Source organism: Typopeltis vanoorti, chromosome 9 (genome assembly GCF_054136105.1).
Source record: "Typopeltis vanoorti isolate ZY-2024b chromosome 9, IOZ_Tvanoo_1.0, whole genome shotgun sequence".
Classification (NCBI taxonomy): domain Eukaryota; kingdom Metazoa; phylum Arthropoda; class Arachnida; order Uropygi; family Thelyphonidae; genus Typopeltis; species Typopeltis vanoorti.
In genome coordinates, this window is record NC_143557.1 from 95,450,935 (window position 1) to 95,555,761 (window position 104,827).

The 104,827-nt window shown below is 35.5% G+C and overlaps 1 protein-coding gene across 1 annotated transcript; it reads right to left on the reverse strand.

The window, feature by feature from the left end:
• Window positions 1-783: 783 nt before the first annotated feature.
• Window positions 784-62,827, reverse strand: LOC150103271 (uncharacterized). The gene is made up of 2 exons (XM_090398432.1): window positions 62,797-62,827; window positions 784-3,415 (listed from the first exon to the last, which is right to left on the reverse strand). Exons 1-2 carry the CDS (start codon window positions 62,799-62,801, stop codon window positions 784-786), a joined length of 2,637 nt encoding a protein of 878 aa, XP_090254558.1. The 5' UTR covers window positions 62,802-62,827.
• Between the last annotated feature and the right edge of the window lie 42,000 nt (window positions 62,828-104,827).

Here is a 104,827-nt window from a genome sequence, read left to right on the forward strand (position 1 = left end):
GTCAGGCCAGTTTTTTAATGGTTACTCTAGCATACCATGTAAATTGTAGTGTAGCTTGTTTTTTTGTATATATGTGTATACTCCAGATGATTTTGACCTTAATGTGAAGGTCAAAAACGTCAAGTGATTATTTTGGTTTATATTAAACTGAAGTTTTACTTTAGCATGGTAGTTGTTTTCATAATTTGTATAATGAATTATTATAATTAATATTTTAGTATATGTTGAAAAATAATAGTTATGAGTAACCAATACATAAGCCAATCTACCAGAACTGCACAGGAATGGTTATAGGAACATAATTATGGCTTTCCCCTTAATGGACCATCCCCCCCCCCCCCCCCCCAGTCACTGGATCTTAATCAAATTGAACATCTTTGGGATTTGGAGGAACAGGAACTCATTGCCAGAAAAATCTGATAAACTGTAGAAATTCATCATATCCACTTGTTGAAGAATACCTGTGGAGTGTTTCTAAAATTTCAAGAAGCTGATGCCTCTCAACACATCAAAGCTATTCTGAAGATTGATTGGGTCAACATGACATTAGGTGGATATCTTACATAGTCTGGCCATTCGGTGTGTGTGTGTGTGTGTGTGTGTGTGTGTGTGTGTGTGTGTGTGTACATATAAAATTGTGTGTGTGTGTGTGTGTACATATAAAATTGTGTGTGTGTGTGTGTGTATATATATATATATATATATATATATATATATATATATATATATATATATATATATATTTCCCCCCCCCCCTTCCTTTTTATGAACCAACATTAACATTCAACTAACAGGAACATATATAAATATTGTGTTTGCTGATCCATCAACGGTAGATGGATGGCCAGAGTGATGCATGTGTGCATCTGATATAGAACCCTCTAGCTGTAAATCTGTCCCTGTACATTCTAGAGCACTGGCTACAAGCACATGGGTATTGCTTGTATCTGTTCCAGGAGTATACACACTTGATTCAGCAGCAAACTGCTCTATTGCTACAGATGAATATGTAGTGTCCTGAATATATGTTGCTATGCAATTTGCTCCAACTGTGTCCACTGATGTAGTCATAACTGGTACTGTAGTTTCTGATTGTAAGGCACTATTAGAAACATCTACACTGCCAATGGCAGGAATTTCAATGTACACAAGTGGATCATTTGGTGTTTTATCTTGAACAACTGCTTTTTTTAATTTTTTTCTTTTCAGTTTATGATTGAGAGATTTTTTTAATTCTGAGTTCTGTGGTCGTGGTGAATAAGGAATGGGTGTGTCCACTTGTCGTGGAAAGTCTTTTACATATAAACCCGCTATTACAGAAGAATCTATATCTTTTTCACCTTTTGGAAAATGCTCAGGATGACTACTTAAAAGGTGTTCTCGATATTCCTGGAATTCATTACATGCAAACACACAAAAACGACAAGGATACATCTTCTTACCAAGGTGTTTTTTTGTTTTCAAAATATGTTTTCTAATATTCTCCTGTGTATTACAAGAATATTCACAATATGGACATTTATAAGGTTTTGAGCCAGTGTGAAGCCTCATGTGTCGAAGCAGATGACTACTTAGTGATGCAGAATAGCTACAATGTTTGCATTTGAATGGCCTTTCACCTGTGTGAGATCTCTGGTGTTTTTTAAGTTGATGAGATGTCTTTCCAGCATAACCACAAACATCACAAAGGAATGGGCGCTCATTATTATGAACACGCATGTGATATGCTAATTTGCTTCGGTTACTAAAAGCCAAGCGACAACTACCATATCCACATTTATATTCACATTCTCCATGTCCTTTCATATGCTGGCTGAGTGCCCACCGATCAAGCTGTGCAGAACCACATATATCACAAAGAAAAGGACGAGGACGATCAGAGAGATGAGTATCCTGATGACGTAACAGAACACTTTTTCTTAAGGTTCTAAAATCACATTTTTCACATTTTAAATGCTTCAGTCCCAAATGTCGTTTAACATGCATTAGCAAAGTGCTTTTCTGAGCAAATGCCTTTGAACATATACTGCATTTAAATGGCCTTTCCCCAGTATGAGTATACATATGAAATTTTAAATGCTGCTTAGGATAAAGTTTGCTACAGTAGGGACAGCGATATTTTTTTTTCATAACTAGCTGTTTCCATATTTGCTTTGGTTGCTCTGATCCCATGGACTGTTTATGTTTACTTACTTTCTTTTTGTTTTTGCATGTACTGTGTAGCTTAACTTCCTCCAAAATGCTTTCTGGTTCTTGATGTCCTACTTTGTGGTGCAACAGTTTAGTACTAGAATCTGTTTTAAAATCACACACGTCACATTCAAATTGTCCATGGGCATTCTCATCCTCTTTCTGTTTGACAGCATTCTTTTTTTTATGATTTTTACTTAAGTGACTTCGATATTCATGATGCGTAACAAAATAAAGGCTGCACAATTGACATTCTTTGCATTCTTTAGTGTGTTCTATTAATATGTGATCTCTCCACTGTGCTGAACTTTCATATATTTGTGAACAATATGGACATACACTGGGAAGGTGAGCTTCATTGTGATGTGTATGGTCTTTTGATTTTTCAAGAATGCTATCAGTTTCTTTATTCACAGCACATAACTCAGTTGTGGGAAGTGAATTTTTTTCTTTACATTTTGCTTCCCTTCTTTTGTGATAAGATGTAGTCAGATGCCTGGCAAAAGTGTACCTGTCTCGAAGTCTCCTCTTACAAATTTCACAATCAAAAACCTCATTAGAACATTCTGAAGGTTTGACATTTATTTCATCTGTCACAGATAACTTATTTACATTTGACTGGTTTTCAGCAGAATCTTCAGCAGATTTTTCTTTTTCATCAGAAGGAGAGGATGGCAACGAGAATACCTCCCACTGCTGCCTGTGTGAAAAATCTGGCTTTGAGCCTGGTTTCCATTTCCCACCTGTATGTGAAGTAGGAGGATAAAAGTCATTATCACTATCATCAAAACTATTTGAGTTGTCATTTTCGTAGTCATCATATGATTCTGATGCTGGAACCAAGATATTTTCTGCAGAACCAGAATCTTTTCCTTGATTTAAATGGCTCTGATTTTCAGAAGAACTGTTATCAATAAGAGTCGTATTTTTAGATGTACTAGTTTTGCTTTGTAATTCTAAGGAAGAAAAGAAGTCATCGGCAGTAAGATGAACGATGTATGGAGTATTCTGATTGTGAGTAGAAGAAGTAGAAATCGAAGGCTCACAGGGAGAGCTGCATCTTTCATTTTCTTCATTTGTTTGTGTTGGCTGAAGTTCAGAAGATTCGGGTGGACGAATATGGATACAGTTCTGTTGTCTATGCGCTATGTAATTATCTAACCCGACTATAGTTTTGCTACACCGAAGACAAAGATGTGTGTCATCATCAAAGTCCATTATGTACCTACAGGAAAAAAAAACAAAAACATATCAATTAAAAATGAACAAATTTAATCATATAGAAAAAAAAAAAAAACTTCTAAATTTAGGCCTCAATTAACTGGAAAACTCATTTATCTAGTACTCACTAGACAGGTTAGCTTGAAGACACAATAACAGAATAATAATAATAAAATTAAAAAAAAACAGATATTTCCATTTACTGAACATGATTTTATTTTTATTTTATTTATTTATATTTTTGGTGAACAAAAGACCATCATTTATTTTTTATTCCCTTTAGGATAAAATCCTAAAGGGAATAAAAAAAACTTCATGTATTAAAACAATATTTCATTAAGCTTGTTAAAACATAAAGACTGAAAAATATTTGTAATTTGTAGCTTATTCACCTCAAATTCATTGAAATACATGAAACATGGTTGAATGAAGATGTTATCCTAAAGGGAATAGAAATGGAGGGGTACGGTGTTTTTCATGAGGATAGAAAGGACAAGAACGGAGGGGGGGGGGTGATGATGATTAGCAAGAGAACTATATCCACATAAAAGAAGGAAATTGTGGCAATGGCTTTGAGGCACTGTGGTGTGAGGTGAGGTTGACAGGAAGAGTTATTTAGTTGGATGTTGAATGACCAGGGAATGTGGAGGGTAGTGATGAAGAAATGTATAAGCAACTTTGGTTAGTGAACAAGGAAAGAGTGATTTTAATTATGGCAGTATAGAGATTGTAATGAAGAGATAGCAGTTGAGAATAGTCCGCGCAGTTAGCCTAGTGGCTTTGCACTTCGCAACCATATGCCTGGGGAAGGAGTGTCCTAGGTTCGATTCCCGTCAACGACGTGAGAGCTTAAGGATCTTCCTCAGCCATAGCCAAGTTAGCCGGTCTTGGGCATGGACAGCAGGGTTTTTCCACCAGTTTATCTGGTGTTTTTCATCCCGCAAGCAGGCAAACCAGTCTGAGGACACACGGATTACAGTCAGGAATACTGACCCACCTATAGGTCTGATTCGTCAGCCTATGCCGGTTCTGGAGCCTGGATAAAATTTGGGGGGACTAGATGGTACTGTGAACTCCCGTTAAAAAGGGGGAAACGCAGTATCATCACATGAAATTTATTTATTTATTTGAGAATAAGGAAAATGAATTTCTTGAGTTATTGAGAGACAACTATCTCAAGAAATATGTAAAGGAGGGCACACAAGGATCGAGAGTTTTGGATCTGATCATTTCATCAGAAGATGTAATTGTGAGTGAGGTTTCACACTTCCCTCCAGTTGGTGAGAGCGATCATGATGTGATCACATGGGTTGTGGCTAGCCATATGAAGACTTCTGCGAGAAAAGGATATATGTGGAACTACAAGGCTGGTGATTATAACAAGCTTAGGAAACAGCTTGGGAACTGACAAATACATAACAGCATCAATGTATTCCAAAGGTTGAAAAGCTGAATAAGGTAGATGTAAAATGGAAGAATGAGAGGATTAAGCATGGAATCTAACTTTGGAGGCAGCACAAGATGAATAATGGTATAAATCAGTTGCATAAAGAGTATAAAGAGCAAGCCAGGAGACTGACTCAGTTGGTAAGGATAACAAAATTGCAGTACGAGCAGAAATTAGCAAATCAGGCTAAGAAAAACCTCATGAGGTTTTTGTGATATGTGGCAAGTAGAAGGTAAGATGCTGGTCATGAATGGAAGTGGGAGATTGGTGACTGCTGCAGAGGACATAATTGAGGTGTTCAGTGAGCAGTACATCAGGATGTTTCATCCTCAGTGTGAAATCGGAAGCTCAAGTGTAGATTACGAAATAACAGAAGACTCACTAGTGAGCAAGCAAGAGGCATATGAGGAGTTAAGTAAGTTAGATGTCCTACCTGTTTAATGAGTCTTGCAACAGCACAGTTCCTAAAGGAGTGGAAGGAAGGCAAAAATGTTCCACTTCACAAAATTGGTGATAAGTTTAAGGCAACAAATCATATTCAGATATACAGGTTAATCTGTATATCTGAAGTTGTAGTTAAGGTATTAGAGAAGTTGGTGAGATAAAGGACACAAAAGGGGTAGATAACAGTGGTATTCTTTGTGCTCATCAGCATGGGTTTGTTAAAGGGAGGTTGTGTTTTACAAACTTGCTTACGTACTATAACAATGTGATGAATGGATTGGACAAGGGACGTGACATATACAGTGGTAAACTTAGATTTTGCAAAGGCTTTTGATAGATTGCAAGACCACAAGTTGGTTACTAAACTGAAGAAGATGGGATTGGATGTTAGACTAATGAGTTGGATAGGTAAATGGCTATCTGATAAGTATAAGCCAGTTGTACGTAGGGCACTGTCTCGGAAGAGGACCGTCACTAGTAGTGTGCTGCACGGCTCAACTTTCAGACTACTGTTATTTAATCTGTATATTAATGAAATTAGGATAGGTTTAATTGGTGATATATAACTATTTGTAGATTATGCAAATCTGGGGTAGAGTGATGAGGAATCAAGCAGATATTGTGGCCTTACAGGAAGACTTGAATAGATTGTATGAGTTGGCAACAGCATAGAATTGTCAATTCAATGTTGCCAAGTGTAAGGTTCTGAAATTTGGTAGGCAACAATGGGAAGCAAAGTATACACTTGGCAGAGAAATTTTGGAGAAAGCTGAGATAAGAGACCTTGGAGTGGTGGCGGACAAGGATCTGAAATTCAGAGGTCATGTTGCACAAATTGCGAAGACATCATATCAGATTATGGCAATGATGCAGAAGACGTTAACTTGTAGAGATAAAGAGGGTTCTGGTTCTATTGTATAAGGTCTTGTATGGATTATAATGCACAGATTTGGTTCCCCTGGATTTCATGGTGATAAGGATATGTTGGAAAGGATCCAGAAGAGGTTGACTAAGGTCATCACTGGTTTTTAGGATATAAAGACAGATTGAGGGAATGCAGTTTGCAAAGGCTCTACCAATCGACCAACCTTTGCCAGCAAAGGTTGGTCGATTGGTAGAGCCTCTGATACTAATGGCTCAGTTAAGTAAGTTTGAGCGCGGTTAGTAGTTGGAAGGAGATCAATCGTTCGATGCTGTTGGCACACTCTCCCTCGATGAGTCTTTGGACTCCCTGGAGGTGTCAAATAAAAATAATAAAAAATCAAAGTCTTTTGATTCGGAGGAAAAAAGAGAAGATATGATTGAGACATTTATGTGGTAAAGGGGTGATACAGGTTAACATAGAAAAAATTTTTTGTAGAATGGGGGAAGGGGGTAAAACAAGGAAACATACTTGGAACTTGTATAAGTAGGGCGTGAGCAGGGACATAAGGAATAGGTTCTTTGCATGGTCAGTGGAATGCTTTGCCTGCATTGTGATGAGTACAGATACACTGAATGAGTTTAAAGCATAGTTTGATGGACTTTGTGCATAACACTGTTTGCCTCTTGATGAGACCTCAATAAAGGTCGAAACTGGTCTGGGTAGTGGCCCTTCCCATCAGGCATAGCATTATACATGTCCATAAGGATATGTGCTTTGCATTATGGGATACTAAGGCAATTGATGTGAAGTCATTAGCTTCTATATACAAGTAGCTCAGTTGTGAAATTACTTCGCGTGTAAACTTTGTTTGCTTACACTTGGATAAAGGATGAAACCAAGAATATAATTTCTTGGCAACTTTAATTTATAGTGTTTGCCTCCCACGATGAATCTTTATACTCCTTTATTAACTGGTGTTAATAATAATAATAATTTCAGTAATTTATTTAGGCTTTTCATATTAATTGTCACACTGAAAATTAAATTTCCAATTTACAGCAGCTCAGGTTTAAATTTTTAATACTTTAGAATCACAGTAGCTATCACTTGTAATCATGTTATGTTACTGTTATAAGCTGATATAAGAGGGATAATGACCTTATCTCCACTTGTCAATGTTCTTCAACATTCAAGTAAAATCCTTAGAGGTAGTTGTTGAAAATTTTTTCACTTAGGTATAAATTAAATTAATTTGCCAAGAAATTATGTCCTTGTTTAATCCTTTGTCCAAGTGTAAGCAAACAAAGTTTGCACATGACGTTTCTTCACAACTAGGATACTTGTACATAGCAGCCAATGATTTCACATTAATTGCCTTAGTATGGGATACTAAGAGATACTTATTATGGGATACTAAAGCAATTAAATGTGAAATCACTGGCTGCTATGTACAAGTAACCTAGTCATGAAGAAACTTCATGCACAGCTTTGTTTGCTTGCACTTGGATAAAGGATTAAACAATAATATAATCTTTTTGACAACTTTAATTCTTTTGAAGTATGTGCTAACTTTTTTGCAATATTCCTCTGGCCTTCAACTCTCTGTCCACAATCATCCCCCAAATCCCTAGCCTCATAATCGAGTACACCACCAATGTAATACACAGCATATAATCTTTTCATCCCAAAGTGCATAACATTACACTTTACCACATTAAACTGACAACTACAATCGTTCGCCTATACCACCAATTTATTTATTATTATTATTATTACCCAAGACCTCATCTGGGAGGTCCTTTTATCACACACACAGATCATCATACTGTGTTTTGAACACATTCAAACTCCCTGCAGACACCACACTCTCAGGCAAGGCATTCCAATCATTTACAACTCTGCACAAAAAAAACCTATCTCTCATTCCCCTACTCACACCTTCTTTATACAATTTCCAGGGATGACCTCTGGTTCTCCCCCGATCTCCCATTATTTTCTGTGGGAGATCGGGGAAGAACCAGAGTTGTTCTAGAAGTTGTGCTGGAGAAGTTCTAGAAGTTCTTCTAGAACTTCTCCAGCATTGATCTTATAACAACTCCTTACCAACTTGTAGGTCTCTATCATATCTCCCCTCTTCCTCCTGTCCACCAGACTCTGCAAATTGCATCTCCTCAATCTTTCCTCATACTCGACATTCCAGAGGTCAGAAACTACCTTAGTCAGTTGCCTTTGGACCCTTTCCAACATTTCTTCATCCTTCTGAAAAACCAGGTGACCAAATATGGGCATAATAGTCCATGTGTGGCCTAATCAAAGCCTTATACAACGGAACAAGAATCTCCCCACTTTTACACGTCAGCGTCCTCCGCATCATTCCCAGAAGCCTTTGTGTTGTCTTCACAATTCTGGCTATGTGTCCCCTAAATTTCAGATCCTTATCAACTATCACCCCCAGATCTCTTATTTCTTCCACCTCCAACAATGTATCCTCACCAAGCATAAATTCTGCATCCCATCTTTGTTTTCCAAATTTTAAAGCCTTACATTTTGCAACATTGAACTCGCATCCCCATTTAAGTGCCCAATCATTTAATTTATTCAAGTCTTCCTGCAAAATCACAACATCCTCACTACTCTTCATGGTTCGTCCCAACTTTGCATCATCTGCAAACAACTGAATATCTCCATCCAAATCTTCACCTATATCATTAACATACAAGTTAAACAGTAATAAGGCCCTAAAACAGATCCCTGAGGCACTCCGCTAGTGACTTCCCTTTTCCTCGACATCACTCCCCCATACACAACTTGTTGATACCTATCAGACAGCCAATCAACAATGCACCAATCTAATATCCAACCCCATCTGCTCCAGTCTGACTATCAATTTATCATGATGTACTTTATCAAAATCCTTTGTGCAATCCAAGTATCTCACCGTGTATCCTTATCCTCTGTCCAAGGAAGCAGTAATGAAAGCAGAAACATGACCTCTCTTTAGCAAATCCATGCTGTCCATCAAAGATGATACCATTGTTGTCAACCCAACTCTGAATCCTAGTTCTCACAAGCTTCTCCAGCAACTTAACCACAACACCTGATACACAGATAGGCCTATAGTTTAATGCTTGAGTTCGATCATTTAAATCATCTTTATCAACTAATGTCCTCTCCAGTTTTGCATCATCAGTAAACAACTGAATATCTCTCCCACTACACACACACAAATCATTCCTTATCTCATTAATATAGAAATTAAACTGTGGTGGTCCTAGTGCAGAGCTCTGAGGCACTTCACTAGTCAACCTCATTCACCTGCATTCTATTCCACCTTATACTACTTTTTGTCACAGCATCATATTGATTTACATTTGTTCTAACTTATGTAACTGTTTTCTATGCAGCATTCAGTCTTTGCAAAGTCCAGCAATATCAATGTGTAGCCATTTCTCTTAGCCAACTCAACTGTCACTCAGTTACAAAATGTGAGTAAATTACAAAGGTAAGATATATCTTTAGCAATAGTATTCCTATCCCATTCCTTCCACCTTGAACCAAGTTTTCCAATACACTAATCATTATTCCTGGGACACTAATTATCATCAAATTCCTGCCAGGTACCCTCAAGGGGTGTACAGGATATGATAGTACTACATGAAAAATTTACATCATTACTAACTTCCTATCTACAATTTTCCTCCAAATCAGTCTGTTACTTGTCAAGACTCCAACATTATCAGATCTTATATTTCTATCGTCTAAGGCACTTTGTACCATATCAATCCACCTATATCTTGGTGGATTGATATGGTACATCTGGGTCGTTTAACTACCAACCCATTCTGTTTAAGTAACCATACCAACTGAGATTAGCTCTGCTAACGCATTCCTGGTTGCAGACAATGTCAAGTTCTTTCCTAATATCCTCGTTTTTAATCTGATATTGCCATTGATGCCATCTATTCACGCTTCTAATCTTTCTCAGGACTCTCATATCTGTGGTCTCTAGTCTTTGGTCAAGTGTTTTACTTCTGACCCATCTCTCAGATCCATAAGTTAAAACTGGTTTGAGCATTGTCTTGTATACAGCTAATTTAGTGCTTCGACTAATTTCTTTCTTATTCCATATGAATTTATTCAAATGACTTCCTACCATACCAGCTTTGTTGATTCTGTTGTCTATTTCCATATTTAATTTATTATCTTCACCAAAAATTGTGCCTAAGTAGCTGAAATGTTTTACCTGTTCCACAGGCTCTCTGTTCACAACACAGTTGATATTTTCAGTGCTTTTATATTTTTATACCACTTTCCTTCATAATGTGATCCATATAAATAATGCATAACAGAGGGGATAATGTACATCCTTGTCTCACACCAGATTTAACATTAAACCATCTTCTGGTACTTCCTTCAATTCTAACTGCTGACTTACAACTCAATATTGCTTGATATAATGACCCATTAACACCATATAACTGTAGCATATTGAATAGCTTCTCTCTTGGCACCTTGTCATATGCCTTTACCAGATCGACAAAACTTAAATACAGATCTTTTATATTTCCATGATTTCTTAACTATTTGTCTTAAGGTGAAGATCTGATCATGAACAGCCTCTATTTGGCCTGAATCCAGCTTGTTCTTCCCTAAGCTTTTCTTCCACAATTTTTCTCAACTGTTTCTCAAGTATACTTGCATAAATCTTACCAGGAACACTCAGTAACGAAAAACCTCTGTAATTCTAACATTCAGTTTTATTTTGATTTTTATATATGGGTACTATGAGAGCTCTACTCCAATCATCTGGAATTCGTCCCTCTGTCCAAGCCTTCTGAACTAGGCAGTGCAGCCACTGGAAGACTTTTATACCACCATACTTCAGCATTTCTGGTCAAATATCATCTACTCCTGCTGTCTTTCCACATTTCAAGCCTTTGATGGCTTTTTCTACTTTAAGTATGGATATGTATTCCTGACTGTATGCCTGTTGAGTGTTTTTTTACCACTGTGCTGTCATCACTGCTTGTTTCATTTAGCAGTTTTTCAAAGTAATTACTCCATACTTCAAGGTATCTTTTTCTCCTGTTTTCATTTCACCTTTATCATCTCTAACTCTTTTTACAGCACTCTTTTCTCCATTCCTAAGCTTCTTCAACAACCACCAGAATATTTTGCCACCTTCTTGATATTTATTTTCTATATTCTTGCCAGTCCTCCCATGACTTTTGTTTAGCTAGTTTTTTACACAGTGTTTCGCTTTCTTACATTTGTCTCTGTATTCTCTAAGAGCACAAGCTGACTTATTTGCCAGGAACTTTTGATATGCTTTCTTCTTTTCCTTCACTGCCTCTTTAACTTCCTGTGTCCACCAGGGAGTTCTGATTTTTCTATCTTTGCAGACAAACTCACCACATGCCTCTCTGGCTGAATCAATCAGGGTTTTTCTTCAAGGCTTGCCACTGAATCTCCAAGGTTTGGTTCCTGTTCTCAAACTCTTTCATTTTTTCTTCAATAATCTTTGTGTATTTTAGTCTACAGTTCACATCTGAGAGCTGCTCAACTTTTATTCACTTTAAAACTTTCTTACATGTTATTCTTTTCAATATGAAATTCAAGTTTATCCTGCTCAAGACTAAATAGTGATCACTTCCAATTTCAAATCCTCTGTACACTCTGGTGTCCTGCACCAGGGAGAAAACATCACTATCAACAATAACATAGTCAATGAGACTTTTCTTATTCCTTGCCTCTTCTCTCCATGTGAATTTGTGCACATTTTTATGTTGGAACATGGTGTTAGTAATAACCAGTCCATGTCATGAACAGAAATCCAACTGGTATTTGCCATTATTATTAGCTTTGCTCTTTTCTCCAAATTTTCCCAAAATATTTTTGTATGTGTGACAATCATTTCCTACTCTGCAATTTAGATCCCCAACAAGGACCAACTTTTCCTTTTTCATCGTGTCAGTTGCTTTCTCTAAAGCCTCAAATAATTCTTCCACTTCTACCTTAGCAGAACCTTCGGCGGGACCATAGGCACAAATAAGTCTCATTGTCCAGTTCCCCATTCTGATATTTGCCCACATCACTCTACTCGAGACTGCCTGCCATTCAAGAAGATTAGCCTCGTATTTAGTGTTGAATACTATGGCTACTCCTTCTTTTCCTTGATTGTCATTGCCTGAATATAACATTTTGTATTTATTGCTCAGAAAGATCTCACCAGTTTTTGTCTTTTTTGTTTCAGTCTCCCCTATTATGTAGATCTGGTACTTATCTAATTACTCAGCTAGCTCCATTTCTTTGCCATTCAGGCTTCTTATGTTGATAGTATCGATCTTTAACTCTGGTAATGTTGAGTTGGGGTGTGTTTTCAAATTTGTTCCAGTAGCTGACTTTTTGCTGTTCACCCTGGTTCCCTGGCTGGCAAAAACAACAGGAGGGGGGGACAAAGCCCCCCCTGTTGTTTTTGCCAGCCAGGCATGAAATTTTGTCATGTTGTACCATCATTTTGTATTTTGGTTAAGCCAATAAGATTACAATTTGGTCAGCTAAATCCCAAATTGCCAGCCCATCCTCCTTTGTTCAGTATCCAGGTAGATACCCAACAGGGGTGCACCACAAGAAGGTGAGAATTGGACATTAGGTCAGAAGCCCTGGTCGGTTCTCCACATTCCTTTAAAGGCTACGTGGAGGTCTCCTCTCAGTTATACAGCTTTGACCCTTAAGCACCCTTTCTATCTACCTATATATATATGTGTGTGTATGTGTGTAGAAAGTAAAACCAAGTTTAAAATAGCTTGGCATCTTTAACATATATATATATATATATATATATATATATATATGTATGTATATATATATATAGGCAGATAGAATGAAACAGGAGGATGAGAAGATGGTTTAGTAAGTTTGAAGCTGAACACATAAAAATGCTGATCAACGTGCTTGGAAGAAAATGGAGAAATGATGGTATCCAGTGCACTGGAGAAAACCTACAAAATACTTATAGGAAAATGCATAAGTAAGAAACAAAACACATGAGCAAGTAAGTGGAGTGAATTTGGGAGATGAATCATCTTTTAACTGGAATGCCTTCATCTACATAGCGCCAAGAATTTTTTGGTAGATTTTTGATGCACAACTGTTATTGTATGGTTGGATGAATTTCAGATTCATCCAACCATATGATAATTCAGATTCATTCTTGTGTATTCCACCACAAGGGTTCCACTTGGGAAGTATGGACAGCAGGTGCTCTTCATCTGGAAAAAATGTTTAATATCTCATCTGATAAGTCATGATTAATTCTTGCATTTAATTTACATTCAGTGGATGCAAAATGTACACTCCCCCCCCTGTATAGATGCCTGTGATTTCTTTAAAGTGAGGCCTTTGTCATAATTTTCTTGACAAGCAGGTTCTCAATGAGCATGATCGTTTTAGGATATGTTTCAGGAGTGAAATCAAAACAGCTTGGTCAATTAATGCACTCCAAAGAGAAGCAGTCTTGATCATAAAGTTCAGGTATGCTGAAATGTTTGGACTGTGGGATAGATTTATGGATTTATGTCATTTGTGATATTTTTTTAACTGCCACCTTCTAAGAAAAGAGGAATTCAGGTGATGATAGCTTCCTTTTGCATCCTGATAGGAAATATGTTATTCAGTTTTTATCTTTTGTGTGTATTTTATCCTTCCACTTTCCGAATATGGAACACGTTCAAAGAATGAAAACAGAAAGATTACCAATACAAGCCTTAAAGTACAAGCCATTAGGAAAAAGAAAACCAGGACGTCCTCTTAATCGATTAAACGATGACTTCTAAGGCCAGAACAGGCCATACTAGGCCTTAATCCTTGATACATATGATGATGATGATGATGATGACTTTCCGAATACATAAGAGTAGACTGGATGGTTTTGCCAACAGTTGACACATTTAAATTCTTTTGCAGAGCAAGATTTATTATCATGTTCTTTACTGCCACATTAGACACAGATGTAGAGCCACAATAGCCAGTTTGCAGATGACTGTATTTCTGACATTTAAAAGCATCTTAATTGACATTTTAGTGATACGTGTGACATAGAAATGAAAACACCAATCTGACAGTGTCAACAAGAAATCTGAGAAATTAGGTCTAGTACAACAGATATTGATGCAAGCCACAAAATCTTCTGGTCTAATACGTGCTTACTCTACTACTGCTGGTTCAAGTTTAAACATTTATTTAAAGAGAATGACAAAGCCCTACTCCATCACCCTAACCTGAATCGTAATAACTGCCTATCCTGATCAAAAATATGGAAAAGTCTGATTTTCATCAGTCATGTTTTTTTTTTTTTTACTACATTTCTTCCACATCATGTTGTTCCTTATGCCATCACATGGGTCATACGTTTTAAATAATTCATCATTAAAACTCCTGCCTTCTATTTGTTAGCCTAACAGTCACTGATGATGATAACCTGTAATATTAAGGTTGAAATATATGGACATAATTTTACTTTACTCCTTGTGTATAAGTGCCATAAAGTATCTTAACATTATAGATTAGATTATAGATGTAGAGATATCCTAATTTTAACAATGTTGAAGGCTTGAATGTGCACGTGGGTGTGTCGAAAGTAAAGATTCCTTACTCAGAACTACACGATCATCCCTGCATATCAGGATGAGCCTCATATTTGCTCCTTGATTTTTAAGCTTTCAGCATATCTCCTCGTCTGGAGATATGCTGGACATCAAGAAGATCTCATTTTAATATAATACATCTCTAGAATAGGGGAGTGTTTTATAAGATGTTACTGTAACTGGTATTTCACACCAGTCCCAAATGTTACTTGTAGTAGTTTTTCTGTGTTGCATGATGCTGTAAATGTTTTAGTAGATTTGCCAATCCATCTAAGCCCTTCTGAAGAAAGAAAGAAAGGTGACATATTTATGCACAACAAGATTGTTTGGTTCAGTGCCAGAGATTCCTATCCACTATGGAGCAACAACACATGGACATCCACTATCTGGGAAGTACACTGTCCTGGGATACTAATTGGTCTATAATTGGCTACTTCTGCCTTGTAGCCTCCTTTATGTAATGGAGCTATTTTACCCTGTTTTCCACAGAATCTTGCCAAAGCTGAGACTTAAATTAAATAGCTTGGACTGAAGGCAGTGCCAGTTCTCTTGCACATTCTTGTAACATACAAGCTAACATGCCATCCAATCCCACTGCTGCATTGACAGGACATTTCTCAATATGCTGAGTATTTCCAGTTTGTCTATCTCATTCTCACATCAGCCTCTGTTGCACTGGCAACTGCAATATCTCTCTACCAAAATGATACATCATTGCAAAGTGATCAGTTAGTAACTAGAGCATTTCTTTGGCTTCTGTCACTTCCCCAACACTGGCACTGATCCTTCTATAATCATTCTTCCTCTTCAGCAAATTAGCAGAATTTTGCAAAACATAGCAAAATTCTTCAGGATTTCCTTTGGCTTGTTTAGCTAATTTCCTTGCATAATATGATTAAGTTATCATGCTAGTCACCCTACTTGCCTGTACTTCATGTTGCTCATGGGCATGCTGATCACCTTTTTCTTTATATTTATCTACTATCTATCTATGTATGTATGTATTCCGATATACAGTGGAGGCTATGGCATAACATCTTGCCAACTCTTACTAAACTCTACAAATTTCAACTTAGAGAATCGGCTTTGGGTGTCTCTTCTGGGAAGTTTTGGGTACTTTGGAACACACATATCTAACCTGTCCTCAAACAAAACGATGATCACCTATGTCCTGAATACTGCCTCCAGCACCTGTAACTACACACACAGCCAAGAAGACTACTGGAATTTAGTCCATACAGAAGAGAGTAGACACAGAATATGCAATTTCCTCTTCATCTGCAATAAGGCCATCATCTACAGCTTCTTCCTTAAGCACACAAGAAATAACCAGCACCCATCAATCACTGAATCAGAATAAATCCTCACATGGAACCTACGTAGGAAACTATAAAGCTGTCTTTCACTAGAATATGATTATCACAAGAAATAAAAACTGTAGCCAAATTTTCTATTTAATAATTTCTGTAACTTGGTCAGAGTATGTGTTTGGATCAGAAGAATGACATTAATATAGACAAATTAGTGATAGAAGAAGAGAACAGAAGTCCCAGAGATTCTCCCACTTCCACCCTTATAGTACCAAAGGTTGGAAGCAGCTGAGGGGGAGGACATAGAGTAAATGAATGTTACTGAATGGGGCAAGGAGAATCCTAAAGTTAGCATTCCCTGGCAAGTAATATCAAATCTCAAAAATGCACAGTTGTCAACCTTGTGCCGGAAACAATCACATGAATGTAATTTGGACAATCCAGGAAGAGGAAACAGTTATTAGATTCTTCTTTATAGTGAAGTATATTTTTGGATAATGACTATTTAGCATAGTCTGCTAATCTTAATTGACATAACAGTTCTTCCTAAGTTGTGAACCATGTGCCTGAAACAGCATATTTTGGAGAGAGAGGAAAACCTGTTATTATCTGTCTGGAAGGATTTGGTGCTAAATTTGGGAAATGATCATTTCAGCTACAGAATACCTTATATCCATCTCTGGAAGATATCATGAAGATACTTTCATTTCTGAGAGCCTGTGTAGCCCAGTGGATGTTTGCACACCCAGGTGACGTTTGCACACCACCGCGCTTGGCCGCACGAAGGAAGACTTCATTTCGAGTCTAGTCGGCGACTAGAGGAAATTTTTCTAAGCCTTTTTTCGACCGGTTCCCGAGTTAGTCGATCTCTGGCACGGGCAAGCAGGTTTTTCCTCCCGGAAACTCGGGTTTTTCGTTCTGTAAACGCAAGAAAATCGACCGTAGAACCCACATTATTTCAGACATTAAATATATTGTGTTAGAGACCACGAGATGGCGGCACATTTGAGCCGTCTCTCTTCACTGCGTACCGCTTAATTATTGATAGCTTTGGGCCATCTGTCTCTGATTGGGTACCAGTGGAGATTGAACTGCCCACTCAGTCTCCAAAAGTTAGATAGGGCCTAATGGCCTCGCCTACTCCCGTATACGGGAATAAAAAGGCATTAGCTGATTTTTTTTTTTTACTTTCATTTCTCTTACTATTTGAACTGTTTCAACACTCATTTGATTGTAGGGCTTTGGTTGACAACTCTCTCTCTCTCTCTCAAGATGCTGGTTTGAAATTCAGCAAATATCAGGAGATTAATAAATTATCATATTTATTTTATACTGATGCAGTGTTGTACATCATTATAGTAACAAGGTAACAAATAATAGGAAACAACTGAGGCTTTCTACATATCACAACTTATCAGACATGGGCTATGTGCAGTATTAATGCCTGAAATTGCTCGGTGATTACAGAATTTATTAATACTACAGTATTAATAAATTCTGATTTACTAATATACTTCAAATATCTATCCCTATTTATCACTTTAAGACAAAGTGATAAACAGTATCATTTCATTCACTGTTAAGCTCCAAAATGAATACTTTCTATACAAATTCCACTCCAAAAAAGGGTTCAGATATGTAGTGCATTGAGGGTGAGAGGTAAGAGTTAGGTAATCAAAAAAGGTTTTGTCGAAAAAAATTTAATTGACAAATTTCTTTGTGCTTCATGGAAAAGGTTGCAAAAATCTGTTAAATTTCAGATCTCCAGTAAGTAGTGTGGTAATCTCATATCTACAGTGAAATTCACATACCACCCTAGTTTTTTATGACAAAATAGTTAACATATTTCTTTGTACTTTATGAGGGGATGCAAAAGAGGAGGTATATTCTTGGTATTCCCATCAATTTTTTATTTAATGCATTGGAATAAAGTACTTCATGTGCTTAAATTTTTTAATTAAGCTCACTTTTGTGAGAAGCTTGAAAGTACATAAACAACTATAATATAGATAATTTACTATACAAATCAAAAAATCAGAATGCTGGTTAGCTATAAATAGATTTTTTCAAATAGATTCTTTCAAGACCTTTCTCAAAAGCTAATAGTGAACACATATATTCTACAGAAACAATTTTATAAAGTGTCTCAACCCATCTGGTTAGTAAGTCCTTCTCTCTACTAATTTCAATAAAGCCAATGGGAAAGCAAAATGTTGAATGAAGAACTAAAGTATATAATTATATGAGGGTGGTCTAAAAAGTTCTCAGCTTCGACCATTGATGGCGACACTATCAGCACAATTTTTTTTTTTCTAAGTTGGTACATCTGTCACAAGCATCCACGTGAAATTGCAAGTCATTCTATCATGTAGTTTGTTTTATACAATTGTCTGAAGCAAAAGTGTCTGTATCCCTTGAAATGGATAAAATTGAGTATCATGCAGTTATAAAATTCTTTGTAAAAGAAGGTTTAATGCAAAAAGAAATTCATTTGAAGTTCATAAAAGTTTATGGGCACCATTCTCCTTCATTTTCGACAATTAAGAAATGGGCTTCCAAGTTTAAACATGGTCATACCAGCCTAGCCTTGAAGATCATCCACGTAAAGGACGTCCAAAAAGCATAACAACACTAGAAATCATTGATCAAGTGCACGATATGGTATTGGATGACCAGCGAGTCAAAGTGCATGAAATTGCTGAGACTATAGGCATTTCAGAATGTGTAGGATATATTTTGCATGAAGAATTGCAAATGAAAAAGCTTTGCGCAAGATGGTTGCCGTGCTTGCTCACAGCAGATCAAAAACGCACTCACATGAAAATCTCTGAACAGTGCTTGGAGCATTTTAACAAGAATAAAACTGATTTTGTGCATTGATTTATTACTATGGATGAGACTTGGATTCACCATTACACAAACAGCAGTCAAAACAGTGGACAAATGCCAGTTGTTCAGTGCCAAAGAAGACAAAATTGGTTCCATCAACAGGAAAGGTCATGGCATCGGTGTTTTGGGATGCTAAAGGCATTTTGTTTATTAATTATCTTGAAAAGAGTAAAACAATAACCAGGGAATATTATTCCGATCTTTTAACCAGACTAGATGAAAAAATTCATGAGAAAAGACCCAGTTTGCAGAAGAAAAAAATCATCTTTCATCAGGACAATGCACCTGCCCACAAAGGTGTTTTGGCAATTGGAAAATTAAGGGATCTGCACTATGAATTGTTGGAGCATCCACCCACCCTACTCCCCAGATTTGGCTCCCTCTGATTTCTATCTCATCCCAAAACTAAAACTCTTTCTCACTGGTCAGCATTTTTCTTCGAATCAAGAGGTGATGGCAGCTGTAAAGGGGTATTTTGCAGATCATACAGAGAACCACTACAGGGATGGGATAATAGCGCTGGAACATCGCTAGAATAAATGTATCAGTCTTAAGGGAGATTATGTTCAAAATAAAAATAATTTTGAAATTATAAATTTGTTTTTTCATTGTTAGGCTAAGAACTTTTCAGACCACCCTCGTAATCACATTCAAATATGACATGGGTACACAGACTGATCATATACTGTGGGCCACAGATTGTCCACAGTATATGAGTAGTTGCATAAATTCCATTTATGCAACTACTCAGAGAAAATTACCCAAAATGGCATATGATGAAGGGGGACCAGAGGGTTTGAGTGTGCTACATCTGGTGATGGCATCAGAGTAGTTGTTAGTTACATATATACATATATACCCACTTCTTAATTGAAAATTAAGAAGTGGGGATATATGTAGAATGCAGAACTAGTGATTATGACCAACTTAGAAGGTAGCCTGGAACAATGCCATGGCATAAAAAAACTGAAAATATTGATGATAGCAGTGCATAAGACACACAAATGGGGTTGTGAGGGAAATAGTGTTCATCTGCATACATACAATTTGGAAGATAAATCACATGCAAATTAAATGAATGAGAACCATCATTAAACAGGAGCTACAAATGAAAGTATTATGGATCAGCATGGAAAAGAAGACAAAATCAGATTATGAGAAGAAACTCATAAGATTTAATGGAAGAATACAGCATAGAAGAACAATAAAATATAAGTTTATTAGGTCCTATATTTTGTCTCTGTCACAGAGACATCATCAGAGATACAATCTCAAAATTGTATAAGCACATACAAAAGAACACAAAACAATAAGTTCAATAAGTTGAAGAAATTAGACTAAAAGCCTAAAGTACTAAAAAGTATTAAAGTTTCCAAAATCATGAGAAGTTTTACACATCCATATTTATTATGATTAGGCTGATTTAACCAAATCCACTGCTTATTCTAAGAAAAGTCTTTTATGTTTATATTTGATGAGGTGAAGTCATAGTAGTTTTTTATTTTTCACTTGATTCTGTGCAAGGTATCCAATGTATGGTAACTAGACCAGACTGACCATAGTTATAGCAGCAGATGTATTTTTGTGTTCTTCTAGACAGATCTCCCATTCTGACCATAATAAGATAATTTGCAAGAACAAGGAACCTTATGAACACCTGGGGGGGGGGAGAGTAGGGTGAATCCTTAGGAGAGCAGATAAGGGCAGCAAGTTTCAGATGAGGTTTGAAAGCAGTGCAGAGATTATATTTCTTATAGTTCTGGCTATTTTTTCTGAGGTGCCCCAGATATAAGAAATAGTAAGAGCATTACTGACAAGAAGGATGTGAAGAGAAGAGAGTATTATTCATGTACTGTGTTCATCATTTCATTAAACTTTTAATGATTAAGCCAGCACATAAGCCTAAATACTAAAGATGCCAAGTAGGCTAAAGGAAATCCAAAAAAATTCTTTCATTACACGATGAATAAAATGAAGAATGATTTGGGCAGGATAACCTTAATGGATGCTGATGGTCGGGAGGTGACTAAAGCAGAAGGAACAGATGAATTGCTGAGCAATCACTTTTGCCAAGTGATCGCTCAGCGATACAGGAATGGGTAGACAGGATTATGATACTTTATGGGGATTCAGAAACAGAAAACATCATAATACTATCCACCTATTCATGAATTATGCCTTTAACCAACTTTTCTGATGCCTCAATACAGAGTTTTCTGGTGCTCCATTGGTCAACTACCTTTTCTTGGATTCTATTCTGGTATATTACTACTCTTGATGTCTGGCCATCCTTTTATCCATCTCTATTTGCTCCAATTCATGTAACAGTTCCACATGGCACCCCATAAAACCCTTGGTGCAGTCCATCGATATCATGTTAGCCATTTCCATTATCAAACTTGACTGTCACTTATTGTAAAAAAAGTGAGTAGTTCATTAAGGAAAGATCTGCTCTTCTCAAGTAATCTACTCACTTTTTTCTTTTTTTTTTGTAATGACAGTCAAGTTTGATAATGGAAATGGCTACCACAATACTGATGGACAAAGCAAAACATTCTACAGGGTGCCATGTGGAACTGTTACATTAAATGGAGCAGTTTACTATAAAAGTAGCTAGTTGCAAATATGACCTCCATACCACTTTCAAACCTTTCATTCAACTAGCTACTTTTATATGTTCTCCTAAAGATCAACTACTTCCTCTTGAACATCCAGGAGTGTATAAAGCTCCTTGTGCTTGCAAGTTACCCTACTTTGGACAGACTGGTAGATCAGTTAACATCTGCCTGGAAGAACATAAAAATTACATCTGAGATCATCTGTATGGCAAATCAGAATTGGCAGCTGTATGCTCTGGATGCTCCTTAACACAGGATCAGATAGAGAAAAACATCTATATTACATAGAAGTTGTTGCAGGTCTGAGAGGCTATTCTTAGAATCAGAATCAGCTATGAAGCACTCGTCCAACCTCAACAAGTATGGTTGTATTAATTTACCAAAGATCTGGGAGACTATCATTTTCAGACCTAATAGCTGAACTGCTGTAAATTAATTTGTAGTTATCTGACCCATAGAGGGCACCATGTAAGGATATTAGATGTCAGTTACTATTTAAACTATTTCTACAATTACTTGGTTTAGTGTTGTGTACCTGTCACAGTTATCATTGTGCTCTGATGATGCTGAGTAGAAAACCAACAAAATATTAGTAACTTTAACAAACATAAACTTATTTTTTTTCCTCTTGGTGCTGGTTATACTGTCAAGCATTATTATGAGGTGAGCAGAAGTTGCATCTGATGGCTTTTGCGAGGGGACTTTCTCATTTATTATAATTTACTTTGTAATCAAGTGAAAAAACTTTCTACAACTGCCTTACATGGCAACACTATCAGCACAATTTTTTTTTTTCTAAGTCGGTACATCTGTCATAAGTATCCATGTGAAATTGTAAGTCATTCTATCAAGTAGTTTGTTTTATACAGCTGTCTGAAGCAAAAGTGTTGTCTGCATTCCTTGAAATGGATCAAATTGAGAATCGTGTGGTTATAAAATTCTTTGTAAAAGAAGGTTTAACACCAAAAGAAATTCATTCAAAGTTCATAAAAGTTTATGGGCACTCTTCTCCTTCGTTTTCGATAATTAAGAAATGGGCTGCCAAGTTTAAACGTGGCTGTACCAATCTTGAAGATAATCCATGTAAAGGACATCCAAAAAGTGTAACAACATCAGAAATCATTGAACAAGCGAATGATATGGTATTGGATGACCGGCGAGTCAAAGTGCATGAAACTGCTGAGACTATAGGCATTTCAAAAGAACATGTAGGATATATTTTGCATGATGAATTGCAAATGAAAAGGCTTTGTGCATGATGGGTGCCGCACTTGCTCACAGTAGATCAAAAACGCACTTGCATGAAAATCTCTGAATAGTGCTTGGAGCATTTTAACAAGAATAAAACTAATTTTGTGCATCAACTTATTACTATGGATGAGACTTGGATTCACTATTACACACCAGAATCCAAAAAGCAGTCAAAACAGTGGACAGAAGCCGGCTGTTCAGCACCAAAGAAAAAGTCGGTTCCATCAGAAGAAAAGGTCATGGCATCCAGGGGCGAATGCTGGTCTTGAAATTCACGCTTGCTCTTGTTATCATTCAGGGAGTGAGAGGTGTGATTGAAGTCTGATTAGCAGAATAATGAATTACTGACCATTTAAAACTATATATTTAGAAATGTATGTACATTTAATCATACAAATACAACATTTATTTTACAAATAATATTCTATCTTTTCAATTTAGCTGACCTACTTGAATACAAATTCTACCCTACGGTTCTTCTTTATGAACTGGTCAATAACATCGTCATAAAAAGTTGGTTTTCCCAAGCAACACGCACATTTGCAAAGTAGCTCACTGGCTAGAGCTACTTTGCATATGGCCAGTGTTTAAGTAACAGAGTGAGACGACGTGACGGGAGTGGAAATGGCTATGCATGCCCATGAAATCACAGTGCTGCAGCGAGGACCTGGAAGCTCACACAACCAAGCAAGCCAAGGTAGCTTTGACTAGACGAGCAAGCATCGGCCTTCGATACACAACACATCTGTCTTCTGTCTACAAAAATAAAAGCCTAAATGGAATGCTTATAAATGCATGCATTTATTAACAAATAAACATTACTTCTTTCTCAAGTAATGAGCTTGCGCAGCAAGCATAGAAAGATGGAGAATTTGCCCCTGATGGCATCAGTGTTTTGGGATGCTAAAGGCATTTTGTTTATTAATTATCTTGAAAAGGGTAAAATAATAACTGGGGAATATTATTCTGATCTTTTAACCAGACTAGATGAAAAAAATTGTGAGAAAAGACCCAGTTTGCAGAAGAAGAAAAAAAAATCATCTTTCATCAGGACAATGCCCTGCACCTGCCCAGAAAGGTGTTTTGGCAATGGGATAATTAAGGGATCTGCACTATGAAATGTTGGACCATCCACCCTATTTCCCAGATTTGGCTCCCTGTGACTTCTATCTCTTCCTCGCTGGTCAGCATTTTTCTTCGAATCAACAAGTGATTGCAGCTCTAGAGGGATATTTTGTAGATCTTACTGAGAACCACTACATGGATGGGATAATGGTGCTGGAGCATCGCTGGAATAAATGTATTAAAGGGAGATTATGTTGAAAAATAAAAATAATTTTGAAATTATAAATTCATTCTTTCATTGTTAGGCCAAGAACTTTTCAGACTACCTTCGTATCTCTGAGACAGAGTATTTTAATAATATGGTAATACACCATTTCCCTACTTGTACATGGAAAACTGTAGACTGGTTCCTCCTCTTCTTTCTCCTTTTCTTTTCTTTTTTGCTCTCCCCCCCCCCCAAATACTATTAGTGCATTTGAGAACTAGTAGTGTATCTTTCCTGTCTTACTGAATTCTATTCTTCAGAGCAGAGAGAGTCCACCTTCTCTCCCAGGTATTTGTCTTACTTTATTAGGCTGTCTTTCTATGAAGCCTGGTCAGTAAGGAAGGATTAGACCAACCCCCCTCAAATGATGGATAATAAATATAAAGAAGGTCATAGAGTCCAAGGCCACAATGGGCATATAAAAAGCACAAATGCAACTCTCTCTTTCAACCATAAGTCTGGTTTGTCATATGGTTGACACTACTAGCCCTCAAACACTGGGGGAAGTTGCAAGAAGAAAAGGAGAGAGAGAGAGAAAGAAAGAAGAGGAGGGACCAGTCTACAGTTTTTCATATACAAGTAGTGAAATAATGTATCACCATATTATTAAAATTCTTTTGGAGAGGACTGAGGTGATGGCAATTGGTCAGTAGGCTTTTGTCTCCCTTTTTTGGAATGGGTTGGAATATATGTTATTTTCCATGAGAAAGAACAGATCATAAGAAGAACCGAATCCATCTATGCCAAACTGTATGATGATTCCAAAGACTTAAACCAATATGAAAACAAAAATGTAATATCCCAATATTGAAGAGAAAGAAATACACCATGATGTTTTAATAGAAGTTCAGTATGCAATGGTAGCATACATAATGGAAAGATATCAGGTGAAGATGAGTAACCAATAGATGAGAAACACTATAAGCACACTAAGAAGATAAAATCTAATAACAGAAAATTATACGTGTGTACCTACAACTGTAGGTCATTATTAGGACAAACAAAAACTAGAAGAATTACTTTTGGAAGCAGAAAAGATCAAATTGGACATCACTGGATTGAGTGAAACTCAGAGACTTGATGAAAATAGTATTGACTTAAAGTCGATACTATTTTCATCAAGACATCTACTCTATAGTTATATAATTATATATTATTATTATTACCCCAAGAGCTCATGGAGTCAAAGATTCATCTGGGAGGTCCTTTTATTACACACACACATCTCATCATACCGTGTCTTAAACACACTCAAACTCCTTGCAGACACCACACTCTCAGGCAAGGTGTTCCAATTATTCACAACTCGGCACGAAAAAACCTGCATCTCATTCCCCTACTCACACCCTCTTTATACAGTTTCCAGGGATGACATCTGTTTCTCCCCTGATCTGCCACTTTTCTCTGTAGAACTTCTCCACCATTGATCTTATAACAACCCCTTACAATTATAGTATATAATTATAGTGATAACCCAAGATCCCAGGGAGGGATTGGCTTCCTAATTAAATGCTCAATAAAAGATCAAATACATGAAATAAAATACATCACAAACAAGAATGCAGAACTCTACCTTAAAATAAATAAATGTTATAGATTAAGAATTACACATTTTTATGAACAAACCTCAGAGCACACAGAGGAAAATATAGATGCATTTTATGAAACATTTAAACCAACTAGTAAACAGCAATGATGCATTCTTTACAATTTAGATGGAAGCCTTCATGGTAAAGTAGGTATAGGAGATGAACATCTAGCAGCAATTGGAAAACATGGACTGGGCCAGAAGAATGAAAATGGAGAATGATTGACAGAATTTGCTCAAAGCAGAAGTCTCTACATAACAAATGCCTTCTTCAAAAAAAAAAAAAAGGAAGAATCAGAAATGGACACGGCAAAGTCCAAATGAAGAGGTGTTTAATGAAATAGATTAAAATTTGCCAGCCTAGTTGGCCGAGTGGTTAGCGTATCTGCAGAGCAGATACGCTAACCAATGTGGGTTCGAATCCCACGTTGGGCATGGATGTTTGTGATTGTCTGTGAAAATACTAGTGGTGGTGGTGGTCGATGGTAGATGGCGGTGGTGTAGATGATGAAAGTAGTGTAGTTGGTGGATTGAGTGGTGGAGACAGAGAGTTGTAGAGTAGGTGCCCTCCCTCAATGAGTCTTTGGTCTCCCTGGAGGTGTCATGTAATAATAATAATAAAAAATTTAAGTGACAGAAAACATATTGTCCATGACATATATGTAATAATTGTTTCAATACAGGTAGTGACCACAGATTAGCGAGATCAAAAATTATCATCAACAAAAGATGTGAAAGAAACTGATCATAAGTGAAATATCCTCTATCAATTTACTAAATCTGAAAAAAAAATAATAAAATGACGAGTTCTTCCAAAAAGAGAGTGAAGAAAAGTTTTATGGCATTAATATGAACGAAGACTTGGATAAAAATTACCAAATAATAACCAAGACCCTACTAAATAATGTCAAAGAGAGAGAGAGAGAGAGAGAGAGAGACTGGTAGAATTAACCAAAAGAAGGACAAAAGAAAATTGTCTGAAGAAACCCTAAACCTTCTCAGAAAGAAGAAATGAAATGAGACTGAGACAAGAGAAGTAGAACAGAATTCTCGGAGCTATGTAAAACAATAAAGCAAAAAGATGACACAAGAAATTAGAAACTTCAGAACAAGGAACATCAAAAATACAATAGAAAAATCATATGAGTTTAAAATGAGCAAGAAGAGAGTTGTCCATGGGACAAAGGAGTACTAATTAAAGACAAAGAACAGATCATAAGAACAGAATCCTTCTATGCCAAGTTGTATGATGATGATTCCAAAGACTTAAACCAATATGAAAACAAAAATGTAATATCCCAAATGGAAGAAGAAGAAGAAATATGCTCTCATTTTTTAATAGAGGTTCAGTATGCAATGGATAGCACACATAATGGAAAGACACCAAGTGAAGATGAGTTACCAGTAGAAAGCAGGTGGTGAGCCAGTCATGACTATGCTAAGTAAATTTATACATCATGCCTAAGACAGAAGAAAATACCTAAGCGTTCGAATAATGCTATCCTTGAAAGTTTTTTCCCCTCTGCTTCAACTATAAATTAAAGATGCCAAGAAATTATATTTTGGGTTTAAGCCTTTGTCCAAACAAAGTTTGCTTACACTTTCATGAAGATACTTCATGCACAAACTTTGTTTGCTTACATGTGGATAAAGGATTAAACCAAAAATATAATTTCTTGGCATCTTTCATTTAATGCTATCCTTATTATAGTTTTCAAAAAGGAAGACAGAAAAGATATTAAAAATTACTGCCCTATCAGTCTCCTTTCAACCAAATTAAAATTTGATTGGAAGGAAGTGAATCAGAAAAAATTACAGCACTATTGATGTAATTTTTTTATCAAAAAATTTATGTAATTCCAAAAACCTTTAGGTCTGGCATTTAGAGTTTGAAAAGGCATTTAATTCAATCTCAATATTAGCTATTTTAGAAACTCTTAAAAATCAAGGAATTGAAAAACTTACACTGATATACTTAGCTATAAATATAAAAATTCAACTGCAGCTATAAAATTAGGAACAAATATGAAATCTCCTATAAAAAAAGGGGGGGGGAGTTAGACAGGGAGATACCATTTCACCTAAATTATTTACAGCAGTCCAAGAAGAAATGTTTAAAAACCTGGATTGGAAAAATAGAGGAATTATGATAAATGAGAAAGAACTAAATCACCTACAATCCAAGGATGGCATTGTTCTTTTAAGAAAATCTACAGAAGAATTTCAACAAATGATCAGTGAATTGAATGCAGAAAGTAAAAAGAAAGGATTAAAGAAAACAAAGATGAAACAAAAATAATGTATAATAAATGAAGCACTGAAAAGTCAATATAAATGAAACACCAGGAAATTGATATATTAACCTCCTATATTTACCTAGGACAAAAGATCACAGTAGAGGGGAGACTGTGAAGAAGGAATTATACATAGAATTCAGTTTTGTTGGATAGCATTTGGAAAACAGCATGAAGTACTCAAAGAAAATATCCCAATCTGCCTTAAAAGAAAAATATTCGACAGTTGTATACTTCCATATGTCATGACATATGGAAGTGAAATGTGGACTTGGACAAAAAAAAATGACCAACAACTTGAGAATTACCAAGAGGAAAATAGAAAGATCATTACTCAGTATTACCATGCTAGATAGAACAATTAGATCAGAGCTCAAACTAGGGTGAGAGACATTATAACGGCCATTAAAAGATCCAAATGGCAATGAGGAGGTCATATTTAAAGATGTAACACTCAAAAATGGACAAAAGTCAATATCTGAATGGTATCACAGAGATGGAAAGTGAGCGACAGGAAGATGAAAGAGATGGCAGGAGAATGAGTTTAAGAGATGGCTGAAATTCAATAGCATAGAAAAACTCAGGATAGAAATGGAGAACTTTGAAGGAAGCCTTTGTCCAACAGTGGAAGAACATGGCTGATGATGATGATGAGATGAAAAATATGGCTTACATATTGATTTAGCTCTCAGTATCTGTACAGATATAGTGATGAGACCTCACTAAAAGTCAAAACTGGTTGGGAATAGTGACTCTGTCTGTAATGCCTAACAATATATATATGTATGAATGGAAGTGTGCAGTGCATTATGAGATACTAGGGCAATTTGATGTGAATTGATCTGCCTCCATATACAAGTAGCCTGGTTATGAAGCTCCTTCATGTGTAAATGTTTGCGCTTGCACTCTACAGCGCTTGACTGCACGACGAAAGGCATTCGAATCTAGGCGCCGACTAGAGGAGCTTTTCTTGACCGGTTCCAGAGTTAGTCGATCTCTGGCACGGGCTAGCGGGTTTTTCATCCCATAAACTCAAGAAAATCGGCCATCGAACCCACACTATTTTCAGACATTAAAAATATTGTGTTAGGGTTAGGGACCACCAGATGGTGGCACTTACTAGCCACCTTCTTCACTGCATGCCGATTGATTAGTGATAGCCTTGGGCCAGCTATCTCTGATTGGCTACCAGTGGAGATTGAAGAGATTGAACTGCCCACTCAGTCTCCAAAAGTTAGATGGAGCTTAAAACCGGCCTCGCCTACTCCCTATATGGGAACAAAAAAAAAAGGTGTTAGCTGATTTTTTTTTTTTTTATATAATTTAATATAATATATCAAATTATAATACACGAATCTAGACAAGAAAATATAATTTCTTGTCTATTATAATTTAATATAATATATTAAATTATAATGTCAAGTTTTCCTATCTAATATCTTCATTTTAATATGATTTTGTCATTGATGTTTGATTATGATTCCTGCTCTGTTCACAAACAGATTTTTTTCTGAGTTGATTTTTCTCTAACTCAACTCTTATCTCCATATATTGAAAGTGATTTGAACAATATATTGGTTCAATGCTAGTTTGGTGTTTGATCTAATTTCTCTTTAGTACATACAAATTAATTCAATATAGCAAAAAGTGATGTGTCTACTGCCACAATGTCAACCTATTGCTTTCACTCTAGTGTTGCAAAAAGTAATGGAGAAGGCCATCAACAGTCAACTTCTTTGACACCCAGAGATCTGTCAACTAATCAGTACCCACCAATATAGATTTCGCTGATCAAGATGCATACAACAGCAGTTCTCCTCACCTAAATCAGCCATCTGGACACTTGCTATGGAAATGCTTGAAGAAACCTGTGCTGTTGCATTTGACATTTCTAAGCCATTTGATAGGGTTTGGCATTGAGGGCTTCTCAACAAATTACCGTTTTATGGTCTGCCTTCCTCTTTTGAAACTGGAAATCCAGTTTCAAAGGGAGGTCATCTGTATGGTTATCATCTATAGTAAGCATCCTAAATGCTGATCTCCATGCCATCCTTCAATGGGGCAATAACAACTAGCCACCATTAATGCTCCAAAACATAGCTTTGTTTTTTTTTCTCACAAAAAAAATCTTAGTTCTTATTCCCTTATCTTTGATAATGCTCAACTTAATATTCAGGACCAGATCTCTCCTCTCAGAAAAAGTCTTACTCCTAGCCATTCCCATCAAAATCACATCACTTGGATGCCATAATAAAGGAGGGGGGAGTGCTGCTGATGATAGCAGGGGAATTAAGTCCACATAAGGCAGACATGAAAGAGGGAAATAGTGGCAATGGTTATGAGGCAGTGTGCTGCAACGTGGAGGTTGAGAGAAAGACATATTTAGTTGGATGTTGCTATAGACCTGGGAATGTGGAAATGTATAAACAACTTGGATTAGTGAACAAACGAAGGGTAATTATTATGGGTGATTTTAATTATGGCTGTATAGATTGGAATGAAGAGATAGCATTTGGGAATAAGGAAAGTGAATTTCTCGAGTTCTAGAGAGATTACTATCTCAGGCAGCATGTAAAGAAAGGCATGCAAAGATCAAGAGTTCTAGATCTCATCATTTCATCAGAGGATGTAATTGTTAGAGGGGTTTCACATTTTCTCCAGTTGGTGAAAGTGATCATGAAGTAATCACCTGTGTTGTGGCTAGTCATATGCAGGCTTTCGCGAGGAAAGGATATATGTGGAATTATAAGGCTGGTGATTATGACAAGCTTAGGAGACAACTTCGAGCTATAACATGGAACGAGAAGTTGAGCAGTAAGGAAATAAATGCTGCATGGGAACTTACAAAGAAATACATAACAGCATCAATTTAAGAATGTATCCCAAAGGCCAAAAGGCTGAATAAGGTTGGTGTAAAATGGATGAATGTGGAGCTTAAGCATGAAATCTGGAAAAAGAAAGTACTCTGGAGGAAGTACAAGATGAATAATGGTAATCAGTCACATTAAGAATATAAAGAACAAGCCAGGAGAGTGACTCAGTTAGTAAGGAAAACAAAAGTAGAGTATGAGCAGAAATTGACAAATCAGGCTAAGAAAAACCCTAGAGAGTTTTTTAGATATGTGGCAAGTAGAAGGAAGAATGATCATGGAAAGATGAAGTTAAGGGATGAAAGTGGTAGAATGGTAACTGCTGCAGAAGACATTGTTGAGGTATTCAGTGATCAATTTATAAGTGTGTTTCATCCTGATCAGGGTTGAATCATGATGAACTTGAGTGTAGAGGACATAGGAAAGGATAGCTTAATTGTGAGTGAGCAGGAGGTATTTGAGGAAATAAATAACCTTGATTTTAATAAGGCGATAGGATTTGATGAAATATCACCATGCATATTAAGAGAATGCTCCAGGTAACTCGCAGTAGCATTGGCATGCCTGTTTAACAAGAGTTTTGCAACAGCACAGGTTCCAATATAGTGGAAGGAGGGTAAAATTGTTCCACTGCATAAAGGTGGAGATAAGGCTGTAGCTTCAAATTATAGACCGGTCTGTATATCTGGAGTTGTGGTGAAAGTCCTGGAGAGATTGGTGAGAAGTAAGACACAGAAACGGGTTGATAACAGCAGTATTCTCTGTGGTTATCAGTATGGGTTTGTTAAGGGGAGATCATGTTTCACTAACTTACTTATGTACTATAACAAGGTGACAAATACCTTGAACAGAGATGATATACAGTGGTGTACTTGGATTTTGCAAAGGCTTTTGATAGACTACCATATGACATGCTCTTAATTAACTTGAAAGAGATGGGATTGGATAACAGACTTCTGTGTTGGATCAGAGACTGGCTGTCAGATAGGTATCAGAAAGTTGTATATGGGGGTGCAGTATCTTGAAAGAGAAAGGTCACCAGTGGTGTGCCACAGGGGTCATTGTTGTTCAATTTGTATGTTAATGATATTGGGTTGGATTTAACTAGTGATATCCAGCTGTTTGCAGATGATGCAAAACTGGGGAGAGCAATGCACAGTCAGGCTGATCTTAATGCCTTGCAAGAGGACTTGAATAGATTGCATGAATGGGCAGGTAAGTGGAACTGTCAGTTCAATGTTGCCAAGTGTAAGGTTTCGAGATTTGGTAAGCAACGATGAGATGCCAAGTATACATTTGGTGGGAAAACTTTAACAGAAGTAGAGGAGATGAGAGATTTAGGTGTGACAGTGGACAAGGACCTGAAATTCAGGGGCCACATTGCATAAGTTGTGAAGACATTATATCGAATAATGGCAATGATGTGTAGAACCCTGACATGCAGAAATAGAGAGGTTATGATTCCATTGTATAAGGACTTGATCAGGCCTCATATGGATTATTGCACACAGATTTGGTTGCCGGGTTTTCATGGTGACGAGGATGAGGATATGTTGGAATGGGTACAGAGAAGATTCACAAAGGTAGTCAGTGGTCTTTGGAGTACGAGGACAAATTGAGGGAATGTAAGTTGCAGAGCCTCGTGAATAGGAGGAAGAGGGGGGGGGGAGATATGATTGAGACATAAACTGGTCAGAGGTTGTTATCAGGTAGACATGGAAGAGATTTTTCATAGAATTGGAGAGGGAAGTAGAACAAGAGGCCACTGCTGGGAACTGTATAAGGAAGGTGTGAGCAAAGGAGTGAGAAGCAGGTTCTTTGCATGGAGAGTGGTTGGTGAGCAGAATGCATTGCCTGAGTGTGTTGTGGATGTGGACACATTGAATCAGTTTAAGACACATGGTTGGATGAGCATTGTGTGCAATAGTGAGTACCTCTCACGATGAGTCTCTGGCTCCATGGAGGTTGGGTGTTGATAATAATAATAATGTATCACATCACATATCACAACTTTGGCTTCTAGAAAAAACTTAGCATCTTTCTTTGTTCAAGACATTACTTGTCATCTATCCCAAATCCCCCCCCCCACACACACAAAAAAAAAATAACTTGGAATATTGCTCTCACATTTGGGACAGTGCACCTAAAACATGTCTAAATATTCTTGATATTGTTTAGAAGAGTCAAGTTCAGGTGAGTGACAACCTCTCATATGGGATTCTCTTCACCCACTGTTTAATAGACATTTTCTGCATTGTCTCTTCTTGGACATTAATAGAACTGGCATCCATCACAATTCCTACCCAACATCTTTTTACAGTGATGAAATGCTGACTCACCAAATCTGTTACTCTCATTCATCTTTCATTCCATCTACTTTGGTTGTGTGGAACAGCCTTCCCCAAAGATTACAACTCCAGTTTTTTAAGCAAACAATATCAATAGATTACTTTGCTGTTACTTCAGCTCACACACACACACACAGTATGTCATGTGTAGGAGTGATATATATATATATATAAAATATATGATAAAAATGACTAACCACCATATCAACCTTCCTTATATTATTTCCATAGTTAATTTTCTCTTTTCATTAAAACTGGTGCATAAAATATCTAAAATGCTTTAACATTATGTATGCTGACTATTGAGAAAGAAACTAATGTTTGAGATAACTATGAAATTAATAAAATAAATTTTACTAATTTTGTGGTTTTGTTTTTAGTTGATGATTTTCATATACTCATATGAAAATCCTTCATATTTATTTTCATATATTTATTTCATGCTTGATTAAGAAAGTCAACTTGCAGTAAATTTATTTGAAAGGATAATATCATCTGCACAAAGTAAATTGAACTGAACTTAATATTTCATCTTTGATATTAGGTTCAATATTACTTTTCTTCAAAAGACAGTCATATAGACGATGAATAACACTGAAGATATACTTTACATCTAACTAAACAAACATCTAAACCATCTCCTTGTACATCATTCTAATTGTTTGACTTACAACTTTAAGTAAATATGGAAGACCTAAGATTAGTAAAGAAAGTCTTTCTCTCTAACCCAGGGGATAATAGATCTACAGGAAGACCAAGAACTAGATGAGAGGATAATATGACAGAAGATGCTTAGCCTTCCTCAGCAGCTTCTGTCACTCTTCTCTATTTTTTGCCGTAGTCATCCAGTTATGTTCCCCCAATAGTTCTGGCATCTTCTGTCACATTATCCTCCAATCTAGTTCTTAAAGGGTTGTTAAGCCAATGATGATGATGATCACATGTCTACCTAATCCTTAATAAGGGAACTAGGTATTCTCCTTGATTAGGCTTGCCAGATGTCCTGTATATATAGGACTGTCTCCCATATTTTGCGCCGAATTTTGCTGTGCTGTAATGTACTTGTAGGGACAGCCTATTGTCCCATATTAAAAAATTATAAATATTATGTTAAGCAATTATAATTTTCAATATTCTTTTCGAATAATCCAACTTAAATTGATATGTAAGCCATAAAAACTGATAATTCAAAGAAATTGTGTTTACAGTTTATGGCAGCGATGGTCCATTTCATTGGTAGCTTTTTATTTATAATTCTGTACAGATATATTGCATTTGCTTATTTTCAAACACTTCTTATTTGGACATTATGCAGTGCAGTATCGGTACAGTATGCGGTTGTTATTTCAATAATTATTGAAAAATAATATCTCGCCTTTTTCAAATGTGCGATTTTTGGTTAATACATAAAATATATAATTAAAGATAAATTAATTTTCTTTATTAATTATACAAGGTAAATTAAATTTTGTTTCTTTCCTTAAGCTCTTAATAATTCCAAAACAAAAGTGCGTTTTTAACGATGATTTTTCGAAAGAATGGAATCTTATTGCAAAAGGACCAAATTGAATGCAAAATCTGTAGACAAATGTTTAGTATTGCATATGGGGGAAGATCGGATATTGTTGTTGTTATGTTCCATCGAGTCGTTTTCAACTCCTGGTGATTCCATGAACATACATTCTCCATTCAGATCTGTCTCTGGCAATATCTTTCAGAATTTCCAAGCGCATTCCAGTTGCTTCTTTAACTCCATCCACCCATCTAATTCTTGGTCTTCCTCTTCTCCTACTTCCATCATCTTTAGCAAGCATCATCATCATCTTCTCCAGACTGTCATTTGCTCACATATGTCCGAAGTATGACAATTTTTGCTTGATGATCATAACTTCGAGGGAGCAATTTGGCTTTATACTGTCTGTCACTGATTTATTGGTTTACATTTGCCGTCCACGGTATTCTTAGTAAGTGTCTCCAAACCCATAATTCAAATGCATCTATCTTCCTTCTTTCACTCTTTCTCAGGGTCCAACTTTCACATCCATACAGTACCACAGGGAATATCATTGCTTTCATGATTCTGATTTTTGTTGTGAGGCTAATATCTTTATCGTTAAAGATCTTGCTTAAATTTGTCATTGCTTTCTGTCTGAGTAATAATCTTCTTCTAACTTCTTCAGTACAATAACCATCTTTATCAATTCGGGATCCTAGGAGCACAAAATTGTTAACTGCTTCCATTTTCTCCCTGTCTACTTCAAAATCATCAAGTTCACATGTTGCCATAACTTTTGTCTTTTTGAGGTTAAGTTTAAGACCATATTTAGCACTTTCTTCTTTAACTTTCATAATTAGTTCCTCCAAACCTTTATTGCATTATGCTAGCAAGGTGGTATCATCTGCATACATCAAATTATTAATATTTCTTCCACCAATTTTAATTTCAACTGAAGACTCCTCCAGCCCTGCCATTCTTAAAATGTATTCGCTGCACAAGTTAAACAGGTATGGAGATAAAATACATCCTTGTCGAGTATTTCTGAGTATTTCACCTATAGTGAAATACTCAGTTTCTCCAAGATCTGTTCGGACAGTAGCTTCTTGTCCATAATAAAGATTCCTCAGAAGGATAATGAAATGTTCTGGTACTCCCATTGTTCTTAACACATTCCACAGTTTCACATGATCTACAGAGTCAAAAACCTTGCTATAGTCAAGGAAACAAAGGTAGACATTCTTTTGATATTCCTGTGCTCTTTCTATTATCCATCTCACATTGGCAATTTCATCTCTTGTTCCTCTGTCTTTTCAGAATCCTGCCTGTTCATCTAGCATTTCTCTCTTCATGAATGGTTCCAGTCTTTTCTGAATGATCTTAAGTAAGACTTTAGTTGGATGAGAAATCAGTGCTACAGTTCTGTAATTTTTGTACTCTCTTGCATTGCCTTTCTTCAATAAAGGTATATAAACTGATTTTTTCCATTTCCTAGGCCATGTAGTTGTGATCCAAATTCGCTGACATAGAGCTGTTAAAATTTTAACTGCCTCTTCTCCCAGGGCTTTGAGCAGTGCAATAGTTATTCCATCTCCTCCTGGTGCCTCCTTACTGGATAGCTGCTGCAGTTCCCACTTCACTCTCCAATGTGTATAATACTGCTCTTCAAATTTCTCAGTAATTTTAGAGTCCTTTCTGTAAAGGGCTTCTGTATACTCTTTCCATTTTTCTTTCTTTGATGTCTGCAGCTTCTGTAAGATATCCTTTGTGTTTACTTTTCAATAATGTCACCTTGGCACTAAACTTCCCTGTTAGTTCTCAGATCTTTTTGAAAAGATCTCGTTTTTCCTTTCTTGTTTTGGTCTTCTATTTGTTAGCATTCCTGGTTAAAGTATTTTCCCTTGTCTCTTCTGGCTTGTCGTTGAAACTCTGCATTCAAATGTCGTACGTCCTGCAAATTTCTTGTGGCATTCATTTTCCTCCTTTCCTGAGCAGTTTTGATGGCATCTTCTGAAAGCCATTTAAATTTCTTTTTCTTCTTACAAACTGTTGGAATATTCTTCTTTGCTTCTGTTTTAATTATATCTTTAACCTCTTCCCACAGTTCATCTGGTTCTCTTTCACACAAATTGAGTGTGTTGAATCTATTCTGTATACTAATATTGTATTCAGCTGGTATGTTTCCAAGATCACATCTGATCGACATTTGTGTTGTTTTCAGTTTCCGTAATTTCACATGTATCGTAGCCACTAATAACTCATGGTCTGTTCCACAGTCTGCACCTGGAAAAGTCTTGACAGACTGAATGCCTCTGTAGTAGGTGCATAAATCTGAATGATGGCCATATTCATTGGATGTCCACTCACTCTGAGAGAAATGATTCTGTCACTCACTGGATTATAACCTAATACATACCTAGCCATTTTTTTTTCTTGAGTAAGAAAGATACTCCATTTTTATGACTTGTATTACTCACGTCCTGAGTAATACACCATATAATCCCCTGACTGAAAATGACCCAATCCTGTCCATCTTCTTCTTCTACTACGCGTTATTCCCGCTTCCTCTGCAGGGTCCGCGTGTTACTTAGATGTGACTACTTGTTAGTACCACTCCCAACCGACCTGTCGCCTAGTCTGCCGCTGGGGGGGGGGGGATATATTTTTGGCTGTATAGGCGTATGTTCATGGGGCCAGTTTGCCTGCTTGCAGGATGAAAAACGGCAGATAAACTGGCGGAAAAAACCCTACTGTCCGCGCCCAAGACCGGCTAGCTTGGCTATGGCTGAGGAAGATCCTCAAATTCCTCACGTCTTCGACGGGAATCGAACCTGGGACACTGCTTCCCCAGTCATATGGTTGCGAAGTGCAAAGCCACTAGGCTAACCGTGCGGACCCAATCCTGTCCATCTAAGTTCACCTATTCCCAATATATCAAGCTTCTTACACTCCATTTCCATTTTATTATTTCCAGCTTACCTTGGGTCATACTTTTAACATTTCAAGTTCCAATCCTGTGGTTTCTTGTGAAACAGTGAGGCTCTCTTTTCCAACCAGCAACATCTGTGACCAAGCTTCCTTCTGGGTTTGACCTGGACTCATCATAAAAACTAGTTCTACTTGTGGAAGTCCTCTGTTCTTCCCCAGTTGCATGTTGGATGCCTTCAGGCCTCTGTACCTTGCCAAGAACATTCCATGTTCATAGAATGTTCTTGGCAAGGTACTGAGGAAGGCAATGGCAAACGGAAAGTCGAAAAAAATATTTTTCAACTTTCCAGTCTAGATCTGCACTGTTCTAAATTATCTTTAGTACAATTTATGTACAATTATTAGTACAATTATTATGTACAATCTTTAGTACAATTATTACGTGACACCTCTATACTCTCAATATATGATCGGATATTACACAACCCTTAACACTCAGAAACACAAATTGAGCATTTCGAGTTCCAGTTCCAAAAGTATTGATACTTATTTTGTAAAACCAAATACCAGATTTATTTTCTATTTTGTAAAACCAACTCACCAAAATTGTCCTGTATTCGGAAAACCAATATGGGACATGGGTGACTCATGTCCCGTATTTGGTTTTCCGAAATCTAGCAACCCTATCCTTGATAAACCGAGAGAGAGAGAGAGAGAGAGAATGAACCAAATTTGCATCACCTAACTAATCCAAACCTTGGAAATCTAAAATGCTGATAGACCTTATGCTCAGGTCACCATGATCTAAATGTATGCTGAACTCTGCTGAAACTCAGCTGGTCTGCAGCAGCTAAATCACCCACTACATACATACCTCTGTGTGGGTGAGTCTTCCAGTAATGGCAGTCATCCCCAAATGACTGCCATTACTGGAAGTGAACTTATGTAAGTGGGGATTAAGATGAGTCATCCACACCCCTCTCAAGAGCGAGACCAAGCCTTTTTGGTATCGGCACCACTAGCTGGTATATGAATTTCACTGCTGTGCAATTATACTACAACAATGATCAGTGGAACTGTCTAGGGATCAAAACCCATACTGGACTCTAGAACAAAGTTTGTTTACTTGTTTTTCTCATTTCCTGTAACATGCAGTATGAGTGATACTACAAATGAATAATAATTATAGATTACTTATATAAAAATAACTTTTATTTATAAAGGAATTCTACACCCTTGACCTGGTTATTTAATGAAAGTCTTGTACTGGGAAAAGTTCCTAAGGAGTGGAAGAAAGCAAAATTGTACCACCCTATAAGCATGGGTCTAGGCCAGAAGTTTCCAATTACAGGCCAGTCTGTATATCTGGTTATAATCAAGATGTTGGAGAAACTGGTTAGGAATAGAATACAGGATTGGATTGATGGACATAGAGTTCTCTATGATGATCATCACATGTTTGTGAAGAACAGGTCATGTTTTAGCAATCTGCTTGCATTTTGTGTGTTGGATAAAGGAGATTCATATATGGTGATATTCTTAGACTTGACAAAGACAGTTGATAGATTACCATATAAGTTAGTGTATAAGCTGCAGAAGATGGGAATGGAAAACAGATTGGTTAGATGGATTAAAGATTAGCTTTCTGAACTATGTCAGCAAGTTGTATGATGGAGCAGTCTCTCAGAAAAGGAAGATGATCATTGCATGCCTCAAGGATCTGTTCTTGGACCCCTGCTGTTTAGCTTATTTGTTAGTGAAGTCACGTGAATTGACTGGGAATCCTCAAATTTGCGCTGACAATATAAAGTTACGTAGATTTATCAGGAATATTGCTAATGTTAATTCTCTACAGGAAAATCTGAACAGACTTTTAGCTTGAAGACAAATTAATCGGGGTTGTAATTTTAAATAAATACAAACTGCTGCACTTTGAGGTGCAAAGATATGAAGAATTGGTGGAGCTGTGCTTCAAGAAGTGGATGAAATTTGGGTTCTTGGGGTCATGACTGACAATGGACTAAAGTGTCTAGGGCACACTGCAAGTGTTGTGAAGACTGCACATCATACTACTGCTATGACAAGAAGTACATTGACATGTAGAGATAAGGAGATATGTGCCTCTCCATAAGGCATTGGTCAGACCATATATAGACTATTGTGTTCAAATTTGGTCACCTAGTTTTCATTGTGATGCAGAAACACTAGAGAGGATTCAAAGACAAACGACCAAAGTGATATCAGAACTCTGGAATATCAGTTATGCAGAGCTTTTCAGGGAAGAGACTGCAGAGTTTGGTGGATATGATAGAGACCTTCAAGTTAGTGAAGAAATTAACCGTCCTGAAAGTTGTAAAAGGAGGTGATGAGTGGGGGGGGGGGGGGGGCAAGAAGTGGCTTGATTTTTTTGTTGTTGTTGAGTGAAGGGTGTTTGAACCATAGAATTCATTGCCTGATTTTAGGATAGTGAATGAGTTTAAGGAGTGGTATGAAAGACTGTGTGTTGCTTAAGATTGGCCTTATTATTATTATTATTATTATTAAACAAGACCTCATGGAGTCAAAGACTCATCTAGGAGGTCCTTTTATCTCACACACATCTCATCATACCGGGTCTTAAACACATTCAAACTCCTTGCAGACACCACACTCTCAGGCAAGGCATTCCAATCATTCACAACTCTGCACGAAAAAAACCTGCCTCTCACTCCCCTACTCACACCCTCTTTATACAGTTTCCAGGCATGACCTCTGGTTCTCCCCTGATCTCCCACTATTCTCTGTAGAACTTCTCCACCATTGATCCTATAACAACCCCTTACCAACTTGTAGGTCTCTATCATATCTCCCCTCTTCCTTCTCTCCACTAGACTCTGCAAATTACATCTTTTCAATCTTTCCTCATACTCGACATTCCAGAGGTCAGAAACTACCTTAGTCAGTCGCCTTTGGACCCTTTCCAACATCTCTTCATCCTTCTGAAAACCAGGTGACCAAATCTGGGCACAATAGTCCATGTGTGGCCTAATCAAAGCCTTATACAATGGAACAAGACCCTACTTCTACACGTCAGTGTCCTCCTCATCATTCCCAGAAGTCTTTGTGTTGTCTTCACAATTTTGGCGATGTGTCCCCTAAATTTTAGATCCTTATCCACTATCACTCCCAGATCTCTTATTTCCTCTACTTCCAACAATATATTCTTACCAAGCATAAATTCTGCATCCCATCTTTGTTTTCCAAATTTTAAAACCTTACATTTTGCAACATTGAACTCACATCCCCATTTGCTTGCCCAATCACTCAATTTATTCAAGTCTTCTTGCAAGACCACAACATCTTCACTACTCTTTATGGTTCGTCCCAACTTTGCATCATCTGCAAACAACTGAATATCTCCATCCAAATCTTTGCCAATATCATTAATATACAAGTTAAATAGTAATGGCCCTAAAACAGATCCCTGAGGCACTCCACTAGTGACTTTCCTTTTCCTGGATATTGCACCCCCATACACAACTTGTTGATACCTATCAGCTAGCCAGTCTCCAATCCAATGCACTAATCTAATATCCAACCCCATCTGCTCTAGTTTGACTGTCAACTTATCATGAGGTACTCTATCAAAAGCTTTTGCAAAATCCAAATATATTACTGTGTATCCTTCTCCTCTGTCCAAGGAAGCAGTCACTTTATTGTAATAAGTAAGTAGATTACTAAAACACGACCTCCCTTTAGCAAATCCATGCTGTCCATCAAAGATTATACCATTGTTGTCAACCCAACTCTGGATCCTAGTTCTCACAAGCTTCTCCAACAACTTAACCACAACACCTGACACACAGATAGGCCTATAGTTTGATGCTTGAGTTCGATCACCTCCTTTATGAAGTGGCACAATCTTGCCCTCCTTCCACTCTTTAGGGATTTGACCAAGTGCAAGACTCGTATTAAAAAAATATGTCAAGGCAGGTGTCAACTCTCTGGCACATTCCTTCAGAATACGCGGTGATATATTATCAAGTCCCACAGCCTTATTTACATCTAGTTTACTCAACTCCCCAAACACCTCTTCCTCACTTACAGTCAGTCTCTCCTCCCCATCATCAACTGCTCTTAATCTCTCCATGAAGTCACATTCACAAAATTGAAAGATCTTTATCATTATGCAATGAGTCTTGTGACTGCATGCAGATCCATATATGCAGAATAATATAGAAAGGATTATTAAAAGAGTGGAGGGTGAGAAGAACAAGAAGCCATTCTCAGATGTTGCATAAAGAGGTAATGAAGAAAAGTGCCAGAAGAAGATATTTTACATGGAGAGTAGTGGGTGAGTGGAATGCATTGTGAATGCGTGGGATGTGAATGATTTCAATATGAGTAACATGTTGCTAGTTAAGTGGGCCTCCAATGATGAGTCTGGTGACTCTGGAGATTACTGTAATAATAAATAATAATCCAAATTAATAATAATAATAAAATTTTTGCATTGTAGGCATCTTCAGTATGAAAGACAGAACAAAAAAGGCACAAGCATTGTGACAGAAGGATTAACAATCGAGATATGAAATAACAGCAATCTAATTATAACCAAAGTCCCATCTAAGTGCACTAAAAGTTATATAAAAGTAAAATAAAATAACATCCATGATCAGTATTAAACACTGCTACTTCTCACAGCAAGAATAAATGCAGTCCATATGATCTATTTAGATTATGATTATGTAGTGTCGCTTCATGTAAATAGTCTTTCTATAAAGAGCTTGTATGGAACCTTAGTCTTCTTGTAGAGATTCCACTATACAGAGGTGATCATGTGTTCTGCAAATCTAGACTTTCCTGCTGATTTTATGTCATTTTTATTGTCATCATGAGCAATGAAAATAAACTACAGGCACAAGGGATCTGATCCCTAGTGAGCAACACAAGGGAATGCCAATGGTGAAACGCTTCCTTTTGAAAAATTTAAAAGGCATTCCAATAGGACAGTATGCAACTTGAATATTAAGAGTTCTAGTATCTTGGCAATGAGCTCAGAGAGACCGTGAATATAAGGAGTTTGTCACATGGTTACCTTGATTAGCTGCAAGTAGAAGAGTCCTACATTTGTTTATGGTTCCTTGCATCTATAATTTATCTTACTTTGGCCAATCTGAAAAATATGCAGCTGTATTGCAAGGAACATCAAAATTATATCAAGTATTTCAAACATGGTTTTTGAAGAACATGCTATAACCACTACACACACAAGCACAAAAAGGTTCTCTGGAAGAAGACTATAATACTTCATAAGTACAAGTTGCTTATGGAAAGTAGTGAAGCATCACTACATTGCCCAATCTAAACAGATTCAATGGATTACATTTATCCCTAATGGGAAGAATTATTGGTTAATTAATGTAACACATCAATGCTAATTTATTTTTCTGCCAAATACCTTTTTTGCCAAAGATCTGGAAAGTAATCATTTGAAGATCACATTTTCCTAACTTTCCTTAATTAACTTTGTTTTTATTTGGTCCCTAGAGGGCACTTGTTAGGACATTTCCTTACACTACAACTCAAACTGTTTCTTCAAATATCTAATTAAGTGCTATGTATCTATCACATGTGTAATTTTGTACTCTGAGGATGTTGGATGGAAATCCTCCAAAATATCAGTTAAGTTCAATAAATTATTTATTTTCCTATGGTGTTGTTTATACTGTACTATGAAGCAGTTATAAATAACAACAAACATCTAAGCCTATCGATGAGCATGAAGCAGTGGCGTACTCAGGATTTAATCTTGGAGGGGACTGAGCACTCAAGATTTAATCTTGGGGGTTGGGGGGAGGTTTGAGTAGACGATTTGAGAATACACACTATGCATTACATACGAGCTATGACTGAACATCTGCAGTGATCGCCAATACATGATACCTGTGATCTCCTCGGGCCCGGCTCGGGCAAACGAAGTAGCGCCCAAGCACTACTTCATTAGCTTTGCATTCACAGTGGCCGATTCCAGAGTGCTATAAGGTATTCCACCTTATGTGATCACTAATTCATAAGTAGCATAGAAATACAAGACACGACATAAATTTAAAAAAAAATAATAATTTTAATTAGGAAAATATTTTTGGAAATTTTTCTAGTGTTTTTTCCCTTTTTCTTTTGGGGAGCCAGGGCCCCTTGGCTCCCTCCCTGGATACGCCAATGGCATGAAGAATTTCATTACCAAAATTTTCTTTGCAAACAGCCATTATATGAGATACCCTTTCTAGAAAGAATCAACTCCATTAGACTTTTAGTTAGAGAACCAGCTTTCTACTACTATTCATTCAAGCATGCCTGGAGGGAGCCTAAATAGTGATATAGGGAATAGTGGAATTCCACAGTTTATAGAGGAGCTAGGTGAAAGAATTTATTATGACACATTCCCTGTCATTCTCATTTTGGTTTACCTTCATAACCAACAACCATGTAAATGAAGCAAAGAGAAAAAAGATTACACATGGGGGGAAAAAAATGCAGATCTCCATCCCAAAATCTTTGAGATCTACTTTACAATATAAGTGACCTTATTTTCAACCTCAATAATGTCCCTATTTCCATCTGCAAACCACACTTACTTTACCCAAGTTTTTCTGTTGTTTTTTAATCCCACATGTGAGGTTGCAAACTCTATATCACATTAATGCTATGTGTGTACAGTAATTTCAATCATTACTCAACTCACATTTCCTAAGAACACATTCCATGACTCTTTTTGTCTCAAAGGTAGAATTTGTGCATATTTGCTCTGATAGACTGATACCATGTCATTCATAAGTTGCAAGGAAATGAATATACAAAGAAATGTGGTGAGCAGTGCTCATGAACAGTGCAAAGCAGATGCTATGAGATTAACAGACAAAATCAGATAAGAACTTAGTCAAGTAGGCCAAAAAGAAATCCTAACTAGACAAATTATTGAGTGATTATTTCATGATCTCCACTGTGGCAATTACTTCTCCAGGGTGGTGATAATATAATGACTGTGTAAGAAAACAGTAACTGACAAAGAGGTGTTCAAGATACTGCAAGGTGAACATGGGAGTGGAATATTAATGAATATGTTATAGGAATGTACATTCCTATAACATATTAATGATTATGTTATAGGAATGTACAATACAAGAGAAATAAAAACTTGTATGACTAGGTTGTTCAATTTGTCTTAGAATAAGTAAGGTCCCAAAGGAGAGCAAAATGGTTTAGTCTGGTTTAGTCCCGAAGGGGTGGAAAAAGGGGAAAATAGTTCCACTGCATAAAGGGGATCCAAGACAAAAATAGAAATTTAAGTTATATTTTTTAAGAAAGGCCAAGCCAAGTGAATAGCATTTCCACTCTCCAACCAATAGACTGTAGGTTTGAATCCCAGGCACAGATGTTTATGAAAGCCTTTAAGTGGTAGTTAGCCAAGGTGGACTAAGTTGTTACCATACCTGTTTGCCAACCAATGGAGTGGGAGTTTGAATCATGCCATGGGCATAGATGTTTGTGATTGTCTGGGAGATGAACTTCATCATCCAGTGTGGGACAACCACTTTACTTACTAAAGGTCAGAAATGGCTTAAAAAAGGTCCCATGGTGGTAGGAGAATTTCAGACCACATTATGCAAAAAATAAATAAAATTCTAAAAATTGATAAAAAAATCCATCCTACTTATTAAAGACCTGAAGTGGTTTGAAAAAAAATACTAAGTTAGTCTGGAGTAGAGTTTTTTATATATATATATATATTGGGAGGGAAGATACTATTATATATAAATATAAATAATATATAAATATTATATTCACACTTGGAATATAATATTCTTTGGCTTGAGCATAGCTTTTTTGAAGAGATCTTATTTTAATGATTTGCACATTTGAGTAAAATTATGATGCCAGTAAGTAATAATAACTACAAAATGAAATGATTTCACTAGCATATGAAATAAAACCAAATAAACCCAACATATTTCACTAACTGTTACTGATCACAACTTATCTATTCTGCTGTTCGGAGTTACCAGAGTTTTTCTGTACATTTTTCTATTTCTAGTATAATCAAGTATTTAATTTACCTACTTTTTCTTTTTAAGTAAGCAAATTAAATATTACTATCTGTATGAACTAAAAGCATTAGTGGATAGTAACATGCATATGAGAGTGGCTGATGAACAGAATCAGGAAAGGGTACAGTGGAACAGAATCTAGAAGGGAGATGACTTGTTGTGTGCCAGAAGTCTCTTTATTTAGATCACTGCTATTTAATTTGTATGTTAATGATACTAGAATAATCTGAAGGGGGATATTCAACTGTATGAACTAAAGGCATTAGTAAATGAAACTGATAGACAAATCCCAGAAGGATCTGAATAGACGGATAACACAAGTAAATGATAATTTTTTTAATGATGGTCCCCATTTAAGAAAAGTTGTAAATCTTATCATCATACTCATCTGCTTAAGGTGGATTAACACAATCAGAAACAACAGCTTTCCAGTCCTATTTCCAACCAAGTTATTTAAGTTCTGTTGAAGTACAGCTCAGTTCTCTGTTCTTGATATTTTCTATCCATTTCCTTCTTGGTCTTCCTAATGGTATCTTTCCTTCTGCTTTTTTTTTTTTTTCCTTTAAGAATTTTCACAGCACTTCAGCATATATGCAGGTGCAAAAAGTAAGGATGTAAGTGAGAGTATTAGTGCGGAGAAGCTGAGGGTGAAAGAAATGATAGTCATAGCAGGAACGAATGATTTGAAAGGAGATAAATTTGATATGAGAGAGAACATGAAGGAACTATTAGAGGTAGCGAAAGAAAAGAGTGACAGAGTTAGGATAGTGACTCTGCCGCGGTATGACAGAGAAGAGTTTAGAAGGAGGGCCATAATCGCAAAGACTGGAAAAAGTGTTGCTGAGTGAAATGAGAGTGGATGTGCAAAATCAGGGAAACTAGAACTATTAAGGAGGGGAGGAAGTGGATATGCAGACATCAGTGAGGCAGTTGAGTGTAAGAATATTTATAATGTGCCCGAGCCAGTACGAAGGACAAGAAATCAGAATGGGATAGTTAGTATAACGCATCAAGTTAGGGGTGGGACCTCTGCATTTCATGTATACTAATGCCAGGAGTATTAGGAACAAGAAGGAAGAATTTTTGGCCTTGGTTGGCTCTTCCTGGCTACAGGTTATTGGCATTAGTAAAACATGGCTGACAGAAGATGATATAGTTAGTGGGATAGAATGTGTAGGGTATAGTGTGTTCAGGAGGGACAGAGAGAGAATAAAATGGGAGGAGGAGTGTTATTGATGATAGCTGATGAACTGCAACCAAGGAGAATAGAAGTTGTATTGCAGGATAGTGAAAGGAGCTCATTTGAGACTATTTGGTGTGAGATCGAGACTAACGGAACAAAATGTACAGTTGGGTGCTGCTATAGACCAGGTGATGGAATAGATGGTGGAGATAGTATGCATAGGCAAATTGATGAAATGAGTGGAAGAAGGGAAATTATTATGGGGGATTTCAACTATAGTAACATTGATTGGAAGGAGGAGAAGACACGTGTGAGGAAGGAACTGGATTTTATTCAGTTACTGAGGGATAACTATCAGAGACAGCATGTAATGGAAAATACTTGAGGTTTCACAGTGCTTGACCTAGTAATAGCATCTGAGAATTTCACTGTAATGAATATAACCATGGTGCCACCTATTGATGAGAGTGATCATAGGGTCTTAACCTGGGAGGTGGCTAAATGTGTGAAATTTTCGGTTAAGACATGGTACATATGGAATTACCGTGCTGGCAAGTATGACAAGCTTAGGAGATTGCTTGGTTCAGTGCCATGGCATGTAAAACTGCAAGGGCTGGATGTTGATAGGGCATGGGAAGTGGTCAAGAAGCATTTGTAGGAGGTTATGGTGGACTGTATACCTAGAGTCCGAATAGTAAATCAAGTAGGAGTTAAATGGATGAATAACACCATTAAACTTGAGTTGCAAAAAAAAAAAACAACTTTGGAAGGAATTTAAGGAGAAAGGTGACGTGCAGGCACATGAATGGTATAAAGTGCAGGCCAGAAGGGTAACGAGTGTAGTGAGAAAGGCAAAAACGGATTATGAAAGGAAATTAGCCATGCAAGCTAAAGAGAATTCCAAACAGTTCTTTCAATATGCTGCTAGTAAAAGAAAAACTGTACATGGCAGAATGATTTTAAGAAACGCCGATGGTAGGGAGGTCACTGAATCAGTCGATATAGTGGAATTACCCAGTGAGCACTTTGCAAGAATATATCATCCAGGTGGTAATGTTGAAGGAATCATAAGTTTAATGGGAATTGTGGTGAATGAAGTGGAGGTGAATAGTCTATTACAGAACCTTGATGTGAATACATCTGTGGGATTGGATGGTATATCAGCACAGGTCTTACGTGAAGCGGCTAAAGAATTGTCAGTGCCCTTAACCTTATTGTTTAATCTGAGTCTCGGGTCTGGTTTAGTCCCAAAGGAGTGGAAAGAGGGGAAAATAGTTCCACTGCATAAAGGAGGATCCAAGACCACTGTTGCAAATTACCAACCAATAAACATATCAGGAGTCGTTGTCAAGATCTTGGAGAAAGTAGTCAAGGGTAAAATACAGGAATGGATTGATGAAAATGAGATACTGTATGGGGGACAGCATGGTTTTGTGAAGGGTTGATCATGCCTCAGTAGCTTTCTCAGGTTTTATAACACAGTGACGGCTGAACTGGATAAGGGTAATGGGTTTACAGTGATACTGCTGGACCTTGCCAAGGCTTTTGATAGGATACCACATGGAAGTCTAATCCGTAAACTGCAACATATGGGAATGGATATAGGGTTGGCGAGATGGATAGGAGGGTGGTTGATGGAGAGATACCAGAGAGTAGTTTACTCAGGAGTAGAGTCTAAAAGGCAGCCTATGACTAATGGTGTGCCGCAGGGTTCTGTTCTTGGACCACTGCTGTTTAATTTGTTCATTAACAATATAGGGAAGGATCTGAGAGGAACGGTTCATTTGTTCACTGATGATGCTAAGTTGGGTAGGGCAATAGTGAATGCAGAAGATGTCAAAATTTTGCAGGATGATTTGGATAGATTGCAGGTATGGGCTAAGGAGAATGGATGTCAATTTAATGTTGCAAAATGTAAAGTTATGCATTTTAGGGTGAAAAGATTAGCAGCAGTATATCACATTGGTGGAACTGTACTCCAGGAGGTTGATGAGGCCAGGGACTTGAGAATGTTGGTGGATAGGGAGTTAAAGTTTAGGGAGCACATAACAAAAGTGGCTAAATCAGCTCATCAAATTACTTGGATGCTGAATGAGTGGAATAATCTGCCAGAGTCTGTTGTGGGTGCTATGACAGTGAATGAGTTCAAGGCAAGGTTATGATAGATACTGTGGGAATGTCAAATAGTTGTGATGGACATGATGTTTAGGGCCTCCCTCGATGAGTCTAAGGACTCCTTGGAGTCGAACGTAATAATAATAATAATAATAATAATAATATAATTATTATTATCAACAGACCTCTATGGAGTCAAGAGACTCACTGTAGGAGGTCCCACTCTCGCATACACGGCTCATCATACCTCAACTTAAATGCATTCACTGTCCCTGCACTCACCACACTCTCAGGTAATGCATTCCAGCCAACCACTCTCCATGTAAAAAATCAACTCTTCATTCCCTTGCTCACACCCACCTTATACAGCTTCCAGGGATGGCCTCTTGATTTCCCTCTGTCTCCAGATATTCTATGAAAAATCTCATCCATGTTAATCTTGTAATTAGCCCTTACCAACTTATATGTCATGTCTCCCCCCCCCTCTTCCTTCTATCCACTAGGTGCTGTAATTTGCATTCTTTCAATCTGTCCTCATATTTCACATTCCAGAGACCAGAAACCAACTTAGCCAAACATCTCTGAACCTTCTCCAACATCTCATCATCCTTTTGAAAACCTAGCAACCAAATCTGTGCACAACAAGACTGATCAGGCTACATTTGGATTACTGTGCACAGATTTGGAATCAAAACATCCTTATTTCTACATGTCAGTGTTCTCCACATCATTCCCATAATCTACTGTGTCATCCTCACAATTTTAGCAAAATGTCCATGAAATTTCAAGTCTCTATCCATCACAATCCCCAAATCCTTCATCTCCTCCGCCTCCTCTAAAATACTCTCCCAATCCTATACTCTGCATCCCATCTTTGCTTCCCAAATTTTAAAATCTTACATTTTGTAACATTAAATTAATATCCCCCATACACTTGCCCATTCAGACAGTCTAGTCAGGTCCTCTTGCAAAGTTGCAACATCTGCCCTACCTCTCATAATTTTCTCCAACTTTGCATCATCTGCAAACAACTATATATCACCATTTAAGCCCTTTTCAATGTCATTTACAGGGTGTTCGGGATAAATTTGACAGTTTCGTAAGGAAAAAGAAAATCTTCTTTGTATCTATTAAATTTAATGAATTGACAAAAAAACATTACAGGCAGAGTTAATTACAATACTATCAACAAGATTTACTCAAAATAACCACCATTAGCATCGATCACAGCTTCAATTCTGCTTCGGAACCTCGAACAAGCTGATGCTACAGTCTCCCTGGGAAGGGCCGCAAAAACTGTTTTAATTTTATCCATTAACTGGGCTTTTGTATTACTGGAAGTGCGATTGGTGTCTTTTTCAACTGCGCCCCATACAAAATAATCCATGGGGTTAAGGTCTGGGGAGTTTGGAGGCCAAACATTTGGACTGGTGAAGTCGTAGAAATTTTCAGACAACCATTTTTGACTTTTCCCAGAGGTGTGGCAAGGGGCCGAATCCTGCTGCCATACATACGGCCTACCATTGGCTACCCTTGTTATCCAGGGCTTGACTACAGTTAGCAACTCCACGAACAAAGCCCGAATTCCAATGCCAGGGTTCTTCAACACCTGTTCCTGCAGATTTGCGAGGAATTCTGCTGTACGAACGCAATCAGATCGTCTGCTAGGGATCTTTCTTCTTGCTACATCCTCGTAGTCACCATTGCAAGTCTCTAGTTCATGCCTGATTGTTTTTACTGTATTCAGGGAGCATTGGGCAGCAGTCGTAATATCCTTATTTTGATGGCGGGCACGAATCATCATGATACAAGTTATTCTCTTCCATGATTCAGGTGGGTTCCAGCTATCCATCCTTTCTGACATCTTGTATATGAATGAAGAAGGGTCCAAACTTTTAAATGAAGAGAAGTGTGTGTTAATACATGTAACTTACGGAAAAATATAATTAATTATAAATATGTCAAATTTATCCCGAACACCCTGTATATACTAATTAAACAACAAATGGCCCAAACATACCCCTGGGGCACACCACTAGTGACTTTCCTCTGCTGGAATATCACTCCTCCATACACGTTAATACCTATCAGACAGACAATCTCCAATCCAACGCACTAATCTACTATCCAACCCCATCTGTTCCAATTTAATTGCCACATGACAGTTTGTCATGTGGCAATCTATTGAAAGCCTTTGTAAAATCTAAATATACTACTGTATATCACCTTGTTTAATGTATTTGTCACCTTATAATAAGTAAGCAGATTGATAAAAACAATGAAGTCCATTAAAGAGAATTCTACTGCTGTCCATCCAGTTCTGAATCCTTGTCCTCACTGGCTTCTCCAACACCTTCACAACTCCAGATAAGCAGACTGGCCTATAATTTGAAGCTTTATCACTACCTTTATGATGCAAAACAATTTTGCCATCTTTCCATTCCTTTGGGACCTAGTCTAATCTAAGACTTATGTTGAATGTGTACGTTAAAGGTCTTGTTAACTCCCTGGAATATTCCCTCAAGACATGCAATGATATACCATTAAGTCCCATGCACCATCAAGTACTATCAAGTTGACATCGAGTTTACTCAATTCCTCATATACCTCCTGCTCACTCACCATCAGTGGTTCCTCCAAAAATTTCCACTGCTCTTAAGTTCTGCATTATGTAACAATCACAAGGATGGAACACTTTAATGAACTACTCATTTATATCCTTCTCGGTGTTTTATCTTTCTCCCATTATCACTGACCAATATCATCCTTCCATAATCATTCTTCCTTCTTCCGGCCACATATCAAAAAAAACTCCCTAGGATTTCTTTCAGCATCATTTGCTAACTGCTACTCATACCACACTTTACTAAATGAGTCACCTTCCTTGCTTGCTCTTTGTACTTCTCATGTAACTGATTATCTCCACTCATCTTGTGCCACCTCCACAATACCTTTTTCTTCCAGATTGCATGCTTCACCTCTTCAGTCATCCTTTATACCTGCCTTATTCAATCTCCTGACCTTTGGAATACACTCAGTTATTACCTTTGCCAGATATTCAACCCCATGTGGGTTGGATATCTGGTAGAGACCAAGCAGCATTGATTTCCTTCCCATACAATTCCTCATTCCATGATATTGCTGCAAGCTGCGTCCTGAGTTTGCTATAATCAGCTGCCTTATAGTTCTACTTATAACTCTTTCTCACAAAAGTCCCAATATGCTGACCACCAGTACACACATCAATCCAATATACTGTGAATACACACACACACACACACACATATCCAATACCACCACCTATTCTGTGGTTTGTGCTGACTCCATGTTGTGCAAGACCAGACTTATAACAGATATAGTATTGGTGTTCTCAAAGTCCTTCTTAATCAAACATATGGTTTGTCTGGCATTTAATTTAATTTGTTTAGCATTTATGAGCAATATCATGGAATGAGGAATTTGGCAATTCCTCATTCCATGATATTGCTGCAAGCTGTCTCCTGAGTTTGCCATAATCACATGTCTTACAGCTCCATTTATAACTGTTTCTCACAAAAGTCCCAATATGCTGACCACTAGTACACACAGATATCCAATATACTGTGTATATACACACATACACACACACACACACACACACATATCCAATACCATCACCTATTCTGTGGTTTGTGCTGACTCCATGTTGTGCAAGACCAGACTTATTATTATTATTATTATTATTCCTGATACCTCCAAGGAGTCCGAAGACTCATCGCGGAAGGACATCTTCAACTGTCTCTACACCTTACCTCTACTACGAATCAATGCCATCTACCGCCCACCTCCAACACCACCACAACTAGTATTTTTTGTCTGTAAATTGCATGTGTTCTGAAGGGCCGATCTGTCTGTATGCAGGTGTCTGTTAGGGTGATTGAGATGGTAGTTCCGTTCCTCCCTATTTTCATCACTTTTGTCTTTTGTATATTTATCGTCATGTCATATGTTTTACAGGTTTCGTTTAGCTTGTTTATCAACTTCTGTAGTTCATTTGGGGTTTTACAATATGGACGAGATCATCCGCATATTTGATATCATTTATGTTTAAACCATTGACACTGATTCCAGGCTCATTGTCTATTGCCTTCTTTACAACTTCTTCTAGATATATGTTGAATAGGCATGGGGATAATGGGCATTCTTGCATTACTCTTTTTTGGATCTCTATGGGTTCTGTTGTGGGTGTGTCCTTTTTAATTATTGCATTTGTCTTAGAGTAATATTTTATCAGAAACTGTATTATATATTCGTCTATTGCTTTTTCTAGTAGAACTTTAAGAAGGATTTCTCTGTTGATGCTATCGAAAGCTTGTTTAAAGTCCACAAAACAACAATATAGTTCTTTATGGTCTTCCCAGCTGAACTCTGCTAGTTGGTGCAATGTGAAAATTTGGTCTATTGTTGAATAGTTTCCTCAGAAACCAGCTTGTTCTATGCCTATCATTTCTTCATAGGTGTTTTTTAATCTATTTTGTATAATTCTTACGAATATTTTATAGGTGTGGGAGAGTAAATTGATTGGTCTGTAATTTCTGCAGTCTCTTTTGTCTCCTTTCTTGTATATTGGGATGATCTTTCCAGTTCTCCAGTCATCTGGGATCTCTCCTGTTTGTAGTATTTTATTGAATAGGGTTGTTAAATATTCTATTGATATCCTGCCTCCATATGACCACAGTTCAGTAGGGATAGTATCAATGCATGGTGCTTTATTGTTTTTCATCTGTTTTATCGCATATCTAACTTCTTCTTGTAAAATTTTTGGGTGGTCATTATTTTCTTTTATTGTTGGCGTTGTAGTTTTGTTTCCTTGGTGGAAGATAGTCTTAAAATAGTTTGACCAGATTTTTCTTATATCTTCAATATTCCCAGTTTCAGTCATCTTGTTGTTTATCACTGTTACTGCTTTTGCTGAGAATTCCTTTGTAATTTCTCTTACAGTATCATGGAAGACTTTTAGGTTACCTTTTTCTTCTAAACCATTTTCCTTTGGCTTTTTTTGCATAGGTTATCAACTTTATTTTTTAGTGCTCTGTATTTTTCTCTATTCTCTTCATTGTTTTGTTGGTTTACAAGTATCTTGGCCTCTCTTTTCTCTTCTATTGTAGCTACAATTTCTTGGGTTATCCACTGTTTGTTTATTTTGGGTTTGGTACCTAGAGTGTCTTTTGCAATTGATAACACTGTTTCTATTCCTTCTTCCCAGTATTATCCGCTGTTCTGGAAGATGGAGGGTTTTATATATTAGTTTATATATATATAGGGGGTTTTAAATATTGATTTTCAACCAAAATATCTGCTTTCTGATACAATTTATGTCCCCAAAACTTTGTATATAAATGTGTTAAAATCATTTATCTATATTACAGGGCTTTTTAAAACCAATTAACTTGTCACTGATTAAGGTACCTAAGTAATTAAATTCTTTAACCTGTTTAACCTCTAACACTTATTTATGTCCACTTCCAAATTAAGCTCTTCACTATGTCTACCTATCGTCACTATTTCATATTTATCTGAACTGTATAGTACTGATTTTATACAGGTCTGTTATACAGTAAGTTTTCCTTATTTGTAAATAATACTATATAATTTGTGTATTTTATATGATGTGCTTCATCCATTTACAGATATTCCCACTTTTTTCTGGAATGGATGCGTTTATCAGTTGACCAAATATAGTAGGTGGTAAGAGGACCTTCCATAAATCAGCTGTCATCAGCAATGAGTGTTGGTTGAGAAAAAACCTGGGTTCAAATCCCAACTAAGATATGAATAACTTTATAATGGCTTTTTAACTAACTGTTTTAGCCAGATTCATACAGAGGTGGTAGAGTGATTCCAGAAACTCTGGTTTTTCATCCTGCAAACACACATATGCTCATATGCAATTAAGACATAATACACTGGCCTTATAGCCTTTGGCTCTTTTGAATTATGGCATTTGATTTGTCCATAATTCAAAATAATTCAACCCAACTGAAAGAGGGCACCCTTACATAAGTCTTCTCTCTCAACTGGCATTTCATACATTTCAACTGCTTCACATTTTATTGTTGTAGTGGTATTTTCATAGTATTGGAAAGGGAAAATACTCAATATCAATTGAGTATTTCTCCCTCTTTTATTCTTTTGTTTTAGTATTTTAATCAGTTTAGCTCAGTGGAAGCGGCACTTGAATCCTCTGCACTTGGTTGCTTGAAGTTTGACTTAAGTTCAGATCTAGTTGCCAACTGGAGGAACTTTTTCTAAGCCTTTCTTCAACTAGTTCCTGAGTTAGTCGATCTCAATAATGGGCATGTGGATTTTTCCTCCCGGAAACTCAAGAAAATTGACCATAGTACCCACATTATTTCAGACAGTTACATATCTTGTTAGGGTTAGGTACCAAGAGTTGGCAGCATTTGTTTGCCAGCCTCTTCATCGGTGGCTGTTATAATTAGTGATAGACATGGACCAGCTATCCCTGATTGGCTACCGGTGGAAATTGAACTGCCCACTCAGTCTTCAAAAAGCTAGATAGGGTATAAAGACCTTGGCTACTCCCTATAAGGAAATAAAAGGTGTTTGCTTATTTATTTATTTATAGGTTAAGGCCACTACTTTATAATCATTTTTTCTTGAAATGCATTTTGTGTATTCCAGTCTTTTAATGAGGCAAGTCATCAAAATTAAGATAAAATTATATTAAAAGGTGGCTGTTTTGGATTTCATCTTTATTTTTGCTGATAAAATTTTGTGATAAGAATCCATACATCTTTTCTTCAGTTTTTACATTTTGGAATCATGTTCTCATTTTCTTGTTAGATAGGATATAATCAATGCAATTTTTGATTTTGCCATCATTAATATAAATCTTTCATCTGTTCGGATGTATTTGTGACTCTATGAAAAAAAATATGGCGTTTGTAATTACCATTTTTGTTGCCTTACAAAATTCAATATTGCCACTTCTGTTTCTTTCATAATCCAAATTTTTCCCACCACCTCCTCTATGTTTTCAGAACATCTGCCTATTTTTACATTATAGTTTCCCCATTATTATCAACATATCTTTTCTATTAGTATTATCAATTTTTGTTGATTTGAGAAAAATCCCTTATATTCATCATCTCTAAGTAATCTCGTATATAAAGTTTAATTATCTGTTACTAAATTTAAAAAATTTCTATTATTAAATTTAAAAAAAAAAGACATTTTATTATGACTTCTGTTCCTTCTCTATGCATCCCATCTTTTCTTCCTAAATAATCTATTCTTGCAATTTCGATGTTAACACATCTTTCATCTGTCCAATGAGCTTTTATCACACCTACCATAATCCAGTTAATTTTTTTTTTATTCTTCTAACAGTTGATGTTTTCAATTTTAAATAATGTTCAGACATTAACTGTTGATCTGGTAGTGTTCTGTCACTTTTCATATTTCTCATTTCCCTTAAATGGTCTCTGGGAAGACGTGAGCTTCCTCAAATACAGTAGCATGAAACTCATCCTGGGAATGTTTGTTTTTATCATACTAGTTATAAGCAAAATACTACCTATATCACAGTAATACTGCAAGAAGGCTAAGGGTTAGATAATCTAGTACATACTGGGGTGATAATTTCACATCAGGTGATGAAAATTGTCTGCCACTTAGCGATATTTACAAACATGCCTGCCATAATGGAATTCAAATGCACAGCTCTGCTCAGAAAGCAAAGATATTAAAGATATGATATTAATGAAGCATTAGGTAAAACAGTACAAATGTTTACTGGGATTTTGAAAAAGATGTTGAGGGATAAGTGTAAATTACTGTCCGAATTAATTAATAACAAGCAATGTAATATCAGATGAAGGAGAAACAGAGCAGGCTGATCCATGCTACCAATTAAATTCTAACAGAGAGCCAAACTAAAAATAATAATAATAATAATAATAAAAATTTCAGGATGATATCTCTATTGAATGGTGACAACAGCATCAGGAGTTCAGTCAGTTTCCCAGAGTTGCAAAAAACAACAAAGCTCATCACAGTCATCATGACACTGAGTAAGATGATTTAAGTAATAAATGAATTTAATTGCATGGTGTCGGATCTTGAGGTTTTAAGCATAACTTGAAAAGAAAAAGTTCCATGTTTCATGTCTAGAGCAGAGTTTCCTGATTACCTAATTTTAGCCCATCTGTGGTACCATAGGCTTATCCATGAAGTTGAATTTTGTATTTGCATAGTAGTTGGCATTATCAGTAAATAAATTTAAAGAAAGGTGTGATAAACATCATGTGTTTTAGTGTAATGCCACCTGCATGTCCTAGGCAGCTATGGAAGTCTCCAAATAATAACTGGAGGTGCTGTATATGTTTCAGCTGTTTGACTGTTCCTTCTGCTGCTTTCCTATTCCATATTTCCTTTGTATTACAACATTACATGTCCATGTAATATTGTGAGCACTGCATTTATGGAAGCATAGCTTTATCTGTGGACTTTAAAGAAGCATTATGTTACACCCAACTCAATCTAATGTCTGAAAATCAGACCTAAATTTATATATATATATATATATATATATAGAGAGAGAGAGAGAGAGAGAGAGAGATTCTTGTTGATAAGCTTATACATTGGTAACACATGACTATTAAATTATTTCAGGAAATTACAATGTATACTAAATAGTAATTAAAGAAACTTGAATCAATACTTCCTATATTTCAGCAATGTTACATTGCCATCTTCATGAGAACATAAAACTATGATAAGTGCATGCAGGCACTAACAATGAGCAAATGAGGCCAAAGAGAATAACTATCATTGTTCCTAGAGTCCTAAAGGTTCCCCCTATGGGCTGAAATGGGTTGTCTTGGCTGTTGGGCTGATGTTCTCATGATGCAAGCTTCCCAAATTGGGGGCAGTCTCATGCATCCAAATTTGTTGAGGTTTGGGAAGTTTTTTAGAGCTGAGGCTGATTCCACGAACAATTTTTCATATTTATATTTGCTGCGGTGTAGTAAAGTTGTATACGATGGCTTTCTTCCATCGTATTCTGTGGTGGGTATCCAGAGCATGGTCCGCAAAACCAGAATGGCTATATTGGTGAAACTGGATGTAGTCTTTGTGTTTGGATATCCTGATTTTAGCTGTCCTGCCTTTGTTGCTGGTCTTTGGTGGAGCGGATAAGGGATGCCAATTTCTTATATGGTTTGTAAAAAGTTGTCAGGTCATATTTCTTTAGGATTTTGGTTAACTTTTCAGAGGTGCCCCAGATGTAATGAATGGTGATAAATTTAATGTAATCTTTGTTATGAAGGAGGATTCAGAGGTAGAGTTCCTTTTCAGATTTTCAAATTTTTTGAAGTGCCGACATCGTATTTTCTTAAATTCTTTATCTGCTGAAGTGAACGAGACGTCGTAAAGAATCGTCCAAAGGTCGTGGACAAAGTAGCGGCAAGCTCTTCTTCTAATGCATGAATAGCTTCATTCATTGATGTCGGCCAAGAGACTGCAGGTCGTGGCAATTTGTTCTCATAGTAGGGTGAAGCTAGTGTGCTTATAAATGTGGAGAGCCCTCTGTGAAGAGAAGCAGTGTTTTAATTTCACACAATTTGGGATTACCTTATTATCCTGGCAGCATTTTAAGAAGGTCAAACAATTTAGTTGTCTTGTTATCTTTAGCTTTAATTTGCTGTCCTGGAAGGTCTTGCATGATAGAATCTCTGTGGATGATAGTAATTCTTGTTGATAAGTTTATAAGTTGGTAACACATGACTATTAAATCATTTCAGGAAATTGATCCTTGGCTTTCTGTTTACAGAAAACCAACCCATACAGGCAGATACATTCACCAGCAATACCTCCCCCCTCCCTCACAACAATATGGGGTTATAAAAAAACTATATAACAGGGCAAAATTAATCTGTTCAAATGACAATATCCTAACCTCTGAACTAAACCACATCCTTAACACGTTCTTAGCCAATGGCTACAATCCCCAGAAAATATTAAAACCAGTTACCCCCCCCCCCCTCCATGACAAAAATTACACTAAATCTATCACTGTTACATCTGGGGCATCTCTGAAAAGTTAACCAAAATTTACCAATGTTATTACAAATTTACCAATGTTATTAGTCCTAGCATTTTTTTAATTCAAATTTTCTCAAAACTTTTCTGTTTCTCCTGTCCCTTTGTACACATATGGAGATAGCAGGGTTTTTTTTCTCCTGGAAACTCAGGTTTTTCATCCCACAAACAGACAAATTGGCCTTCAGGACACACGCAATTTACAGACAAAAAATACTAGTGGTGGTGGGCAGTAGATGGTGTTAGTGTAGATGATGGAGATGGAGATGGAAGTGGTGGAAATGGATAGTTGTAGAGTAGGTGCCCTCCCTTGATGAGTCTTTGGACTCCTTGGAGGTGTCACGAAATAATAATAATGTAGTCCAGATAATGATCATAATATGAAGCTCAAGATGTTAAGTAATAATTAGTTTATCTTATACTTATTACCCCATTACAATGGTAGTCTCAATAATAAATACTGAATATGATGATGTAACAATGAAAGAAAGGATTGTAGTTACTGTGATTTTTAATATCCTATGCAAGTTCTGTTAAGATAAATAATTGTCATGTATTTGAATGGCTCAGTTTCAAACAAATCTCAATTATAACAAATTAATACTGTATTACTTTAATCATGTCAAGCACCACAGTGTCAGATGAGGCTCTGATACTTCTGCTCTGTTGTTGCTGCTGCTGCATGGTCTACTTAAAAGTGATGATTTTATTTATAATGATTACCCTCATGTCAAAATACATGAGTAGGTGGGAGATGATTTTTTGTTGCCCAGTGTGAAACAACCATCCTGCATATTGGAGACCTAAAGGGGCTCAAGAAAAGTACAAAAATATCATGTTTGGTCTCTGGGACAGGGGAATCTGATTATCTAACTATTATCTACCTGCAGTACAAAATGCACAATAGGTTTAGAATCTCTTCCATCTGATGGATTCAAATAAATAATAAAACTTCGCTGAAAGCAAAGTCACTCTAAGCACTTATTTTTGTTGTTGTTTTTGTTATGGCACTCTCACTCATAAGATGGAGATATATAGCACATTGGAATCATGAGTGAGTTAAGTCAGACAGTCCAGTAATCCTGTTCTATGAACCATACATGATATTTTCTCAAGCCACTTCAAGTCTCTGATAAGTAGTACAACAGTTTCATGTTGGGCAATGAAAAATATAGCATCTAGAATTTATGGATATCCAAACCAGAGTGAGATGCTACACACACATGACACTGTGTAAAATACTAGAAATGGTGCACAAGTTACAGTTAACCTATCCCAAGTGACATGTTATCAGAGATTCGGCAACCTCTGATGCTGAATCTGGGATAGGTTAACTCTAACTCGTGCACCATTTCTAGTATTTTACACAGTGTCATGTATGTTTATGAAAATGAAGATTTTCATGAATTTCACAAATGAAAATCTTGATTTAGCTGACATCAGTTTGTGTGATTTCAGCTCAATTAAAGCATTTTAGCTATGATTCATAACATTAAAACAGAAACATGATGGTAAAAAAAAATAAATAATAATAACACAAAGGTCATAAACTGATGATAGAGACAAGAAAGTGCAGTATAGTAATCTCTCAACTATCAGTTCCATGAGCCTGCAAGTGAGTTTTGCCATAACACTATGTAAAACCTATGAAAATCCCATTCAATCTTAAAAAGTATAAACTCAGCTTCCAAGGTGTGTTGATGTTGACACCAGCCTTATATCACAAGCCCAAATAATGCATGCTTTTGACTTACACAATGCAGAAATCAATGTGGCTGGACATCTTTCAGATCAGATGGACATGCTTTGGTATAGAATTGTCAAGAAAACAGTCAGTGGGGGGGGGGTATATATATCAGCTGTTAAATGGTGGCAGTAGTGTGTATACTTTTTATTTTATTTTGTTTTTCTGGTCTGGATTTGGATCTCTTATTGTAGTGTACAGAAACATGAAAAACAACTGCTACAAGAATATTCTAGACAATTCAATACTGCCTATTCTACAGTCTTATGGAAATGACCCAAATGAATGTTCACATTATAATGAATCATGTCACTCTGTATGGCTGTAGAGAGAGAGAGAGAATCCATATAAAGATTCATTTATCATGATGAGAATTGAACTCATATCTTTTCCAATTGAAGGGCACAATGTCTCATCTCCCAACCTCTAAACAATATGGAAACAGTGACACTACAAATGACAGATGGATGAACAGCAATAAAGCACACAAACATAACCCAAAACTAACAAAATTCAGTTATCAATTTTCTCACTACTTGAGTAAAAATTTCAGTCATTAAACACTATCAAATGTAGCAATAGTACATGTGTATATAAGAGTGAGCGAGCGAGAGCGAAATAATAATACATAATAATTGATAATTGCTAAAAAAATTGATAATTGATAAATAATAGATAATTGCAATGCTGAAGCGAACCCTCACATGTAACGATAAGGATGTTATTTTGCCTTTATACAAGGCCTTGATAAGACTTCACTTGGACTATTGTGTGCAGGTCTGGTCTCCTGGTTTCCATTGTGATTCTGATATATTGGAGAGAGTACAAAGGAGAGTGTTAAAAATAATATCAGGATTGTGGAATACTGATTATGAAGACAGATTGAGAATTTGTAGACTGCAGACTCTAGCAAACAAGAGAAACAGGGGTGATATGATTGAGACTTACAAACTTCAGAGAGGGTCATACAGGTTTTCAATTGATGGAATTTTTCAATTTATGGAGGGTGGGGAAAGGATGAGAGGACATCCTTGGAAGCTGAGAATGAAGGCCACCAAGAAGGGTGTGAGAGCTAGATTTTTCTCTCAGAGGATGGATTGCCTTTGGATGTTGTGAGTGCAAGCAGTGTGAACGAATTCAAGAATAAGTATGACAGCTGGTGTGTGTAGCATGTGGCCTCCCTCAATGAGTCTCTGACTCCCTGGAGGTCTCCCTTAATAATAATAATAATAATATACCAAGGTATATTATTATTATTATTAATAAGCCAGGTAATAATAATAATACCAATTACACACGTAGCGATCACTTGATATACACCGTCAAAAATATAACAGGTTAAAGTAGAAAAATTTGGTCAATTTGTAAATGACCCAAAATCAAAACGCGGGGAGCGTCTGGAATTTACAAACATATAATTGTAATGCAAAACTCTTCTTTCGTGGGAAAATTATTGTTGAATAATTATGAAGATTATAAATCAAATACAGTGTGGAGTAGAGAAATAACATGAGGAATACTTATTATTAATTTTTATACGCACATTTCTAGACATGTTTTGATATTCGATAATCAGACGGGAGAATGTGTATGTGAAGACCAGTTTTCACCCGTTATATCATACATATATAAATATGTTTAATACTGATTCTTCAAACAGAGAACGTGTGCTATATATACACATGAAGATTATGAGCTTTCATCTGTCATATACGTCTGAACAACTATTCTCAAAGAAGAAATTAAAAGAAAACAATGCCGCTGTTGTTACAACTTCCAGTACAAAAAAAAATAAAATAAAAAATAAAAATTACTAATAATTTCTCTTACGTCATAACAGAAAATATATGCGGCACATCAATATACAAACACTAAACATTATTTATTTAGAAACTACAATGATTGTTTTCAACGAACGCAGCGCCATCATGCTCAAAAGGATAACTATTTTAGAAAAAAAACAAAAAAAAAACATTCTTATCAAAGTAATGGCCAGGAATGGATGGTCACGTAACTTGACTTCTTTAAAAATCAAATCAATTAATGTCTTTTTATTCCCGTATAGGGAGTTAGGCGAGGCCGTTTTAAGCCCTATCTAACTTTTGGAGACTGAGTGGGCAGTTCAATCTCCACTGGTACCAAATCAGAGATAATTAGCCCAAGGCTATCACTAATTAAGCGGCACGCAGTGAAGAGAATGGCTCAACAAGTGCAGTCATCTCGTGGTCTCTAACCCTAACACAATATATTTAATGTCTGAAATAATGTGGATTCTAGGTCGATTTTCTTGAGTTTACGGGACGAAAAACCCGAGTTTCCGGGAGAAAAAACTCGCTTGCCAGTGCCAGAGATCGACTAACTCGGAAACCGGTCGAAAAAAGCTTAGAAAAATTTCCTCTAGTCGCCGACTAGACTCGAAACCAAGTCTTCCTTCGTGCGATCAAGCGCCGTGGTGTGCAAACGCCACACAGGCTTCTTTCTTTAAAAACTAATTAATTAATGCTCATATGACTGTTAATCCTATCTGCATTGTATATTATGGCAATCAGTTGTGTGGGTTCTATCCAGTTTGTCTGTTTTGCGTAATGAGAAGCCCTCAGCACACATGAGACCTGCTAACTCATCCGCATCCTAGATTATTATTGTGACACCTCCAGGGGAGTCCAAAGACTCATCGAGGGAGTGTGCCAACAGCATTGGAACGATCAAGGCCGTATTCATGGGTGTGCGAACTGTGCGGTGGCCTGCAAAGCGCAAAAAATTGAAAAAAGAAAATCAATTAATTTTTTTAAATTATTATATAAATTAATATTGTAATTATTATATAAAAATATTATTATATAGAAAATATATGTATATAATTTTACAACCAACTATTAAGAGAAATAAGATCGTAGCGCTAGAGCGGTAGTATTTGAAACTACTCTAAGATATATAACAATATCGTACATCATAGTGTTAAATAGGGAAAAGTGCATTTTAAAACAGGTGTTTTAATCATTTTGAGAAGTTTTTTTATTTTAGTTTATGATTTTATGAACAAGTAAGTATATGCACGTACTCTCATGGCAATTGTTTTATGTGACATTACTTGCAAAACATCTTAAAAAATATATTTTGTAAACTGGTTTTAGGCTATCCGACATCATAATTTTTCTTCAATAGGAGTTTTCAATCTATATTAGATTTATTTATTTTCTAATATAATCTATTTTAGATATATTTTATTTATCAGGTAAGTAATTTTGTTTTAATTTATTAACTTATTTTATAATTAAATCTATCGTATTTAATTCTAGAGTATGACTAGTCGTGAGAGAGATTATTATGGAAGAAAATACCCAAGTGGGCATGAAAAACGAAAGCGAAAACAAGAAAAATGAGGTATATCAAAGAAATTCAGTTTAAATTTATGAAGTTGAACTCATATATTTGTTCAGATATATCAGTTGATAACGGGAGTTCTGAAATAACTACAAACAGTTCTTCGGCTTCAACATTAATTAATAATGAGAGTTCTGAAATACTCCAAGGAAGTGGAGGATGGCTTGTATATTCAAACGCTTCCAACTCTATTTTTTGTTTTTGTTGCAAATTATTTTCTTCTGATGATAATTTTTTATCTAATAATGGCTTTTCTGACCGGCGACATTAAGTGAAAGATTAAAGTCGCACGAACGAAATCCAGTGCACATGAAATGCATATATTCATGGACACAAATTGGATGTAATTTAAAAATTTACAATATAATTGATCAGGCAAATCAAAATGTCATAAAATTTGAAGCGGAACGGTTAAGAAATGTTTTTAAGACGAATAGTAGCAGCAATTATTTATTTATCCGAACATAATTTAGCTTTTAGAGGTAATTTTGATACTTTATACACAGCCCATAATGGTAATTTTTTTGGAATCATAGTATTAATTGCAGAATTTTAAAAGATCATTTAATGCGATGTTAGGGGGGGGGAATTATAAGTGAGAAACAATATTCGTGCCTATTATGCATTGTGCAAAATGAATTAATTGTTGATATGGGAACCAAAATTTAACAAAATATTGTAAATATGATACGACAGGCAAAGTACTATTCAATAATTCTCGATTGCACTCCTGATGTTAGTCATCAGGAGCAAATTTCAGTAATTTTTAGATTTTTACATATATTTGAATCAGATATTGAAATTCGTGAACGCTTTTTTAAGTTTTTAACAATTAATGACGCTACTAGTAAAAGGTATATATGAAAATATAAAATCACTTTTGAATAAATTAAATCTTAAATTGTCAGATTGTAGAGGGCAAGGGTATGATAACGGAACGAATATGAAAGGAGTATATAAGGGAATCCGTGAAAACGAGCTTCCTCCTGTATTGAAATGGTTATGAAATGTAGCCGAAAATTCTGAAAAATGAGTGAAAATGGCGGCTTGCGTACGCGTATCAGTCTCACGTTTTGATTAGTGTGATTTTTTTGGATTTCCGAATGATATAAGGTAAGCGTTCTTCATTTTGTGAAATATTTGCTATCTATACTGGTAGATCGATTTGATATACGGGATATTTACATTGTTCTCTAGGACCCATTTCTCAAACTTTATTCTAATAGAGTTGTTGCCTCTTATCAGACGTGTCAAAACCTCTCAATGAAAGCATATTCGAAGAAGTTTACAGAGAATTCCTAAGATTAGGAAAACTATTGAGCGACAACTGGAAAGGGAAAGTAAAGCTGTTAGATACATTCCCCCCTACAGCAGTCACAGAGGATAGGATGGATGATTTAAATGATGGAAGTATATTGACTGAACCAGAATTTAAAACATTCCACGAATATAGAGGATGCTGCATCCCTAGATAATACTCAGCAGTTTTTGGAAACCAACACAGAATTCCAAACGGTCAAAAAGAAAAGGAAAATCTCCTCTACTGCAGATACACCCAAAACAGCGGAGATAGAACCAGATAATGAAATTAAAGAAAGGGTACCCCAGTCGTCCTAAGGGCCAAGGAGCACTGGACGTCCGTTGCATCCGCACTGAAATCTTCAGATATCACCTTCATTAAAGCCACAAACACAGAAGAAGGGATTCGCATACAACCTAAAACGTCATCACACTACAGAAAAATAACCAAACTTCTAGACAATAACAACCGGCCATAGAACACTTTTGCACTTAACAGTGAGAAAAATTTAAAAGTAGTATTAAGGGGAGTAACTGAAATATTACAAATAGAAGGCCTCACTGCAGACCTCCAATTTCAGGGATTTAGCCCAATTAAAGTCAGCCGAATGCGGAGAGCTGATAAAACAACACCCTATCCCCTAATTCTGGTGGAAATAAGTAAAGACCAAAAACATATATACAATCTCCAAACCATCTGTGATCTAGTCATAAAAGTTGAGGCATTGAAACATAAATCAATTACAGCCCAGTGCCATAGATGCCAGAAGATTGGGCACGCACAACGATGCTGCAAGGCTGAATTTCGTTGCGTGAAATGTGGCAAACACGCATCAAATGAATGCCATAAACCTCGCACACTTCCAGCAAAGTGTGCAAACTGCGGAGGACCACACCCTGCAAACTATAAAGGCCGTATAGCATTTCCCCAAAACCAAAAGATACAACTGAAAACCAGTAAACCTCTTCAAGAACACACGTCCTGCCATCAAACCATAGTCTCCACAACGGATGGAAGATCGTATGCTGAAGTTACAAGATCAACCTTCCAAAAAAGACCCCAAAACCAAATCAGTCACTGTAATTGATGTTATTGTGATGTGCTAACATCTGGCAGCATGAACAGCACATCACAAGCTTGTAGATCACATGAAATCATAATGCGAGACAGTCGAATGTTGAAACACGTGCTGCGAAAAAGATCCTCGGTTTAAAAACTTGTTACCGAGTTCCAAAATGCCTGTAAGCAACGCCAACACAACCACTGCTCTTTAGGAACTGAAGACATTGGGTTTTTCGTGATTGACACACAAGCATAACATTAACAAGGGAAACGCATAGAGTCAGGTAGAGGGCTGTCAAGCTCGTCGCCATTGAACTATGCAGCAGTAAAAATTTGTTCTCTGGAGTGATGAATCATGCTTCATAATATGGCAGTCTGAAAGACGAATTCGTGTTTAGTGGATGCCACGAGAACGTTACCTGCCCTAATGTATTGTGACAAATGTAAGGTTTGGTGGAGAAGACATGAGAGTCTTGGGACAGTTTCTCATGGTTCGGGCTGAGCCTTTGTTCCAGTTGGATAACCGTATGGCATTCTAGACAATTCTGTGCTTTCAACTTTATGTCAACAGTTCGAAGAAGTTCCCTTTTCTGTATCAGCAAGAAAATTCCCCGTTTACAAAGTGAGATCTGTCCAGGAATGGTTTGAAGGGATGGGTGTTAAAGAAATCCACTGATTCGCACAGAGCCCTGATATGAAACCCCATCCGACACCTGTTGATGAATTTTAACGGCGACTGCGAGCCAGGACAAATCGCCCCACATTAGTGGCCGATCTCACTAATGCTATTCTGGAAGAATGAAAGGAAATTTCTGCAGCAAAACAGACTGAAGGCTGTTATAGCAGCAAAGGGTAGACCAACTCTGTATTAATGCCTTTCATATTAGAATGGGAATTGAGATATACAGGAGTACAAATATTTTTGATGTCAGAGTGTTAGACTTTACAATACATATAGTCCTCGAATTACAGATGGGTTGCGTTCCTAAGGACACTGAAAATAAATTTTTCACAGTAAATGTCATAAATAAATTAAAAAATATAATAAATTTAAAACCTAATTGTGGCATCACTTAAGGCATGTGTAATAGCAAATGATGTTGATTTCGGTCACGTGAACCTGTGGAAGTGGCGTTTGTATTAATAGCCTTAATCTGCCTAAGCATGATATTATAAATTCGATTCTGATTACGGATTAGAAAAATTTTTATTTAATCCTTCATCTGATCAATTTGCGAGTTAGTCTATGTCCGGTGGGCGTTTTTTTTTATTTTTTTTTATTTATTTTTTTCCGACAGTAAACACACATCGAAGGTCTCGTTAAAGTTGTTATAGTCTTGGTCCAGATATCTCTGATTGACTCACGACAGAATTGCTATCCCTCAGACTCTAAAAGTTAGGCAGAGCCAATAAGGCCTAGTCTACTCCCTATGAAAGACGCTATGAATTTTTTTCCCCGTCATATATATATATATATATATTTTATAACTAAAAGTGAGTCGATGTGGCAAATTTAAACTCCTATATAAGTTTATATTCTTTGATCAGCTTTATAATTCTTAATGATATTCCATCTTATCAAATTTATGAGTAATGACGCGTCATATCACTTGATCTTTTATTTATCATTATTTAATCATGGAGATCAGGCGTGGCCAACTTCATTCTATACGAGGGCCAATATATGATGAATGGTAGCGTCACGGGCCGCACACTTTTAGACAGAACTTAAATAAAAATAAACATTTTTTCAAGGCAATAGTTATATATATTGAATTACTATATTTGTTAAATCATTTTACTACTGGGAGAACAATATAAAACACTTGATTGATTTAAATATAAGTAGTTAAATTAAATTTAATTACATATTTTTGTTTTTTTGTTTTTTATATGTAACACAACTTAATGAGAACACTGTGGGCGTTCATGTGCGGTAATAAGTTCATCAAAGTCGATTTTCAACGATGATGACGATATTCGTAACAAATCCTGAAGGTGGCCATCAATCAGTCGGCTTCTTTGTGACGATTTACGCGCCCTCATATTTGAGAAAGCGCATTCACATGTGTATGTGCTTCCAAACATAGATGCAATTCTCAAGCTGAAATCACTCAATGCAGGATATTTTTCCCTTGGTACCAGTTTCCAAAAGTCAATGCCTATCTCCACTCTTGACTGGAAAATAGGGGTCACTTTGAAAGTCACATAACCCCAATTGAATAGTATCATGCTGCTCTGCAATGTCGCCTTTTCATTGGGTTGTTAAATAATGTCAGTTGTGGCCGCATGTCACTGAAGTCACAAAATCGCTTATTGAATTTCTCCAAAAGTTGGTCTAAAATTGGCACAGAAAAATTGAAATCGATGTCATGGCTCTCCTCCATCAACTCCCTGCAGGAAGGGAAATGTACCAAGTTTCTTCTGACTAGGGTGAATTTAAAAACCATCAGTCGACTTATGAACCCATCTAGGTGTCAAACTAAAGCTGAGATTGTTTGGTTACGTCCCTGTAACTTCACGTTGAGTTCATTCATGTTGTGCGGTGTCTATTAGAAAGGCGAGTAAGCAGTTAAAATGAGGATCACATAGTTTTGTGATTAGTTCTTTGTTTGTCATCTCGTGTTCCTCTAAAAACTGTTTTATTTTCTTTCTCAAAGCAAAAGACCATTTCAAACAGTTTCCTCTGCTTAGCCAACGTACTTCTGTGTATAGCACTAAATCGTCATATTCTGCCTCCATTTCTGTTAGAAAAAAAAAGAAACTTGCGGTGTATCAAGGCCCGATTTCCGCCCTTAATTAGATTCACACACTTCATTACAGTTTTCATAACATCCCCTATCTCCAGAATTTTACCACACAGAGCTTCCTGATGTATAATGCAGTGCAATACAGGGCAATTGATTCCAGCCCTCCTTAGTAAGCCAACTAAGCCTGTTTGAGTACCACGCATTGATTTGGCGCCATCTGTCACAATAGCTGTGAGAGTGTTGATGTCACCAGTACCATTTACAACCTTCATAACTGCATCATATATGTCTTGACCTTTGGCTGTGTTATGCAATAACTCTAATGCTAGTAGTTTTTCATTAATAACAAAGTCTTTGGAAACAATTCGAATGAAAATTAGAAGTTGAGTTGTATCTATTATGTTAGTTGATTCATCCAGAGCCAATGAGAAGTAAGCTGAATCTGTAATAACACTTTTTAATTTATTTAATATGTGAGAACCTATTTCCTCGACTCTTTCTGTTACAGTTTGTTTTGATAGCTTTCAAACTCACTGGCAATTTTATCTTCCCCAAATGCATGTGCTATTTTCATAAAACAGTGTTTTACAAATTCACCATCAGATAATGATTTTTTTTTTTTTTGCTATCTCTGCGCTTACAACAAACGATGGCAAGAGTGAGCTTTTTTTTTGTATTGATGTTAGTTTAGTAAAAATAGATTTCTGAGCACTAACCTTTCTCTTCAAATTACGTACAATTTTAGTACGTACTTGTCCAACGTATTCTTGGTATTTAGCAGGATGGTGCTGTAGGTAGTGGCATTTGAGGCTATATTCCTTGTGCACAGATAATACTTGTAAACACACAAGGCACTGTGGTTCGTTGTCGTTATTGTTTATAAACAAATTCATTTTCCCATTTCTCCTGAAATGACCTGTTTTCTTCATAGATCTTACGTTTCTTACTCATAGTACATAAAGGCTGAAGTAACTGACCAGGAGATACAAACAGTAGCAATAACACTGTTAACTGTGAAACCGAGTCTCTGAAACGGATCACTGTAACCAGAGCAGAGCAAGTGACTTCCAATCAGTGGTGGCCGGTGAAAATTTTAAGTGGGGGTGCTGCATATACAAAATAAATAAAAAAATTTTAAAAATTGTTTTATTAAAAATATTTCACCCTCACCACGAACAAACATCAATAATAAAAGTTTCGTATCTCACATAAAATAACGCGCGCAAGCATACGATACGCTGCCCAAACGAGCAGTGTCTGATTCACTTGTTACGTGCAGTGACAAATGCAAACGAATATCGGCGAGTCTAGCCGGAACTCACCGAATGTGATAATTTCGACGCTGCATTAAATCGCAGTGCATTTGTTTTGTAATATAAAGCGTTAATCGAACAATTCCAATTATTAACTATTCAAACAATTTCAAAACATAAGCTTACGACCTTTAACATGTTGTATTGCGTTTATATAATGTTGTAAGCATTGTTATTATTTATAAACACAAACAAATTTTAATTTTTTCCTTGGGGCTGCTGCAGTGTCGCAGTGCTTATGTACAGGCCGCCACTGCTTTCAATGATGCATTACTCTGGAGAGCATAGAAATCTACCACTCCCACTACTACAACTCGCACAGAGAAGCAGTAGATTTTATAAATTGCGTAATCTTTTTAAAGCAATTTTGATTCCGTGTTGAGAATATAAATTGTTTCCGTCATCAGAAATAATCTATATAACTAGTCCCGCGCGGTTAGCCTAATGGTTGTGCGCTTCGCAACCATATGACTAGGGAAGGAGTATCCCAGGTTCGATTCCCGTCGAAGACGTGAGGAATTTGAGGATCTTCCTCAGCCATAGCCAAGTTAGCCTGTCTTGGGAGCGGGCAGTAGGGTTTTTCCCACCAGTTTATCTGGCGTTTTTCATCCCGCAAGCAGGCAAACCGGCCCCGTGAACACACGGATCTACAGCCTTAAATACTTAACCCCCCCATTAGGGGGCTCAACTCGCCCCAATAGGGACGGGGGAGAAAAAGGGAGGAAACTCCATACGAATAATTAAATAAATATAACTAGTATATCAATCAGAAAATCTGTGGTCGAAACTAATAGCTAAATTGCTAATGCATATAATTTAATAATTTAATATAGTTTTTATCCTGCCGCATGCGGCCCGTGGGCCTGCTGTTGGCCACCTATGGTGTAGATCGTAGTCTAGTAATAAATAAAATAAAATAGAAGAAAATAAGACACTAAACAATCATGCTTAGTAACAATTGTATCATTTCCAGACTCTTTTAGAGTCAATACGCAAATTATTATTATTATTATTCGTGACACCTCCAAGTAGTCCGAAGACTCATCGCGGAGAATACCCATTGTACAACTCTCCGTCTCCACCACTACACCGAGCCTCCACTACCAAGCATCAGCGCCATCTACCGCCCACCACCAACACTAAACAATGGTTAGAGCGTACTGCAATTGCGAATAATGCACTGCATTCTTCACTGTTTTCTATAAATAGGCATATCACTCGTGTCCTTTGAGGATTTGATAGGCTGTTATCGTTATTGGAATCTATCAGGTATCACCACTGTCTGACTAATGTAGAACTTGTTCTTGTGGGTGTAGAGCAGTGGTCGCCAAAGGGGTCGATATGACATTGTTAGGGTTCGATTGGAGGTCGACAGAAAAATATAAGACATCATTGTATGAGTAATATTTAATTCGGTTAACTTGGATTACCTCCATGACAAAAGACATGGAGGTAATGACAACGCAATTAAGAGTGAATCGTGGGATCAGTACCTCCATCTTACAGGTCCATGAATAGGACCTGTAAGATGGAGTAAGGTCATGAAAATAGTTACTGAGGTCAATCAAGTAGGCCAAAATGATATTTACCAATAAACGGATGTTGGTGGTTCCTGCCGGCCGGCGCAGTGGGAGCGAGATTGCAACACGTGCGTGGTTCTTATTTGCTGATACAAGTATTCGATCCCAGTCTCATTTTTGCGCATCGACATACAAGTGAGCGTTAATGTTCTAAAATTCATCAACATACATATTATAATTCAATCGTGATTCATTCACGAAATAAACTTCTCTATGTTGAAGAGTTGAGCAGCGCTGGTAGTAATACCAGTGATATTAATACCAGTAGTTTATTAATATCACTAGTAATACCAGTGATATTACTAGTGATAGTAATAGTAATATAATAATATATACTATATTATACATACAATAAACACTGTAACTATAAAATAAACAATCTAAAAACCTCACATAAGCGTCTTTTTTCGCTTGTCCTATTATAATTACGTAATAGTAAAATATAGGGTGTCGATAAAATGTCAAGAAACGCTTGAAGAGGTCGACGAGCAAATGACTTTGGCGACCCCTGGTGTAGAGGGTACCAATATGCAGTTAACAGAATGGCCTCTGGAGTGGTGGAGGGCGTTAACAAGTGGCGTGATGGTTTTAGACCACTTGTTAATGTTATGTTATGCTAGATCAAGGCATAGAAACTTATATAGGAGTTTAAATTTGCCACATCGACTGTGAATATAATCGCTAACGACTCACTGTTAATTATAAAATATTATGTATGATTGGGAAAAAAATCCGCTAGCGTGTATTACCGATGTTTGTTATTAAGTTAACGTTTCGAAGCTCTTTTTTGCCCAACAACAAAGATTATGTAAAGGCCAGTAATTATAGTTCACACATTTCCTTTTAGGATCGAGATACTCTTGAACTGCAAAATCTTTGCATCTGCAGCTGAAATGAGCTAGTGTCTTAATCTTTTGTGATGAGAGGAGTGGGTGATAGCATGTGTTGAAGGATTGGGGCAACATAACATGAGTGGTAGGAGAAAGGGGTGGTTGGTGGGATATTTATGAATTGAAGAACATGCTAACACTCCGAAGAAGTTTCTCACTTTGCGGTATCTGTAATGGGCAGAATTTACATATTAATAGCTACAAATTTTTCTACTTTTAAGCTGACAGAAAAAGGTAATCGGAATGAATCTATGGAAAACGACCTTGGAATGGAAAAGGTAAAACGAAAATGGAAACAACAAAACATAATACATATAGCAAACTTGAATGTAAGAGGAATGGCATATAAAGAAATAGAATTAGACCAAATGTTAAATGAAAGAAATTTTAAAATAGCAGTAATCACCGAAACAAAAAAAAAAATAAAATAAAATAAAAAAAAATAAAAAAATGAAACCATGAAAACCAGAAATTTTAATGTAATATACAATGGAGTTGACAGAAACCAAAGAGCACAAGCAGGAGTCATGATTTGGATTCATAACTCCCTTTTAAAACATTATAAAATTATGGAATGAAAGAATAATAGAAGCTAGAATAAAAATAGATAGGTTATTTAACAATAGTTGGTTTATATGCCCCAGAAGAAAGAAGAGAACAGGATAATACTGAATTTTATAATCAGCTACAAAATATATATAATAAAATAAATAAAAATGATTACGTAATTTTAGCAGGAGACTTAAATGCAAGAATTGGAAACACGAAAATTAATAATAATATAGGAATATGTGGAGAACATACCCTAAACAGGAATGGTAAAAGATTGATTGACTTTGTAATTTATAATAACCTAAAAATAACGAATTCTTTCTACAAACATAAAGAGATACATAAATATACCTGGGCAGCAAGAGGATGGAAATAAATATTAGATTATTTTATCTTAAATGAAAAGACATCGAAGTTTTGGATAGATATTAGAGTTCACGGAGGATATGAAATAAGCAGTGGTCACTTCCTCGTTAAAATAAAATTAAGATTTCCACCTAAATGGCTACAAGTAACAAGAACAGAAAGAAAATTTAAAATATTTCTTTATAAAACTGGACTATTAAATGACACAAATATACAATGACTATATGAACAAAGAATTAACCAATATCTAGATAAAATAAAGCAAAATGAAGAAATATAAATAAAATGGCTTAATATAAAAACGATACTAAATGCAGCAGCAAATGCAAGCTTAGGAAAGACCAAAAAATTTAATAAAAGGAAAAAACTGAAGATATGGGATGATACAATCAAAGAAATAATCAAAATGAAAAAAGAAGCCTATCATAAATGGTTAAGCAGTAAAAAATTAGAAGATCAAATAGAATATAAAATAATAAGAGCCATAGCTAAAAGAGAAGTCAGAAAAAGACATAGAGAATCATGGAACAAATTCGTCTCTAATTTAGAACATGATTTATATAAAATAAGACCCAATGTATATAAGATTTTGAAACGCTTAAATGCAAATACTAATGAAAACATAAAAATAAACACCGAATTAAAATTAGAAGAATTTCTAAATTTCTACACAGAATTGTGGATTGACAAATATTTTTAAAAAGACAACTGGCAAACATTTAATGAAAATGAAAAGGAAATAACTAAAGAAGAATTAGAAATCAGCCTGAAAGAAACAAGAAACGGAAAATCACCTGGAGAAGATAAGCTAGGTTCAGAACTATATAAATACTCAGGAACAAGATTCAAAGAAAGACTCTTATTATTTTTAAATAAAATTTATTCAACTGGTATCTCCCCAATAGAATGGAAAAAAGCAATTGTGATTCCTATCTTTAAAAAAGGTAATAGAGATGACTCTAAAAACTATAGAGGTATCAGTATAGTAAATTCATGTTACAAAATATACAGCAGAATCTTAAATAGCAAACTAATGAAATATTCCGAAAACTTTATTTTAGAAGCACAGAATAGATTTAGAAAAGGATGATGATGTATAGACCTGGCATTTTGCCTAAAATTAATAATAGAAAAGAAGAGAATACAATTTAGAAACACATGTTGCATTTATTGACTTTGAAAAAGCATTTGACAAAGTTGAAAGAAACATATTATTAAACATATTAAAAGAAAGACAAATACCAAATAATATCCTAAAAGCTGTCACAAGTATATATGATAATAATCAAATACAAATAAGATTAAATCACGAGCATCATATACGAGAGAGATAAACCAAGGGGTCCCACAGGGTTGTTCCCTCTCAGCAATTCTTTTTAATATTTACCTAAATGAAATAATAATAAAATGGAATAAAAATTTACATCAAGGAATTAAACTCTCACCTACAGTTAACTTAAACACTCTCTTCTTTGCCGACGCAAATAATAATTACAAATTCTGAAGATAAATTACAGAAAGCTATTTTAGATCTAAATGAGATAGCCAAAGATTATTCTATGATAATTTCAAGAGAAAAATTAAACTATGGATAACAAGATCTTAGATAACAGATAACAAGGTAATAGATAACAAGATCTTTGAACAGGTGAATTCATTTAATCTGCCAGGATGTATGATCACATATGAAAATGAAAAAGATATAAACGTAAAAATTGCAAAATATTTAAAAATTACAGGCGTAATTAACCCTATATTTAAAACAAACCTAGTTCAAAAACAAACCAGACTAAACGTATACAATACATTAGCCCTACCAGTCGTATTGTATGGAAGTGAAATCTGGACAATAAAACAAAAAGACAAACAAAGATTAACAACATCAGAAATGAAGTTTATGAGAAAAACTGCAAAGTGTGCCCTATTTGACCACAAAAGAAACGAAGAAATTATGAAAGAATTAAACCAAGAATCAGTAATAGAAAAAATTAAAAAATAGAAACATAAATGGATGGAACACCTGCAAACTATTTTGCAGGTTATGGAAAGAATTTTCGAGAAATACAAATCAAACTAAAGTCTCTGCAAGAATGAAACCCGCCAGCACTGCTATGATCTCACTGAGCAATGGAACTTCAAATTGCATTTAGGGGAATATAATAATAGAGGATGGTAGAAGAAACAGACATACTCGTATAAATTCAATGAAGCTTATTTTCGCATTATCCGAAAAATATAAATAATCATAACCAGGTAAATCCTGTATTACAAATATTACTAATAGTTTTTTATTATGGGTTTTTATTGAAAACGCTATCGATTATCAATTGGAGTTTTTAAATATCAGCGATAATTTAAAAAGAGATGTTAAAAGTATCATGGAATAGGGAGAAGAGAAATTATTTGGTCAAATGCATGCGTATTTTTATTTAAATAATTTCGATACGAAATTAAATATTCGTTCTAAATTGCAAAAACCAAATTGCGTGGAGATCACGATTTCTCACAAATGAAAACACTTGTTGTGGAATATTTCATACTCATCCTGTAGCTAGAAGGACTTCATGTGCTAAGAGTCCATGAAAGACTTAAGAACATGCTATTTTCATTTCGTTGCTTTTTTCAACAAAAGGTTGATCAACTTATGATTTCCTTGTTAAAAAGTTACCACGCAATAAAATATTGATTTTACAAGAGACCTCCAGGGAATTAGAAACTCATCGAAAGAGGCCACACATCACTTACACCACATGCCATACATTCTGTTGAATTCATTCACACCATTTGCACTAACTTCCAAAGGCAAGCCATTCCAGTCACGCACCACTGTATGAGATAAAGATCTAGCTCTCACCCCCTGCATTCATTGTCAACTTCGATGGATGCCTTCTCGTTCTCTATCCATCTTCCATAAAATGAAAATTTTTTCTATTAGTATCTTATATGATCTTTTCAGCAGTTTGTCTCTATCACATATCATCTCTTTCTTCTGTATGGCATCTAAATTCTCAATCTCCTTATAATCTGCATTTCGTAGTCCAGATGAGGTCGTATCAAAGTCAATGAGGCAAAATGATTTCCTTATTCTTATATGTCGCTATTCGTTTCATCATTGCAATTATTCCCCCTGAATAGTATTTGCAATCTTTGATATATGGCCCCTGAACTTTAACTTCCTATCTATTAAAACTTCAAGATGTCTAGCCTGGTCAGTATCTTCGAGCATATTCCCCCCCCCCCCCCATTACACTACGCTATTCAATAACTCATAAGCCAAACGGCATAACTTGGCATTGCCTAGTGAGCTGAAACTATTGTCACACGCCCACACTTTCAGCTTATTCAAATCATTCTGCAAATACGAGATGTCAGTTGTGTTCCTGATTACCCTGCTTATCTTTGTATGATCAGGAAATAGCTGGGGTACACTAGTCCTGTTAAATCCTCCAATATCAATTCTTTTATTCAAAGATTGAATAACAATGGACTGATCCCTGGGGTTTACAGCTTTCAGCACATACAAACCACATGTAAAACGTGCATATAGCAGCACTCAATGCTCGAAATGTCCCTCTTTTGTCTTCACGCACGCAAGAAGTCTGTAAGGCCACACATCGATGGTGGCACGCACAACATCCAACGGAAACGATGCCAATGCTCGCTCTCCAAATCCACCCTTCAGGCTGGCGATGCTGGGGTGTTGTTTCTTGCAGGCTACTCTCTCAAGCTCCGACTATAATTTGAAGTCCAACGGATTTAGATCGCTAACATCCGGAATATCATTTTGGCGGTTGAACGACTCTTGAATGGTGAAAATATTATCCTCTGTGAAGAGGATATTTCTGTGTCTGTTTGCGTGTTTTTAGCGTATTGAAAATAAGAGGTAGCTGCATTCCAACCCTGTGAAGTGCTATTACAGCTACACGATTCTCATAATCTCTCCAACTGCATATTAACCCGTACAGCCATACATACATCTCTCTCTCTCTCTCTCTCTCTCTCTCTCTCTCTCTCTCTCTCTCTCTCTCTCTCTCTCTCCTGATAAACACTCGATATTAGCTGCGCACAGCGCCATTAGCGAACCGAGCTAGCGCAATTCTGTGGGAAGTGTTGGGATGTGCGATGCTGCAACAATATTTATGGCAAAGCTGTGTATAATCTAAGACCTTCCCTTACTAAACCCATGACATTCATTGCAAAGTAGATATTCTCTGTCAACCCATTTCCAGAGGTATCCAGCCTAACCAAGTTTTCCGAAATCTTTACCACCACTCTAGAGATACTGATAGATAGATGGTGGGCTACATCAGTCCGAGCACCACCTTTGTACAATGGGATTACCATACATTCTTTCCCCTCGTGTGGAATCTTCCTTGTGCTGAATCCCAAATTGTACAGCCGGGTCAAAGAAACAGCCATTTCAGCTGAACACTCTTTTAGCATCCGTGTTATATCCCATCAGTCTCTATTGCCAAATTGATATTCAGTTTATGCAACAGTACTATCACCTCCTGCTCATACATCTTTGTTCTTTCAGTGTAGAGGTAGGATCAAATATTTTCTAATATCGTTTTATCAGTAATTGATATTCATGCCAACATTTACATCTGTCTTTTCATGGCATCAGCACATCGCATCTGTAGTCTTTGCGACCTCCATAAACTTTATACATACTCGTATGACGTCATTTTTACCTGGACTACTTACTCTTTTCAAATCCAATTATCTGTGGATTTCAGAGCTTTCAAAAGACTAGAAACTAGTCTGCCCAATGTAGTTTCTATATGTGGCTGGGGGAGGGTGGAGGGGCTCCGTGAGCAACGCCAAAAACCTCTTTAAACTTTATTTTAAAAATTAAAAAAATTAAAACTTTATTTATTTAAAAGTTAGCCCCTCTTGTTGTATATGGAGGTGGTAGTTCTTCCTCCCCGAAATTCGTTTTTTTTTTCCTCCCTTAAAAAAAAGACAAATTAGTCGGAGAACATACACACAATTTAGTTGTTTAAGCCATAATTCTAACTGATATGTACCCTCCCCGACTGTAGACCAAGTGTTTTCTGCTCGGGTTTGAGATTTTCCCCGGGAAGTAAAACACGACCTTCAGGAATTAATAAAAACTCTTCTATGAAGTTAATTCACTCACCTTCATTTGAAAAGGTTTTTTCTCCATATCCAAGAGGCGATTCGAATCAAGTCTTTCCAACGAAAGATCACATTTGCAACATCTTCATAACTATCCTAGGAGGAGCCCACAAGTAGTAGTTGCTCTACAGAAGCTAGACACAAAGGATGAACAACTGCTAACAAAAGCAATGCTTTTACTGACGATTAAGTTTCTGTTTGCACCAGTGGCGGCGGGTGAAAATTTTAAGTGGGGGTGCTACATATACAAAAACAAAAACAAAAAACTTTTTTTTCCTAATCAGTAACGAATTTATTAATAAATAAATTTACATATTAAAAATTGTTTTATTAAAAATATTTTATCCTTACCACGAACAAACACCAATAATAAAGGTTTCGTATCAATAGCAATGACAAGCGCAAACGAATATCGGCGTTAGATCGCAGTGCATTTGTTTCGTGTAACGATAATTGAAAAAATATAATTCTTTTACGTTTTTCATCTTTCATATTTTCAACAGAGACACTCGTCATAATTCAGCCTTGTATCTATAATAAATAAATAATTATATGTTATTTTAACAAAATAACATAAAATTTACAAAAAATAGTTCACCACGAACACAGCACCAATAATAAACGTTTCATATCTCACAGAAATAACGCGCGCAATAATAAGATACACTGCCAAAGCGGCAGTGTATCTAATGACGTAACGTGCAACGACAAGGCAAACGAATATCGGCGTTAGATCGCAGTGCATTTGTTTCGTAATCTAAAGCGTTAATCGAACAATTCCAATTATTAACTATTCAATCACTGTCAAAACATAAGCTGTAACCTTTAACGTTGTATTGCATTTATATAATGTTGTAAGCATTGTTATTATTTACAGGGTGTCCCAAAATTCACGCAAGATTTAAATTTAGCACCATTTGTGCGGTAAAGTGTTGCCAACGAGAAAAAAAAAAAAGACAGCGTGACAGCTGACAGTTCAGGGTTATTAAAAATGACTACACACAGCGAAGAGAGTTCGTTGAATGAATTATGGAACAACAACATGTGGATGCTTATTTTTCGAACAAAATCATCTTCAGCGAAGAGGCTCATTTTCATCTTGAGGGCTTCGTTAATCGACAAAATTGTCGCATTTGGGGTCAGAAAATCCACGAGTGATTGTTGAGAAACAATTGCATCCACAACGTGTCACTGTTTGGTGCGGATTTTGGGCTGGAGGCATCATCGGTCCATTCTTCTTCGAAAATGCGGCTGGTAAGGCAATAACAGTTAATAGTGCTCGCTATCGCGACATGATAATCCAGTTTTTTGTGCCTAAATTGCAAGATATGGATGTGGACGACATGTGGTTTCAACAAGACGGTGCCACATGCCATACAGCCCGAGAAACAATTCAATTACTGCATGAGTCATTTCCTGGTGGTGTAATTTCCCGTTTTAGTGATCAGAATTGGCCGCCCAGATCATGTGACTTAACGACGTCGGACTTTTTTCTTTGGAGTTTTTTGAAGTCTAAGGTTTATGCCCACGACCACCCACGCCTTGCAGGAGGAAATTGAGCGCTGTATCAACGAAATTCAGCCACATTTATGCAAAACAGTCATGGAAAATTTCGACAAAAGAGTGCGTATGTGCCAGCAAAGCCGTGGAGGCCATTTACCCGATATGCTATTCCATGCATAACCCTATACTGTATACTTTATGAATCAATAAGAAATTACAATTTTTAATTAAAAACCTGTGTTTTCTATCAAAATTACTTCTTGCGTGAATTTTGGGACACCCCCTGTATAAACACAAACAAAATTGAATTTTTTCATTTTTTCCTTGGGGATGCTGCAGTGTTGCATTGCTTATGTACGGGCCGCCACTGGTTTGCACTTTACATAAACACAAAATGCATATATTTTTCTTTGCTAAATAAACGGAACTCCTTCAGCTTAACTTTTTTGGGTTCTTTACCCCCCCCCCCTTTCCGATGTTTTATGATCAGGAGGTACAGCAAACCCTAAATGCGAAACTTCGTGTTGTTGAAGTGAGATATTTGACCTTGATTAATCAATTGCCTTGCTAATTTATCGTATAAACATGTCAAAATTAAAACAATGTGTAGTGATTCTGTTTTTTTTTTTTTTCAGATTCGTCAAAAATTGTCGTTATACGCATGTATAACAATTATTATTACGTCATGACAACAGTGTCATGGCAACCATTGTGGCATAGGCAGCAGTGATTTGTTGAAGTGAAGAATATGAGTTGATAGAATGATCATCAGCTTTTAGAGGTTATGAAATTACGGATGAATGGAATAACAAAACAAAAAAGTAGTGCATCCTACAGAGAATGCTGCATGATAAATTTGCGATGTTGTCGTGTAACAACATAGTTTGCGATTGTTACACGACAACACCGGTCCCTATCCTGTAGGTAATAGTGGTGGGGGGAGGAGAAAAACACTCCAGACACTACGTTTATGTTCAATAGCATTTTCCATACAGTCCATACCTTGTTCTACCTTCAATAGTGTGCTTTCAAAGACCCTCATCAAAAGCTGAAGAATACAATGCATATGTACCCTGCTGCCTAGGATTTTCCCCCTGTAGGCCTTACAATATTGCATATTCAAAACTAGAGGGAGAAAACCCCTCGTATTTAGGCGAAGAATAATGCTCCGGTTGGTTTGCTATTGTCCTTATACTTTCCTGATTTTTTTTTTATTTTTTTATTTCTGTTCCCTCGATTTTCCTTTAAATGTTCTTTTAACAAAATTATAATCAATGAAGCATTTATTTTAAATTTTTTAGATTCCACTGCTGGAGCAGACTTTGTGCAAAGGACACCTGGCAGCCTTGATTGTGTTCTATTGAAAGCAGTAGAACATTTGATGGAGAATACATAGCTTCAGTAAATGGACACATTCACCTACAGTTCTTGTCCATTTCGTCAGCTTTTATTTATTTATTTAATTTATTTGAATTATTAATCAGACCTAAAATAGTTGCCAGGAAACCTACATTGAAAAACACACACATTCCTGTTAAATCTAAATGTTATATTGCTTTAAAAACATGTTAACATTTCTTAATAGCTAAAACAATATTCAAGCTTATGATAATATTGCATCTGACTTAACAATGAATTTCGTTCCAACAAACGAACGATTGCAACAATCATTTAGAAGTAAAATGTTAGAAATCTCTTCCTATTTTTCATGATCAGAAAAGACAATTGTTTTAAAGTATTATATTGAAGATATCTCCTGTATATCGGTTACCGAAATTCTAAATAACTTTTCCAGTGACTAACCATCAGTTAGTTTTCTTCTTGCTGCCGAAAGGAAATTGTCAAGATCTGAAACATTATCTTCCAATCGACTTCTTTGCCTTTAATTAGTAACATTACGAGTTTCATTATGTATTGATCACAACGTTAATCGCATTTGTCTCTGCTTATTTTCCAGGAATCTCGTTTCCTTTAAAGAATGCAAGTTTTGTCGTCGCACTTTAATAATGTTCTTGTTTTCCTACTGCGTCGAATAAACATTTTAAATGAGAAAAATGGTGTTTTCGCTTCTGTCTGTTTTTCATATCTTGAGACAAATTTTTGTATTTTATTATTATTATTAATTAATTAACTAAACAATATAGCAATTTCGCATCAGTAATCAGTAATGAAATAATAACGATAATAATTTTTTTTTTTAAAAAAGGTCAACAACATCGATCCTAACTGACAAGCAGCTCCCAACTTCAATTTATATATCTGAACATTGGACCCAATACTTTAACTCTTTGGAGAAATGGACAGACAACATTTCCACCAATACCGACTTCACCATCATACACACAAACATAAGAAGTGTCAAGAAACACTGGTTTACATTGATAACACTGCTCAACACCATCTTCACAAACATAGACGTACTAATCCTGAACAAAGTCAACAGCAAATTATGTATTCTCTTACAGCTAAATACAAAGACCACTCCAAGAATAGACAAAATACGACTCTTAGATCTTTTAACACTTTGAACAAATAACTCCTATACTTCTGAGACTCGTAAACATAATATTCGACACTGGTATTATTCCACAATAACTAAAAACTGCGATAATTACGCCAATTTGCAAACATGGTAAAAGAAATGATACACAGAACTACAGACCAATAGCTAACCTAACAGTCATCTCAAATATTCTTGAAAAAATAACGCACACCAGACTACAGAACTATTTACAGAAGTACAACATCATCTCACAAAACCAATACGGCTTTCAGAAAACAAAAAAGCACCATCACTTTATTAGAAGCCCTCGATAGTACGCTTTCCTTATACTTCTTGACTTAACCAAAGCTTTTGATACACTTGAACGTGATACTGACCACACTACTCGTATACTCAATCGGAATAAGAGGAACACTGCATACCTGGTTCATGAACTATCTCTCAAACAGAACACAAGTAACAAAAATAAGCACATGTTACAGCCGGGATATGCAAATAAAACACAGTGTCCCAAAAGGCTTCATATTATTACCTATTCTATTCAACATATATACATTAACGTCGTTCATAACCTCACTAGACGAAGTCAAATATTTCAGTACGCAAATGACACCGCGCTACTAGCATTTGACACAGACATTAACACGGCTCTCGCCAAAGCACAACAAGACCTAAATGAAGTCACAACGTACTTCTACCCAAACGCAATTGTAATCAACGCCACCAAGACACAAATGTTAATAATACATAATCAGAGAATCATGCTCCCCGCACCACTATCGCTACACTGTCACACATACCACTGCATTAACAACAAAAATACCTGCCAATGTCCCGAAATCAAACCGTAACACACACACAAAATATCTTGGTCTTTACATAGATTGCCACCTTAAATGGACAAAACATATAGAATACCTACATGCTAAGCACCTCATCATCGCAAAAACTCTTCCAAGTAGAAGACATGATTCCATCTAACATAAAAAAAACTCCTGTATCGCCGTATCTGTGCATCTCTACCCAGATATGGTATAACAGTCTACGCAAACACATCAAACAGCCACTTAACAAAATTAGAAATATTAGATAGGAAAATTGTGTCAACAGTGATTTGGATACCTTATATACAACAGCCAATATCCAAAACGCTTATGGCGATACATAGAATCCTGAGCATTAAAAATCTGAAATACTACATATTGTTACTTCAACATCACCTTTCGTGATATATCGCATAACACGACCCACAACAACAACTCTTTACATTCCTAGACTCAACAAGTCATACTGTTCTGCTGAGAGATCACATCTCATACCCACGCTACTCAAAAACCTACCAAGAAAATTTAAAACACATAGAAAACTACAGAACATTAAAACACGAACTCTGAAAACTATACAAACACAGTTAATATAGCATTAACACTTATAGACACATTACAAATCACCATAATCCAACGCCTATATTCCACGCATAAACGGTACCCAACAACATAAAAAATGAAGGCTAATCCTACTCTCTTCATAAAAGCTACCCTAGCTTCGAAGTAACTGGGATTAGCCCGCCTCATTCAACTGATCCTGATAATCATAGATGGCAAATTATTGTAATGTATATGTCAATACCGTGTATAATGATAAATAATGATACTGATATGAAAAAAAATTATCTGTATTTATATTTAAAGAAAAATATTAAAAAGAAATAAGGATTCTTTAAACTGCATACAGAATTTGTACAAAGCAGAAATGTAGTATGTCTTAATTGTAGATATGTAAATACTCCGTATGATAATAATAAAAAAATATTATTATTCAAAAAATTATTATATAAAAAAATTATATCTATTCTTATTGTATATACTCGTATATAGTGTAAAAATGCAAAATATTTTATTTTATTTTAAAGCCTTTTTATTCCCGTATACGGAGAGTAGGCGAGGCCATTTAGCCCTATCTAACTTTTGGAGACTGAGTGGGCAGTTCAATCTCCACTGGTACCCAATCAGAGATAGATAGCCCAAGACTATCACTAATTAAGAGGTACACATTGAAGAGAGACGGCTCTACAGGTGCCGCCATCTCGTGGTCCCTAACCCTAACATAATATATTTAATGTCTGAAATAATGTGGGTTCTACGGTCGATTTTCTTGAGTTTACAGGACGAAAAACCCGAGTTTCCGGGAGGAAAAACCCGCTTGCCCGTGCCAGAGATCGACTAACTCGGGAACCGATCGAAAAAAGGCTTAGAAAAATTTCCTCTAGTCGCCGACTAGACTCGAAACCAAATCTTCCTTCGTGCGGCCAAGCGTCGTGGTATGCAAACGCCACATCCACTGAGCCTACACAGACTCCAAATGCAAAATAATCTGTAATAATTATCATTGTTAATATTATAATAATATACGTTGTAAACAATTATTATTATTGTTATTATTATTATTTAAAAAATACTATGTACGTTCAAGTATCTGTTATGCACAAATTGTGTTCATGTAATGTATTATAAATATTATATATAAATAATAAAGTTTGATTTGATAAGGAAAAAAATTATTATATATATATATATATATATATATATATGTGAAAAGTTTTTTACCTTGGGGATAATATATATTAAGGATACCAAGTAATTTTATAAACTTGGTTTTTTTACTCCTTCTCCCAAGTAAGCAAAACAGTTAAGTTTGCGTCTGAACATAGTTCAAGTCTAAAGGTAGTGCAACACCTGGGCAACTCGTTGTAAAGGTGGATAAAGAACTGATCACTATTCTTAGTATTTCCCATAATGTAAAACACATCTCACTAAGAGATGTATACTGTTATACATTATGGATGGGGGGGGTCATTACCCAGACCGGTTTCAACCTTTTTTGAGGTCTCAGTGAGTAGCTAGACCCTGAAATACTAAGGTTTTTAGTATTTTAGTATTTTACAATATATTCTAAAATATATACAATATATTGTTATTGTATAAATACTATAAATTACCAACTACAGTAACAATTATTAATATATTATATATAAAAAAGGAAAATTTGTATGAATTTCATTGTTAAAAAAAAAACAGAACAATATGTTTTGATAGGAAAAAAATGTATTAAATAATATATATCGGAGGTTCATATTTACTCGGTAAATAATGTTATGAATATTAATATAGTTTAAATTACTATAACACCGAGAATAAAAAAGAATAAGGTTTAATCGTGAGACCCTACCAGTTTCGTTGAAAAAATCAACTTCTTCAGGTGTCAAATACAAAGAATTATATAAAAAATAACAGAAACATTATAAAATAACAACAACAGATCTAATATAAAAACTGTAGCATAGTTTAAAAAGGGAAACGTGCTAAAGTTCCAATTGAAGTTAATTACGTTAATTTACTAAAAATGACCTTTCTCAACAATCACTCTTAAGAACATTGAAAAATTTATCTCTCACCTTCGTTTACCTACTATTGAAGATTGTTCTTCCCCAAGGGCATTTATATCTTTGCCATACATCAGCTCCCTCTCTCCCAAACTGGCAAAAATTCTTAAGAAGTTCAACATTAAAACATATTTCACTACGTTTCCTAAACTTCGCTCCATACTTAGTAGACCTAAAGTAAAACATCTCTCTCTTCCGTATCCAGGAGTTTACAAGATCATTTGTGAATGTGGCAAACCATACTACGGTCAGACTGCTAAATCTGTCCTTTTACGCATTGAAGAACACAAAAGAGACATATCCTACAACAGAACCCGAGCCAGCGCTCTCTCCAGCCACGTTCTATTCTCTATAAACTCTAACGAATGCCGCCAACACCTCATAGACTGGTCTCCAACGTCCAATATACATACTTGTTATGATGAACTCGAAAGAAGGATACTTGAATCTAAAGAAATATCTCTCTTCATAAAAAGCTATATATATATAAGGCAAATTAATGTGTGTGTGTGTGTGTGTGTGTGTGTGTGTGTGTGTGTGTGTGTGTGTGTGTGTGTGTGTGTGTGTGTGTGTGTGTGTGTGTGTGTGTGTGTGTGTGTGTGTGTGTGTGTGTGTTCAAAAATTCCGTGTAATCTTCATTGTTAATATTGGAAGAACATGTGTTGTAAATATAGATGCAAAAAATATTATTATCAAAATTTTAATTGAAATGCAATGTAGAAAATGAATCCCATATGCACACTTAGTGCTGAATTTTGTAAAAATTACAAGCTGGAATGTCACTAAAGACGATTATTGCAATTGTGTAAATATTTTAGAAATCAATTATTATTATTATTATCATTATTATTATTATTATTATTATTATTATTACGAAATTTAAATTGAAAATAATTGTTGTTCTAATACTTACTAAGTATTAGAAGTAAACACCTTAGTAAATATCTAATATAGAATTGATATATTAAAAGTAAATATCCTAGCGAAACTGCCAATCATAATTATGAATTACATCTGTTAACTGTGTATGTTGTGAGTGTTTTTGTGGCTTATGAGAAACAAACCTCCCTTCTTATCTTTATCGAAGGGATCTAAAAGATTTTCATGTTTACAGTAAAACTTGAAAGCAGATCTTTGTATTTATTAAGCTTCGAGTTTGGATAGATTTGTTTTCTGTCGTTTCGAAAAAGTATAAAATGAAATAGTAACGGAAGTATAAATACCAATGGAATATCTGTAAAAATAGTTAAGTTAAAATAAATGCCAGTAGGCGATACAGTTAATTGAATGAACTAGAGACGGAGCAGCTAAGACTATTAGGATTATTATGCCTGTTAATTGTGTGTGTGTGTGTGTGTGTGTGTGTGTGTGTGTGTGTGTGTGTGTGTGTGTGTGTGTGTGTGTGTGTGTGTGTGTGTGTGTGTGTGTGTGTGTGTGTGTGTGTGTCTTCTTCTGTTCGTTTTGTCTGTTCTGAGGAGGGATGAAAAACCCATTTTCGGGAAAGGAGTAGCCTCTCCCACAGTATGAGAGGGTAGCTCACCTTCAGTTGAAAAGTCCTTAAAAGAGGAAATTCGTAAAAGAATTATTGATTATGCTTTATTGGTTATTTTTATTATTGATTATATATTAGCCCTTCCCCCCTGTAAGAATTTCAGAGATAATCTATAAACCGTTTTAATAATTTGTCATCATCATCATCATCATCATCATTATGCATATCAAGGATTTAGGCCTAGTATGGCCTGTTCCGGCCATAGAAGTCATCGTTGAATCGTTTAAGAGGACGTCCTGGTTTTCTTTTTCCTAATGGCTTGTACTTTAAGGCTTGTTTTAGTAATCTTTCTGTTTTCATTCTTTGAACGTGTTCCATCCATTTATGTTTCTATTTTTTAATTTCTTCTATTACTGATTCCTGGTTTAATTCTTTCATAATTTCTTCGTTTCTTTTGTGATCAAATAGGGTATACTTTGCAGTTTTTCTCATAAACTTAATTTCTGCTATTGTTAATCTTTGTTTGTCTTTTTGTTTTATTGTGCAGATTTCACTTCGTATAATAAGACTGGTAGGGCTAATGTATTGTATACTTTTATTCTGGTTTGTTTTTGAACTAGGTTTGGTTTAAATATAGGATTAATTACGCCTGTAATTTTTAAATATTTTGCAATTTTTACGTTTATATCTTTTTCATTTTCATATGTGATCATACATCCTAGGTAGGTTAAATGAATTCACCTGTTCTAAGATCTTGTTATCTATTACTATATTAGTTCTTGGTGGATATTGTCCTTTAAAGGTCATAGTTTTTAATTTTTCTGTTGATATTATCATACCATAATCTTTGGCTATCTCATTTAGACCTAAAATAGCTTTCTGTAATTTATCTTCAGAATTTGTAATTATTATTTGCGTCGGCAAAGAAGAGAGTGTTTAAGTTAACTGTAGGTGAGAGTTTAATTCCTTGATGTAAATTTTATTCCCTTTTATTATTATTTCATTTAAGTAAATATAAAAAGAGTTGCTGAGAGGGGACATCCCTGCCGGACCCCTTGGTTTATCTCTCTCGTATATGACGGCTCATGATTTAATCTTATTTGTATTTGATTGTTTTCATATATACTTGTGATAGCTTTTAGGATATTTGATATTTGTCTTTCGTTTAATATGTTAAATAAAATGCTTCTTTTAACTTTGTCAAATGTTTTTTCAAAGTCAATAAATGCAATATGTGTTTCTAAATTGTATTCTCTTCTATAAGAGAGATTGACTTCTATTTGGGTTTATATAGGTCAAATTTATTTCAAACTAAGTTAGAAAATACGGACAAGTTTCGCCAACTTTAGCTGTTTAGCTTCGTCACGGTAAAAATATAGATTTTATCGTTTAAGACAACTTAAACGCTAAAACTGTTACATTAAAACTATAAATGAAGGAAGAACCGAATACAATTGTATTTTTTTACAAAAAACAGAAGAACGCGTACATCAAACGCATGGAGCGTGTATGATGTCAACGGTTGTTGTGCAGGAACGTTCTGTAATTAGCAGCAAGATTTAATTCTGGCATGTTTAAAGATCTTATGAGGGTCTTCCAAATATCAGGCAGAATTAATCCTTGGTTTCTATTTAGGTTTTGTTTAGAACGGATTACTGTTGTGGTTTTATGATTCGGGAGCGGAAATCCTCCTCTAAGTAGGGCATGGAGCTTTTGTCTCATTCTACGGTATGGTTTGTCCTGGAGAAATGAAACGCTAACCCCGATTTGTCTTCTCTATTATTGTTTACGTCTCTTACATGTTCCTTTTTTCTGATTTCAAAACTTCTAGAGGTCTGACTAATATAGTTTAAGCCTTGCACTTCGCTTCTTCACACCACATTTCTCAGAAACTTAGCATCGTACACATGCTAAAAAATAGAGCCTCTCTCATCACTACAAACGATAAAGACGACCTCAAAGATGCACTATCCCTGAGATCAAATAACTTTATAAACAATGGTTATCCTGGAAAATTGATCCACAAGATACTTTTCTGTGACCCCCGACAAAGACAGCCTGAAGATATACATTATAATTCCACTATCGTTATTCCGTATACGGGGACAGTTTCCAATAAGATTGCCACACTCCTCGAGCCACATGGAATACGAGTGGCTTTTAAACCTTCAAAGACTATCCGCCAGTTCTTAAGATCTCCGAAAGACAGTCATCCTTTCTTCAAATATGTCGGAGTCTACAATATCCCCTGTTCGTGCGGATTAAACTATATTGGTCAGACCTCTAGAAGTTTTGAAATCAGAAAAAAAGAACACGTGGGAGACGTAAACAATAATAGAGAAGACAAATCGGGGTTAGCGTTTCATTTCTCCAGGACATAGAATGGGCCAAAAGCTCCATGCCCTACTTAGAGGAGGATTTCCGCTCCCGAATCATAAAAGAAGCCACAACAGTGATCCGTTCTAAACAAAACCTAAATAGAAACCAAGGATTAATTTTGCTTGATATTTGGAAGACCCTCATAAGATCTTTAAGCATGCCAGAATTAAATCTTGCTGCTAATTAAAGAATGTTCCTACATAACAACAAGTGAGATCATACACGCTCCATGCGTTTGATGTACGCGTTCTTTTGTTTGTGGTAAACATACAATTGTATTCGGTTCTTCCTTCATTTATAGTTTTAATGTAACAGGTTTAGCATTTAAGTTGTCTTAAACGCTAAAATCTATTTTTTACCCTGACGAAGCCAAACAGCTAAAGTTGGCGAAACTTGTCCGTATTTTCTAACTTAGTTTGAAATAAATTTGACCTATATAAACCCAAATAGAAGCCAATCTCTCCTATAGTTCTTGTGGTCAAAAATAACCTTTTTATCATTACGTATTCTCTTCTTTTCTCTATTATTAATTTTAGGCAAAAGGCCGGATCTATATATGATCCTCCTTTTCTAAACCCATTCTGTGCTTCTAAAATAAAGTTTTCGGAATATTTCATTAGTTTGCAACTTAAAATTCTGCTATATATTTTGTAACAGGAATTTAGTATACCTCTATAGTTTTTAGGGTCATCTCTATTACCTTTTTTTTAAAGATGGGAATCACAATTGCTTTTTTTCCCTTCTATTGGGGGTTTACCAGTTGAATAAATTTTATTTTAAAATAATAGGAGTCTTTCTTTGAATCTTGTTCCTGCATATTTATACAGTTCTGAACCTAGCTTATCTTCTCCAGGTGATTTCCGTTTCTTGTTTCTTTCAGGCTGATTTCTAATTCTTCTTTAGTTATTTCCTTTTCATTTTCGTTAATTGTTTGCCAGTTGTATTTTTTAAAATATTTGTCTGTCCACAGTTCTGTGTAGTAATTTAGAAATTCTTCTAATTTCAGTTCAGTGTTTAATTTTATGTTTTCTTTGGTATCTGCATTTAAGTGTTTCAAAATCTTATATACATTGGGTCTTATTTTATATAAATCATGTTCTAAATTAGAAACAAATTTATCCCATGATGTCTTTTCCCATTTATCCCATTTTCTGACTTCTCTTTTAGCTATGGCTCTTATTCTTTTATATTCTATTTCATCTTCTAATCTTTTACTGCTTAACCATTTGTGATAGGCTTTGTTTTTTCGTTTTGATTATTTTTTTGATTGTATCATCCCAGATCTTCAGTTTTTTTCCTTTTATTGAATTTTTTGGTCTTTCCTAAGCTTTCATTTGCTGCTGCATTTAGTATCTTTTTTATATTAAGCCATTCTATTTCTATTTCTTCATTTTGTTTTATTTTATCTAGATATTGGTTAATTCTTTGTTCATATAGCCATTGTACATTTGTGTCATTCAATAGTCTAGTTTTATAAACAAATGTTTCAATTTTTCTTTCTGTTCTTGTTACTTGTAGCCATTTAGGTGGTAATCTTAATTTTATTTTAACGAGGAAGTGACCACTGCTTATTTCATATCCTCTGTGAACTCTAACATCTAACGAAAACTTTGTCTTTTCATTTAAGATAAAATAATCTAATATTGATTTCCATCCTCTTGCTGCCCAGGTATATTTATGTATCTCTTTATGTTTATAGAAAGAATTCATTATTTTTAGGTTATTATAAACTACAAAGTCAATCAATTTTTTACCATTCCTGTTTAGAGTTTTAATAATTTGTAAAAATCATAAAATTATTTGTAGGTCATTCATAAGCTGTTCTTAAATTAACCAGTTATTTTGGAGAACGGTTTATTTACGGCGTTGGTTCCAGAAGTAAAAACTGCTAAGTAGAATTATATAAAAATATATAAAATGATATTGAAATCAATATGATTCTAAAAGTAGAAATCTGATCATTTATTGGTACTAAGTTATGTTTTTCCGTATGAAAAATAATTTGGAAATTTGCAACACCTGAATTGCCGGTGACAAAAGTTCTAAGTGTTACTTCAAGGTTTATTTTTAAAAAATTAATGAAAGTTGGTTATGGAAAGAAAATAGTCGGCTAAAGAAGAGAGCCACGAAGTACTTCAGCAAGGAGCAATTTGTGAAGCAGCTTTGGTATAACATGTCTACATCAGAGACAGCGTGCGGTGTGAGAGGAACCTATTCACTCGACTGCAAAACACTTAATTAAATGGTAACTTTTATTATATCTATTAAAACATCAAGTATATGATTGTAAACATTTGAACTTTTTCAAGACAATTCTCCATATTTCGAGACAATTCTCCATTTTTATGGATTCATCGTGAAGAAGTCATACTAACAAATCATAAAAATTATAACTGGACAGTAACTGAATCGCGTATTTCTCTTGTGTTTTATTTAGTAATAGTAATAGTTAATTATTAGTATCAGTTATTAGTTATATTATTAATATTAACATTAAATTAACATTAAATATATAAGTGCCGTTATGCATTTAAATGAAATTACAAACAGAATTCAACTCAAATTCGTTTTTTCACCCCGATCAAAAATATCATACCTCGCAGTCAGAAAATAAATAAATACATATCTTACAAATAGACGAAAAGAGCTACTACCTTTCCTGAGTAGCCTCAGACCCAAAAATCAAAATCCATAATTGAAATCTGTTGATCAGTTTGTCATTTTCTTCAAATGTTTTTTTGTCAAAGCCGATGAAGACAACATGGTTTTGAGTATTAAAAAAAAAGTAGAGTGTTGTAATAATTATCGTATCTGGCTTTTATGGCAGCTTTTTTTTTTTAATTCTAGCTGAGGACTACTTCATGTGTTTAAAAAAAAAAAAAGCTAAAGTTAAGTTTTTTTGAAATTCTGGAATTAAATTACCTCCATTAGACCTAAATGCGGAATTCAAATAATTAATTCGCGCTTTTTCTCAAATTGATGACTAGAATTTTGGATTTTTGTCTGATTTTCTTGAAACTATGTTGCATAATAATAATTTTTTTTCCATTTCTATCCTTTTAATATTGCAGTAGGAGCTAGATTGGGTTTGGGATTACATTACAAACCTAAGCAACTAAGCCAATGCGGGCCAATTTATTATAACTGCGTGTGTTCTTTTGACCGGTTTGCCTGTTTTATGGAATGAAAAATCTGGTTTGGGGAACAAACACCTACCCACCTTGGTAAGAGATGGCTTATTTTCGCCATTAAAGTCCTTAATAACATTCTTTACATCACAGACGGGATTTGAATCAACATCTTTCAAACCCAAAGCATCATGATGGACTGAGGCAATAGGATCATCAATGATTTATTAAGAGAGGAAACGCTATCAAATTACTGATGTCAAATATGTATGATTGTCAAAAAAAATAATACAATTTTTTCATGAATTCTTAAGTTGAAAACATTATTTAAATATTATTCAGTAACTATTAACAAAGGTAAATGTATAACATTGCTATAAACTGGATGACTTTTTGGATAGTAAAAAATAGATGTATTGGCACAAGCGTAGTCAAATAATTAAAAAATTGAAAGAACTAAAAAAAATATAAAGAAAAAAAGGTTCCACACACAAATATGTCATTCAGTATAGAACACGGTCTTTAGTGAGAAACATACTTAAAGACGACTATTTCTCCAGATGCCTGACTCTTTTATTCAAAGTGGGGTCTAAATAACGAAAATATTCATAAAACCCTTCTGAGTCTATAGTACTGGTAATAGTTTCCAAACAACTATGCTGTGATACTATACAAAAGTGTCATTTTCTTGTGACATTTTTTTTTTATCCGGAGACGAACGAAGACAGAAAAATAACAATTGGGTAAGTTCCCTTACTCCCTTACAATGTTTGTTAACAAAGTACAAGAGCTCAGTAGAAAATGAACAACAGTGAAAAACAACTCCGCATCACAGTGATTTAAACATCCCAGCAGACGTTCTAAATCTTTCTGCATTTCTCGTGAAATGTATTTCAAATAAGATGCTGTATTAGAATCTGAAATGTCAAATGCATGCTGCAAAGAATTTCATCTCCCCTAATCCACACATATTCTATCGTATTTACCGTCTCTTCAGATGATCTGACTGTCTAGTCAACCACTCACTATAAAAGGCTGTCATGATGGGGGATTTTTTTTGTTGTTGTCCAATTTTTAATATCATTGCCACTGTTAGCTAGAGAGAGAGAGAGAGAGAGAGAGAGAGACGGACGGCAAGCGACAGAATGACAGGAACAAATTAAGTATCAGTGACGAGGAACGCTATGAAGCAGTCCTTGCGTAATGAGCCCTATTTGCTTCAAATCTCTAAAGAAGCCAGCCACTTCTAAATGCCGCAGCTTTAATCTGACTTTTAAAAATGTCTCTTCCTTAGAAAATGTCGGAGAAAGCTGTGTTTTCCATTTAAAATCTGTATCCTGGATATTTCTACTCCAGGTTTATTTCGAGATTGTTTTATTTTATTTTTTTTCTTTCTTAATGCAATATCAAAGTGACCAAACACGTACCCCCCCCCTCCCTCCAAAAATAAATATATAGAATGATAGATGTAAGGGGAAGAGATCAATTGAGATGCAACGTTATCCATTGATTAGTTCATCTAACATCTCTGGAGTAGTAACGGTATCATGTGATCCTTAAGTGTGTTCACGTTATTATCAAGCGCTAAGGCGATGATTTTTTTTTCCCACAGGTTTCTTCTGATATTAGTCATTCTTTCAGAAATCATGACTTATTTCAAAGTCTTTTTATAAGGTCTTCCTTTTTGAAAACGAATGACTATTTTTTTTCCTCTTAGTACTATTTTCTTTATTAAAAATATCGACTTATTTATTTAAGATTACTATTATGAGATATTACATAATCCGGATTCCATCCATCGGAGAGTGTGTTAAGTCCTTTAAGCAATTAATGAGCCGCCTTGCCCACGTCTCTGCTGCATTCCCCTATGGTGGGGAAACCATTTTTTTTTTTAGATCTGAATCGTACATGTGTGTTCAATGGAGAGGAAGTTTGCTTGTTTGAGATACGAAAAATCCTGATTTTCCGGAATTAAAATCTTTCCACCTCCGAATAAGACTGGCTAACTCACCTTTGATTGAAAAGCTCTGATAAAGATTTCCAGGGTCACGAACGGAATTCGAATCCAGGTCTTTTCAATTGAAACTACGAATGCTCTAATCCTGATTATGCAATTGAATATGGTTTGTAAATTAAGTTAAAAATTCAAACTAACTTGGAATGTCAACGAACCATTAAGATAGCATAACGAGCTATTTATGTATATATATATATATATATATATACTAACGTGAGCGTTTTCCATCCAAGATTTATAATGATTGACTTCTCAGATAACGTCTTTAGATCAACACACAGTATAGACTTATTTAAACTCATTCAGCTGACAAGTAAGAATAAAGAGAGTTGGGAATAGTTGTTTAAATTTCGTTCTACAGAACCATAAAACTTGGGCTCTTTTACTGCTGATTACTCGAGAATTTCAGTACATGCTGTGTTCAATATGATGAAAGTTAATTATCTATCCATTACGAGGCATTATTTAAAAAAAAAAGTAGAGCACTGAAGTTTTTCTAAGCGAATCCAACCCAAGAAAGGTCGTAAATATCTCTTAATTATCATTAGTTGAGCTAAGGGTTAACTAGTCCGAAACCTGCTCTGCACAAACACGGAATTTTTTTTTTCAAGCCACTTCAGGTCTCCAGTAAGCAGATTGGTGTTCTCACAGAGGAAGACTAAAATCGCCTAAAAACGCTTACAAATAACCATGCTACAATAGGATCCAAACTCATAGTTGTTAGTTGGACAGCGGAGATGCTGTTCACGTGGCCAACAAGGCCAGTGGATGATAAAGAAACACCGAAAAACAAGAACGGCAAACATCTTTTTTTTTTTTTCCGACAGAAAAATCTAGAATGGGAAAGTACATTCTATAAATAATGAACACATAAATAGTGACTATCAGATAAACGAAGTCGAAGAGTTAAGTGCATTACATGAAAAGTTAGTAATATTCAGAGTAAATTTAATACTAGGATGATAGAATGCTTTCCTGTAATAGCTTGTAAATGCGGTTAAGCTAAACTAATTTATCCTGAAAAAAAAAGGCCTAGACTAAAAGCCTTTTTTTCATCGGAAAAATTATCCTTCAATGTAAAACACAAACTTTCCTAAGAAATGGAAACGTAAATATTAGAAGGGAAATTTCAAAACGTTTAAAGTAGACGAACTAGTGGGAAAAAATATTCAGTCAGCAATATATTAAAAGAACCAATCTTTCAGTAAGCAGATCTCTGGGATTGGACTGTACCAGGCACAGTTTTACTTAATAATACATTGAGCATTGTATGCAAGAAAGGACAGTTTTATATATGCGAGGATATTTTATATACGATTAAATGTGAATTTAATTCTTAGGCTTTAGCTAGCAGTATCATACCTAGGAAAAGGACAGTCTGCCTAAAGTCAAACGACACATAATGTTCTCTGGTTGGAAATACCTGAATGCAAATCCCATCAAGAGAACGTGAGAAGTATATAGGGGGACAAAATTTCTTGAATATTTTTAATATAAAAAAAAAAAACATGCATGATAGAAGGGTGTCGGAAGAATAATGAATTGGGAATCATAGGACGTCACATGACAACAAACTATAGCAACACCATAAGAAAAGAGAAAGTATATCTGCGGAGCTGCTTCAAAATATACGTTCATGTTCAATCGCGTTAGCGGATTTATTTTTATTTATTTTTTTTTTCCTGAAAGAGCAATAGTTCTACGACGGAACACTTCACAAATCCACGGAACACCTTGGTTATTTTGTAATGTATTAATTAATACATTAATTGGTAATTTAGCTGATTTTTATTATGAATTAATAATTAATTATTTGTCAGATAATTAAAGTCTGATTTCATTGACATATCCTATTCTGATCACCAAACATTTATATTATAAGTACTTACGAGTGAATGCAGACTTTTTCTCCTGTGTGCTGGTCGTTTTCCCCTCCTTTTGTACATCCTGGAGATCTTTGTAGACTTGAGGTGGATGACTATCTGTTCCGTCACAAACACCTTCAACAAGAGATTTCTTAATACCAAAATTAAACAAAGTGCCTCGTCTCTTATTCATATTGGAATTTAAATCTGTATTCCTCTTACTTTTTAAAAAATCACGGCACTCCGGTTTCAGAACCAGCACTTACACACTGCAATACGAACTTGCGAAGAAAGTATTCAGTATTAATAGATTTGAGAACCGGATGCAGACTACCTTGATCTTCAATTTCAGTGGAAAAATTTTCTTTATATTTCCTTGCTGATTGGTCACTGACATTTGCAACACAGATGTTATTTCGTTCAGATTTGAGAACATGCCGCCTTGTTGTAATCGGCTTGCAGGCAATTTTTATGATCGGTCATAAACGGAGGTATTCTCTTTCCCGTTTACTGAAAGATTTCGATGTGTGAAAATTAACGATAATTCATGAATATTTCCATGTTTAAAAATATGTTGCTTGGTTACTGACACGGATGTCATTTCCTTCAGTTTTGAGAACAGAGGATATGCCACCATTGTTATAATCCGCTTGCAGGCAATTTTTATGAGCCGTCATAAACAGCGGTATTCCCTCTCCCAAATGTTGAAAGGTTTCGATGTGTGAAAATTAACGATACACAGATGTTATTAGGCGTTCTGGGTCTGAGCTTTTGGACATATTCACGAATATTATTCTCCTCAGAATATTCCCACTATAAAATATTTATTCATGAAAAATGCTTAGAAAACTAAAATGACAAATTTCAGAACTTCTTGCGGAACACCTATTCACCTTCTGCGGAACACAGTTTGAGAAACCCGGAGAAAATTCTTCCGCCTGTCGTATCACATAGACTTTATCGAAGAATTTTCTCCTTTGGAAATGCCGAGTTCATCCTTTCTACACCAAACAGACATACCTGCTGGAGAACACACCAATTATCTTACAAGTAATACTTGCCCCATAGTCCTGTTTAGTCCAACGTAACTAAGACGTCGGAGTAAACAGTAACTACCTGTAACAAGAAGAAACTGTGTAAAACGAATAATAAAAAAAGAAACATCCAGTATATCAGTTGAGAAATCTTAAACTAAATGCCATTTCAGGAGATAAGTTGGCCGTGAAGATCTCTTAAAATTTTTAATCATATCCTAGCAATGAACACATTTAATAGAACTCATAACTAACCATTAAATCTATCATTTATAAACAATACTGATTGTCACCATAGCAACAACAGATTTGACACATAGACGTCCACGCCTGATTTGAGCAAGCAGTTTATGCATTTATTTGAGATCCCATCCGGTTGAATAATCTTTTTGTTTTTCATTTTTATTCGTAATTCGGTTCTTTCTTTGAGTTCTTTTTAACTTGACAAAAGAATTGCCTTAAATTACCTCAGTGGAGATGATACATAAAGTACTTAAATGATAAGTATATCCCTTTAAAACAAAATAATGATATTATTATTGAGATCGCCTTCATAGCAACACATTTTTTAAAAAAATTCAGAAAAATAATTTTTTTTTTTTGAAAAAAATTCAATAAAATCATATTGTTTTTAGATGTAGTCGGAATATTATTGTAAATAAATACTGGCACTTGAACATCGTATACTTTATGATAGTAAGGCGATAACGTAATATTTCCCATTAGTATTGTTAATATTGAATTTCTAAAACAATGTAATAATAAAAAAAATGCAAAAGGCATTGCAAAATGATGTAGCTAAATTTTAGAGTGGATGAACTCAAGATTAAAATAATAGAAATGCTACTCGAAAGAGAAAAAAAATGAAATTTTCCAGGCTTCAGATAATCGTGATGGTAATCTCACATCGCGCAATGAAAATCATCGGCCATCGAAGACATTTACAAACATCCAAACCCCGTCGAAATTTGAATCTGTAACAGGAAAACAGAGATGCTGTCTACTCCGATAACCAGCCTGCACTTGATTCTCCTTCCCTCTTCAACAGGTTAAAACTTTCCAAAGAGGAAGTAGCATTGCGCATGAGTGGAGCAAACTTCTTTGAAGGAGATATTTCAAAAATTTATCTGAAAGAAAAAAAAAAAAAAAGACTAGCATTCGTTTGTTTTATGGCCTCTTTCCCAGAGAAAAGTTACTTTCTGTAAGAAATTCAATATCTAAGTATTTTATTCTATATTTGTCTTGAAACTGTTACACTATTTAGTTTAAGCACAAAATAACATCACAAACCAGTTATTATGTCTGTGTAATATTTAATATATTAAAATAATACGTAACAATATGTACAGTTGTACGTAATAAATATACAAATGTATTTATCATTTTTTCGCCTTCTAATACACCAGTATTTATCACTGTAGCAGAATACTCTTTTAAAAATTAAGGTAATTTCCCATTTGCTTTATTTTTTTATTTTATTTAAAACTTTACTTTTGCGTTTATCGTTCTCTCCCATGGCAAATATGAAAGAGTTAGTGCAAACATAAAATTATATGAATTGAGATAATAAGAAACAAGTGAAATATTATTATTATTATTATTATTATTATTATTATTATTATTATTATTATTATTATTATACAAACACCTCCTGGAGTCAAAACTCATCGAGGCAGATATCTGCATACACGTGATTTAGATTTGGAACTTCTGAATTTGTATCTTTTGTGTATTTATTTATTTGCTAATAATTTAGTAGCAATGCTCCTGCAAATTTTTGTTACATTTATTCCTGTTGCTTTGCAGGGGGAAAAAATTGAAGAATGTTTAATATAAAACTTTTTCAAATTTGATGTTTAGATATATTTTTTATATTGAATTTTAGTAAAAAAAAAAAAAAGTTAATAGTTTTACAGCGAATGAAGATTCGTGTCTAGTAACTGTTGTATATTATTGTATATTGTGTCTGTTGACTGATAGCTCTCAGGAGACAAGTTTGTTAGCACGGAGGAAGCGTTGATTTGAATTAAGACCAAAACAACTTAGGCTGGTGTTATGTCTGTTAATATGTGTATTCTTTCTGGGTTTTTTTTTCGTAATAAAGGACTGTTTCTGGAATGGAAATCCCTATCAACTTCGTATAAGACTATCTAACTCACCTTCAGTTGAAAAGTCCTTAAAATAGTTCTTCGTATCCTAATTTTGATTTAACGATTTCAGACCGAAGGAGAAATTATTGCAACTTCCATTCTACAGACACGTGACATAGGTGAAACTGGTTTCAACGAGAAAAACAATCCATGCTACTTCTGTATAATACTGGATACCTTACCTTCAGATGAAAAGTCTATAATTTTTTCTTGCGACGATCCAGACGGGATTCGAAAATCGGGCCATTCTAGCCAAAAGACTGTTGTTTAATTTTGTCTACAGAGATTTTGTTTCTTTACTTAATCTTCGATCTGCTTGATGTAAGAATCTTTTATTCTTTAAAAGTTAAGCATGCTCGACCTAACAGATAGTGCTTTGAACCTGCGACAAAATACATGACCAATAAATAAGTACTGGACTCGAATCCCATTGCTGTCATGGATGTTTTGTGAATGTTTTTAACAGTGGCGGTTCGTGGCTTGAAATCGTGGGGGTGCTTCAACTTTCGAAATATACATACACACTGTAAGTACAGTGTATACGTGTTTGGATAAAATGTCAAAATTATGATAAAAATTTTAAAAAAAAATTAAACATGAAAAAATATTGTTTATTATACAGTTTGGGTATAATTCAAAATTATTTAAAAATAAAATCCATTCCTTTAATTGTAATTAAAGGAATGGATTTACAATTTTTGGACATTACAATTAAATCCTTTAATTGTAATGTCCAAATATTTAAAGAGACGGAGTAAACACGATAAGCACTATGAATACTCTACTACTGGCGCAAACTGCATATAAACAACAGTGGAACTGCGCGACGGACAGTGCCGCATTACGCTAATTGCTCGTATCTCACTATGACGTGCATATGCTGGCGAGCGCGCAGCAATATGACACTGTGGTAATCACAGTGCTGCTAGAAGATGGATTTTTATTATTTTTTATACAAAATAAGAGAATTGTATAGGATTGTTGATGATAAAATTAAATATTACAAGCAAATATAAATAAATGAATAAATATATTTATGTATCGAGAAAAATTGCAGTTACATAGTGCCTATGCACGAGCAGCCCATGATTTTTGAGTAGTTAACAGTTTCTTCTCCGGATGTGAGACTATCATTCTGCTTACCGAAGTTCTTAAGTGGCTTAATAAAATTCTGTGTTTAGTTTCTAGTGCAAGATTTTCTAAATGAATGAACCATTAAAAAACCTATTGGTCGAAATACGTACATAAAAATGGATATTCATATGTAAATTTCTACGTATGATCAATGTATGAATATAAATCGATATTCATGTAGACTTAGTAAGCGGATTCATAGATAAAAAAAAATATTTTTTGATTACCATAAAACCGCTCTGTAATTTTTATCCAACATTCGATGCGTTTAAAATATTCACTCCGATAAATATTCAGATTTCTCTGAATATTATCAAATCTTAACCTGATACAAACACATTACATCAATAACATCTTTAGAACCTAAAAAAAAAAAAAAAAGTTCTGTCCTTTTCCTTTCAAGGCACCACTTCTCACGTATTCAAACGCAATATAAATCACAGCTCCACCTCACCTTCCAATATTTTATTCATATTAGGCGGCAATGTATAGAAAACCTCCCTAAAATGATTAGCGATATCCGCTACAGAGGAATCCGGTTAATTAATTACCTCCCAGACTCAAACCAATTGCTTCCTCTGTTTTTAGCTTATATTTTCTATAGGTATTTTTAAAAGCGTCGCTCCGCCGAACCGATCACATCCTTCCCCCACTTTGAAACCTATAAAACCACAAGCAAAAGCAGAAGTTGTTCCACATCCGTTCGCTGTCTCCAATTTACGAAACCTAACTGTTCATCTCCTATTTCATTCATTTACTTCTCTTTACCGAAACATTTATTTATTTCACGAAGGTTAAAGACCAAGAAGGAATACGTACATATACATCGACTTGTCCTTTCTTTTTTCTTTAACCATTTTCTCACATACGGTGCTGGTGTCTTGTAGACTTATCGTAAATTGTACTCAATATTCAAGAACAGAATGAAAAATAATAATAAAATAATAATAATAAAAAATAAAATAAAAAAATTCCCGTACAAAAAATACTGAGAACAAAGTGAGCAAATACGCTAAAAGAATAAAATGAAGCAAAATTTAAAAAAAATAATACTTGTAACAATGTTACAAGTATTATTTTATCAATGTTACAAGTATTATTCAACTTGTAACAATGATAAAAACAATGATAACGTTCAGCTAGTTCTACTTGTATTCGAGTTGGTGAATCAGGTACTTGAAAATGTATTTGAAAGTAAAGGCCATCTCACAGTAGTACTCATTTATGTGCCAATTCTATTGCATGATCGAGTACGATCAGGGCTGGTCCGAAAGTATATGATGCCCCTAGGCAAAGAAAATTTAGGCGCCCTTATACATTGTCTCCCTCTCTATATTTTTATACATTAGGCGCCCCTAGGCGATTGCCTAGGTTCGCTTAATGATAAAACCGGCCCTGAGTACAATGGTGGATTTCTTACCGAACCAAGGCGAGCTAGCCATTTGATGGTTTTATAACAACTGCAGCCAGAAAAGTTTTAAAATCTATAGCACATTACTAGTACGGAAGGGTCAAGAGTTGAAGCGAAAATCGTATTCCATAAATGGTCTTTTTCTTACCACTTGAAGCCTCCCAGAAAGCATGGTAGTGGCGGTGTCACACCGGGCGATGAAAATCATCTACACCATTACGATAATAGGATTACTGTAATACTTTCCTGAGAGAAATGGACTGAATCAATAATGCAAAAGAAAGAAGAAGGCGATACGTTGATCATTCTAAAAAAGTTTAATCGTGATAATTATAAGCTCGGTAATAATAATTATTATTATAAGTAATATGTATGCTAATCATGAAAAACTCACTATACGGAAATCAAAATGATATAAAAGTACGACTTAACTATCACTTGAAGACTTATATTTTCAAAAATAAATAAAACAAGTGACTGTTCTAAGTTCAGTATAATAAAAAGAATAAATAATAAAATACAGCCAATTGTTCAATCACCATGACGCTACAGCAAAAAGTCGTTTGATAGGGTTTAGCAGCCGAAGTCTGCCAACAATAGAATTATTTTACCTTTTGTAAACTTACTCAAAGCAAGGAGAAAAAAATTCAATTATACGTGTATGGTATTCCAAGCAATCTGCATTTCCTAAGGATAGTTTCCGAAACGTCTACGCTTCTTAATATTTATCTTATACAAATGTAATATGGTGGATGAAGTTCTTCGTCTTTTGTAGTGCACAGAAATTGAAAAGTCTTTTTATAGGACTCTACGGAGTTGTGGAGGGAAAAGTGTAATGCAAAATTAGGGGCATGTGTGAAAGAGTTATTTAACTTGAAATACTTGTATAATACACGTTTAATATTATGAAAAATAAATGAAAATAAAATAAACGATGAGAAAAAACTGCTAACCGAAGAAATGATAATAGTATAGGAACCTTTTCGGTATTCTTTTATTAAGATATAATCCCAAACTGATAACAACTTGTAGTTCTGTATTTATAATTATTTATTATGGAACTGTTTCTATATTTATACGTCTGTAAAGATTTCTCGGATAAAAAAGGGATGGTTTCGATTCTAAATGCGAATCGAAAAGTAGAGATGTAGTTGACTGTCACCCTGTTACATCTGGTTTCGTTTTAATTTCCCTAAAAAAAAAAAAAAGTAGAAGAAAAAGAAAAATTAAGGAGAAAAAATAGACTATATCTCGCTAGGAAAAAAAATATTAACCAGCCTGAGACTGAATTACTTAACTTCGTCTAGAAAAAATAACCCACAAAAATTGCGTTCTCTAAAAATAAAAAAAAATTTTAAAAAATCAGTTCTTCCCCCCCCCCCCACACACACACAGAAAAAAAATCACAGATTTATGCGATCATCCATCGCTTTTTAACATTAGAATCTCCTAGAAGTTTTATTA